General features: G+C 41.0%; 3 protein-coding genes across 9 annotated transcripts; 2 read left to right on the top strand and 1 right to left on the bottom strand.

Moving 5' to 3' along the window:
* The first annotated feature begins 15,992 nt into the window (after nucleotides 1-15,992).
* RFK (riboflavin kinase) lies at nucleotides 15,993-20,092 on the top strand. Its single transcript, XM_069879891.1, has 4 exons — nucleotides 15,993-16,216; nucleotides 17,665-17,816; nucleotides 19,129-19,231; nucleotides 19,885-20,092. The coding sequence occupies exons 1-4, from the start codon at nucleotides 16,135-16,137 to the stop codon at nucleotides 20,013-20,015; spliced, it is 468 nt and encodes a 155-aa protein (XP_069735992.1). The 5' UTR covers nucleotides 15,993-16,134; the 3' UTR covers nucleotides 20,016-20,092.
* A 20,155-nt stretch (nucleotides 20,093-40,247) lies between these two features.
* On the top strand, nucleotides 40,248-67,627 carry ENTREP1 (endosomal transmembrane epsin interactor 1). 5 transcript variants are annotated; one of them, XM_069880830.1, is made up of 12 exons: nucleotides 40,643-40,660; nucleotides 41,957-42,013; nucleotides 42,212-42,298; nucleotides 52,267-52,377; nucleotides 53,541-53,666; nucleotides 54,399-54,506; nucleotides 54,630-54,748; nucleotides 59,104-59,233; nucleotides 59,856-59,925; nucleotides 62,348-62,494; nucleotides 65,131-65,417; nucleotides 66,503-67,627. In XM_069880830.1, exons 3-12 carry the CDS (start codon nucleotides 42,293-42,295, stop codon nucleotides 66,707-66,709), a joined length of 1,311 nt encoding a protein of 436 aa, XP_069736931.1. In that variant the 5' UTR covers nucleotides 40,643-40,660; nucleotides 41,957-42,013; nucleotides 42,212-42,292; the 3' UTR covers nucleotides 66,710-67,627. The 5 variants fall into 5 exon arrangements, with proteins under 5 accessions (XP_069736927.1, XP_069736930.1, XP_069736931.1 ...); XM_069880826.1 differs by lacking the exons at nucleotides 40,643-40,660; nucleotides 42,212-42,298 and adding an exon at nucleotides 40,248-40,331; XM_069880829.1 differs by lacking the exon at nucleotides 42,212-42,298 and having other exon boundaries at nucleotides 40,458-40,660.
* A 6,290-nt stretch (nucleotides 67,628-73,917) lies between these two features.
* On the bottom strand, nucleotides 73,918-116,127 carry APBA1 (amyloid beta precursor protein binding family A member 1). Of its 3 annotated transcripts, XM_069880817.1 has the most exons (13): nucleotides 116,048-116,127; nucleotides 112,177-113,366; nucleotides 99,477-99,578; nucleotides 96,230-96,269; nucleotides 93,076-93,221; nucleotides 87,909-87,941; nucleotides 86,719-86,805; nucleotides 85,976-86,161; nucleotides 82,629-82,808; nucleotides 81,654-81,866; nucleotides 77,944-78,063; nucleotides 77,152-77,292; nucleotides 73,918-75,378 (listed from the first exon to the last, which is right to left on the bottom strand). In XM_069880817.1, exons 2-13 carry the CDS (start codon nucleotides 113,335-113,337, stop codon nucleotides 75,307-75,309), a joined length of 2,481 nt encoding a protein of 826 aa, XP_069736918.1. In that variant the 5' UTR covers nucleotides 113,338-113,366; nucleotides 116,048-116,127; the 3' UTR covers nucleotides 73,918-75,306. The 3 variants fall into 3 exon arrangements, with proteins under 3 accessions (XP_069736918.1, XP_069736920.1, XP_069736919.1); XM_069880819.1 differs by lacking the exon at nucleotides 99,477-99,578; XM_069880818.1 differs by lacking the exon at nucleotides 87,909-87,941.
* Between the last annotated feature and the right edge of the window lie 28,052 nt (nucleotides 116,128-144,179).

Consider the following 144,179-nt stretch of genomic DNA (forward strand, 5'->3'; position numbering starts at 1 on the left):
TGACAGACTGGTCACAAACATTTTGACCTGAGCAAACTGTAGCTGGAAAAAAAATATATGATATAATCCTGACATTCAGATTGCCATCATTATGATTCAGCCTAATCAGGAGTACTTAGATCCTAGTGGTTTAATTTGAGACTTCTATTAAACTATTTTTTTTAAATGGACAAATGGGGCAGGCTGTAAAATGCACTTAAAGGCTCTCCGCAAAGAAAGCTTGGGTTCTTCAGCTGTTCTAAAATGTAGAGAATTTTAAGTGCTAACCATTAAGTATGTCCATGTCGCACAATACTATGCGGAAACATGGAAAAGCAGCTAAGGTATTTGAAAGCAGTGCTGTGTGTTTTTCAAGAAGCTAATTGAGACTTCTGTGTGGAGAAAAGTCACTAGAAAGAGAAATAGTGATTCAAAAGGTGAGGGAATTTTTGAACATATTGATATAAGCTTTTAAAAAGCACCAAGCTTTACATCTTTATTCCATATTTCTGCAATATCTGATTTGCACCAGTAAGTAATCAAACAAGCTTTGTGTCTCACACATCATTTAGTCACATACAAATGGAAGTTGCTAGAATTTTCTAGAATTACCAGAAGCTATTCAGTAGACAGCTATGCCATACTGCAACATTGATAGTACTTGTTGCTTCACTGTAATCTAACACAGTCTTGTTAGCCATCACATTAATCCACAGTGATTTCTTCTAGAAATATGTGATCACTTCAGATGAACAAAACTTCAGACTGTTAAAAATATTAACTTCTCTGGTTTACTATTCCAGACTATAATACAGAAAAAATAATTTCAGAGCAGGTCTGTTTATTAGATATTCTTGTAATAGTGTTTTGTATGGATCTTTGTACTCTGATTTCATCACCTGGTTTCAGTCCACTAAAACCAAGGTGTGCCAGAGTGTCCTTAGATTGAACTCCTGAATCAATGACAGTTTTGTCATGCTGGGAATGCAGACGTCCAAGGAGCTGATTTAAATGCTTCTAGTTTTACTACATGGCACTCTTTTTTCTGAGTCACCTCCTGAATATTTTGCTGAGCCTGATTTAACCAGAATTTCCAGCTTGGCTGGAACAGACCTAAAATATCCCTGTATCTGGCAGATACTGTTTTGCTGTTTTTCCATCTCAAAGGGAGGAAACGGATATTCCTGCTTCCTTCATAAGCCATGCCTAGGAATCAATAATTTTGTAGCATGGGAGCTGGAGACAAGGACTCTGGCATAGGGATGTGATATGATACGAATCATATATTTTACTACAAAAGAAGATGGAACAAGAGTATGTTTTGCATTGCATTAAACATTGGTTAGCATCGTGAGTCCACAAAACTTATATTAATTAACCTGCCACAGGATCCATAGAGCTGACAAAGCATGTGCTCTCTTTTCTTTATTCTGTGTTCTATGGCTGTATATGTATACTAGAACAAAATATTTTAACACTGTTCACTAACATCAATAGCTATAGATCAAGCAGCACAAGCAGTGAACTGAAGTTCCTTCCTTGTTGCCTGAATTAGCACCTGACTTTTCTCGTTGCAGGTATGAACTGATGTTCTCTTGACTGACAATGCTAGCAGACATGCTAATCACTAAAGTTTAATGATACTTTTGGAAGAAACATGTCTACTAACTCTATTAAACTTTAGTAAAGGTAATTAAAATCTATTTGTTTGGGATCCCTCTCTCCAATATGAACTAGGTGCAATTAATAACAAAAGAAAAACATGTCTAATATCACAGTATAAATTTTAGCTGAATCACAACAACCTATGGTGATGACTGATAAAAATCATTGACATTACAATCATTTAACAGCAGTTAGATTTCTGTGAAACTACATAACCATGTAGCTCTAAAACAAATACTTCCTTGATTTTCTAGTTCTTCTCTGCGGAAAAGATTACAAAGCTTATGCCGAACTACAGACTCTAAAAAAGAGGTCATTGCCTGCCATCTTGTGGTTATCACAAGAACATCAACATTTATTCTGAACAGCTATGTTCATTTCAGACTGTATTCCCATTCATTCATGGGAAGAACAGAAATTTGTATCTCCTTAAATACAAATTACAACCCGATGCATAATTTATTACTATTAGCAAGAAATATGTTCTGGAAAATGTAATTTATTATGTTTTGTTTCTTGCTTTTCAGCTGAAATACATGTACAATCCTAATGGCCAAGGGGTCATCGTCTGTCATTAGTTAAGCAACTATGTTACATCTTCAGGATTTGGACTTCTTATCCAATATGCTTCCATTAGAAAGCATTGCTGAAAACACATTTTGTAGCATTACTCTCTGTATGCTGGGGAGACAGCAGAATACAACATGTACAGTAGTAGCATATTTAGTACATCTTTCCCTTCCATATTTCCTTCTGATGTATGTACTACCATTGCTCTGTTGTTCAGCTACCATTGTGCATATAATGATTCTGTATGTCAGTCAAAGCTACTCAAACTGAAGTAATGAATTTAAATGTTAGTATGAAAGTTATGGGGGAAAAAAGAAAAAAGAAGAGGTTAAGTCTGAGACAGAATCAGTTTTGAAAATAATTTTGGCCTTCTTATATAAAATAGTTTGTGTCCACAGCTTCAGCTTCCATAAACTGGTAGCACATGACATATAAGTCAGTTTCTCAGGCTAGTTCCTATTTTTAGAAGTTATTTATTTGAAATGCCATTAGATACAAGCACACATCATAAGTGTTTACATTGCTTTTGCCCATTAAAAAAAAAACAGAATTAAAGGCAAGTCCTGAAATATTTTTGTAGCTTATTCAAACCAGTAAAATCAGCAACCACAAAAAAAAAAAAAATAGAAATTCAGAGCAAGGACTTTGGTGTCATTTCTAGATATGGATACATGTTTATGCACAAATACACTTATGTGCAGTGTTGAATGAGACCCTAGAACTCAAATAGCATACATAACACTGATATATACAGACTCAGACTGACTGCTGGCAGGCTGTCTGCTCTATTCTTTAGACAGATTATGGACATTTTTCACTCTTAATAGAATTAATTTGAACTCATGCAAACTCAGTTGAGCTGGATCAGGGCCATAGAAAAGAGTGTTAATCACCTAAAGAAATTAGAGATTTATCAGTACAGCTAAAACATGAAGGACAACTGGAAACATTAAATGAAGGAAGGGAAATGCTCCCTCATCCTTCACTTTCCTTTAAGTAAATACAGTGAATACAGGATGAGCATTTGCATTGTGATGTGTTTTTTCCAAAGGAAACCACTACACTGCCAGGGGTAATGACAGGAAAAGAGCTGTGAGAGCAACAGCACGTCAGAGAGGTGTAAAATTGTTGTGGGGTTTGGTTTTTTTTTCAAGTAAGCAACTACAGTTTGTGGCTACCATGTAACAAATGGCTTGAAGTCCAGATGGAGATCCATGACAAGTGGTGTCCCTCAGGGATCCATGCTGGGACCACTGCTTTTTAATATCTTCATCAATGATACAGACAGTGAGACTGAGTGTACCCTCACCAAGTTTGCAGATGACACCAAGCTTAGCAATGCAGTTGCATACCAGAAGGACTCTGGCACTAGCTACTCCAGTTACCAGGCAATTGGGAACAAACTCTGTTCCCTCTAAGAGGACTGAAGGCTCGGCAGCTCAGCTGAAGTGCATTTACACCAATGCACGCAGCATGGGGAATAAGAAGGAAGAGCTGGAACCTGTCGTAGGGCAAGGAGACTATGATGTCGTTGCCATCACGGAAACGTGGTGGGACGACTCATATAACTGGAGTGCAGCTGTGGTGGGGTACAAACTCTTCAGGCGGGATAGGAAGGGCAGGAGAGGAGGCGGGGTAGCCCTCTTTGTAAGGGAGGACTTGGACACTGTTGAGATGGATTGTGGCAATGAGGAGATTGAGTGCCTGTGGGTTAAAATCAGAGGAGCCCACCAGAAGGTAGATTTTGTGATAGGAGTCTGTTACAGCCCACCCAGCCAAGGAGAAGCAGCTGATGAGCTCTTCTATAAACAGCTGGGGTTAATCTCTAGATCAATGCCTCTCATTCTTGTGGGAGACTTCAATCTGCCTGATATCTGCTGGGAGTACAATACAGCAGAAAGGAAGCAGTCTAGGAGGTTCCTGGAGTGTGTGAAAGACAACTTCCTTGCACAGCTGGTGAATGAACCAACAAGGGAAGGTGCCCTCCTGGACCTGCTGTTTGTGAACAGAGAAGGCCTTGTGGGGGATGTAGCAGTAAGTGGACACCTAGGACTAAGTGATCATGAGGTGACAGGGTTTTCTGTTCTAGGTGAAGTGAAGAGGGTGGTTAGTAGGACGGTAGCATTAAATTTCCAGAGGGCAGACTTTGAACTCTTCAGAAGGCTGGTTGGCAAAGTCTCATGAGAGACAGTACTTAAGGGCAAGGGAGCCCAGGAGGGCTGGGAGCTGTTCAAAAAGGAAATCCTAGCAGCTCAGGGGAAAGCCATCCCCATGTTCCGGAAAAAAAGTCGGCAGGGGAGAAAACCAGCTTGGCTGAACAGAGAGATCTTGAGTGATATCAAGAAGAAGAGAAATGTTTATGGGCTCTGGAAGAGGGGACAGGCCTCTTGGGTGGACTAAAGGAGGGAAGTGAGATTGTGTAGAGAAAAAATCAGAAGGGCTAAGGCTCAGCTAGAAATCAGATTGGCAAAGTCTGTGAAAGATAACAAAAAATCCTTCTATAAATTTATAAATAATAAAAGGAGGACTAGGGAGACCTATTGGACACAGTCCCTATTGGACACAGAAGGAACAACAGTGACAGGGGATGAGGAAAAGGCTGAGGTACTTAATGCCTTCTTTGCCTCAGTCTTTACTTGTAAGGAGGGTCGTTCCGTCTGTGTACTAACCCAGGAGCTAGAGGAGCATAATGAGGCTCCTGTGATCCAAGAGGAGGTGGTCAGAGCCTTGCTAGCCCAACTGGACACCCACAAGTCTATGGGGCCGGATGGGATTCATCCAAGGGTATTGAAGGAGCTGGCGGATGTGCTGGCCAAACCACTTTCCATCATCTTCCAGCAGTCCTGGAAGACTGGGGAAGTCCCACTGGACTGGAGGCTGGCTGATGTTGTGCCCATCTACAAGAAGGGTCGCAGGGAGGATCCAGGGAACTACAGGCCTGTCAGTCTGACCTCAGTGCCAGGGAAACTCATGGAACAGGTGATCTTGAGTGCTATCATGAAGCACATGCAAGAGAACCGGGTGATCAGGCCCAGTCAACATGGGTTCACAAAAGGCAGGTCTTGCCAAACTAACCTGATCGCCTTCTATGACAAAGTGACTCGGCTGCTGGACGAGGGAAAGGCTGTGGATGTGGTCTTCCTGGACTTCAGCAAAGCCTTTGACACAGTTTCTCACAGCATTCTGCTTAGGAAACTGTCAGCCTCTGGCCTGGACAGGCGCACACTCTCCTGGGTGGAAAACTGGTTGGATGGCCGGGCCCAGAGAGTGGTGGGAAATGGTGTGAAATCCAGCTGGAGGCCAGTGACAAGTGGGGTCCCCCAGGGCTCAGTGCTGGGTCCAGCCCTGTTCAATGTCTTCATCAATGATCTGGATGAAGGCATCGAGTGCACCCTTAGCAAGTTTGCGGACGACACTAAGCTGGGTGGAAGTGTCGATCTGCTGGAGGGTAGGGAGGCTCTGCAAAGGGATCTGAACAGGCTGGACCGCTGGGCAGAGTCCAATGGCATGAGGTTTAACAAGGCCAAATGCCGGGTCCTGCACTTGGGGCACAACAACCCTGTGCAGTGCTACAGACTAGGAGAAGTCTGTCTAGAAAGCTGCCTGGAGGAGAGGGACCTGGGGGTGTTGGTTGACAGCTGACTGAACATGAGCCAGCAGTGTGCCCAGGTGGCCAAGAAGGCCAATGGCATCTTGGCTTGTATCAGAAACGGCGTGACCAGCAGGTCCAGGGAGGTTATTCTCCCTCTGTACTCGGAACTGGTGAGACCGCTCCTCGAATACTGTGTTTAGTTCTGGGCCCCTCACCACAAGAAGGATGTTGAGGCTCTGGAGCGAGTCCAGAGAAGAGCAACCAAGCTGGTGAGGGGGCTGGAGAACAGGTCTTATGAGGAGCGGCTGAGAGAGCTGGGCTTGTTTAGCTTGGAGAAGAGGAGGCTGAGGGGAGACCTCATTGCTGTCTACAACTACCTGAAAGGAGGTTGTAGAGAGGAGGGTGCTGGCCTCTTCTCCCAAGTGACAGGGGACAGGACAAGAGGGAATGGCCTCAAGCTCTGCCAGGGGAGGTTTAGGCTGGACATTAGGAAAAAATTCTTCACAGAAAGGGTCATTGAGCACTGGAACAGGCTGCCCAGGGAGGTGGTTGAGTCACCCTCCCTGGAGGTGTTTAAGGCACGGGTGGATGAGGTGCTAAGGGACATGGTTTAGTGTTTGACAGGAATGGTTGGACTCAATGATCCGGTGGGTCTCTTCCAACCTGGTTATTCTATGATTCTATGATATCATCCAGAGGGACCTGAACAGGCTGGAGAAGTGGGCCTGTGAGAACCCCATGAGGCTCAACAAGGCCAAGGTCCTGCACCTGGGTCAGGGCAATCCCTGGTTTCAGTCCACGATGGCGGATGATGTGATTGAGAGCAGCCCTACAGAGAAGGACTTGGGGGTGCAGGTGGATGAGAAGCTCAACATGAGCCAGCAGTGTGTGCTCACAGCCCAGAAGGCCAAACGTATCCTGGGCTGCATCTGAAGAAGGGTGGCCAGCAGAGCAATGGAGGTGATTCTGCCCCTCTGTTCCTCTTGTGAGACCTCACCTGGAGTATTGTGTCCAGTTCGGGAATCCTCAACATAAGAAGGATATGGAAGTGTTGGAACAGGTCCAGAGGAGGGCCACAGGGTGGTCAGAGGGCTGGAGCACCTCAGATACAAGGACAGGCTGAGACTTGGGGTTGTTTAGCTTGAAGAAGAGAAAGCTCTGAGAAGACCTTGCAGCAACCTTCCAATATATGAAGGGGCTACAGAAAAGCTGAGGAGGGACTGTTAACAAAGTCTTGTAGTGATAGGACTAGGGGCAATAGGTATAAACTGGAGAGGGGCAGATTTAGACTAGACATAAGGAAGAATTTCTTCACTGTGAGGGTGATGAGGCACTAGCACAGTTTGCCCAGGGAAGTTGTGGCTGCCCCATCCCTGGAGGTGTTCAAGGCCAGGCTGTATGGGGCCTCGGGCAGCCTCATCCAGTAGAAGGTGTCCCTGCCCATGGCAGGGGGTTGGAACTGGATGATCTTTAAGATCCCTTCCAACACAAACTATTTTATGATTCTATGAAAAATATCTATTCTCTAGCATTTTCATAGAACCACAGAATAGAATCATAGAATAGAATAATAGAATAGTTAGGGTTGGAAGGGGCCTAAAAGATCATCTAGTTCCAACCTGCCTGCCATAGGCAGGGACATCCCACTAGATCAGGCAACCATCCAACCTGACCTTAAAAACTGCCAGGGATGGGGTAGCCACAACCTCCCCTGGTAACCTCTTCTCATAAGGAAGGTGCTCCAGCCCTTGGATCATCTTTGTAGCCCTCCTCTGGACCCATTCCAGCATTTCCCAATCTTTCTTATGTGAGGATACCAGAACTGGACACAGTACCCTAGAGGAAGTCTCACAAAAGAGGAACAGAGGGGCAGAATCACCTCCCTCAACCTGTTGGCCACACTTCTTTTGATGCAGTCCAGGGTACAGTTTGAAAGAAGGGACTAACTAAAGGGGTTAACAGAATAGCAATAATTTAGCTGATGCAACTGCGGCTTAAAGAACAGCAGGATAGAAGCTGCTCACACAGGATGACAGTTGTTTAGCTAAAGCAACATATTTCTATAAGCCTTTACGTAGGAAGGGGGCTGTTGCTAGATGATTTCTGATAAGCAGGACAAGTTATCTGGAACTGTGATAAGAAGGGAAACTAACACAAGAATGCCAAGAATCCAGAGAGCATGCGCACAGACTGAAGTGAAAGCAAGTTAAGACAATTGGCCTTATGCCCGAGACCTGGACCCACGACCACTCGACCACTCGGCACAAACGGGAAGAGACCCTTCTCGAACTCATTATAATAAGAAGCGAGGAAAGGTTATGAATATGAATAGGCTTTTTTTTTAATTTTATGAATATGTAACACTTTGCTGTATAAAGCTGAGACAAGTTGCGATGGTGGGCACACACGATTTTTTTGACAAATAATTCTTTGGTGGGTCTCAGCTCTGAATAAACATACCTACTTTATAAGTTATGATTCTGCATGTCAGACTGGCACCCCAGATCGGACACTTTCTGCTTGGTTGCAGGATCGACCGAGGAATGGACATCCTCCTTCTTGGAGGAACTCTGCACCCTGGGCACTCACTGCGGCAGCAGGCAATGACCATCTACAACTGCGGAACACAAACGGTATGTTTAGCGTAGGGACTGCTGATAAACCACACAAAGACATATGGCCTATGGCATAGACCCCGCATGGGAAGAAGGTACCCTGTCGTATTTGCAGCTGCTGGAGGGATACTAACTGGAACGTTAGAAGCATTTTCGTATGTGTATGTATGTTAAATGCGTTTGTGTGTTTGTGTGTATGTGTGTGTTTGAGTGTTTGAGACGCAGCATCGCTGTGAAGCCAGTGGGAGTTGTTATGTGCGGTTCCTGACTCCGCGAGGGGCACGCACGAAGCGCTTAAGAGGTTTGCGTGGTGTGTCGTGTCTGTGTCGGTACAACTAACCACCTTAATAAACTCCTGAATACCTCTGAGGGGGTGGCTGATTGCAACGGTGCCACGGCAAGCCAGACCTAAGGAACAAAGACTTTTAAGGTGGTTTGGGCTGGAGCCGTGGGCTTACCTAAAAGAGAAAGAATAATTTAAAAAAAACCAACCAAACAAACAAACAAAATAAAACCAAAAAAACCCCAAACCCCCAGAAAAACCAGGAAAAGCCCAACCCTGCGGCTGTGGGTAGTGTCGCGTCCATTCCCTCTCCCCGCTCTCCGTGCTTCTCCTCCCTGCCTGTGGAACCGCTTCGCCTCCCTGATTGTGAAATTTTCCCCTTTCAGTCCGCAGAAGTTAAGTGTTAAAAGCTTTTAGCAAGTGTTTGCCTGAGATAAGGATCGGGGATTGGGATAGAGGGAAGGGGGCTGACAGTGCAGCATCTGATGGGGGGGGGGGATGGGGGGTAAAAGAGAGACAGTGTTGGCATTGGTGCAGTAAAAAGGACAATTTGAAAGTGTGAATAGTGAAGTTTATCTGTGTAAAGGGATATTTGGTGAAGTTTGGGAGGAAGACTGGGAGCGAGTCTTAAAACAGTGTAAGAGGAGATTTGAGTAGAAGCTAAGAAAGAAAGCAATAAAGAGTAAGAAACAATTTAAGGAGTCAAAAATGGGTAATACTCAGAATAAAGAAACTTTCAGGAAAAGCCGCCTTGGTTGCATACTGACGTATATGAAGGATATTGTTGGAACTGGGGGCATAGAGAATAAGAAGATCCTTATTAAATATTGTAATCAGTGTTGGCCGCTTTACAAATTAGATGATAGGGCAAAATGGTCACTTAAGGGGTCAACAGATTATAATACCGTCTTGCAATTAATGTTGTTCTTAAGGAGAGAAGGAAGGTGGGATGAAGTATCATATGTGGATATGTTTTTCACCCTCCAAAACCATCTAGAGCGGCAAAGGGACTGTGGGATTGTGCCACCACAAGACCCTGTGGTACTCGCCCTCAAGAGGGAAAATAACGAAGAATTCAAAGGTAAACAGAGGCCGTGCTGCTCGGCGTGCAGTACTGGGCAAAGATGCACTAGAATAAATAAAATTCACCAGGCACCAGAACAAGATCTAACTGATTTGCTTAAGCCTCCTCCTTGGTCACAGGAACAGGATGCAGATTCAGACGGGACCCCCACTGCCCTGGACAGCCCTGTATCCTCCCGCACCAGGAAAAAGTCTGCACTAACAGTTTTGCAGGCACCTCTCTGAGAAGCAGTGGGACCTGACAACGGGACAATGCTAATTAAGGTATCTTTTTACACCACTGCTTTAGAGGCATGGGAAAGGATTGCCAGGGATTACTGGAATGATCCAGTGAATGTAACCAAGCATTTTCAGTTTATTGTAAAAAAGAAAAATTCCCAATTGGAATGATACACAATTATTATTAGAGTATATGACCGAGATGAAAAACAGTCTTAAAAACTGAAGGGGATTTGGCTGAGGATCATTATAAAATTACAGGAGAGGACGTTAAAGAATACCTCCCTCTCCAAGATCCAAAATTGGATGCAAACAAGTCCATGAATATGGAAAAATTGCAGGCATACCAGGGGTGGATTTCAAAAGGAACGGAGAGGGCCATTCCCAAAACCATAAACTGGTCAGCATTATATGCAATCAAACAAGGTCCTTCTGAGTCACCATCTGAATTCTTGGATCGACTGAAGGATGTAATGCGTCATAGCACACCACTGGATCCTGGGTCAGAGGTAGGGATACAACAACTAGTCTCTTTGGTTTGGGGCCAGTCTACAGGAAATATTAGGCGCAAGCTTCAGAAGCTGCATCCCACAGAAAGCAGGAACCTGGAAGTATTGCTTGATGAAGCATGGAGAGTGTTCAGTAATAGAGAGGAAGATTACAAGCAGGGAAAAATAAGGGTGGTGGCAATCATCAGGGAAGAAGAAGAAAGAAAACCCAGACGAGAATCGCCTCAATTAGGCAGGGATCAATGTGCGTTCTGTTACACATTAGGTCACTGGAAAAATAATTGTCCGGAAAAGCGGAAACATAAGGAGGAAGGATGAAATAATCGGAAAGGAAGAATAGGGGCCCATGTGAAGGAAGACTGACGGGGATCTGGGGAACCCACCCTAGTGGATCCACTGGTTATAATGAAGGTAGGGAAAGAGCAAAAGAAGGTAGAATTCCTGGTTGACACGGGAGCAACGTACTCGGTTTTAAACTAAGCTTTTATATCCCTGGGAAATGACTGTATCATGGTAAAAGGAGCAACTGACCAAAGTGAAAGGGCATATTTTTATGAACCTCTGAGATATCAACTGGGAAAACCATGGGGTATCCACATATTCTTGTAGATGCCAAATTCCCCAAAGCCACTTTTGGGGAGAGGTTTATTAGAACAGTTGGGTGCAATAATTAAATTTTAAAAGGGAGAGATTACTCTGGAGGTAAATGACCATCAGTATATACAAATAATGACCTTATCCCTAGCTAGTGTTCCCACAGAAGGAAAAATCAGTGAAGAAATTATGAACCAGGTATACCCCAGAGTATGGGTCACTGATGTGGCCGGGAAGGCAAAGAATGCTCCACCTGTTGGGGTCAAACTCAAAGAAGGATGACAGCTGGTAAGAATTAAACAGTAACCCCTGAAAAGGGAAGATAGGGAGGGAATTTGGCCAATAATAGAAAAACTTTTACAACTAGGATTACTAAAGAAATGTGAGTCTGACTTTAACACTCCCATATTACCTGTCCATAAACCAGAGGGATCATACCAAGTGGTCCAGGACTTACGGGCTGTAAATAAAATAACTGAGCCCTCTACCCAGTGGCGGAAAATCCATATACCCTGTTGACTGTATTAACACCTGAACTAACCTGGTTTACTGTTTTAGACCTGAAGGATGTCTTCTTTTGCTTCCCTCTCCATGAAGCCAGACAGAAAATATTTGCATTTGAATAGGAAAATCCTTAAAGCAGGTGCAAAACTCAGCCCACCTGGACGGTGCTGCCACAAGGGTTCAAGAACAGTCCCACTATATTTGGTAATCAACTCGCAAAAGATCTTGAATCTTGGTAAGCTGCTCCTGAAGGAGGGAAACTGCTGCAATATGTGGATGACACCCTGATTGCTACTATATCAGGGATGCTTGTATGACTTGGACGGTGAATCTACTAAACTTTTCGGGGCTCCAGGGATACTGGGTGTCCAGAAAAAAGGCCCACGTAATGCAGCAGGAGGTGATTTATTTGGGATACAAAATCAGTGCTGGACAAAGGACCCTGAGGCAGGCCCGAAAAGAAGCAATATGCCAGACACCGAGACCGCAAACAGTGAAAGCGTTACAAACTTTCTTGGGGATAACTGGGTGGTGTTGGCTATGGATCTATAACTATGGGCTGCTTGTTAAACCTCTGTATGCACTAACCACTGCTGAACAGAAACACCTCCAATGGAACAAAGAGGCTATACAAGCCTTTGAGCAGCTGAAGAAAGCCCTGATGGAGCAATTTGGAAGGAGAGAGGATTATTGAACTCACAGGGCAAAAACATCAAGCATGCAGAGGAGATCCTGAAATTGCTGGAAGCAGCCCAGCTCCCTGAGAAAGAGACATGCACACCAAGGCCCACCAGCAAATGAACTTGGAATTGGAGAAAGGAAATGAGCTGGTGGACAGAGAGGCAAAACAGGCAGCCCAAGCTGAGGTAAAAACAGAGGGGGCTTTGATCCCTGATGGGCGAATCGCCCTAGAATGTAAGCCAGAGCATACCAAAGAAGATCGGAAGCTTATCACAGACCTAGAAGGGTCATATAATGAAGAGGGGTGGGCTTTCACCCCACAAGGGAAAACAATTATTCCCTCTTATTTATCATGGTCCGTGGTAAAGGAGGAACACAGAAAAAGGCATTGGGGGGCAGAAGCCCTATATAAACACCTAATCAGAGAGATTGTAACTAGGAATTTATACACCACTGTGAGACAAGTGACTCAGCAGTGTGACCTTTGCCTCCAGACTAATCCCAAGAGTACCCCCAAACCAGAAATGGGCCAAATTGGGAAAGGTAATGGGCCTGGGCAAGAATGGCAGATCAATTTTTCTAACTCCCAAGAAAAGGAGGGTACTGATATTTATTAATATTGACTGATACCTTTTCAGGTTAGCCAGAGGCATTCCCTATCAGAACAGCCAAGGCTCAGGAGGTAACCAGAACATTAATACAAGAGATAATACCACGCTTTGGGGTTCCAGCAACCATATCTTCTGACAGGATCACATTTCATCTCAAAAATAGTATAACAAATTAGCCACCATTTGGGTATAGATTGGCAGCTCCATACCCCATATCGCTCTCAGTCGAGTGGCCAAGTAGAAAAGATGAACCACTTGATCAAACAGCAAACTGTGAAATTGGGACAGGAAGCCAACTTGGCTTGGCCTTAGTCCCTTCCCCTGGCTCTCTTGCGCATACGAACCCAGCCAAGGGTAAGAGAAGGGATGAGTCCCTTTGAAAGTCTGTATGGACGACCCTATGGAATACAAAAAGGGATATCCACACAAGCTGGGGATGAAATCATGACCTCTTACATGGCGACGTTAGACAAACAACTCAGAAAAATTGAGAAACATGTGATTGGGACTCGAAGTAGGGGTTTAGATGGACTGGTACATAACATACAACCTGGAGCTTATGTATATGTAAAATCTCTTGCAAAAAAGACTTTGGAACCGCAGTGGGAAGGACCATTCCAGGTACTCCTTACCTCCTTCATGGCAATTAAGATCAAAGAACAAAAAGCACAGATTCATCATAGCCGAGTAAAGAAAGCACATACATCACCATGGAAAGTCACACAGGTTCGGCCAGGAAAACTGTATTTTTCGTGCTAGTAGCAATAAGGGTAGTATTTGTGTGGGAATTTAATTCCTACTTAAAATTGGCCCAGGGAGTAGCAAGAGGATTCAATCTTTCAGACTGTTGGATATGTACAAATCTCCCCAAGACTGGGGGTCAGATCCAAACATATGGAATCGCTCATTATAACTGGACAAAACACATGGGAGAAGACAGTGGTTGTTTAGATGAATCTGTGAGAGGGCCCAAATTTGATTTAATCCCTTAGAATGTTACTTAAAGACCTATAATATTTTATATGAATGATACTGAATGATACCAATAACACTCGGTATGGGAAGCCCAAACCCCTGGACGACAGGTTGGAAAAGTTTAAAACAGAACCAACATGTGATAACCCAGAAATAGCTGGAACATTTAACATTAATAATCTTGGGGTTTGGACCAAATTAATAAAGGTTAGGAATTGGAATGTCTCAGATGCACATCAATTATCGACCCTTTCCTGTGGTATGGGGTCTGGATGGTGGTGGTTGTGTGGAGATAAATATGCTTTAAAAAGTTTACCTCGGAACTAGAAGGGTCATCGTACGGGAGGATTTTTAAATCCTCAAGACTTAATTTCTAACCATTCACATCCACCCTTAGGAATATTAAAAACCCATTGGAGACAGGTAAGGAGTATTCCTAAGAATCCCCTGGTTGAGAAACTGACAGGATTCCACAGTTTTGTGTGATGGTTATTTCCCCAGTTGGGAGTCAGTTAATTGGAAAAAGCCATTGTGAATATTTCAACCACAACGGAAAAACTAAATAATCCTACAATGGATGCCCTTCAGGGGCTCCATGTAGAAGTTTCTTCTTTGAGTAAAGTGGTCTTAAAAAACTGAATGGTCTTAGACTACCTGATAGCCAAGGAAGGGGGGGGGTGGGTGTAGTAATAAATCAAACTTGTTCTTATATCAACCAGGAAAAATGGGTTGAGACAAATATAAACCAAATTTGGAAAAAAAACTAGAATCTTACATATGGTAACTCAGGATAACACCTCATGTGGATTCACTAACATTTGGGAAAAACTTACATCCTGGCTCCTGAATCTAAACTGGTTGAGACAACTGTTTACAACAATAGTCAGCATATTGGTTTTGGCAATAATGATCCTTATTCTGATTAAATGTTCCCTGTGGTACTGGAGACACACATAGTACTTAGAAGAAACACCAACTTTGCCAGAAATTAGAATCAAGTAAATATTTTGAAAATATGTCAGATAAGGAATCTTTGTAGTAAATATTAAGAGAATTTACTAACTTTATAGAAAAGGGGAGATTGAAAGAAGGGACTAACACTAAAGGGGTTAACAGAATAGCAATAATTGAGCTGAAGCAACTGAGGCTTAAAGAACAGCAGGATAGAAGCTGCTCACACAGGATGACAGTTGTTTAGCTAAAGCAACATATTTCTATAAGCCTTTACGTAGGAAGGGGGCTGTTGCTAGATGATTTCTGATAAGCAGGACAAGTTATCTGGAACTGTGATAAGAAGGGAAACTAACACAAGAATGCCAAGAATCCAGAGAGCATGCGCACAGACTGAAGTGAAAGCAAGTTAAGACAATTGGCCTTATGCCCGAGACCTGGACCCACGACCACTCGACCACTCGGCACAAACGGGAAGAGACCCTTCTCGAACTCATTATAATAAGAAGCGAGGAAAGGTTATGAATATGTATAGGCTTTTTTTTTAATTTTATGAATATGTAACACTTTGCTGTATAAAGCTGAGACAAGTTGTGACGGTGGGCACACTCGATTTTTTTGACAATTTTCCTGTGGGTCTCAGCTCTGAATAAACATACCTACTTTATAACTTCATAAGCTTCAGAACCACGATTCCGCGTGTACGGTTGGTGCTCTGGGCTGCGAGGGGGCACTGCCGGCTCTTGTCCAGTTTCTCGTCGACCCGCACCCCCCAAAGTCCTTCTGCTGCTCTCAATCACACCACCCGCCATCCTGTACTGAAAACGGGGACTGCCCCGGCTCAGGTGTAGGACCGTGCCCTTTGTCGAAACTTACGAGGTTCTCACAGCCCCAGCCTGTCCATGTCTTTCTGGGTGACATCCCATTGCTGTGGCAACCGCACCGCCCGCACACGCCACTGCTGCCAGGAGCCAGGCCCCGCCGGCAGGACCGGGGGCGCCCCGGGCCCCGCGCCGCACGCTGCCCCTGCGGCCCCGCGGAGGAGACCCCACACGCGGCCAGCTGCATCAAGGACGCGCGCGAGCCCGCGGGCCCCGCCCCGGCACGCGGGGACGGGCCGCACTGAGCGTGCGCCGCGCGCTCCGCCTCCTCCGCACCGCGGGGCCGGGCGGGGCGGGCGCCGGTCGGAATCGTGCGAGCCGAAAGCTGACGGACTGCGCCCGATTTCCTCTCCTTCTTTTTTTTTTTGGTATCTTCTGCAGCGGGCGGCGTGGCTGGTTCCGCGGCGCTGACGGCGGCCGCCATGAGGCACCTGCCATACTTCTGCCGCGGGGAGGTGGTGAAGGGCTTCGGCAGGGGCTCCAAGAAGCTGGGCATCCCCACCGGTGAGTGCGGGGCGGGCCCGGGCCCGGGACGGCGGCGGCGGGGCCCGGGGCGGCGGGCGAGGGGCGCCCGGCTGCCCGCGCAGCTGCGCGGCCGGCAGGAGTCGCTCTGTCTGTGAGCAGGAAGGGCTCGTTCCGGGGTAGCTGTGGGCTGGCCGCTCTTTTTCTGCGTTGATTAGTCGTACGCTCTTTCATGTTGTTTTTCCCCGTTTTGTCCACTTAATCATCGAATGATCGTCTTGGTGGTGTACCGGGTGCAGAGAAGTGATCTCACGCACGGTGGTGTCGCAGCTTAGAAAATAGCTGTTCACATAAACGTCAGATTAGAACAAGACGGGGAATAAAACACTGGGAATACATGTGAGGAAGGAAGTTCAAGAGGGATAGTGCAGAGTTTAAAACTAAAGCCAGCGGACTTGACCTACAAAGAAATTGATTTTCTTGTTACTCGTGTCCGTTTTAGTTTTCTAAATTCAAATAGAACATAAAATCGGTAGGAAAAGACCTTCGAGATCATCGAGTCCAACCGTACTTGTCCGCTGCTAAATCAAATCTCCATGCACTTCATCTACTCGTGTAATTTAAGTGACTATTGGCGTGTCTTAAGCAGCTACTGAAGTCAACAGTCATGTTGCACCACTCCTAGCAGACAGTGAAATTTTATGAGACCAGTATTGAGGTGATAGATCTGTTAATAATTAATTAACATATGTTAATAGTTTTGTGGTTTTCTCTTGCCTGTGTGTGAGTGGTGTATTGATGTCAGAGAGCAGGGGAGGGAAGTTGTTGCTATTCGTGAGCTTTCACGAAAAATCGGCAACTGTAAATTCTTTCAAATCAACTTGATGTCTTGCATGGAGAACACTAGTCGTGGGAAGCAGAAGTAGGATAATTTTGAAAGTTATATTCGGTCAGAAGGAAATTTATTTTACTGTAGATATGTAGATTTCAACGAAAATTCCAGAAATGCACAGATGCCTCTGAAAGGCAACTTGTACAAAATTGAATGGTGATTGAATCATAATTTCATATATTTGTACAAATATTTTATTTAATAAGTAATTATTTTACTAACAATTAAATAGTTCTCAGATGCTATTTTACAGAACAGAAGAAACTTGATTTTTTTTCTTTCACTATATTACAGCTGAGTTAGTTATCCTAACAGTGAAATGCATTCTGACAGGGTATATTACTGCAGAAGAGAATATGTGTACCTGTAAATCATAGTATACATGATAACTCTGGTATTACTACAGAGACTGTACTTTATGAAGCTGTTTTGCATTTAATACTTTGCCAAATGGCACACTGCATCATGTTCATCATTATCAGTATTATGGTTATAACTAGTATGTAGCTGAGGTTGGCTTTTAAGTATTTAAAGATTTTGTTATGTCCTTGACGTACACAAAGTCACTCACACTTCACACTTTCTAAAATTTTTGCAGCAAACTTTTCAGAGCAAGTAGTTGAAAGCTTTCCATCAGATATGTCTACTGGTATATACTATGGATGGGCCTGTGTTGGAAATGGAGATGTGCATAAAATGGTTTTGAGCATAGGATGGAATCCTTTCTTTAAGAATACTAAGAAATCAGTGGTAAGAATTTTGCTTTGTGGGGGATTTTTATTTATAAAGGAGCCAAATGTTGAATTTAAATAAGTTATGCTGAATTTGATCCATAAATGAGATCTAGAAATTCTGTTTGCTCTTAGAAGTGTGGTTGGTCTCTGTATCATACATGCATATTCTGAAAAGAAAATACTCCTGATAGCCAGAGAGCTGTGGGTCAATGAAATTTATTTTCCTCTTTCTATTCTATCATTACTTAAATACTTCAAAAATTAAAATTCTGTGGTATTTCTGAAATAGTGGTGCTGGTAGCTAACTGAACATGAGTTTGATAGATGCGTTGATTTTACTGGTTATGAGAGCCTAAGCATGAGATGGAACAAATTAGTCTACCATTCTCTGCAATCTGTCTGCATTTCAAATAAGAGGTGTTAGGGCATCTTAATTTGTAATCACTTTCCATTAATTCTTCTCTTAAATGTTGGAATCTATACACGAGGTGCTGTGGCTTCATATACAGAATAAATATACTCAAAGGTAGATTGTAAGTAGGACAGAGGAGTTGAGTTAAAATCCTGAGCTGCAATGGCTGTGTTTTTTGGGTTGTTGTTTTGGTTTTGGTTTTTTTTGCTGTCAGGTGCTGGTGCTTTTTCTGAGTCTTAGAACTCTGTTTTAATTGTTAAGGACACTTTTATTTGGGCATGAACCTCTGCTTCTAAGGTTCTGAGTGTTTGGAGAGTCCATAATGTGCTTGTCTTCCACAAATGTATACTATTAAAATTTTTTGCGGGTAACTTTTCTGAGCAAGTAATCAAAAGCTTTTCACATGATATCTCTGCTGGTATATGCTATGGGCGGGCTGGTATATATGAGGTGGAAGCCTGTCTCAGTTCACTCCTTGGATTTTTTAATTTATTTCCCATGTGAGCTGGTTGTAAAAGCTCTCCTTAAGCCAACTGTTTCTATCAAAATCTTTATAGTTGTTAGGATGCATCAACTTAATGATGAAACACTGAGCTTTGTTTGTAATTTGCTGTCTTGGAAATCTTACCTCAGAGAAGTGGTGAAGCGTGTCTCCTGAGTAATGGCCTTTTTTTGTTTTTTTTCTGTAAGAATAGTCTTAAGTGAGTAACTTTTCTTAAATTCCATGCAAAGTACAGTCCTCCTTCCTAACGTAAGCAAAAGCCTTAGCCTTTTAATCTTGCATTATACTTGCTAAACTGAAAGTCTGTTTTATTGGTATGTGTTGGAAAGGATATGAATTAGGGATATTAGATGTACAATGAGGGAGTAAAATTCAAAATTCATCATAAATGCAAACTTATTTCTCTTCCTTTAGGAAACACATATTATCCACACCTTCAAAGAAGACTTCTACGGAGAAATTCTTAGTATACTCATAATTGGATATATTCGACCGGAAAAAAACTTTGATTCCTTAGGTCAGTATTGCAGGTCTCCCTCAAACTAGTCTCTTATTTGTCTTTTATTGTACAGGCCAAGTACTGTGTCTTTACCGTCTGTCTTTCCATAGTGAGATGTTTTATATGTTAACCTCTGAAATTTCAGTAAGATGCTTTTGTAAATTGAATGTACAGGTTGGTTTAATTAAAAAAACCAGAAATATATCCCCACATCTTCCAAAGTATCACACTGAAAGACTGTAATGTTGTCTCACTTGTCTGACTAATTTTAAAATCATGGCCTTGTTGCCAGAGCATCAGTCTAGTCTGTTAATTTCTCTTTAAAATGCAGCTCAGTTAGAAATGAAACAGTTCATAAAATTGTGTTGATCTTTTCATAAAATGTCTTTTGGAACAAGGAGAGGGTAGTGCTGATAATAGTGAAAAACTCAGCTCTGCCATAGTTTTTGGTTTTGGTTTTGGTTTGGGGTTTTGTTTTGGTTTGGGGTTTTGTTTTGATTTTGTTTTTTAAAAGAGGCATTTTAATAAATCTTGCCTGTCAAGCCTTGTGGAAATAATTATATTCTGTGATTGTTGTCTATCTAGTATTCTGTGATACACTATTTTCACTTGCTATTATGTGTTCAGAGTTCAAACCAACTTTTAAATATCCGTGTTCTTACCTTATTCAGAGGCACTCATTTCAGCAATTCAGGAAGACATTGAAGAAGCAAAAAGACAGCTAGATTTACCAGAACATCTTAAACTCAAAGACAACAACTTCTTTCATCTGCCAGAAGGCAAAATAATGAACAACCATTGAGCAAAGCCATGCTGCTTTTTTGTATTTCTTTCTCCCTTTTTCTTTTCCTTCCCTATCCTGGAACTTTTATATTTGCACTGCTTTTGTGGGTACTTTGTTGTCATATATCTGTTTAGGTAACTGAGGTTGCAACCAACCATAGAAGATAATTTCAGTTTTCTTGTGTCAATGCATTATCAGTAGAAGGCTGGCTTAGGTCCTTGCAGATAAATTGTGTATCGTAAAGTTACTAGTTTTTCAGAGGTCTTTGCATGTGCAGAACGTGAGCAAAGTTAATTGTGACCTCTTCTGCACCTAAGGTATGGATGTCTCTTCCTGAGTGAAGAGAATCATAGAATCACCAGGTTGGAAAAGACCTCTTAGATCATCAAGTCCAACCATTCCTGTCTGCCACTAAACCATGTCCCTGAGCACCTCGTCTACCCATCTTTAAGTACCTCCAGGGATTGTGACTCAACCATCTCCCTGGACAGCGGGTTCCAGTGCCCAGTGACCCTTTCTGTGAAAAATTTTTTCCTGATGTCCAGCCTAAACCTCCCCTGGCGGAGCTTGAGGCCATTCCCTCTTGTCCTGTCCCCTGTCACTTGGGAGAAGAGGCCAGCACCCTCCTCTCTACAACCTCCTTTCAGGTAGTTGTAGAGAGCAATGAGGTCTCCCCTCAGCCTCCTCTTCTCCAGGCTAAACAACCCCAGCTCTCTCAGCCATTCCTCATAAGGCCTGTTCTCCAGCCCCCTCACCAGCTTTGTTGCTCTTCTCTGGACTCGTTCCAGAGCCTCAACATCCTTCTTGTGGTGAGGGGCCCAGAACTGAACACAGTATTTGAGGTGCAGTAGTTACATATACTTTCTTTTAAAGAAAGCTGCTGCTTCTTCGGCAGCACCTGGCAGCAGGACGGTGAGTTCTGTGGTGGGGTGGACTTTTTGAGGCGGTGGGAGCTTCCCAGAGCCGGGAAAATCCCAGAAAAAAAACCCAGGCGGGGGTCCTGACAGCCCCCACACGCTGGTCCCGCGCGGTGTCTGACGGGAGGGGGCGGTCCCGGCAGCTACCACGGGAGATTTAAACTACGCCCCTGGGAGCACCACGACCTGAGGAGCGTGGCAAAGAGGTGCGGGGCAGTTTGAGCGGCAGTTCGAGCAGGCAGGGCGCAGAGAGGACCTAGGGAATAGGCAGAAGACACCGAAGACCATGGTGGCCACCCGGCAGAAGGTTAAAGCTGCTCCGTGTGCTGCAGCAGGCAGGGTGGATGCTGCCACCCAGACGGAGCCGCAGTGGGTGCATGCAGCTACCCAGACCCTGGGCTGCAGGCAGTGCCCACCTCCCACACTGGCTCGTGTCTCTGGTACTGGCCCGTGCCTCTGGTACTGGCCCCACTTGTGAAAGCTGCGCTCGAGTTGGGGAACTCCTTCACATGGTGAAGGAGCTAAGAGAGGAGGTGAAGAGGCTGAGGACCATCAGGGAGTGTGAGAGGGAAATTGACCAGTGGAGCCGGGCCCTCTCACTAGCTCAGCAGCCTGCTCGAGCTAGTGTGTCCGAACATCATCCACCTGCAAACTGCATGGTTGGGGGAACAAGAGATGGGGAGTGGCAGCAAGTTCCTGCCAGAGGAAGGAAACCTGCTCCCCTCACCCAGACAGCAAAGCCCCAGATCCCCCTGGCGAACAAGTACCAGGTGCTGCAGGTGGAATCCAGCCCTGAGGATGAGGATGGTGGCTCCCACAGCGTAGAATCCTTCCCTAGGCTGCACCATTCTCAGAAAAAGATAAAAACATCCTCCATCAAGAAGAAGAGGAGGGTGATTGTTGTAGGGGACTCCCTCCTAAAAGGAACAGAGGGACCCCTTTGCAGACCAGACCCGCTCCACAGAGAGGGAGTCTGCTGCTTACCGGGTGCATCAGGGAAGGAGGTAGCTAGAAAACTTCCTTCCCTGGTCCACGAGACAGACTACTATCCTCTGATAGTATTCCAAACTGGTAATGACGACCTAACAAACAAAAAGGCCAAAGCCATCAAGAATGGCTTCAGGGCAGTTGGGAGAATGATGGAGGGCTCTGGGGCACAAGTAGTATTCTGCTCCATCCCAATGCTAAATAGAGAGGAGCGGGAAGCCAGGATGAAGAATTCGATTAATACCTGACTCCAAGCCTGGTGCGAGGAGAGGGGCTTTGGCTTTTTTGATCATGGGGTGGCTCACGCACCCCCAGGCTTTCTCGCTAAGGGCAGGACACATGGGTCTCCTAGGGGGGCTAAAGCCCTTGCTAGAAACCTAGCCAAGCTCATAAATCGAGCTTTAAACTAGATGTGAAGGGGGAGGGGGTTGAGTCCAGGCTAGACAGGAATGAGCCTGGAAGTGGGGAATTGGTGATTGGGAGAGGGTGCGCGGGTGAGGACCACCAGTACCTCACCACACAAAAAGTGGGGGAGAACACACCTCGGGGTGTTAAGGGAGATGCAGGCACTCTGGTGTTAACTACTCCAGTTACCAGGCAGTTGGGAACGAACCCTGTTCCCTCTAGGAGGCCTGAAGGCTCAGCAGCTCAGCTGAAGTGCATTTACACCAATGCATGCAGCATGGGAAATAAGAAGGAAGAGCTGGAAGCTGTTGTAGGGCAAGGGGCCTATGATGTCGTTGCCATCATGGAAACGTGGTGGGATGACTCATATAACTGGAGTACGGCTATGGTGGGGTATAAGCTTTTCAGGCGGGACAGGAAGGGTAGGAGAGGAGGTGGGGTAGCCCTCTTTGTAAGGGAGGACTTGGACACTGTTGAGATGGATTGTGGCGATGAGGAGATTGAGTGCCTGTGGGTTAAAATCAGAGGAGCCCACCAGAAGGTAGATTTTGTGATGGGAGTGTTACAGACCACCCAGCCAAGGAGAAGCAGCTGATGAGCTCTTCTATAAACAGCTGCGGTCAATCTCTAGATCAATGCCTCTCATTCTTGTGGGAGACTTCAATCTGCCTGATATCTGCTGGGTGTACAACACAGCAGAAAGGAAGCAGTCTAGGAGGTTCCTGGAGTGTGTGAAAGACAACTTCCTTGCACAGCTGGTGAATGAACCACCAAGGGAGGGTGCCCTCCTGGACCTGCTGTTTGTGAACAGAGAAGGCCTTGTAGGGGATGTGGCGGTAGGTGGACGCCTAGGACTAAGCGACCATGAGATGATAAAATTTTCTGTTCTAGGTGAAGTGAAGAGGGTGGTTAGTAGGACGGTAGCATTAAATTTCCAGAGGGCAGACTTTGAACTCTTCAGAAGGCTGGTTGGCAAAGTCTCATGGGAGACAGTACTCAAGGGCAAGGGAGCCCAGGAGGGCTGGGAGCTCTTCAAAAGGGTGGTCCTAGCAGCTCAGGAGAAAGCCATCCCCGTGGTCCGGAAAAAAAGCCAGCAGGGGAGAAAGCCAGCTTGGTTGAATAGAGAGATCTTGAGGGATATCAAGAAGAAGAGAAACGTTTCTGGGCTCTGGAAGAAGGGACAGGCCTCTTGGGTAGACTACAGGAGGGAAGTGAGATTGTGTAGGGAAAAAATCAGAAGGGCTAAGGCTCAGCTAGAAATTGGATTGGCCAAGTCAGTGAAAGATAACAAAAAATCTTTCTACAAATATATAAATAATAAAAGGCGGACTAGGGAGACCATACAGTCCCTATTGGACACAGAAGGAACAACAGTAACAGGGGATGAGGAAAAGGCTGAGGTACTTAATGCCTTCTTTGCCTCAGTCTTTACTTGTAAGGAGGGTCGTTCCGTCTGTGTACTAACCCAGGAGCTAGAGGAGCATAATGAGGCTCCCGTGATCCAAGAGGAGGTGGTCAGAGCCTTGCTAGCCCGACTGGACAGCCACAAGTCTATGGGGCCGGACGGGATTCACCCTAGGGTATTGAAGGAGCTGGCGGATGTGCTGGCCAAACCCCTTTCCATCATCTTCCAGCAGTCCTGGAAGACTGGGGAAGTCCCGCTGGACTGGAGGCTGGCTGATGTTGTGCCCATCTACAAGAAGGGTCGCAGGGAGGATCCAGGGAACTACAGGCCTGTCAGTCTGACCTCAGTGCCAGGGAAACTCATGGAACAGGTGATCTTGAGTGCTATCATGAAGCACATGCAAGAGAACCGGGTGATCAGGCCCAGTCAACATGGGTTCACAAAAGGCAGGTCTTGCCAAACTAACCTGATCGCCTTCTATGACAAAGTGACTCGGCTGCTGGACGAGGGAAAGGCTGTGGATGTGGTCTTCCTGGACTTCAGCAAAGCCTTTGACACAGTTTCTCACAGCATTCTGCTTGAGAAACAGCCTCTGGCCTGGACAGGCACACACTCTCCTGGGTGGAAAACTGGTTGGATGGCTGGGCCCAGAGAGTGGTGGTAAATGGTGTGAAATCCAGCTGGAGGCCAGTGACAAGTGGGGTTCCCCAGGGCTCAGTGCTGGGTCCAGCCCTGTTCAATGTCTTCATCAATGATCTGGATGAAGGCATCGAGTGCACCCTTAGCAAGTTTGCGGACGACACTAAGCTGGGTGGAAGTGTTGATCTGCTGGAGGGTAGGGAGGCTCTGCAAAGGGATCTGAACAGGCTGGACCGCTGGGCAGAGTCCAAAGGCATGAGGTTTAACAAGGCCAAATGCCGGGTCCTGCACTTGGGGCACAACAACCCTGTGCAGTGCTACAGACTAGGAGAAGTCTGTCTAGAAAGCTGCCTGGAGGAGAGGGACCTGGGGGTGTTGGTTGACAGCCGACCGAACAGGAGCCAGCAGTGTGCCCAGGTGGCCAAGAAGGCCAATGGCATCTTGGCTTGTATCAGAAACGGCGTGACCAGCAGGTCCAGGGAGGTTATCCTCCCTCTGTACTCGGCACTGGTGAGACCGCTCCTCGAATACTGTGTTCAGTTCTGGGCCCCTCACCACAAGAAGGATGTTGAGGCTCTGGAGCGAGTCCAGAGAAGAGCAACCAAGCTGGTGAGGGGGCTGGAGAACAGGTCTTATGAGGAGCGGCTGAGAGAGCTGGGGTTGTTTAGCCTGGAGAAGAGGAGGCTGAGGGGTGACCTCGTTGCTCTCTACAACTACCTGAAAGGAGGTTGTAGAGAGGAGGGTGCTGGCCTCTTCTTCCAAGTGACAGGGGACAGGACAAGAGGGAATGGCCTCAAGCTCCGCCAGGGGAGGTTTAGTTAGGAAAAAATTCTTCACAGAAAGGGTCATTGGGCACTGGAACAGGCTGTCTAGGGAGGTGGTTGAGTCACCTTCCCTGGAGGTGTTTAAGGCACGGGTGGATGAGGTGCTGAGGGATATGGTTTAGTGTTTGATGGGAACGGTTGGACTCGATGATCCGGTGGGTCTCTTCCAACCTTGTTATTCTGTGATTCTGTGATTAAAGGAAAATGAACTATTATAGTGGACTTTTAAAGTATAGTATGTTGGAAACTGTATTCCTTAAAAGTCCATGAAAGACTTTGACAGTTGGATTTTTTTTACATTTTAAAAAAGGGGGATGAAGGGAGAATTTTTTTTAAAGATTTGAGGCACTCTTATTATATTAATGTCAATTTTATTTTACTTCTCTTTTAAAAGAATAAACAAAACCCACACTAATCAACTGAATATATTGTCAAGATTATATTTAAAGAATAGATTGTTGCGCATCCTGTTCCTGTAGCTAAGCATTCATGCATAGCCTTCTTTAAAATTGTTTTTTGCCTGTAATTTCATGTTTGTTGTGGAAAACATGGTGCCTTAATCTGGTTGTCTGTATAGTACTTTCCTATAATAAATGGTAACTATTGAAAATTCATGTCACTGGTTGTAGAACCACTGTGCTACTGTTAGTGTACAATGACAAAGGGAAACCTTGAAAAACTCTTGAAAAACTTGAAGAACTTTTATTTTGCTCTCAAATCCTAGCTGAGGTATGATGAGGTATATAGATACACTGAATGAATAAACTGTTCTTCCTGTGTCTTCAAATTAGAGAAAATGTTATTACGTTCATTTGGCTGAGTGTACCTGTCCACATTATTTAAGAGAAGATGTTATATATCAACTGTTTAAGCTCAATACGTAATTCCTAGCACAGTATAAACTTTTTGGATGGTTATATTTTTGTATTATACATAATATATTTATTTCAGTTGATATTTCTGCACTGTACAATTAATAAAGGAGCTCTAAATGACAAGTTATCCTTGTGGTGTAAGATTTCATTTCTTTTGCTGTGCCTTGCAAAGTTAGTTGTCTTGGTCTTACACAAAGCTTTGTCGGGGTGGCTGCCTAAAAAGCTAGACTTGACAGAGAGAGTACTGACATGTTATTCGGCCTTCCTAGTAATCTGAAGACTGGCCCTGTTCTGGTGGCTTTTGTGCTTTAGTCAGAACTTGTAGGAGCTAATGCCTTAGAATTCACAGCCTGAAACCCATAAATGAATTTGTCTGTACACTTTCTTCCAAAAATTTTTAAAGCTGCTTTGGATTCAGATGGAAGAAGCTGTATTTTAATGTGATGTTCTGCTTCAACCAGTAACTATTCATCTAGGCAGTGCAAAGATTTATCTGCTACTGCTGAAGGGAGGTTCAAGCCTCTATCTTAAAACATATAAGGTGGCTCTGTCCTCTTTTGGGGGAAAAGTTCTCGTATTTTCACTCTTGGCAACTTTATATGCAGACCTTTACATAACCTCTGCCTAACATGACTGAATTTACATCAAGAAATAATGTAACATATTGAGGTGGTGAATGAGGTGGGGATTGGTTTGGGGTTTTTTTCTGTGTCATGCAGCAAGTTCTTTGCTGTAGGTTTGTATCTGTCCTAAATAGTGAATTTAACAACAGGATGCCCAGAATGGAGATGTGGATTTAAGAGAGAAGTTCTTAAACACCTATGTTGTTCAGGGCTTTTCTTTAACACTCAGCACTATAATTTCTAAACACCTAGATTTTCGACTTGTTTTCTTCTGCACTTAAAGCAAAAATAAAAATTATCAAAATGCCTTCAGATGTCTCTTGTAATGAATATGCTTGATATAGAGGTATAACCTTTTTTCCCACGTGCTTTTTCTGCAGGGAGAAGTAAGGTGTGACTAACAAGCAGAAGGTCTTGCTTGCTAGTGTGATGCTTGAAAAATATATGTTGTTTACTATTCCAGAGGAACATTTGAGTAGATTTGTGGTCTCTTTTAGCTTTTAAATGTGCTGGAGCTCTAATTATTATTAATTATCAGTAATAATTGCAGTAATTATCTAATGAAGAGTATAACAAGTTAATGATCTCTGTCTTGATATACAGTGGTTGGGGGCTAATTTTAGCTTCTTTTATATGTTCTTAAGTTCACAGTTGGTTCCCTCCTTCAGTGCTAAGATTCATAATTGAAAGAGGAAGGCACAATTAAGTGCAAGCAATGAATACAGTAAGATTTTTATTTGGCAATTTGGTTTCCTAATTATGAGAACCTAGGTGAGGGAACCGGAAAATTTGGAGCTGAGGACAGTATTAAGTGGGAAGAAAGGATACAGCAAAATAATTGGATGGGAATTTTGGTCACGACACATGCAGTGAGCAAGGATGTAGGAATTCGAGGAAAAAAATTGAGGAAGAACAATTTTAACATAATGGTTGTTAGAGAAGTGTAGAACCTGATGAAAAAGATGAGTCCTTGTCTAGGTGCTGAATAGATAATATACAAGGAACAATAAAATTTCCCTTTTTAATACTCAATTGAATGTGTAATATAAATCTGCAAAGTCATGCAAAGAAAAAAATGTTGCTCAAAGAGGTATGCCTCCTTCTTAAACCTGTTCTGAAAAGGGACAATGGAAAAAGGTTGTCACTGCAGCTTACTTTAAAATATTACACTGTACTAGAGATATACCTTCCATTGTGTTCACAATTAATGATCTCTTGGGAAAATTGTTAAAATCAGTTTTCAGACATATATTAGTCTACTCCCTAAATATTTCTGAGCAGTAATAAATAACCAATGAAAGTAGAAAAGGAGCAGAAGTTATATGTGTGTATGTTGTCTACTGTTAATTTTTGGATCTTAACATCTATAAACACATCTAGTTCATTACAAATATTTTTGTCCAGTGAGAAGCTTCAGTCATCTGTTTGATTGCAGAATTGATAGCTTATGTATCTACCTGTATGTTCTTGAAAAAGTACTTTTCTGAACTACTTTGCAACTATAGTTTCATAGTAGTAAACTACTGGCTCTCCATCCCAGTGACATTCATGATGTAATTAGTGCACCCATCTTGTTTATGTCTGCATATTTTGGCTGTGATTAGTGAAGTTCTTGATACCTATATGCATGCACAGTTTGAATAGATATTTGTATTAGTTACAATGCACACCAATATGTATTGGGAAAGGATTTACTTTCTGCACAATGGACAGAAATGTAATTCTTTAAGCAGTGTGCATCTGGAGTACTGTTTAAAATCCTACCAAGCATCTACATAAAGCTTTAGAAAAACAGTATGTTTTTAGAAACTATGCCCCTCTCATGATATGTATTGGCTAAAATCTTGAGCTCAGCATGCTAGGAAATAACTAAATATACTGCAGTAATTTGGTAAGAAAGAGAGCAGAGCAGAAAATCGATAAATTAGTAAAGAGTTCTCTAAATGATTAATTTACATCCTGTTCAAGTTCATGCTCCTCATTGCCCCACAAGAGTACATTTTTAAGTTTATTAGGAACTGTTGCCGTCTTGCCATATATATGCCATATCATCATCTTTGTCTCCAGTCTCACTTGATCTTCCTGACAGATAGTTTGTGGCTCATGTGGGAAGGAAAGGCTTTGGATTGATTCTTGAACTTCTTACACCCACCTGCATTAACAGCTATGGCTTTGGCTCACTGTATTCTCCTGTTACGTGTGGTGATTCCAATAAAAGAGAAACGAAATCAGCAAATGGTAAGAAAGTAAATGGTTTAGATTTTGCTCTCAGGTGGTAAAGTGGATCATAACACACAGCCATCTGATAACAGCATTAAAAAGAAGGCAGGTAGGCGGCATCTTCATTTTAAGTGACCTAGTAGAACATCTAGGTGAACTTACCATTTTTAATGTGTTGGAGTAACTGCCTTACCCTTCTAATACCACAGTCATGCTGTTTTAGGTGTGATGGTATGAGGATAAAGGCAAAAAAAAGGGTTGTTAGGGCAGTTATGTTTCTTGATTAGATTAGGAATAGTCAGAAGCAGGAAAGTTAGCAGGGACACAAATACAACCTACTTCTTAACCTTAGGCTAGAAATGCAAAACTCTCAGAAATACTTACATTTTTAACTCTCTGGCATCTAGAATACTTTGAAGACTAGGCATGTGGCCTTAGCCTGCTTTTCCCAATTGTATCAGTTTGGTTTAAATAAGAATGTTTCTTCACTCCACAGATCTTCTGTGTGTAAGATGCTGTAGCTATTTCCAAGTCAGTTAGGTGATTTTAACATGATGACACAGGTTGCTAACCATTGCAACAGGTACGTCCCAGTAAACAGTTTTCTTAAAAGCATGGGCATGTAAAGCAATATTTCTAAGTGAGAAAAGGTTGCATCTGCCATATCAGTTGATATTATTCAGGTAAAGCCCTGTCTGTTCTGGTGATGGAGCAGTAGCAACACACTGCATCCCTGTAGCTCAGCAGCACACTTTTGCTGTTTTCTTCTTTTTGTTTTTAGATGTCAGCCCAGTCTGTCATTAAACCTTTAAATGCCAGTACTGCTCTTCAGCATGATCCTGCCTTGGGTGTTTTGCTGCAGTTAGAGGAATCTGGGCTGTCTGCCAGATCAGAATTACTGCAGTAGGGTGAGCAGCAGACTTCTTCAGTGTACAGTGGCATGTTAGCTGGATACGAGAAGAAAAAAACAAGAATATTTAAAGAAAAGTCAATTGCGTTCAAAGTTCAGTGTGCAGGTCACAGGATAAAATGCCTACAAATAAGTACCTCTTGTCCACATGTCTCCTGGACTTTGTACTCACTGACAAAACAGTCTGAGTTGCACATTTCATCTAATGAACTGTATCTCCATAAACAAGATGTGCACACAAAGGCTCGCTTCCTTAGAAAATCAAATAAATCAATTTCAGAACAGAAAAATTGTCATCTAACTTCCCTTCAAAAATATACTGAGCATTCTGGCCAAAGCAAAGGGTTGTTTGTCATTGTGAGGAGTCCAGCAGCAGAAGGTTAGTATTAAAAAAAAAAAAAAAAAAGCCCAAACCTCATCTTGAAACCTTATATGCCCACAAAGTGTGTTTCTTAAGTATTTCGAAATTTGTGAAAAGCTGATTATGACCTGCAAGGACTGTGTTGTTCCTTCGCCTTTTTTTTTTATTTCCCTAAGTGGTGCAACTGGTTTGCCACCTGCTTTAGCTATTTATGCCATGTCTGCGTATGGAAATTTAGAGGCATTTGTGGGAAATCTTGGCCAAATAATTTCATTGTCAAAGGCAATAGGTGTCAGTCCTAGCAAACCCCTTTCAAACCACAGTGAATTAAATTGAATTTATGTTGAATAACAATATAAAGTTTTCAGCTGTGTGGGAGAAATCTTAACTAAGTGCTAACAAAGCATTGTATGTGCTTTTTGTGTGTCATCATACGTGCTTTGTGTCTGTGAAGGTATTTTTGAGGCGAAGTGCTGAATGCGATTTTTCTGTGAAGTGAATTCTTCATCCTATATAATGCTAAAATGTGTCTGTCCAGTTCCCTGCAACTAGATATTTTCCGTATGAAAAAAAAATTGATATGTTAGTACTTCATGTTAACAGCAGTTAAACAGGTGAAATCAGCAGTCTTCTATGACCCAGTTAACTTACTATGTGATTTTTCTTAGTGATGAAGGATTTAGATTGCTCTTAAGAAAGAAGAGACACTGCACCACTTCTCAGCTCCTATGTCAACATTGCAGAAACATTTCAGAACACCTACAGGTTTGTGTTTCATCTTAGTGTTTCTGTAATTATGACAAAAAATCTATCCTGTTGTATTAATCCCAAATAAAATAAAAATCAATCAATGGAAACAGCCTGCAAATTGAAATTACAATATCTTCTTGTCCCAAATCTGTGCCAAAATATTTCTGTCATTTATTATAATGTCCTTGTACATCATAATTAGTGATCTGCAGTATCCAATATATCCACTCTTCAAAGAGTTTTTATATGCTTCAGTATAACGCATCTGAGCCTGGTGTAGTAGTGTAACACTAGTTAGCTACCATGTGATGCTGTGGAGTGAGAATAGGATGGTTTCCAAAAGGAATAATGTTGCTCCACTCAGAATTAAATGCAGTATAATTCAGCTAAAAGAAACTGAGTTTACAAATGTGATTCAGAACAAAACAGAGTCTCTCAAAGTTAGCTCTGAAAATTACTTGGCTATATTCAAAGCAACAGACATCACAGTAACTTTGTTCGGTTTGGTTCGTTTTTTCACCTTGAAGATATGTTTTGGGGGCTTTTGATTTTTAAATTATATTGCTAGTTGTTGATCTACACTTTTCACAGGATTGTAACAGTGTGGGGCTTTTTTGCACCTGGAATGAAAGAAAAAAAACTTGGTTTGACTGTCTCACAAGGGTTTTTTTTAATTTCATGTCATGGAGGGCCATTTTCTACTGTCTTTTTCTAAGCTGTTTTTAAAATTAATGTACTTATTTCTTTTGAAATTCATAAAGTTTGAAAAATTCAAAAGTATATTTGAGGTCACATTGTAATAAAGAGCTGTTTGTAATAAAGGAAAAGATAAATGTTGTCCAAGGATTTACTAAGACATTGTTCTGAACTGCTCATTTGAAATGAGGAGCAGTCCCTAACTGTGCCTTAGTGAATCATGCACTCTTTGTAAATGAGGACAATTATTCAGCTTAATATTGTAAATTTCTATGTAGTGCTCCAAAGCCAAATCCAACTCTGTGGTGTCAAGAGATTACAAACAAGAAGAGCTGAGACATTTGAATTTAGGGGACTCAGTGTAACAAAAACAACAAAGCAGTCATGAGATGGTAGAATTCTTAGTTCTAGGTGAAATGAGGAGGGGGATTAGTAGAACAGCCACCTTGAACTTCCAGAGGGCAGACTTTGGACTGTTCAGAAGGCCGGTTGATAAAGTCCCATGGGAGACAGTCCTTAAGGGCAAGGGAGCTCAAGAGGGCTGGGTGCTTTTCAAGAAGGAAATCCTGGCAGCGCAGGAGCGGCTGTGCCCATGTGCCGGAAAATGAGCCAGTAGGGGAAAAAAATAGCTTGGTTGAGCAGGGAGATCTAGGGGGGACATCAAAAACAAGAGGAATGTCTATGAGCTTTGGAAGAAGGGGCAATCTTGGGTGGACTACAGGGAAAAAGTGAGGTCATGCAGAGGAAAAATCAGGAGGGCTAGTGCCCAACTAGAGCTCAGGTTGGCCAATTCCGTGAAAGATACTAAAAAATCTTTCTACAAATACATCAATAGTAAGAGGAGGACCTGGGAGAATACTCAGTCCTTATTGGATGCAAAGGGAACAACTGTGACAAAGGATGAGGACAAGGCTGAGGTGCTTAATGCCTTCGTTGCCTCAGTCTTTTATACTAAGGAAAGTTGTTCGCTGTGTGTACATCCCCAGGAGCTAGAAGAGCAGAACAAAGCTCCCATGATCCAAGAGGAGGTGGTTAGAGACTTGCTTGGCCAATTAGACACTCACAAGTCTATGGAGCCAGATGGGATCCACCCAAGAGTATTGTGGGAGCTGGCAGATGTGCTTGCCAAACCCCTTTCCATAATCTTCCAGCAGTCCTGGTTGACTGGGAAAGTTCCACTGGACTGGAGGTTGGCTGACATTGTTCCCATCTACAAGGAGGGTCGGAGGGAGGACCCAGGAAACTGCAGGCCTGTCAGTCTGACCTCAGTGCTGGGGAAAGTCATGGGGCAGGTGATCTTGAGTGCTGTCATGAAGCACATGCAAGAGAATGCTCAGTCCATGTGGGTTCATGAAAGGCGGGTCCTGTCAAACTGACCTGATTGCCTTCTATGACAAAGTGACTCGACTGCTGGATGAGGGAAAGGCTGTGGATGTGGTCTTCTTGGACTTCAGTAAAGCCTTTGACATAGTTTCTCACAGCATTCTGCTTAGGAAACTGGCTGCCACTGGCCTGGACAGGCACACACTCTCCTGGGTGGAAAACTAGTTGGATGGCCGGGCCCAAAGAGTTGTGGTAAGTGGAGTTAATTCCAGCTGGAGGCTGAGAGAGCTGCGGTTGTTTAGCCTTGAGAAGAGGAGGCTGAGGGGAGACCTTATTGCTCTCTATAACTACCTGAAAGGAGGTTGTAGAGAGGAGGGTGCTGGTCTCTCCTCCCAAGTGACAGGGGACAGGACAAGGGGGAATGGCCTCAAGCTGTGACAGAGGAGGTTCAGGCTGGACATTAGGAAAAAAATGTTCACAGAAAGGGTCATTGGACACTGGAACAGGCTGCCCAGGGAGATGGTTGAGTCACCATCCCTGGAGGTACTTGAAGACGGGTAGATGAGGTGCTCAGGGACATGGTTTAGTGGCAGACAGGAATGGTTGGACTTGATTATCCAAGAGGTCTTTTCCAACCTGCTGATTCTATGATTCAGTGTAGGGAGGTATTCACATGGAGGTTTTGTACTAGCCAACCACAGGATACTATTACCCGGTGTCTAAGAGGTCAAACTCTGAGTAGGAAGGGAAGTAAAACAAAAGTTTGGGAAGAAGTTGAGTAAAACAGTTCTTCTCAATGCTATCACCTAACCATTTCCCTCCACCGGGGCAGCTCTGACCAAAACCTTTAGCTTGTAGGAAAATTAGGACCTTGGTTTTGCTTTGTACAGACTTCATTTGACACGTTTCTCATCTCCTAAATGTCAAGGAGATATGTGCATTCTACCTCACACACAGGAACGTTATTCATTTTGCTGAAAATAAATGGAATAAATCCCGCGTGGGGTACAGACCGAGCTTGGCACTTCAGTTAGAATATCCATCTGTGTCAAATAAATATTATTTTTAAAAGCTAATGGATTGGTAATAGTATCCATTAGCCCCATGCAGCAAATCACTACACTTTGTTATTCTGCCTGTTACTGCAAAGTAGTTTAAAATGTTGACGTATTTAATAAAAGACAGGAAAGGAAATGTTTTGAGTAAAAGGAGGAGGGAGAACAGTAGAACCTTTTCCTACTGGAGAAAATGATGGGCATTTTATTGAGAAGATATGCACTGAGTAGAAAAGTGTGTATGTGCACAGACTCATAAAAATAATAATTATTATTATCATAGAATCAGAGAATCACTGAATGGTTTGGGTCAGAAGTGACCTAAAACATCATCTAGTTCCACTCCCCCTTGCCATGGGAAGGGACACCTTGCACTAGATCAGGTTGCTCAAGGCCCGATCCTACCTAGTCTTGAATACCTCTAGGGGGAAGATTTAGATTAGACATTAAGAAGAAATTCTTCACAATGAGGGTGGTGAGGCACTGGTACAGGTTACCAAAGGAAGTTGTGGATGCTCTGTCCCTGGAAGCGTGTCTTGATATGCCTGATGACGCTGGGGCCAGCAAGGCAGCTGGGGACAGCTGGGCCCATGCGGGGCTACTGGGAGAGCATGGCCTTCCCCCAGCTTACAGGAGATGTCACTGTTCTATGTCAGAGTTGTCTTCTCCAGACACCCTGGAGAATTCTGGAATGCCCCTTGCAACCTACACTTGGCGTCCAGGTAGGCCGATGGTATCCTGAGGTGCATCAAGAAGAGTGTAGCAAATTGAGGCAAGTTATCCTCCCCCTCTACTCTGGCTTAGTGAGGCCACATCTGGAGCACTGTGTCCAGTACTGGAGACCCTGTGTCCAGTACCAGGACCCTCCAATGGAGAAGGTCCAGTGGAGGGTCATGAAGATGATTAGGGGAACGGAGTATCTCTCTTATGAGGAAAGGCTGAGAGACCTGGATCTTTTCATCCTGGAGAAGACTGAAAGGAGAGCTTGTCAATATGTATAAATATTCAAAGGGTGGGTGTCCAGAGGATGGGGTCAGACTCTTTTCAGTGGTGACCCATGAAAGTACAAGGGGAAATGGGTACAAACTGGAGCACAGGAAGTTCTACCTGAACATAAGGAATCACTTCTTTACTGTGAGGGTGGCAGAGTACTGGAACAGGCTGCACAGGAAGGTTGTGGAATCTCCTTCTCTGGAGATATTCAAAACCCACGTGGATGTGATCCTGTGCAACCTGTTCTAGGTGAACAGTGAACCTGTTTTAGCAGGGCAGTTGAACTGGGTGATCTCCAGAGGTCACTTCCAGCCTCTGCCTTCTATAATTCTGTGATTTTGTTTTCCTACGATATTACAGATCTGGATTTTAAAAATGGGGGGAGAAATCTCAGCCAGAGAGCTGAAGCCATGTGATCACGAAGTGTGAATGCTAGATCCTTGTCTTCCTGTTAGATAGTGCATAGCTTTTTGTAGCAAAGGAACTTCCCCTGCTCTAAAGCCTTCCTGTGCAAACTTGTGAGCCATCCTTGGGCCCCTGAGTCAGAGGAGAGGTATTTGGTCTGCACGGGTAATCACGTAACTGGTGGAAATGTGGGGATGAACCAGGGACAAAACTAAGTGACACTGTCAAATTAGAGTAAATACCTATCTGCTGAAGATATCTGATAAAGTGATCTTTGCCTGATTGTGATATATCTCCAAGGCTCGTTTTTAAGACATTTGGGCAAAGACAAAAATCCACATCTAGAAATCCTCCATGGTGTCACGCAGCTCAGCGGCCCCTTGGCAGCTGATGTCCCCTAGGCCTTGTAAAGCTGAATGGGACAACACTTGTAGACCTTGACTATGGGTAACTATCCTCTCCAGCAGCCTCACATCTGTGATAAATTCAGTGGCAAGACAGGGGTTCAGCATCTTCCCTGATCTGATCCAGTGTTCACAGGAAAGTGAATGGACATGCTGAGTGGGTCCTTGTGACTGGAAATACCAAGAGTGCCCAGGGCAGATCCAGAGGCCATCTCTAAACTTTTGTAAGCAATGTTTTCTGCAGTGTTACCAGCACCAAGTGCAGACTGACCAGTAATGAGTGGCATTCCTCAGGGGTCAGTGTTGGGACTGGTGTTGCTTAACATCTTTGTCGCAGACATGGACAGTGGGGTTAAGCACACCCTCAGGAATTTTGTCAACAACACCAAATTGTGTGGCATGGCTGACACTCTGGTGCTGTCATATTCCAGGATTTAGTATACTAGTCAGATCCTTACATGTTCTTTTAAAGTAAAATACCTTTTTGACACTGGCTTCCAGAACATCAGGAAGCTTTAAACATATGAAAAGATGGCCATTCTCTAGGACCTGTACATCCTTCCTGTCCCTTTCTGCTGGAGTGTTCAGAGTGTAGCTGTGCTGTGATGTTTAATTGTTTATTTCTCAATACTAGAATGTGTAACTAAAAGTTTCTTAATTGGCCATAAATCAAATCAAGTAAAATTTCTTGACTCAGAACTGTTTTTTTGCCTGCAACACCAGTCATTTAAATAAAATAAATAAAGTCCAAAAGGCCTGTAAGGAGTGGTTAGGAAGATGGCTACACAAATGGTTAAGACTTAAGAGGAATTCAAATCTGATCTATCATGCAGGCAAATGGGCATGGTCTGTAACACATACTTTAACTAAACAAATAGTAAGTTTTGCTAAACTGTGGCTTGATGCGCAGCACATGACCAACAATATCCTAATCTGAGAAAATGGAAAGCATTCCACAAATCTGACAAACACATTACACTCGCCCTTTCCAGAGAACTTCCAAGGGATGGCAGCACATTCTGGCAGGTAATAAGTGGCTTGGAAAATGTGCCACAGCACCACCTTCAGTAATAAGATTAAATTAGCAGTTTCCTATACTCCTGTTGCCTTAAGAAATATGATCTCATAATAGACCTCATTTTAAAAACAAGTCTGAGTAGTGTTTATCAAGACGGGTATGATGGACTCTCCATCTACCCTATCAATTACAGAGTAAAGGTTTGTAGAAATACAGAATGGTCTGTTAATGAAATGAAAAATTCACAATCAAATCTCTCAAGTGGGGAAAATTCTTGTGGGCAATATCATGGCATTTGAACAATTACCAAATACACAGAGGAAGCGCCCTTCATTAAGCATTTGAATTGTCAATAACCTACCCAACCCCAATCTACCTGGAAGTCAGGAGATGAAATGGTAAATGTCTACCCTTCACTAGGTAACACCACTGGGTTACCTTATGTGGAACCAGGGAAACGGAGTATGAAAGCTTTGAATAAATGGAAAGGGAAAGAATTAACAAGACCTGAGACTTGAATAAACACCAAGACTGTGATTTCTTTTCAGTTGTTACAGGAATCAATATGAAAAAGCAGACACACATACAAAAAATCAAAATGGCAAAGGGAATGCCAATATTCTGGATTAGCAGATACCCTCACAACATACTCATCATCTCCTCCTCCTTCTCCTGTATTTGTTTTGAGTTTTCTGGGACTTCTTCATTTATTAACAGGGAAAGTCACATACCTTACCCTGATGTTTCACCTATTACTCAGACCAAAGACCAATAATCAACTGGATGCCAATATACCCAACAATACTATCTAGGAGGAGATTTCCATATTCATAGTTCAAATTCATCCAATTGACAGGAAAACCAAGACTGTATGAGACATCTCTATGGTGTATTCTGGTGCACCTGCATTAAAACAAACTAGTAGCCTGGTGTCTCTCCATGAGGAAAGCAATACCATGGTATCCACATACCAGATAGGTCAGAAAATATCGTCTTCTACTACCAAACCTCTGCCTGACTTGGAAGGAGTTATGGTCTAATTGTAGAAGATGTAATGGAGGGACCACAAAGAATTTTCACTCTACCTTTACGTGGTATAACTGGAAGCCCAGTTGCAGAACAGGCTACTACCCCATGCTATCTGGAATCTTTTGAGTGGTTTCTGTAAGGATCTTGATAAAATTCCCATTCTGATGTTAAGTCAAGGCCAGACACTATCATACAGAAATGGAGGATGCTTGTAATTCTAAATTTCTGCAAATCCCACAGCCAGTAAAAGCCCCCTTTCAGGAACAGGAAAACCATCCCTCAAACCTTTCGTACTATTTACCTCAATTCATTGCATCATAGAATCATAGAATTACCAGGTTAGAAAAGACCTCTTGGATAATCAGGTCCAAACATTCCTATCTGCCACTAAACCAAGTCCCTGAACATCTTGTCTACCTGTCCTTTAACCTCCAGGGATGGTGACTCAACCACCTCCCTGGGCAGCTTGTTCCTGTGCCCGATGACCCTTTTTGTGAAAAACTTCTTTCTGATATCTAGTCTTACAGTAAAACGCTACAGAGAAAGCAACCTGCAGATCCAAAACACAGAGAACTCAGAGCTCATAAGTTAGTACATTGTAGGCTTGCATTTTTTGAGATATGAAGTAACAACTCCTTGCTTTAGACTGAAAATAACTTTTCGTTCTGATTAAGTTCTTTTTTTCAGCTTGTGTTTTCGAAAGTTAAATGGCAGAGCATGTTGGAAGAAGTTGGAAATGAATGTCAAGACTTACAAGATCCCAGTCACTAGATGAAGTATAGACAACCTCTTTTTTGACTTGCTATAAGTAAGCTGCTAATTCTATAGGGCTGATATCCAACATTTTGATGGAGCACTTTTCATCTTTCACTGTTTTGAGCACTGGGGCATCTACTTTAAATCCCTGAAATACATGGACATCACATTTTCCAGTTTCTCAGTATTAGTGAGCTTTCAGCGTATTCATAGTAGCCGCAATTCTACTTTTATTTAACAGAAGAAAAAGCATCATAGGAAGTATCATGTAAGTTTGCATGTGTATGATAGGCTTCAGTTTCACATATATGGTTAAAAGTACATGTTTGCTAAATAATGGCTGAGTGAAAGACTAGGAAGGGCATGTAGTCACAGGCAAGGGCAGTAGCACCTGGGCAACCCTCTTATGCAATCACAGGTATTAAAAACTATTGCTCCAAATCTGGGCACATAAACCCTGGCCTAAAGGTTGATTTGTGAGGGCTTGATTGGCAGGATGGTTGTCCAGGCTAGCAGGTGAATTTTTGTCCGTAAGGAGTGCTATAAATCCTGAATCTTCAGGTAGAAAATCAACAGAGATGCACGAAGGATGCAACTCCAACAGCAGCCTCTCTACTGATGAATCTTTTCCTTTCTTTGTATAAGACCTTACGCATAATTGTGACACAGCTCCCAAACTCTTCCCTGAGTGCTGGATCTGAACCTTTCTCTGCAAAGGAGTCCCGACATCTAAGCCAATGAAACCTTTACCACAACTTAATTTCCTATGGTACTCTATTTTTTGAAGTCGTGTCTGGAAAAGCCTAACATGTGTAAAAGTGCTTTGGCTGAGTGGCACTTAGGCCTTAAGTAAATTTCCAAGCTGCCTTCCTTGGAGCATGTTGAGTTGGAAGAGATGGACTGACCATGGTCACAGCAAGATCTTCTCAGGGAAAACAAGGGGCAAGAAGGAGGAAACAATTGAAACTCCACCTTATCTTTGCTCGGCCAAGGCACGGTGCACACACAGACGCACATGTGGACACACACAAAGACAGAGACACACACAGACACAGACACACACATTGGCCTGCCAGCCCTGTTCCTTTTGCAGGGCAGAGATTTCTCTGCCCTTACCTTTGCCTGGCCAAGGCACAGTGCACACACACACAGACACATAGAGAGGCACAGACACAGAGACATACCCAGACACACACACTGATACACACACGGACACAGACTTGCCTGCCAGCCTTGTTCTCGCAGGGCAGCGATTGCTCTGCCCTTATCTTTGTTTGGCCAAGGCATGGTGTGCACAGACACAGACACACACACAGTGACAGGCACGAAGACACAGACACAGACGCACACATTCGCCTGCCAGCCCTGTTCCTCTTACCTTTGCTCGGCCAAGGCACGGTACACACACACACACACACACACACACACACACACACACACACACCGCCCGCCCCGCTCCTCTCGCCGGGCAGGGCGCCAACAAGGCGAAATGCAACCCGGCGGTCTCCCCGCCCTCCGCCCCGCCAGGGCTATTTTGAAGCGCGGGGGCCGGCGGGGCGATGGGCGCCGGGTGCGGGGCGGTGCGGGGCCGCGCTGCCGCTCCGGCCCCGGCGCCGCTGCCGCTGTCGCTGCTGCAGCTCGGCCTGGGCTGCTCGCTGGTCGCGCTGGCGCTGTGGGCGCTGGCGCTGAGCGGCGCCCCGCGGGTGAAGAACGCGTGTCCCCTCTGGGCCGGCTGCTCGGTGGGTCCCGGCCCCGGCGGCTGCTCCGCGCGCTTCGGGCTCCAGGGGCGGCGGTGCCGCCTCGCTGCTCGCGGTCGGAAAGGGGCTTGTCTCACGTCCTGCTGTGCCGGGGGAGAGGGGCGGTCGGGTGGATGGGCTTGTGACAGCTTTGCGAGCGGTACCGAGACCAGTTATTCCACCTTGGTAAATACAGAATTTGTAATAGTTTGTATCGTGGAAGCCTGGCGGTGGCGAGCGGGACTTAACAGCGGCAGGAGACGGGCCGGTGTGCTCCTTTCGCGGGCGTGACAGCGTGAGTGGAAGTTTTAGTCCAGAAGCAACCTGGAAAGGTAGAGGCAATTAAACGCTGGGATTGAGGACGTGTCTGGTTGGGCGGAGGGTGTTTTTAGTTTTGTTTTTGATGCAGCAAGCTGATTATGACACCCTGGTTAAGTCCACGTCCGGAAAACATTGAGGAAGACTTTTCCTTTCACATACCTTAAAGCTGTAAGAAATGTACTGGCCTAGCAGTAGAGTAAGGTGAAAACATCACACCATTATTAATGGGCTTCGTTATAAGACCATCTGCTTTGCACTCGCAGCCAAAAATAATTTGTTATGAAACTGCAGAGTTATGTATGTGGTTTTGCAACACCAGTGATGATATCAGAAGGTATTTTGGCCAAGTCATACATACACATTACGCTAAATCAGATCGATCGTGTCAAGTGAATGAAGTTACAGAAGGGATTTATTAAAAATGCTACTGGGCAACTTCCTGTTCACTCTAGGCTTGTGTCCCTTAGGGTAGGAGTTTGCTGTGAATTGACTTAGTCACGAAGTCCCATCACTTAGACATCTACCAGCTTACTTGCAGGACCTGCTGAAAAACTGATTTGCCTTTCTTTAGGATTCCCATCCTTACTGTGAAAGAGTATTTAGGTATGTTATTTGCTTCAGTTTTACAGCAATGCTTTCTCCTTCCTTTGTTGTTTTACCCTTTAAGGTGAAGAGTCATAGGGTTCTGTTCTGTAATTCAGTAAGTTTGGTCTGAGGACTACTGCTGCAGAAGGGGGTGCTTTTGCTTCCTTACCTCATGCTGGCATTCATCTTACTAAATGGTGTCAGTTCAGGGCGATAGCTTTGGTGCTCCTCAGTGTTTTTGGTAGGGTTCTTGCTGGGGGATTTATTTCTCTGAAATGGTCAGAGAGGGCTAAAGTCAGTACAAGGAAGGAAGTAGGGATGAGTACACACAAGCATTTAATGAAGGGATGGAGTAGTAACTGAAGGCACAGAAGGGATAGCCAGTTTTTAGAATTGCTTAGCTGTGTTGCAGAAAATCAGGACTCATCAGCAAGTAATTTTTTAGGCAATTGTTTAGGTTGGGGTTGCTGTCGTAACTTTTTGTCCCCTTGCTTATTTTCTGGGAGGAGAAAATAAATCAGATTAAGATTAGTTTTGTTTTTTCACAGGATACTTTTAGGAGGGAAGAACATCAGCAGCACAGGCTCTTATTCTCTGCTTTAATTGCATCTTCATCTTTGCAGCATTGTGGGATTGTTCATCAGAGCACTGATAAATACCATGTAAGTGGTGTTTTGTGAACAGTTGTTAGCTTCTTGGTGATGTTGTTTTTTATGTTCTAGGTAATCTTATCTGGAATCTTAGGCTTAACGACATGGAGGAGACAGATGATGCTTTTGGTAAGTATGGATTAAAACCTACTGTAAGGAAATTATCAGAATATGATCCTAATTTAATAGTCACTAGTAAAAAAAATAGTAACTTGTTTCTCATTGAGAAAATAGACTATGCTGTCGAGTCTTTTTGTTAAAAGTTGTAAAATTATAATTATTGAAAGAGGAGTAAAAGACCATGAAAGACTATATTTTATCATGCAGGGATGGAGTCCCCATTAAATACAAGAGCGGACTGTGTCTGGAGGAACTTTTTGTGTTGTTTATGGACCACTTTTTGTGTTTATGAAGGTATGAGAAAGTGCTGGTTTAGCATAAATAATTTAGCTCTCCAAGGCAGTGCTGCTTAAGCTTAGATAGGGGAGTTGCTTTGAAAGTTTAGCTCAGTTTTACTGTGCTAGCGTCTGATAGCAGGTTTGAGAGCGAGCTGAAGCATTGCTGTCTTACTGTGTCACTGTTTCAGATGCATTGCTCTGAGAGAAGTAAATTGATGTGTGGGGTTTGTTAAGTGAAGTCTCAAGATGTGTGGCTCTCAGTGTCTCTGAGGCGGGGTTTGAAAAAAAGGTTTGGTGTTGGTTGGTGGTTTTTTTGTTAGTTTTGTTTTGGTCTGGTTTTTTGTTGGGTTTTTTTCCATACTGTGACTTATGAATACTACTTCTTGGCCAAAGCGGTGCTTCTTAAGGACCTGCATGGTCATCGCTGAGAAGTGTGAAGGACTGGATGTGTGAGCTGTGCACAAATTGCTATTTCTCAGTGGTACGTTGGTTAGCACAGGCAGAGCAAGTTTTTTTACCAGTTGTGGGGACAGAAATAGGAGCTCGGCTCCCAGTCTGGGAGGACCATATTTTCATGAAAATAAATGTAAATGCCATCTGTCTCAAAATGCCCAAGGCTTGCACGGTGCGCCCTGTTTCTGTATTGCCTGTATTCTGTGCTGTTTCTACAGCAAGTTGTTATTGCAGTTTCTTCTTGTCTGTTGTTGCTCTTACACTTTTTCAAATTCTCCTTTGCATAAACTTTATTATGGGCCTTTCCTAGTGTTACTTAAATGTGAAAGCACCAAAATCTCTACCCAATCCTTTCATTTATATCAAATGATCTTTAGGACAGACAAGTGCCAGAGCAGATTGCCCAGGGATGCTGTGCAGCAGATGGGGAGGTTTCTGAAATGAGACTGACCAAAGCCCTGGGCAATCTGCTGTGATCTAACAGCTGACCCTGCTTTAGCAGGAGGGTACATTTCCTGAGCTCCCTTGCAGCCATAGTTATTCTCAGGTTATGTGATTCTATGAACCTATGGGTTTTTCTCTTACCTGTGTATGTATTTTATAGAGTCTGATTTATGGAAGCCTGATTAGGCCAGGCTTGACATTGGGAAGTATTTCTTTACTAACAGGGTAGTCAAACCCTGGAAGAAACTTCCTGGAGAGGTGGTTGATGCCCCAAGCCTGTCAGTGTTTGAGGCATTTGGACAATCCCCTTAATAACTTGCTTTAACTCACGGTCAGTCCTGAAGTGGTCAGGTAGTTGGACTAGATGGTTGTTGTATGTCCCTTCCAGCTGAACTTTTTACATTCCATTCCATGTGCAAAAAGGGAAATTAGCATTAAACATTTCCTGAGGCTAAGGAAATCATGCACTGAAATAGCTATGATCTATGAAGGACAGATTGTTAGTTTCTGTGAGCATATTTATCTTGGCCTAGATTTCTAATATAGCCACCCTCCAGTAACTTGGAAAGTTTTCTCTTGGGAGTTATGAGGAGTTGTACAAGCAAGTTTCCTAAATACTTGAGCAGTGAGACTCCTTATAGAGCCCTAGCTTACAGTTATGATATTCATAACTGAAATTATAAATGCGTTCAGGGCTAGAACATATCCATTTTCCAGCTCTGACTGCCCTCCTGTTTTCCCTCCTTATACAAGGCCTTTTACACTTACTTTTTTTAAATACACTTCTACTGGATGCTGCTTTCCAGAGTTTTCGACTGAATCTCTTTTCCCCTTACCTGTACACAGCAACTTACCTGCCGTGAAGGAAGCAGAGATAGTACAGCTGTCTCCCTTAACAGCCGTTAACTCAAGCAGGTGCTAGGTGTAGAAATGCCTTTATACAGCAAGTGAGCTTTGTGGAAAGGATTAATTGCACATGAAGGTGTTTTTTTGTGATTGGTATCACACCCAGATAGTTAGCATATTGAGTACTTGTGCTACAGCCATGCGAGAAATCTGAGGAGCGATACCAATTTTCATGTTTTTGTTGCAGCAACTTATGTCTGCATTTAGTTTTCTTTATGCAGACTTTGGACTGTGCTTGACAGTTAAAAGTGTAAAGTCCGTGAGTTTAAGTGGTTATTATCATTTTTCATATGAAATTATGTCTCTGTAGATGTTTCATTGTTCATGGGGAAGGGCATCTTATCTTTATTTTTTATGCAGAGCTCTAAGTCACTCATTTCAGTTTCATAATTTATTCAAGTTGTGCAAATACCCCCTGGAATTCTCCATATGCGTCTGAACCCCCCCCAAAAGTTTTGGGAGGGACTGTTTACAGAAGTCTGTAGTGATTGGACTAGGGGCAATGGGGTATAAACTGGAGAGGGGCAGATTTAGACTAGACATAAGAAAGAATTTCTTCACTATGAGAGTGGTGAGGCACTGGCACGGGCTGCCCAGGGAAGTTGTGGCTGCCCCATCCCTGGAGGTGTTCAAGGCCAGGCTGGATGCGGCCTTGGGCAGCCTGATCTAGTGCGATGTCCCTGCCCATGGCAGGAGGTTGGAACTGGATGATCTTTAAGATCCCTTCCAACCAACACTATTTTATGATTCTGTGAAAATATCTTTGTTTTCTTCCCACATTGTCTATAGATTTTAATTCATCATGGTATGTACTAAAAGGTCTCAGGAGTAGCAGTTAGGCTGTAATTAAGGGTAAATGATTGAGCTCCATTGTTTAGCCCTCTCTTCTTCCCTAAGCTGAGTCTTAGAAGTACAGATGGGTGTCAGAGAACTTGTCCATGAGGAGGTACTCGTCCTCAGAGCAGTTCATGGAAGTGCTCTTTCTTGCAGTTTCCTCTATTATCTCGTGCTATTCTGCAGTTTCCTATGTTATCTTGTGGTTTCCTATATTATCTTGCTTTATTTTTATTTGCCTAAAGCTCTTCTGCATGGCAGCAGTCCTGCTCTTCCAGTAAAAGGAGGATGCCTTGCCTCAATAAATGTTTCTCTCCATCTTCCCCTTCAGGTGATGATTTTGCACTACTGGATTTGTTTGTCAATGGGCAGGTTCTCCTATGGCTGCCACTTCAGTCCAAGGCCTTGGACAACACAATTGCTGTTTTTTCTCTATGTTGGCAAGGCTCTGGTGCTGCTGGCACTTGGAGAAAACACAGGTCTGTGATGTTGTGAGAAAGCAGCTGAGGGCAGGCTGTAGTGTCGAAGGCAGCAAGGGCTGCTCTGTTTAGTCACTCATGTTCTGCTCCAAGAGGTGTAAAAGGAAGGGAAACTCACTAGGTACAGCTATAATGGACATTAGCAGCACCGTCTGTGAGAAGAAATCAGCCTTAACAGATTTGTGGGGGTCGGAACTAGATGATCCTTAAGGTCCCTTCCAACCCAAGCCATTCTATGATTCTATGATTAAAGAGGGATGGCTATGGTAAGAACTCTTAGTAAATAAAATTGAAAGCCCCATTTGCTGTGTTTTGCCATCCAGGCTGTATGACAGCATGGGAAGTTACTAGGTAAATAATAGATCCCAGGAACAGGGTACTGCAAGGCAAAGTCACGTTGTAATTATCTTTTGAAGGACATCCTTGCAGGGGAGGCTTGACCTTCAGCAATACAGCTGCTGAGGAGCCTTGGCTCTGAAATCTTGCCTTGCATTTAGCTGTCTGAGGCTTTTCTATTCTGGCTACCAGTTATCAATTGACTTCAGAGGTCAGCTTGTAACACTTATGCTCTGAAGCTGGTTTTTCTTCCAGAGAATAAGCTTCCTTCTGTGCATGCCTGTCCAAATGTATTTAAAGCAGGAAGGGGAACTTCCCCACTGCAGCCACCACCCCAGTTGCTTGGATATTGACTCTCAGCTGTTCTGCGTTTGATGTTACTCTCTGCTTGTGTATAAGCTGGATTCTTCCTCTCTGCTGCTGAACTCCTTCCTTTCATAGTGTTTTAAATCTTACTTTTAATGGAAGGATCCTAACTATTTTCAGAAAAATGTAACAATTCCACATTGTTCATTTGACTGCATGTGCACCAAGACCAATTAACAGATTTGATAGGCCATGCTTGCTGTAATATATTAGCTTCTATCCTTACTTGTGTAACACTTTGGCCTAAGCCAACACACAGTGTTGTTTTCCCAGATGTTGCCTGGAGGCATACTTGCTTTGCTGAATGAAGAAGCATTGTGCTAGAGAAGCATCCTTTCATTTCTGGTCATGTACAAATGAGTTACAGTCCTGTAAAGTGTGCTTTATGGGAAGCTTTCTGGTTGTGTTTTTTTCCCCCCCTGCCAACTGTAACAAAGGCTTCAAGCTAAGCATATCTCTAGTTGCTGCTTAGTGCTTGAGTTTTGCTGCTAAGGAGAATTGACCTGTGATTGCATAAAAAGTGACAGGTGACAATTGCTATAGTAGTGCCTGTTAGTCTGTATTTTCGAAGTGGAATAGCTCACTGTTAACATCTTGGCTCACATACAGGTCTCCACCATTAAGTCAATAAATGGTATTCATACAAGGATTTTGAAGTCAGTCTAAACAAACATAACAAAATGTACTTTCAAGTGTGGGACTATGAAAAGCCTTTAGAGAGGCTTTTAGCCTTTATAATCTGGTCAAAGTTAGGTCTCTTCTAACTTTTTAAATAATTTATTTTTATGCTGAAAAGTTTTCTCATTCATATGGGAAGTTTTAATACTTCATTTGTAATGTGACTCTTTTATTGATTGAGTTAGTTTGTCTTTTTTTCTGTGTGGATTCTTCTGTTGACAGTTGTGTTGCAGGTCTCCATATTGTACAACAAATAGCTCTTATACTGATAGGAAATTAGCAAGGTCCCATAGTTAATATTTAATCTTTGCTATTGCTGCTGTGTACATGGAAAATTAATACATTGACTTGCCTTTTCCTAGAAGGATGTAAACATCTATAAAATTGATAATTGTTTTTCTTGAATTTATGTTTTAAGTGCCTGCTTGTGCATCAGCCCTTTGTGTGCATATTAAAGAGAAAGGAGTTTCCTCTCTGTTATTAGATATTAGCTTCAATGGCAGCAGCAACAGGACAAGAAGTAGTCTACATGTGCAGAACGAGTCAAAGCCTTATCAAACAAGTTTATGCTGCTGCAGTGTCCTCAAACTGCAGGGTGGTATTTTTACCTGGAAGAGATCATCCATGCAAGACATTAGCAAATACTGTGTCTACCATTAGAATACGCTTTGCTTTCCTGTAGTTTAATTCATACCAGTGCTCCTCAGGACTTGCTGCAGCTGTTCACAGTCCATGTGTGTCTAATGTTCAGAAGATGAGGGCTATGAGCCAAACGAAGCCATCATTTGAATTGTTTCCATTTTTATCACTGAAGTTAAGACTAGCTACTTCTGTTTTGACTTTTAAAAGAGCACGTTTGCCTTTGCCTGTTTATTCTAATTTGAGAAGTACTTTTCTCCTAGTTTACCTGTGGATGGGGTCCTCTTTTATTGGAGTAAAGTAGAACACCTGTTTCTACTTGTAGGTGAGTGGCGATGGAGAAGATGCTTAAATTTGCATCTATAGGACCTAACAGAATATATGCTAGATAAGTGGACAGTGAGGTGGATTGAAAATTCGGTGAACAATTGCTCCCAGAGGGTTGTGATCAGTGGCACAAAGCCCAGTCAGAGGCCAGTCAGCAGTGTTGTGCCCTAGGGGTGAATACTGGGGCCAATACTGGGGCCAATACTGCTTAATATCTTACTGAACAGTCTGTACAGTGGGACACAGTGTGCTCTCAGAAAGTTCATGGTTACACAACACTGGGAGGAACAGTTCATAAGCCAAATGGGGCTGTTCAGTGAGGCCAGAACAGGCTGGAGAAATGGGCTGAAAGGACTCTCATAGAGTTCAAGTGGAAATGCGAAGTCCTGCCTGTGCAGGGAAATGGCCTCAGGCACTGCTACACATGTAGGAACAACTTGCTGAAAAGCAGCTCTGCAGAAAAGAAACTAGGGATCCTGGTGGACAACAAGCTGACCATGACAGAGCAAAATGCTCTTGTGGCAAAGTGTAATGGTATCCTGGGCTGGCATGGGCAGAGACTTGCCAGCAGGTTGAGGGAGGTGGTCCTTTCCCTCTCTTTGCACTTGTGAGGCCATATATGGAGTGCAGTGTCCAGTTCTGGGCTCCCCAGTATGAGAGAGACATGGACACACTGGAGAGGGTCTAGCAATGGGCTACTAAGATGAAAGGACTGTAGCATCTCTCCTCTGAGGAGAGGCTGAGAAATCTGGGACTGTTCAGCTGGAAACAGAGAAAGCTCAGGTGGGATCTTATCCTCTATAAATGGTTGATGGGAAGGAGCAAAAAAAGGGGGAGCTATGCCTTTCTCAGTAGTGACCTCTGACAGGACAGTTGGCTATGGGCATAACTGAAAAAAGAAAAAATAGGAAGTTCAATTTGAACACAAAAGACAGCTTTGTTTTGTTTGTTTTTTTTTTTTTACTTTGGGGACAGTACAAAACTGCCATAGGTTACTTGGAGAGGTTTTGAAGTATCCATCTGTAGACATACTCAAAACCAACAGGACACGGTCTTTGGCAGCCTGCTGTACGTGACCCTGCTTGAGCAGGCAATTGTACTAGATGGCCTTGAGAGGACCCTTTCAGCCTCAATGATTCTGTGATAATGCTGACCACTGAAGGAGCAGAAAAAATAGTTTTTTTCACTCAACGCTGAAATGCAATATATTCTTTTATCTGCTGTTGAGTAAGTAGTAGCAAATGTTATTGTTATGGTTCTGATAATGGTAGTGGTTTAGATTTTATGTAGAAGAATTATTTTTATCTTCTGCCTCTTCAGTGGGATTGTTTGAATATTAGATTTTGAAGTCAAAAGTAGACTGTGCATATAACAAAAAACAGTTCATGGTTTCATTTTTGTTTGGTAGAACATAAATGTAGGAATTACCCTTGTTTTGCGTATTTATAGTAATGTTGCTTTTCTTCCTTTTTCTTCTTTGTTTTTTACATGTTTCTTTAGAAAAATCTGTGTGGTGGTTTCTTTTTTTTTTAGTTGAAGATGTTTTTAGACCATTACGTTAGGAGTTTTTTATATAACTTGTAATGTATCTTTATACTGGATTGTTCCTATTGCAGCTCCTTTACCAAAGGATGAAATTAATACGTGAATTTGCCTTTTTTTTAGAATCTCTCTTGATGTATAACTTTGGAGAAACCTTCTTGCTCAAGACCTCAATTTCTTCAGTTCAAAGATGACAGATATACTTTTTGTTTTCCTTGATATCGTTTCTTGAGATTTGTACTGTAAAGATACTTTATGTGGAAACAGCTTCTACTTTGCTTATAGAAGTCGTTAATTTGTAGTTGACAGTGCCCTGTGTTCATCATAGACAAAAAGGTTTTTTTGTATGAAATACCTGTGTCTATCAATTCTGTTTTTCTCAGAACAGTTTTATCCAAAGGGGTTACTGAGATAATCTAGATAAGGCAAGTCCTGTATGACCAACCTACTGGCTTTCTGTGATGGTGTAACTATAGCAGTGGATATGGAAAAACCAGCGGATGTGATCTATCTGGATTTATGCAAAGCCTTTGACACAGTCCCCACCACATCCTTCTTTCTAAATTGGAGAGATATGAATGCAATGGGTGGATGGTTCGGTGGATAAGAAACTGTTTGGAGGGTTGTATTTGGAGAGTAGTGGTCAATGGCTCCTAGGCCAGATGGGGATCTGTGACAAGTTGTGTCCCTCAGGGATCCATGCTGGGACCATGCTGTTCAATATCTTCATCAATGATACAGACAGTGAGACTGAGTGCACCTTCAGCAAGTTTGCAGATGACACCAAGCTTAGTGATGCAGTTGCCACACCAGAAGGACAGGATGTCATCCAGATGGACCTGGACAGGCTGGAGAAGTGGGCCTGTGAGAACATGTCATGAGGCTCAACAAGACCAAGTGCAAGGTCCTGCACCTGGGTTGGGGCAATCCCTGGTTTCAGTCCATGATGGCAGATGTTGTGATTGAGAGCAGCCCTACAGAGAAGGACTTGGGGGTGCAGGTGGATGAGAAGCTCAACATGAGCCAGCAGTGTGTGCTCGCAGCCCAGAAGGCCAACCGTATCCTGGGCTGCATCTGAAGAAGGGTGGCCAGCAGGGCAATGGAGGTGATTCTGCCCTTCTGTTCCTCTCTTGTGAGACCTCACCTGGAGTATTGTGTCCAGTTCAGGACTCCTCAACATAAGAAGGATACGGAAGTGTTGGAACAGGTCCAGAGGAGGGCCACAGGGTGGTCAGAGGGCTGGAGCATCTCAGATACAAGGACAGGCTGAGACTTGGGGTTGTTTAGCTTGGAGAAAGCTCTGAGGAGACCTTGTAGCGACCTTCCAATATATGAAGGGGCTACAGGAAAGCTGAGGAGGGACTGTTAACAAAGTCTTGTAGTGATAGGACTAGGGGCAATAGGTATAAACTGGAGAGGGGCAGATTTAGACTAGACATAAGGAAGAATTTCTTCACTGTGAGGGTGGTGAGGCACTGGCACAGGTTTCCTGGGAAGCTGTGGCTGCCCTATCCCTGGAGGTGTTCAAGGCCAGGTTGGATAGGCCCTTGGGCAGCCTGATCTAGTGGGAGGTGTCCCTGCCTCTGGCAGGGAATTGGAACTGGATTATCTTTAAGGTCCCTTCCAACCCAAACTATTCTATGGTTCTATGATGCTTATCTTTGATTTTATTCTATTTGTGAAGCTAAAAAATTTAAATCCTCTTAATATTGATTGTTGTCAGTTTGTCTTAATTCAAAATAGTCCAGATCCGCTTCATATAAGTACTAATAGATATTTTAACTTTTTTTTCCTTTTTCTCTGAAGTTCAAACCTACCTTACGTGACAATGCAATGGTTAACCTTTTGTAAAGGCAACTACTAATGAGATGTTATAATTTAAGGAATGAGTTTGCATAGTAGGTCTTGGCTCTTGTCCATTCCAGGATGATTATTTTTCCCTGAACCTCAGTAAATGAGATCATTGTTTGTGCAGCAGCCCTGATTTATTTTTGGTACAGCTGCCTAGGTATCTAACCATTGTACATCAGTTAAATTAATTTGGAAAGAGATTACTGTCTGTGTGTGTCTTTAGGAAATCTGGATCTGCTGTAAAGCTATCTGAAGCAGAACTAAGCCTGTCTCCTTTACAGTTCCTTTATCTTCCATATCAGGAGAGAGATCTCTTATTTTTATTTATCTCAAAAGTGGTTGTCTTACACGTAGTACTCTCTCTCCTGAAGAAAAATTTTGGGACAGGAAAAGACCTTGTGTGTGTTTAAAATCCATATCTCAAAATCCATATCTCATGATTTATATAACCACAAATTACAGATTATAAGGGCATGCATGAAAGAAGGACTGTATTTTATCCACTGCATGTGCTTGTCGTTTTCCAGGTACTCTTATTCCTGTGGCTGCTGGTCTTTCAGGTGGTTTATAAAACTGAAAATATTATCTGATTTATGAATGGAGGTGTACTGGTTTTAGTAGCTGGGAGGAAATAAAATCATATAACCGTCATCCCCTGAGTTTCTCTGTCCTCACTGTACTGGTAAAATTATTTTTCTTCTTTTTGTGTTGCAAGATAGTTTTGGAAATTCTATGCAGAATTAATGTTGTATTAAGTTGTCTCTTCCTCAGGTTTCTTACTGATGTAAATGTTTTAATATGTAAACTCAGTGGAAGGCTGTGATGTACAGTGGAAGTTGGATGGCTTACAAATCATACTTTGCACTCCAGAAAAACCTTTAGCTACCTGTACTTTTCAATAGTTAAATTTATTTTATCACTGCACAACTGCTGCAGCATAAGGAGCGAGAGGAAGATGACAAAGGTATTTGGAGTAACCATCTAATGGGTTAAGATAAGACACCCTGGTTGCAGGGAGTTCTGAAAAGAAGGGGTGTCATTCTCAGCTTCTGTGTGCACTGCCATACACTCCTAGACTGGGGTTGATGATCCTGTTTCCACTGCTGTTAACTTTGTTTTGACGTTCCAGGCTAACCTTTTTGTTCTGGTGTCTCTCATCTGTGTTCTGCTGAACCTGGCTGCATTTATATTAGGATGTCAAGGCGTTCAGTTTGTGTCCAGTGTCCCCAGATGTGATTTGGTAAGCAGACCTACTGATTTACATGTATTTCTTCATGGCATGCCATGTAAGCTTGCTGTGTTGGGATCACAAAATGTGCTGATGTAGAGATAGAAATAAGCAGCTACAGCATGATGGGGAAAAAAGAAAACACTGTGTTTCAAGCCTTGATTCAGTTCAAACTGTGAACAGGCTCACTGAAATCCACAACAGTATTTTTATTGTCTGTGTTCCTAAACACTTGGGTTTTTTGAGCTGGAATCTTCATAAGCAGTTTAGCTCATAAAATGACAACTCCAAAAGAATATGTTTGGAAAGGTTTTACTCTTCATTAGAAGAGGTTAGTTAGCCCAGAAATGGTTTTGTTTGACTGCTTAGAGAGCTAGCCTCTGTCTTCAGGGTAGGTACAAGACTTTCTATACAATTTTATGAGAAGGAATCCTAAATGTATCTTTAGAAATTTCTTCTTGCCAATGTTATACACTGATTTTAATATCATAGTAATTTAAGAACTAGCATAAAGGCTTTCATACTCATGTGACAAAGATAAACCACTGAAAAATTCCTGAGAGGTACTTGTGAGCTAACGACAAAAAGGTGGGTGAGGTGGGAATGTTTCTCCTGGTCTGCTTTACCTGGTGAGGGCAATTTTTTTTTCTACCTTGCAGTAAGAATTGTGAGGAAACACTTCTACTTGTCAAAGAAGCATTCTGCGCAGTAAAGGAGAGAATGCAAAGAAAAATAAATCTCAAATGTGTGTCATAAGCAGTATAAGAATATATATTTATGAACCAGAAAACGTGGAATAATTGAAATTGAAGGATAGGGACTCAGTTCATAGTAAAGCTGATCTCATGTAGAGGCTTGAAGGACTTTGAGGGTTAATGGAAAGAACTTTGAATATTTATTTTCATTTATTTATTGCTTCAAGAAAGCTCTTGTTGATTCCTTAACATGTTGGTGTGTATGTTGCAGTGAGTGTCCAAGATGACTAGAATTAAGGTTCACTCAATATCGGTATACTGAAGCAGCACTGAGAACTGTTAATATTATTCCAGATGACATGGTTAAATGTGTCAGTTTGGTTGGAGTTACAGTTTAACACTTAAGTTTTATGTTATGCAGGTAAAAATGCTGCATAAACCAGCTAATAAATTAAAAAGTGGAGTTTTGTGTTTGTAAAGGTGGATATCGGTGAAAAAAAGATTTGTTTCTGCTGTAAAGAATTTAATCTCACAGAATGCACAGAAGAGACTGCACTGAAGCTATACCACGTGAAGTTGTGCAGTGATGCCCACCTTCTTCTCAAGGTACCGTGCACACACTGCTTAACGTGGTTGCTTTGATAATGTCTATACTTGCTTGACAGTATTGTGCTGAGGTGACTTCTATTTACCGTGAAAAAAATCTGTTATTTTCTAGTCTTCATTTGTCAGAGGCTTTTTATGGTTCTGTAGTGGGTTTGGTTTTTTCTCATCTCTGGGGTTTGACCAGTGCATTGCTAATACAATATACTGTTCTTGCCTTTTCTGTGTTTTATGTAACCAACACTTCAGTTTAATTTGGACAAGATTGCATGGGTAAACGTGGTGTGAATTTTAGCTAATGATTTCATGCTTTCACTAGTCTTTTTATCTTCTCAGCCTTTCTTGGCTTACAAACTGCTAAAATACCACTTGCAATTATGTTCAAGTACAAAAGTGCTTTAACATTTATATAATGGTACTTATTTTGCATTCTGTAGTGCAAGATGGAAGAGAAGAAAATATAAGAGGAAGGTTATAATTCTTGGAGGAATAGATGGACTATAAATTCCATCTGAGTGGTATTAAACTCTTCTGGATCTCTTCATCAGGCCATTCAATAGGCCAAAACAAAGTTTTTGCAAATTACTCTGGTCTTGGAGATTGTCCATGATGGCTTTGTCTCGTATATTTTTAAGAAGTACTAGTCATGGTGATTCTTGTGTTTTCTGTGTTGATTTTGTTTTTACACATTTCTTTATTTATTATTTTCATTTCCATGATCTTCATGTTCTTCAGAAAGTGCTCTTTGCTCTTTGTGTCCTGAATGCTTTCACCACCACAGTTTGCTTGGTAGCGGCTGCCCTGCATTACTTGAAGATTTTTTCAACAAGAAGATCCTGCATAGTAAGTGAGAGCAAGGTGTTGCCTGATATAAACTGTGGTACAAACAGTATTACTAGATTGCACCATTCAGCATTTTTTCATATCTCAGAAGGTTTTTAACAGAAGTTTTGTATGATTGATTAGGATGAATCTCAGATTGAAGACCAAGATCACCCTTTGGATCCTGACGATTTTGTCCCACCTGTGCCACCTCCCCCTTATTTTGCAACTTTTTATTCCTGTACTCCACAAATGAGTCGCAGGTAAACCTCTACACACTCTTCCTTTCTTTAGGATCTTGGAAACCTTGCACAGTTGTTTTTTGAGACCATTTTCTCTATTATTAACTGAAAAAGGTTGGTGACCTTAGGAGGGGATGCAGGGAAGAAAACACCTATTGACTGTGAGGCAGTATAAATACAGTATGGGCAATAGGTGTAATTTTGTGGGGTTTGCTTTAGAGTCTGTATAAAGTCTTTGAGTAAGAGAAATGCTGCAATTTGACATGGCTGAAAACTTTAATGATGTGGTCAGAAGCAGGTTGGAGCAGTGACAGAAAGTCAGATGGAACCTCTTGGCAAGGCTCTTGTAAGAGACCCCCTGAACGACAGCCTGGCCTCCTACAGACCTTCCTGCCAGAGCAATTCCCCTTCTTCTCCTTTGACAATTAAGGCTAACTAAGAGGTATGTTTTGATTGTACTACCAGGCCAGATAATCACTACCCTTATCTCTCTACTCTGGTATGAGCAGTCATACAGGATTCGCACATGGTGCTATTGGTGGGCTTCTCTGCAGTGGCAGCTGTGGAGTGGAGAGAGGAGTGAGAGTGAATGTGGGTGGATGACTTCATGTATGAGGGGAAAGAGTAGTACAGTCACAAGTCACTGTAATCTCTTCACGTGCTCCCTTCTTTTTTTTTTTTAATTACTACAAAGGTGAGGGAAGAAGGATTCGGAGGAAGATTAAATAATAGCTGTATGAATTTTCTTGTGAGTAAGAGAAAACATGCAGAAAATTTTGATATTAGAGAAGGCTTCCGCCTTTGGTATAAGTAGTCTTCAGAAACATTAAAATGTAAATGGAGGGGCAGGAGTGTTCTTTTAAAAAAGAAGAATAAAGCTAAAAATCATGTAGTTTATCCATTAAGTATCAACTCTGTTATGTTACTGTGCCAGGACTTACTAGTATCTACTTCTTTCCATTCAGTGGTGACTTGTAGGTTTTTTATCCTTCATTCTGCAGGTGGTTATAACCTGCAAGTCATGCTGACTTACAGGTTAGCTCTGTTGGTTAGTTTATGACTTGGGTGGGGCTGCATTATTCTGCTGTGAACACAATGTTTATACATAAAATATCATGATGCTTAATCAGACTGTATCACTCAGCTTTAGTTTAAAACTCCTGATTTTTGCAGTGTGCAGGTCTGTTTAGTTTTTGACTATTTCATCAGGAATAACATGCATGACTTTCAAGACTCTGTGGTCCTTGTAGAGGTAATTTCAAATTCTGGGATTACCTAGAAAATGGCAGCGTGGCACAGGAACGGATTTTAGAATGAAAAATTAATCTAAAACACCAAAGACAGGGGTTGAATTCCAAGCGTTAATAAAAGCCTCCTATGTAAATTTTGATTCAAGCTGGTTGTGAGAACAGAATTATGTGCATAGTGATCTGTTTGGAAGATTAGATATTTATGGAAATATGCTTGTCACAGTTCCCCGGCTTTAAAATGGGGCTGTCATTCTTTGTCTGGCATGTCATTCCAGATGGCTATCTCCTTCCCAGCAGCAGTATTTCTATTTGTCTATTTTCAGCACAGTAGGAGCTGGTGAACAATGTATAAGGCTTGTACAGTCTAATATTGGGTAGCTACCTTGCCTGTGACTGTGTTAGTACTTGATAATAAGACTTAAGTGATGGTGACATCCTCCTGAAATCAGGCTACTTTTTCCAAGGTGCTCAGGGTAGTTATGCAGCAGTGCAGAAGTTGAAGCAACAGACAGACTCTAATTTCTCTTCTTGGCAGATGAAGAAATATGACTCACCCGGGGCTGGACCCACAGTGTCTAGCAGAGCAGCTGAGGTGGGACCTGGCTTCTTCTCAGTCAGCCTTCTCATACTTTTCCCTTCCCTCTCTGCCTGGTCTGTACCCTGAATGCCCTGCTGCATCTGTGGCTCCCTCAGACTCAGTGTCCAAAACCTGTGTTAGAAAGTGGAGGTGACAGGAACCACATTCAAGGTGGCAAGCCACCATCTGCAAGCTGCATATGGGGTGACTCCAAACCAGATGCATCCCTTTGAGAAAGGAAACATGGTGGTCAAAATATTTGCAAAGGACTTGTTTGGGACCAGAAGCTGTTCTCTGCCCTTTGAATTGCAAAGCCAGAGGCACTGCTACCAAAGCCAGTTAATTGGTTTGTTCATTTTTCTTACTTAGTGGTGGACAAAACAAACTAGCATTAGAGTTCCCAGCTGAAGAATAAAATACAAAGTGTTATAATGCCTGTGATTTCAAGGGAAGAGGCAATCTATGTGGGGCAGCAAACCAAGCACCTCATGTCTAGAAATCTGCCCCAGTCCAGTATAAGGTACCATCTGGACACTAGAAGAGTTTGTCAGAATGCAGACCTACTTACCCAAATTGTGTATTCTTGAATTCAGTATGTGTCTCAAATTGGACCCATGTGCTGCTGGCAGCCGTTTCTTAACAGAATGAGTTTATGCTATTGAAATATCAAAGTTTCCAGAGGCTGTTGTTCAGCTGAGGTGTGAATGCAGAAGTTGGTCGAGAGGTGGCCGAGGATGTGCCTTCTGCCTTCAGTGCCCTTCTTACCTCCAGGAGTACAGAGCCTCCCCATAGTCTGCAGCAGTCTTTTGGCCGTGGGGTTCCCTGAAAAAGCTGACTCCTGTTCCTTACTTTCCTGTATCATCACTTCAAAAAGCTGCTGGCTTTTGACTGACACAGTAATTTGCCTTCCGTACATAAAAAGAGAAAGTGGAAGTTAAGAAATAAAAGAACAGATTGACTAACATGCACATCTTGAAAGCGGCTTTTATAGTAAGGGACAGAATGCAATGCTTTTCTAGGTAACTGTTCTGTAATAAGTTTTAACATGATATAATTCTTGGACTCAACATTTGTCTTCAAGTTGTGACTGAGCTGGGTAGGCCAGATCGGGCATGTTTAAAAACAAAACTAAGGTTCAAGAAGCATATAATTTTGTGGCCTACATTGAATGTAATCAGCACAGATGTACTGGAGAAATGTGAAGAAGTGATGTCAATGGACCATCAGTCTCCATTGTACTCCAAACTTAATCTGAAGCTTTTAGGAGCAGATAAAATAGGCTGAAGATAAAAACTATTTTAACGTGTTATATTTCTCTGATTTTTAAGATTAAAAAAATACTGACTAGTTATCAAAATCTGTTCTTTTCCTCAAATTTCTCCATATGTTACCTCCTATTACCTTGATAGGAGCCTTTCACAAAAGTGTTCCCCAGTTCTCCTTGTGGAAGCTTTACTTTTTTCTTCTGTAAGCAGCTTTCCGTAGACATTTCCATTCACTCTGCTGTGTCCTCTCAATTTACAAGAAAATCATTTTCACAGTCATCTCTGTTCCCATCAACCAGTGTCCAGAGAAGCCCTAAACTGTGGGAAGAAGGACTTGTATAACATTTCTTTGTAGAGATGTTATGTCTACTAGTGATAGCTGTAAGTCTGTCATGGGTCCAGAGAGCAAACCATGTGAACTTCTGTGTATTGCTTGGAAATTTCTTCTCAGTATGAAATGGGCAATTTAAAAGGTAACACAAAGCAGAGAAAAATTGAGATCCTTTGGGTCATAGATTTTTCTGATGATTGTATGGGGAAGGTCCCCTTGCTAGCTCTGCTGTGGTCCAGAACAGTTTCTTCCAGGGTTAATGAAGTAATGTAAACTTATGTTACCAAAATCACCACTTGCCACCGTTCCTGTTTATTCCCTCTCAGAGCTACCTTCTAAGAGGAAGATGATTCAGCAAAAGGTCTGTGGGATATCTGCTTTATTTATGATTTCAGAGAGCTCTTTGAAAACTGAAGAGTAAGGTTAACCATTTCATTTGTACAGGTCTTTGAACTGATCAACTATAATGTTCTTATCTAAGCACAATCACAAAAATAACCATTAATTTGAGTTTGCCTTTTTCTGTGCAGCTGTAACTGAGTCTATCTGAATATAAAACATGAGATCAGAAGTATCTTGAATTTTGGTTACAATTAAGAATTTATTAGTTCACAGAAATCAGAGCTAGGTTGTCTCCTTTTTCAATGACGACCTGTGTTTGAATCTCTTGAAACAAAACTGAATCTCTGAAGTAAAACTGAAATGGATTCCTAGGCACAATACTGCACAAAGTCATTTTGAAGCTCTGGTGAGAGCACATTGGAGATGCACCTCCTAAGGAACAATTTCCTGCCTTGTTCTAGGAAAATCTTCTACAGCTCTCGGCGAATTCATTAGCTGTCACTGAGATCCCAAAGTCTGAGCCGGCATGGGAAAGCCAGTGGAGTTTGGTAGATGTTTTCCTGCAGCTGGAAGGCCACACTGATGGAGTTGCTTGGTGGTGTTTGTTGTAGGATGCTTGGCTCTGATGTGATTCCTTTGCCCCATATTTACCGAGCACGAATCAAAGGCATTGAAGTGTTCTGCCCTCTGGACCCACCTCCTCCTTATGAAGCTGTACAGAGCCAGAACAATTCTGAGCAGGTATGGCCAACAGGAGTTTAAAGTGTGACTTATTTTTCCACTACAAAGGTAAGATTGCACAGAGGCATGGTAAACATAAGTCAGGTGTCTTTTCATTTTAGAAGAGCTGTGGAATGTTTGATTAGAAATGTGGCTTGCTGTAAATTTCACTGAAGACTTTATTAATCACTTCGCTTTAGAGCTGAAAAGTTTTCCCTGATTGGAAAGCTCTGTCTGATCATGGAAGAAGGAGCAAAATACACTGTGGAGCACACCTGTTGCTAGTTATTCAAGAAGACCCCTGTACTTCCTCCTTGCTCCTACGGGAGCAGCTGTACTCCTCCCATGTGGGACTAGGTCAGGGTTTTGCTCTGATCACTGATCCCTTTTCACTGGTGTTTTGAGAACGTGAGTGCTTTTTTCCCAAAAAATACTCAGCAGGATAAAATTGGCTGAACTGGATGATGAACATTAACTTTAAACATTCAGTAGTCTTGGTTTTGCAGTGGAATTAAACATATATCAGATAGTTACTATGCAGTAAAGCAAAGATGTTCACTTTCTAAGGTGGATGTTGCAGTTCTTAGGAAGTACCAGAAAAAAAGGTGGCTTGTGATTTTTCATCTTTCCTATTTTATTTCAGGAAGGTGTGCTACAGGATGTCGTGGAAGTTGTTGATTTGGGGGAAGTGAGTGACAAGCAGGCCTCTCAAGGTAAAAAGTACTTTTAATTTTTTTTTTCCTTTTTAAAACAGTCCTGTCCAACCCAGATATCTTAATGTAGCAACAGAATTATTATTTCTTTGAAAGACAGCCATCACATTGCAAGCTGGAGATTCAGAATTGATTGTTTTGGGTAGTAGGAACAGGGATTAATGTTTAAAAGATACAAAGTTGTTTACTTTCAAGATACAAAAAGAAAGATGTATTTTCTTAGTAATCTACAAGTTAGTTGTTGACTCTGCATCCATATGTTGTAAGAAATTATGTCCGCTCCAGTGCTTCCATTTGTTTTGTATATATGATGGTGCCTATTGACATTTTGTTGCTGGTGAAAATGGGAAAAGGGTAAAATAATGCTGTACCATGAGATAAATGTGGAAATTGTTCTATTATTCAGTCTTCATTGGCAGAAACTATTTAGTAATTCTTCATACTGATACAGGACATACTGGGACAGGCAGTCTAGCTATGTGTGGAGGCCACATCAAACTTTGCTTAGCATTGTTTTAGAAAACCATGGAAATCTTTTGAAGTTGGTTTCAGCCTAACCTTTGTTGTGGTGTACACTTGCAGTTAAACATTACTGGCTCCCAGGTAAGTCACAGGCAGCTTTTCCAGTACAGCCATGGTGAAAATCTGTTCTACTTTTCATTTGAACTTGCCGTTATGGGGCATATTGTATTTTGTGTAACAGATGGCTATGTGCCTATCTGCACAGTGTTAATGCCATAAGTATAGAGAGTAAAGACACTTAGGGGACTAGGGGGTGGGAGGGAAGCCAAAAATCTTTAATTTGACTGTGGCTTCTCCCCTGCCAATCTACTGCTCAAACTACAGGAAGAATTTGGTGTGAACTTTATCGTTTTAAGTTGTCCCTACTAAGTGGTGGCAGGAAAAAAAAAAATCTTTACATAAACCCATACATTAACCAAAATACAAATCTTTCAAAGTTCCCTCATGCTCCAGCAGTCTGCCTCAAAATTCTGAAAACAGGCACTTGGATGCTTCTGACATCTCATCAGTTGTGATAATCAGAAAGAAATTCAGAAGAGTTGTAGCAGAAAGTTTAATTCTCAAGGACTACTTCTTTTGATAAAACTGCTGTTGCTTTCTCTGGGCACTTTGAGCACAAATGGAAATCAGATATCAAACACAAGGCTGCATGGTGACTGCTTAGAGGTATGAGAATGGAAACCAGGAAAAGAATACTACAGAAAAATGTAGAGAGAATCAGGAAAGTTGTGGGTTTGGGTTTTGTTTGTTTGTTTGTTTGGTTTTTTATTTCAAAAGAATGGTGCATCATTGTTTGAGGTATTTTGTCCATCTCTTTTTTTTTTTTTTTTAAATAAAAAGGCCTCAGAAGAGACATTTAAATCTCAGTCTGGCTGTTAAATTCAGATAAGGAAGCAAGGGAGCATCTTAATAAAGAAAACTAACACTGCATCTTCTAGGTGTTAGGGCTTCCTAGGGGCATGAATTTAAGGAATTTAACTAGTTCCAGGCTGGTATCTGCCTTATTTAAGTTGTGTCACTGTTTTTTCTTTTTGGAGATTCCAGATTGCATTTGTGTAGGAGTTAAGGTGCTATGTTCAACAAGCACATATCATCCAAGCTGTAGTTTTTTCAGATTCTCCAGGCACTGGCACATTTCTGTTAGCAGCACAAACGTTTGCCATGTTCTGAATAAGAGACTTTTTACATTAATTAGTGGTTTTGCTCTTGGATGAGCAGGAAGACTTTTTTCTCTGTAATATGCCAGGTGCCATGAGGTGGAGGTACAGAACCAGGCTTGGTGAGAAATACATAGCTTCATTCTGTCCTGTTCAGTAAAAGGCAGTTGTGGGAATCACAGCATATAATTTCACTCTAAGGAAAAGAAGGAATGTTGATTAATTGGAAAGATGAAACCTATCACATATCACTCAAGAAAATATTTTTTAATAAAGAACCTCATGAAACAAGATCTTGAATTTCCTTATAGGGACTGGTGACTGATTTATAAGTTACCTAGCTGCAAACAGTGACTGACCTCAGTGGCGATATGCTGTCAGATCTTGATATAGCTGCTTATATACAGGAGGAGTTCAGGCTCCTCCCAGGTTTCTCTCCCAGAAAGCTGTAGCTCCCTTCTTTCTTATCAGGTGGTTTAAGGTGAGGTTTATACTAGGCAAAGCCATATTTTGCCATAATGTTGAATAGGTTTCTGCAAATGTTTAAGCAGGCTTTAGACCAACGTTACTAGTGAGTGTGGGTATCTGCACACATGCAAGCACCTCTAGGCTATTGTGTCTAGTCATTATATATTTGTGGAGGGAGGGCACAAAAAAAAAAAAAGCCAGTAAAGATAATGGCTTCTACATCTCTGCTTTATTCTAACAACTTGCCTTCACCTTTACTATTTCTGATTACTCAGGTGAAGAAATTCTTGAATCTTCCAGCAGAGTGAGCCTTTCACCCTCAGATGCAAGCCTGGTGCCTGCAGGAGCTGGAAGCAGAGCCTTCCGTCTCTTGCGGGAACGGTCTAGAAGTGACCCTGTGCTGTCCTGCCCAGTGCTTCAAGGTGACTTGTTTTTTGTCTGTCAGTGCTTATGTAATGTGTCCTTAAAAGAATATCTGTTAGAAGGTTAGTACTTTGAACCTAATATCTGCAGAAATTGGTTACTGTCTCCCAAGAGTACCTGCATTACAGCAGTTTGCTTTCCCAAATATTCTCCACCCAACACCTTAGTCTTGCTGCTCTTTAGGGTTTCACATAGAATGGTTTGAATTAGAAGGGACCTTAAGATCATCGATTTCCAACCGCCCTGCCATGGGCAGGGACACGTCCCACTAAACCAGGCTGCCCAAGGCCCCATCCAACCTGGCTTCAAACACTTCCAGGGATGGGGCAGCCACAACTTGTCTGGGCAACCTGTGCCAGTACCTCACCACTCTGGTTATGAATAATTTCTTCCTGATATCTAATCTAAATCTTCCCCCTTCCAATTTAAAGCCATCCCCCCTCATACTATCACTACGTCTCCTTTTAAAAGGTCCCTTTCCAGATTTCTTGTAGGCCACCTTCAGGTACTGGATGGGCACTGTAAGATCTCCCCAGAGCCCTCTCTTCTCCAGGCCGAACAAACCCAACTCTCTCTGACTGTCCTCATAGCAGAGGGGTTCCATTCCTCTGATCATCTTTGTAACCCTCCTCTGGACCCATCCAGCCATTCCACATCCTTCTTATGTTGGAGATTCCAGAACCGGACACAATATGCCAGGTGGGGTCTTAGAGACTGGAGTAGAGGGGGAGAATCGCCTCCCTTGCCCTGCTGGCCACACTTCTTTTGATGCAGCCCAGGGTGCGGTTGGCCTGGGCTGTGAGCGCATATTGCTGGTTCATGTCGAGCTTCTCCTCAGTCAGCACCCCCAAGTCCGTCTCTGCAGGGCTGCTCTCAATCACATCATTCCCCATCAAGTATTGAAACCAGGGATTGCCCTGACCCAGCTGTAGGACCTTGACCTTGGCCCTGTTGAACCCCATGAGGTTCTAACAGTCCCACTTCTCCAGCTTGTCCAGGTCCCTTTGGGTGACATCGCGTCCTTCCAGTGTGGCAACTGCACCTCTCAGCTTGGTGTCATCTGCAAACAGGGTCTGTAAGATGCATTGCTCATTTGAGTAGGAGGGGGAGGGATGGTGGAAGATGAGGAGGAAGGAGCACATAGAATTTCTCAGTGTATTTGTACACTGGCATCTGAAAGCTTGTGAGGACAGTTGTCTTTGTGAGCAATTTAAAGCAAAATTAGGTTGGATATTTGGTATTGGCTTAGAAATTGCTTCCTTTTCCTCACTCCTTATAGCATCAAAAATGCCAACCACTCAGCACACAAAAACAGAAGTGGAAAGCTGATGAAATCTGTCACAGCTACTTTGGCATCAATTGTTGTGGAAAAACTTCTGGTGTGACTGCAGCGTCCTTGATTCTGTTGGCAATCTTAAAAATCCACTTGTTGAGAGTTTTGCGATTTTTATTAGAGGATATTGGAATCCCTGTAGTAGCTGCTGTAGTAGCTGCTGGTAGATACTGGCAGTCACAAAATGTGAGGAGGGGGCATGCTAGTAGCAATTATTCATTTTGAATACAGGGAGCATGGCTATCTGGATTACACTACAGTTTTTGTGGAATGTTTTTATATCTCTGCTACATCATTTGTTTTCTTTTCCCCCCTATCAACTTCCCCCACAGCACCTCAGAGAATCTGCTGCTGAAGCAAGTTAGATGACACAGAGCCTATTCATAGATGTGGAAGCATAGCAGAGCATTTCTGCTGTAGGGAGACTCTGTCAGTCAAACATTTGGGCACTTTAGGCTGGATGTAACTGAGGTTAGGTCTGTTCAGCACTGGATTTGAGAGTTAAATACAGGATTGCTGCAGAAAAGGGACTCGGCTGTAACAGAACAATGGAAGTTGCTTCAAGTACTTTTCTTGCTGGAGAGTTTTGCATGTCTTACTGGTATTGTATTTGGTGTAAAGTCAAGATTAAAGTGCTTCTTGAACAACTGGCAGGTACTCATTTACTTTCTAACAGGCAAAAATTTATGATCGTTATTTTGACCAAAGGCAGTGGATTTTTATTTGGACCACAGGCAGTGGAATTGTTTTCCTGCTACCCTTTGTTTAGTCCTTGCAAAGTAATTTTCAATGTTTTTTTTTCATTAAATTTTCCTAGTGTAGTATTACTAGCTTCCTTCTTGACAGTTACTTTCAGATATTTTGTAACTAGCCCTCCTGGCTGATAGTAAGTGAAAGTTACAAAGAGCTTAGGAGAGATCATAAAAGCCTTCAAGCTTTGCAAAACCTGCTAGTATGTTAACATTAACACTCAAGGCTCATTTTGAGTCTGTTCAGAAATCAAGGAAAAGAGAAACAAAACAATGTACAGAAAATAGCAAATAGCTTTCCTGGACATTTCCCTCCAGACCCTTTGACATGTGATATGCTATAGCTATGTGTGACTATTTTACAGGCAACTTCTAGTGTAAATCCAATACAAAGTGAACACTGTCACTCTGACCATGCCAGGCTTGAGTTTTACATGGCTAAACTATGCAATACATCATCACTGAATCAGGATTGAAATTGTGGGGGATACTTGTTGAACAATAGTATTGTGAACCAAGTGGATTGTTTGCTGTGTTTGATCTTTGTCTCCAGGGGTGGTGCCCAGCTGTGAAGCTGCAACACAGACTGAAGTAAAACCACAACTCTGTGCTGTCACCTTGCGGAAGAGTGTGAGAGCAAGAGCTTTGAGGGGAAGACCACAATCTTTGATAGACTACAAGTCTTACACAGACACTAAACAGCTTGTGGCATGGATTCTAAAGCAGTCCTACAGTAGCATAAGCCCTGACATACAAGAATTGGTGGAAAATATCAAGTCTGTTTTAAAGTCGGATGAGGAACATATGGCAGAAGCTTTCACCAGTGCTACCTTCCTTGAGGTAGTTTTCTTACTTGTATTCATTGGGTGATGTAGCTGGCCTTGGTTTAGGACTATAGGCTTACATTTACCACTCTGCTACCCAATTAGCTTCCTTTGGTACTTTGGTTTTATCTGGGAGTGTGCAAGAGGCTGTGCATCCATGATGTCTCTTTCTCTATCAACCACATACCCCAGAAGGTTTTCAGAGGACTGAACAAATGTATTTAAAAGCTGCAGGAGATAATCGTCTCTGGTAGGATCATGCACTGTAAATAAAACATCAGTGTTTTATATTGAGTGTGGCAAGGAAGAGAATGTTATAAAGCTTTTACTATAATCAGCTGGAAGGAATGGAGGCTGATGAGGAAATTTTTATGTAAACCCATGAGAAGCAACGTTTTGTGATTGCCTCCCAGGATAAAAATAAGGCATAGTACTAAGGGAAAAAAAGAAAGAAGTAAAAAATAATGTGCTTACATTAGGGGAATGAACATTCAGAAGTTCCAGACATTAGATTTCATCAAACACATGTTTTGGTTCTTTACAGACCATTTTAATAGATGAGTTAATTCAAGCACAATACAAGTGACTTGCTGTGACAACCAATTCTGGGTTGAGTTCTCATGCAAAACATCAAAGACTGTAATTTAGGCTCTGCAGATAAACTGAGTTTTCCCAATGCAGCCTACAGACAACAATTTGACAGAAACAGCTGAAAAAAAAGTCCTTATGAGCATTTAATTTGTCACAATGACCTGAAAGTTATTACATTTTAGTGGCTTCTGCAGGAAGTGACATTTAGTTTCCTGTTAAGCAATACTGTGCCGTGGTTTGGGGTGAACTAATGTGTAGGTTTTTTTAAAGAAACAACAAAACAAAAGAAAACCCAAACCAGCCAAGAGCTTTCAGTATTTTTCCCAACCAGGATTGTTTTTCCCATGCCTCCACAACAAATAGTTCTAGTCTTGGCTTTTGTTATTATTCTTTACAAATAACAGAAAGCATTATAACTAGCTTCTTCCTAGTTGGGCAACAAGCTACTTTAACGGAACAAGAGCCTGAAACAAATCTGACTTGTGATGTGGTTTCTTTTTCATTTTAAAGGTAATGGCACCTTCCCAGCAAGACATGTCATTGAATGCCCATGTGTTACCTTTCACACAGCATCCCACAGTGCTGCACCTGGAGAGCTGTGGCGACGTCAGTACTTTAACCACTGATGAAGATCAGATAGCAGAGAGGAGGGTCCATAGAGCAGACCCTGAACGGCCTCACAGTCTTATTGGCGTTGTCAGGGAAACTGTACTTTGAGCTGATTTCTGTTTACTTCTCAGTAGAGCACTTCTGCCAAATATACGTGTTGCACAGGAGAATCATCTCTGACAAGTGGGTGGAAGTGTTGATAATACAATTTTTTTCATACATCATACTCAGACTCCTAAGGGAAAGTTCGTTGTACAAGGCCTAGTAAACAGATTGCAAGCTACCCTTCATTGGGCTCTCAGATGCAATTAGTCTGCTTGTGATACAGTTACTGTCCTGTTTCATCTCTCTAGTCTGTCATCACTTAGGACAGATTTGCTTTTTCACTTAATTTACTAGAGTGGTGCCAGAATGGCTCTATGCCTCTGTTTACTGTGGTGAGGCAAGGACAGTTAATATGTGTGTGCACTTTGTATCCCATTAGAGAGTAAGGCCAATGTCATTGCCCCTGTTCATCTACTGAATGTTACTGTAGCTCTGCTGATTTTCTCTTTTGTTATGTACCACCCACCATCATGCTGGTGTGTGTGTGGCCACCATGCAGCCATCTCACATCCTCCGCAAACATGGAGGTGACTAGTTAACATTGTTTTGGTGTTCTTAACCACCAGGCTACAGTGACCCATAAGCTGACTCCTTGCGGCTGATAAATGAATGTAAACACCAGTTGGCTCAAGCTGTTGACTGCAGATCGTTTAAGGTGTGTCCCAGACTACGCAAAGTATTTCCAAAGCCTGAGAGCAGGCACACAAATTGTATTTGTAAGGCTAGTTGTAAGCTTCTGTGTCTTAGCAGAATGGCTAAATATTCTCTCTGCTGTTTTAATGATAAAGCTTCATTTAAAAGCTATTAAACAGCTTTCCCACTGAAAACCAAAGAGCTTTAGAGTGAGTTTTAATTAAGCTTGCTGAGAAGTAGAAACTGTGTGCTAAAGTTAACTTGAATAAAATAAAATACTTATCTCTATACTGGAATTTGTGTTTTATTCTTCCCGTCTAGTAGAAGAAATATATTAGGGGCGTTGACTTTGCTGGAACACTGGCACATTGGTACGTTTTGCTCTGAGAAAAGTAAGCATAGCAAGCAAAAATTGAGGGGTTTGGTCTCAGTGAAGAAAAACGGCACAAGAACACACTGCTTCATTATGCCAGCTTTTAGCTCAGCTCTGTTACATATTTTGCAATTCCATCACATTTAAAACTCCAACTCTTCCCATTACATGCGTCATCTTAAGTGGGAGTTCTTTGAGGTCTTCAGTATTGGCTTCCTTCTCCCAATTCATCATTACCCTTCCAAAACTAAGCTGTGGAACAGGAAAATTATGCACACCCCATCCTTGCAAACTGTATTTCCAGTAGCTCTTGACAGCTTTTAGCCTGCTGTCACAGTCCCTGTATAAATTCCATGCAAACCTACCATGAGAAAAGTCTGCAAAAGTCCCTGGACTCTAAGTCAGGATGCAACGTAAACTTACACTTTGGAAGACTTGATCACAATTTAGGTAAAGGCTTGTTATCTCAGTGGAACAGAACTACTAAGGCTATCAGCCACTGGACAGTGCTTCAAAAGACAGGTACATGTTTCAGATAACAGGGTAGAAAAAAATTCAATGAATTATCTGCCTACAGAGCTCTTGATTTCTAATTGAACAGGTAATAACTCCAGGATGAGTGTCACAACTGTTTATAAAAACTATCAATCAAGTTATTTCCAGATAAGCTGTTTCCTTAGTGACCTGCACAAAACGTAACCTGTTCAGCATGACCTTAATAGTCACAGAGAGAAACAATGGGCAACAGCAGCTGTTCCACCAGAGGAAAAAAATACCAAAAAATACACATTTGGAGTCATCAACTTTTCTGAACAATACTTGCCTTTCTATTACCACAGACTTCTCTAGAAGACCTGTTCCCTGTCCCAGAGGAATGTTGCTGACAGCCAACAGCTGACAGCCCAGGATGAACTAGGGGAAACCAGTCGCACTTCATGCCGAGAATGCACAGCTGAGGCACTTTATGTTGGGGTAGGAGCCATCTGTTCTCCGTGAACCTTATGTAACAATCCTGCAAATTTTGTAACTGAATCACTGGGTAAAAAATACTGGAATTCCCATATTTCTTGGGGACTGGCCTGAACACACAACACGCTAGTTTCAGTTGTCGGGCAGTGCTCTATTCTGCACCAGTGACTCAACAACCTTACTAGTTGTGGACTGGACAGGCAGGTTCCTTGCTAACCACAAAGGATTATAAATAATTGAGGACTCTGTTATTGTCCACTAGTGACCAGCCCCTTCAGCCGCTTCAACAAGTACCACACCTTGACTGCTGTGAATTTACACCATGCCCGACACACCTCTCTGACTGTGGCACACCAATCCAGAAAAGGTGAAACACTGTCTAGAAAGGAAGCAAATCTACAGCAAAATAATGCGCTCACAAACTGAGAAGTTTTCCAAGATGTGCTGCTTGTCTACCAGTATTCAACAGTAACATTGCAAGTTTCAAACAAATGAGTTATCCACCTACCCAAACAACAGAGAAAGTTTTAATTTCATGATCTTCAGGCACAGAGACACACTAATACAGCCAGTTGCTTTTTCTTAGTCATAATTACAATCTCAGCAAACGATAAGGTAAAGGACACTTCCAATGCTTCATGCTATTTCAACAAGTTTAAAACAAGCAACTATTTCAAGATCTACAAGGTGTCTAGCAGCTAAGTTTTATCACCACATTTTCAATGACAATGCAGTCTGTAGCTACATTTTCCGTTTTTTCTTTTCTAGATCATTTTTATTTCCAAAGAATTTCTGCTGCCCTTCCTCAATATTAAGTCAGCATGCAGATTTATGGATTATAATTCTTTTATACATACATTTGTTTGTGAAATGTGTATATACAACTTATCACTGTATACCAAGTACATCAATACCTAAGAGTTTTTCTAAGGAGCTATAACTATTAAATACAGCTTATGACTGACAAACACACCAATGAAGTCCCAGTTCAGTGGTTGTCACATTGCTGAAAAGCCAAGAGGACACACATTCACAGCCTGGGTATTTTATGTGCCAGCTAACAAACCAGAAACATTTTCTTGGCTCTGAAATTTGGTCACCTGTGCAGTTATGGGGTATGATTTTATACCACTACTGTGGAAGCAGCTGTTAAAAGCAGTACTGGAAAACCTTGCAAACTACCAGTACTACAGTTTAGATTAAAACCTCCAGTCATAAAATGCAGACCTTCAGATACAAAGCAGATTTTCAGTAAAAAAATGGTGTTCAGAGTCCTAAAACTATCCTTTATAAAAGAAGATTGCTGATTTGCAAACTGTAATTAAAACACAAACTGTCTGAAATCAGTGCTCTATTAGCTCAGTGACTTTCTCACTTAATGGTAGAACATTATTCTTGCCTTACTGACAAAGAAAACCAAAATTCTCAAGTACATGTGTTTTGAATCAGGAGATGCTGGTTTGTTATCATCTCAGTAACAAAGGCACTCAAAGTCTCATTTAAAATGCTATTTATTAGAGCTAATGCTATGAAGAAAGAGGATAGTATAGCTAATTTTATATCCTTCAGATGTTGGGAAACCCAACTTGCGCTATTATGAACAGGCTTATGATCAAGATGTAACAAATTCTGCAGCTCTCATCCATGCAAGAGCTACCCTATATTGGTCTTTTGAGCTATTGCAAGATTTGTTTTACCAGAAAACAACTCCACTTGTCATCACTTCTACTGCCAAACGAAAAGGATGTTCACATGAGAATTTCTTGCTGCACTTCCAGACAAAGGCAAGGATGTACAAGTGGTGTCACCACCAATAATGAGCAGCGTCTGCCTGCAGCATCCTCTCTTATCATCAACCAGCTAAATTTTTGCTGTGTCCAAGGGATGTATCTGAAGACCACACTGTGCAAGCAGCACCAAGCAGCACAGCACAGGCCTGGGCCCACTCAGGTTAGACAACATATGGATCACCAGCCACTCAATGTACAATATTCTTCAGGTCAGGATTGCCACCATAAGCTCCTGCATTGAACATTAATTTAAATCGCAATCCCAGTCCTGTTCCCAGACACTGTCAATCCCCTCACAAAGTATCAGCACCACCCTTCCAGCCTGTAAGGCGCTACAGGGTGCTGGATCTGTGTGCAAAGCTTTATCAAGAACAGCAATAAACAGGAGGATGGAGGGTGGTAGCACAGAGGGAAACAGAAAGCAACTTCAGCCTGTCTGCTGCACCATTTACCAAAGACTTCAAAATTTCTCCAATTCGCCATTTAATAGGGTGAAATACTTCATCCTCCCATGTTGTCAATATTTGCATTTCATGTTTTGAACAGCCACTCAGCTACCAAAGACCCATGTTTAGAGTCTTCTCAATCAAATGTGGTATATGCTTTAATTTCGGTAGTTTCAAAGTACTCAAAACAACCTAAGCAGCACAGAAAATCCTACAAGGTCTCACTTCAGGAAACGCTCCTTTGTTGGCTTTTGCTGGTTGACTTTCATATATCATCAAGTTTTTCATAGTTCATCTTTCATTATGCAAATAATTTTTAACCTTAGCACAGGAATTCCAGAATTTATTCTATAGACAAACATATTACAATTCTACTTCGCATTTATTTATTTAAATGGTATTAGGACTTAAGAATAAAACATGCTGACAACCTTTGGAAAAAAAAAATGTTTTCAGAAATGGCAGTAAGCATAAGGAGTTTTTAGCAAGGCCTCACATACAAAAAAAAGCATATTTAAAGTTATTCAGACAACAACATATTGTTGCTGTCACTTAAAAGGCATCTTGAATAATGTATTTTTGGAAGATTCAAACACATGACATCTCATGTAGTAAAAACTGAGATGCAACCTTAAACAAGGAAATCAGCTACATTTAGGCGCACTAGCGGCATTTACTACCTGAAAATAATGCTGTTTTAAAAATGAAGTTAACAGCATTGTCCACATCTGCAGGAACACCTGTAGTATTACTCCAGATTAAGTAGCAAACGAGAAGTTCAGACACCTTCCAAGCATTCATGCATACAGTATTGGCAAGCCAACCCCTAGACCAGTATGAGTAAACTCTCAGCCTTGTCTGAGGTATTTTTTTTCTGTATTTTATTGTTGCAAATCTTACAGACATTAGCGCTCTGTTAAATAAAGGAGTATAGCACAGTAAATACATCACAACAAAACAGCTGGCCATAAACCCCCCACTCTGTCCCACCCAAAATAAAAAGCCCACTTCTCTTTCCCCTGTCTTCCCCCCATATCAAACCACTGCAGCTTCATTACAGAGGTCAAATACCTGTGGCAAAAAACATCAGAGGAATTACATTCAGTAGATGTGCAGTATCAACATTCCAGGCTCACATATGCTTATATATATGTTTATATATAGAGATAATTAAATGTTGACAAAGAACAATATTGTTACAAATACAATACTATACTTTTCCCAATGCTTTATAATAATTTCTAGTCACCCTCTTTACAGAACAATAGTACAACTTCATAGTCTAGGTACTGCGCTATATATGTACAAGAGTTTTCTACCACATTGCTGTTTTCAGAAATACATTTTATTTAGAAAACAAGGAAAGCAAGCAAATCTGGAAATCCCCATTGAGTGTCAAGATTCAAAACAAATGTGTGAATGTGCCAATAAAAAAGAAAGGGATGTTTCATCCTTCATGTAAACATTGAAGAGTTAATTAGACTGTATGAAGCAGCAAGGATGAAAAAATTTAAGCCTGTCACTGAACAAGGAATGTAAACCAGCAGTTCGTTCCTTGGAATCTGTTAAAAATTCACATATGTAATCTAACAAACCACTGCAACAGTCTAGAGAACTGCCAGCTTTCCCTTTCAAGTTCCTTTTTCTTGAAATTCTTTCCCTTTACAAAGTAAAATGGGACTGCTTACAAGACTGTTACCAGAAGGGTGCACACCTCCTAGTTCAGAACCTAGATTAGTGTGGTCCTCCTAGTTTAGAAACCCCACACACACTGTAATTGGAAAAACTGAGAGTTTTTGCTACAAACTGACCCTGAAAGAATTTGTTTGCTTAATGTTAAGCACCTGTTTACCATTAATTGTTCAAGCACTCAAGTGACAGTAATTTCACAGAATCCTGGCTGCAAGTTTTTCAAAGAAACAGTTGTTTCATCTCAAAATGTATTTGCATGTTCAGGTCTTCATAATTTCCCAGTGAGGTGACTTAAGAGACCCCACCACGTGAGCTGGACGTGACCATAGAAACAAGTTAGGCTGAGGGTATAAACACAGCATAAACCAGAAGCATGATAACTTGTGTCTTCAAGAGTTCACTGAGTTTCCTCAGGCAACTTATGAAAAGGCTGCAATGAATATGATCTAAATTGTACACGGTAATGTATCATATTTACATATAATACTTTATATACGTAAAGTTCTGGAAAAAAGTTCAAATTATCATAAAACAGACGCCTACAGTTAAACAATATACTCACAATTCATTCACTATCTAGTTGCATCAGTCAGGTAGCAGAGGTACTAACCTGGAATACTAACACTGCTCTCTTGTGCAATCTGCTATTCTGGAGATTGGGATTAAATTTTGTAACAACAGGAACTGCAGTAAAATCAAGTCATTATACATTAATGTCAACACCAAAAGATATTCACTTACTACAGTAGTTTATGCACCACTTCATTATATCCCCTAAATATTTACTGCTCACTAAAATACAAAGCTTATTCTCTACCTCTGATCATCCCATGGATATCCACCATTTTTGAGAGCCAAAAGCCAGTCTCTGGCAAGAGTGCTCAACGGCTCTCAGCACCAAGTGTGCACAGGCACATAGACACACACACCTACTTCCATGAATCTCCACTGCAAAGTCCACATATCATTACCGGACTGCAAACAAGGCTTAAATTGCAGAGTCCATCCCACAATAACTGAGAAATAAGTGACTATGACCAATGGCACATTTGCGAAGTAGGAGTGGTATGTGTCTGTGTGTGCCCTGCTCCTGTTGTCATCTCACTGACCCTTCGTTTCACAGTAAAACACAGCAGAATTGGTTTCTTTAAAAGAAATCAACCTATTATACTGGACTAAATACATGTTTTAATTTCAGCATAAACACCAGTATATAGTCCTGGTAAAAAGTGACCTACAGAGAATGGTGAATTTTCCTCTGACTACGAAGAAAAGCCACTGCTTCTGGGTGTTTTTTTCCCCTCTTAAAAAAAAAAAGCCCAACCCAATCCCTTTTCCCCTTGTCTCGAGCATGCAAGTTAGAAACCAATCAAACTCTAGATTTCATACATCCCTACAGTTCACAGTTCACATACAAGTGCATATAGTACACATATATCCCCTTTAAGTGCCATATACATGGAAAAAAAAATCACGATTTAAATTATATAACAAAATAAATAAGTTTATTCCCACCTCATCCTTTCCACTGTTACCTGTATCATGAACTAAAGAGAAAGTCAATAAAATCAGACAGGACTTTGGACAAAAATATATGTTAAACCTGGCTCAGAGAACAAGATTACTTAGAATAGAGTGCAGATCTCTAATATTCAAATTTCATAAATAAGCAAGCACAATTTTAAAAATGTCTATATACAATGGCACACACGGCTGCGTGCACCAAATTCAGAATTAAGAGCCTAGAAAAAGTGTAGCTATTCAGGAAAGCCCCTTGTTATTTCTCTTGTATATATTTAAAGATCCTACCCCCCTTCTTTAACCTCTAAAATAGGCACGGGACTATAAAAGACATGTTGCATTTTAAAAAAAAGTAGAAGAAAACAAAGAGTTACAAACCTGGGGGCAGAGCAAGGGAGGCAGCTATAAAAAATGCCTCCTAAATCACTTAGTGTAATACAAGTGTAACATGTTTCAGCAACTCACAGAGTACCTTTTAGGGTCTTAGTATCATAAAGAACTGATGACAGGGGGGAACTATAAGGTGCATACTTGGACAGTCCATTTTACAACAGCAGCGTTTACTGAGTCTTCATAAGCAAGTAATTCTTCCTCAGGGCAAAACTATCCTTTTGGTATTCTACTTTCCCTGTTGGCATAAACCATTAAATTTTGCTCTGTGCCTGTGGGAAAACAGGGCAAGAAAAGCAAAGTCACATCCAGGATACATAAGTGAACACTTTGCACCCTGTACTTTTACCTGTTTGTTAAAGATACTTTTCATTTAGCAACATTTAATTTACTCAGTTTGTCAAATTATAGACACAAAAATAAAACTGACTGTGTAGTATGAAGCAGAGTCCATCTTCTTTGTGAATACTGCTGTGAACAATGCTCCTGTTATTTTCCTGTTTTGCACATGGAACTGCGTGAAGTTTCCCTTGTAAAAAGATGCAACCAAAATAATCCTATAGATCTATTTTGCCCTTTCCCAAAATAGAGGAAAAGAGGAAGAGGGGAGGGAGGAGAGAGATGGTGTGTTTGTGTCTGTGAAGGGGGGAGGGGGAGAGAGGGAGAGAGAGACAGAGAGAGAGAGAAAGAGAAATGTCTCTGCAGACACAGAAATGCAGCACTAGAGAGACAAGCACTATGCAGAAAAACATCCTCCATGCACATTGTGATGGTGAGGTGTCGGCTTTAGATGTAAACTGGTTGCTCTTGCGCTGTCAATAATCTGTACATGGCAGCTGGCATAGTCTTCATATGAATCTAAAGAAAATACAAGTTAATCAGTATTCCTAATGTGCATACTACAACAGAGCACTGGTGAAGGAACTAGCTAGGGTCATGCAAGACAGAAGGGAAAGGTAAACCCTGACAGTTTTCATATTTTAAAAGTATTGCAGGTGGTTATTTTATGAAACAGTATGTTTACCATCAGAGAACCACCTAAAACTGTGGACACTTCATATTTTCACATTAGGGTTCTTCAAAAACATCAGAGAACTACAGGTGAATGACAAAATAAATGGTTTGCTAGTGTCTGTGTTTCAACTGTGAGAGTTAATTTTCTTCCCAGCAACTGCTGTATTTTAGATTTAATATGAGAAGAATGGAAAATAACAGTGTTGGTTTTAGTTGTGGCTAAGAAATCAAGAACTTGTTTAGTTTCCCATGTTTTGCTAGTGTACAGATGCAGAGTCAGAACAGCCAGGACAGCTAACCTAAACTGGCCAGCAGAATATTCGAGACCAAAACATCATGTTCAGTATGAAAAACAAAAGCAAGAATTTGGCTGGCAGTCAGAAAGTGATCCAGATTCTGCATTCAGTGCTCTGTGTTCTGCTATTGCTGTGCTCACTGTGACCTATCTGCTCAATGCTACTGCTGCACTCATTGAAATTGCTGCTGGGGGCAGGGGCTAAATATCAGGCAGTGAATAGTTGCATTTTAATATATTATCATATCTTCTTTTATTGTTCTGTTAAAACTTTCTTTATCTCAGCGCATGACTTTTCCTTTTCTGAGTTGCCTCCCCTTCCAGGTGGGGAGGAGCGAGAGAGCAGTTGTGTACTGTTAGGCTGTTGGCTAAGGGCTAAACTAAGACTACTGGCTCCCACTTCTGCTTTTTAGATTTTAATACCAACAGGCTAATAGAGGCAGAACACGAATGAGTTTGAGCTGGAAGAGACCTAGTCCAAACATGTCTCTGCTGCAGGCAGAGACATGTTTCACAAGATTAGATTGCTCAAAGCCCCTTCCAAGCTGGCCTTGAACACTTCCAGGGATGGGGCACACATAATTCTCTGGACAACCTGTTCCAGTGCCTCATGACCCTTGTGGTGAAAAATTTTTTCTTTACGTCCAAGCTAAATCTAGCCTCTTCTAGCTTAAAATCATTGCCCCTTGTCCTGTCACTACAGGTGCTGTCAAAAAGTCTCTTTCCATCTTTCTTAGAAGCCACCTTTATATATTGAAAGGCTGCAGTCTCCCCAGAGCCTGTGTGGGCCACTTCTGGGTGGGGTTTCATGACTGCAGAGGGGTAGAACCACCTCCCTGGATCTGTTGTGATGCTTCTTTTGATACAACCCATGACATAACTGTCTTTCTGGGCTACAAGTGCATATTGTTGGCTCATTTCCAATTTTTCATCCCCCAATATCCTCAAGTCCTTCTCTGAAGGGCTCTCTCAATTCATTCATCCCCCAGTCTGTGCTGATACTGAGGGCTGCCCCTATCCCCAGTGCATGAACTTGCACAAGGTCTTGTTGAACTTCATCAGGGTCACATGGACCCACTCCTCAAGCCTGTTAAGATCTCTCTAATGGCAATTTTTTCCTCAAGCTTATTAACTACACCACTGAGAATGGCTTGCTGAAGGTGCACTCAATCCCACTATTGTTGCAGTTGATGAAGATATTAAAAAGTATTTGTCCTAGTATGGTCCCATGAGGGACAGCACTTACTACTGTTTTCTACTAATTGTTCCTGGTAACCGTGACGAACTATGTTATATTGCCTAGACACATGGCCCGCTCTTACCTCACCAACAGCATTTGAGAGAATGTGAACAATTTTCTCATGGGGTGTTGCTACAACACTTTGTCCATTGATTTCAATGATTCGATGGCCAACACGCACACCTCCTCGCTCTGCTATACCTCCTCTCATAAGGCTACAGATCTGGAAAGGAAAGGATGAAGTTATCACAGTCTGCATAAGCAACAGAGGCTTTAATTACACATTTTTTTCCTGTTAACTGCAAATCAGCACTTAAACACAGAGGTTTGCAACAAATTCTAAAATGTAATCAATCACTGATTCAAAGTAAAATTTGTTAGTGAGAAGTAATACTGGATATTCTCTTCCAAAAGCAGAACAAGCTGTCAGAGAAGACTGCTTATATTGTATGTCACATGCTGTAGTTTGGAAATTTAAGAGTGTATGAAGGAGCACATTTTAACAATATTCAGGATTGCGATGCCTTACAACAAAAGAGGATCAAAGACAGACTTTTTCTTTTGAGATCATATGATGACTTGGTTAGAGACAATGATGCAGCTTGAAAGCAGCCTCTGCTACACATTTTTGTTTCTCTAACCTAAGAGATTTTCTGTTCCTCTAGTTGCCTTTAAAGTTGTGAAGTAAAGTGGAGCCACAGACAAAAAAAATTTACTCAGTTTTTACATCCTGGACTTAAAACATGTGCAAAGTCAAGCTTGCTGTAAGGGAAAAAATGGCACCTTCCCTCTTCCCACACTGACAATTACCCACAAACGGATAAGAACTTTAATATATATTAAAGATTAACCAGAAAGTGTCGAAGCTACTCACAATCCCATTCTGCACACTGAAGCCCAATTGATATCTGAGGTCTGGTCTCCTGATCAAGACTGTGGTTACAGGAGGACACCTAACTATGTTGAGTTTAACCCGGGCCTGGTTTTTCAAACCCTGCAAAAAGAAAACACCATGAAAAATTCTGGCAAAGACAGAATGAAGCACTGGGGTGGGAGGGAAGTGTAAAATGAACAGCCTTGAATAAACAGCTCTTTGTATGCACTGCAACAGAATTTGATCACTTAACGCCAGACACAAGCATCGGAATCTTTAGTGAAATGAGTGATAAAACATCAAATTCTCCTTGCCAAGAAGGTGACACAGTTGTTTTAAAAAAGATGGCTTCCTGTCAGCAACTTCTTTGTTTGAAGCAGCTCACCAAAAAAATAAAAATTTGAATTAGTAGCTAAGATAGTTACAAATAAGTGGCTTCCCCAATGGGATATATTCAATTCCATCAAGCAAATAGCAGGTCCTGCTAATACGATGCTAGTACTCCTCTTTCCTTCTAAACAAGTTATATCACATTCATCATGAGCTCCTTGCTACCAGAATAGAATTGAAGGAGGAAAATTTATTTTAACTGTCAGGGTGGTAAAGCACTGGAATAGATTACCCAGAGATGTTGTGGAGTACCCAGCTTCAGAGTTCTACCCTAGTGGGAACAGCCCTAAGCAACTTGCTCTACTTTAAACCATGATGTTGTTCTAGACCAGCTTCAGCAGTGACTGCCAGCCTCAGAGACTCTGTGATTGTGTGGCTCCATGAAATGTCAAATGTAAAAACACACACAAACACAATCTGATTCCTTGTACAACTTCAAGTACCATGTTGGAGATTCTTAAGATAGTTTTTCTGAAATGCTTCCTTGACACAAAGCTTTGGCCATAAATAAATACATAAATAAAACCCACATCAAGAAAGAAATGCTTTATAAAGAATACAGCAACTTTCACCTAAATTAATACAACATCTACCAATTCTAGTACCTACTTTTGAATACCTTTTATATGTACAATTGAAATCTATCCGACATTGCAATCAACAGACGTCTGACACCAACTTCAAAAGGGGAATTCTGAAAAATAATTTCTGTTATAGCTAAGGTAATACACCAAAGTCTCTACATCCAGTTTACTGCTACTCATTCTGTTGAGCTAAACTCCAGATTCAGCAGTGACTTCAATAACTAGACTGCCACCTTAGGGTGAGCAGCCTTTTCTCCTGTCTCTTGTCAGTGCCTTTAACTGGATGCAATCATCGCATTGGAAAACAGCTGCCCTCACTTTCACACAGTGCTGAGCTCAACTTGGCTGACTATTGAAAGTGGTTCCAAGAGGATGGGCATGTGAACAGAAAATGACAAAGCACGTGGCTAGGGTAACTGCTTCCACTCCACTCTCTCCAGAAAGAATGACAAAATTCCATCTCTGCCCTGACTACAGACCTCTCCACGCACTGAGGAGTTTGCAGCACACCACACAAAGCTCAAGGGGCATTCACCATCTATATGCCACTCTTCACAATAATACACTTAGCAGAAGACAGAGAATCAACCTGCAGTAAGTTGCAGGTATGATGTTTACTCAAAAGTCTGAGGGGTTTTTTCCTCAGCCTCCTACACCCAGGAGGGCAGAAGTTATGGCAGAGTACTGAAGATGCCCATTTCCATGAGGAATTTATGTGTCTAACTTCAGTCATACAAATGGACTTAGGTTACATGCCCTCAAAAGGATATCATCATGCTCTCATTTCCTTGATAAATGTGCAAGTTACTTATATGTATTCCTCCTCCCCCCCCCAAAAAAAATATTGTGGTCCCCAACAAATAATTTTCAGATTTTACAGAAAGTGCTTATCTTCCAAAAGTGGCTTATTTCCAGTATTATGCAGACTGGTAGTATAAACTGATCAGAAACAACACAATTGCATCATTTGACCAACTTATTTGCTTATATAGTCCCTGAGTCTGCTTCTGATAGCAGCCAGCATCAGGTGCTCCTAAAAAACATACAAGTAGCGTAATATAATTGGGAATAACCACCACAGATGAAGCTCTGTCAGTCTGCAATTGGCTTGTAGTTACCTATCAGCAGAGATCACACCCATAATAGTGAAGTTATCTTATTTTAAGTGCTTGCAAGATGCTATTCATATGTACATAATATTCTCATCTTTTCATAGGAGTCCTTACAGCACGCTAAAGATATCCAAAATCCTGAAGTATTTCTGCCACATTTAAACATGCGCTTAGATCATTCAGTGGTACATATAGTTGTGACCAGAATTGCTATATGAACAGACCCAGACGTGTAGTTATGAAGACCAGAAACATATAGACTATCTTCTCTTTATAAAGACAAAATAAATGGCTAGCAGTTCCTATGGCAACAGCAGTAAGTATCAGTGAAGAAGAGAAAGGTCTATAGAAGCTGGAAACAGCAAAGCTGGTTGTTTCTGTTTTGAGAATGTACAGGTGAGCACACTGGAACTCTGCAAAGGCTCTGAATCAGAGAAGTATAACTCATCATAGTTTTAGAAATAAAACTGTTGTGGGACAAGAAACAAGTATGGCTAACAGCAAAAGCCTAAACTCGCAGGGAGTTTTCCATTGAAAGTGGCACAAAGATATTAAATACGATTTTTTTTTCCTTCCTTCACAACCGTAATACTATTTTTGCCACGTGTTCAGTATGCTATACTTCCAGGCTATCATTTCTGAATTCAAAGTCTCTGGCTCCGTGACTTCTGCATCTATTAGTCATCAGAACTCATCACTAACATATTTTGGAAACCAGAATGGGAAATCTTTATAGCAAAGATCTTAGTTCAAGTATTAATGAACTAATCCATGGACAAAAAATAAAAATTTACTTTGTAAATATTTTTGCTTTGTAAATTTACATTGTAAGTGCAAAATTTACTTTGCAGTTTAAAAAAAGGTACAAAATACAAACCCCTATACTGTAAGGTTATTTTGATAAATAACAAAGTCCATATAGTTTAATCTAAAACATTCCCTAGCAATGCACCTTTCCAGCTCTAGTAATTCAGATTTTTAAAAACAGGCTTAATACCTATTCACTAGTATGCTACAGCTACTCTATAGACACTGGTTAGTTTCAGCTGACCTGCATGCTTTTTGCAGTCAAGTACTTTTCTGACAAGTAGAAGATGGATCTTCTAATTAAAATATCCCACTTAGCCATCTGAAGAGAAGCATCACAACTTCAAATAACTCCGGCAAAGTTTCTACAGAGGATGTGAGACTTTAATTCAAAGTCTTAATGTTTTAAAAATAATCATAAACAACAAAAATCATCACCTCTACATAAACCAGACACTAGGAGACATTTAAACAGTTAATATGGCCTAGGACAATATTAGGCACCTGTGCCTCTACTTGTCATATAAAATTCTAAGTGTCTTCAGATGTATATTTGGAAATATCTTCCTTCTGAATGAAAGGATCTCTTGTGGAGTAAAGTTCTGCAGAGACCTTGTCTATACAAGTAAATGGCATAGCTCACTAACTGGGAGACAGAAAACTGGCATAGCATAATTCCCACTGTAGTTTAAAGATTGTGAAATGGAAAGTGCTATACAAACATTTGGTAAGAATTTACTTAAGAATTCTATACTTTCTGCTCCTCTATTATGTAACCCTTTTAAAATATTTGACTTCCAGAAAAAATTCTCCATACCTTTATAATGCTTTGACATGTTGAGAGTGGTAAACCAACCAAACTGGTTCCATTGATTGACATGATCTGGTCCCCTATGTTCAGCTTCCCAGACTTCTCTGCTGGTCCTCCATGCATCATGTTGGCTATGATAACTGTAGGCAAAATGGATCCCCAGCCAGACTCCACAATCACTACACCTAGGATTTCTCCCTTTTGCTTTTCAATGTAAACCTGTATCATAAGAAAAAGTGTTTCAAAGCTTCTTCACACCTGTAGAACTGACTAACAATGCTTCTCCCTCCCCAACAACACTCATATAACCAAAACACACATACACCTCCTTAATTTGCAACCTCTGTTTCTAATTCAAAGGCAAAACAAAGTAGGGTACACAGTTTACATTTAATTTATATTCAAACATGAAGTAATCAACACTACATAATATAGATTCTGCTTACTGTGAAACACCCCTCACAACTTATTTCTGTGTATAAGAGAGGAATCTGAAGTGGAAGAAACTCTGATGCCATAAGCTTCGGTGGACAACCTGGGTGTTGTAGTGGTGCACCAGTTCATCTTTATTAACCAAGCTGGAAATCATTTCAGCAAATACAATCCTTTAAAATCTGGAATCAGCCACTTTCACCAACACTCGTGCCTCTATACATTTAATATTGTTTACTGTACTGTTAAGTTGTATTACTCTGTTAATCTATTTTAAATCTATTTAATGAATATAAATGTGAAATGTGTGAATTTTTTGGTAAACAGAATACAAACAGATGGTAAATCATTTCACCACTGATAAATTTTGGTTTCACTGTTTGCCTTTGAAACAGAACTGATGACAGGTTGTCCTACTTGGGAGGATATACTAGGATATTCACTGAGGTGAATTACAAGATGCATTAATGGTTATCTCATTTCTGCCAGGATAGGCCCGCAATTGGTACAGAGTAGCTAAATGCTGTTATGGAAAAAAACGAGACATACATCTTTGCAGTTTTCAGATTTGGAGAAGTGAATCAGGTCATCATTGTACATGTCCTGGGTATTGAGCAAGTCACTATATTCCTTCTGGCTAAGATCTTCTGGGTTGATTCCATTTGCCCTCAGAAACTCCTGGTAGGCCACACTAAAAGCTTGACCTATGGACTGTGCAATCAGCTGTGCCTGTAGCAGTTCCCAGAGAAAAGAAAAGAAAAATGTGAAACATTCTGATGGTCTTGTATGCTCACTGTTTCTCTGTTACAATGGCAGTGCTAAATGAATCATCCAGTCAAGCTGATGAACCTAGAAGTTAAGTTACTAAAATCCAGTTTAGAAAACGTCTGTGCATTAAAAAATAATTTAAAAGACCCATATAATGTTAACACATTCACCTGTGCCATGAATCCAGCTGGGGAAGCAATTATAAATGAGTACATACAAAAAAAGCCATCCTTTCACAGGTAAGAACTGCTAATAAAAATGTGAAGGTAAACCCGCTGCAGTGACTGTAGCTTGCATCTACAATTTTTCCCACATGTGCAAGTCCCAGATGGCTCTTACTTCTGGCAGAGGTAATGCCATTCTCTGACAAGTCATCAGTGAAAACGTAAATGTATACTAGAAAACACACAACTGCATTTAAGAGGGTATTTTCCTCCCTTCTTACCCATCCTATCCACGTTGGCTGCTCCTATGCTCCTACCTCAGTCTCAGATGACATGGAAAAGGGATAGCAACTAATGACCAGATCCAGGCCTTAAAGTGACAGGATCTGGTCACAAAAATCTTCACCCTGCTACCACTTTCAACCTCTCTCCTGTACATTTCTTGTTTTCCTCCCTCCAACTGCTGTGACTGCCAGTTCCCTGCCCCTCTCCTTCTCAGCCTGAGTTCTGTGTGCACCCCCTTGCACCTGCAGCTTCCTATAGCCTTCTCAGCACCTAAAGCCACCAAATGTGTCATTTGCTACACTGCACTGCTCCCTGCGTGAGCTGTTCTACACCTGCAGCAGCAGGAGAAAAACTGAGCACAAGGCAGCCATGGGGAAAGCTCTGTGTCATGCAAGATGGGGGATCCAGCTGGAAACAGCAGACCAGAGGGGTTGTGACCATGGTTAGTATGGACAGGTGGTGGACAGGAAAGGCAAGCATCACAGTGTGGTGCAGAGTACTGCTGTGCGTAACTAGAGTGGTATGTGCAGTAAGCATGGTGTAGTGTACAGAAGCTGACCACGATGAGGCCCCTTGGAGCAGAGCGTTGGCTGCAGCAAAGGGAGGGAAGAGAAGAGGATTGCTCCACAGCTCCACTCCCACAGAGGGAGTGCTGGTGATGAATGAATACTGCTGAGGTGTATTTTTGTAAGGCCTACCAGCTGTATTTAAAGTCCAGTCTGGACATTAAAGGAAAGGTTCTCAACTCTGAAATAATGAGCTGATTGTGTCTTAAAGCAACTCAAACTAGCACTAAACCTGTTGATGGGAGTAAAATGATTGCTGGTGCTGAAAAGGCCAATATCTTGACTTGCAGTATTTTACCAATGCTCAGATCAACCCAGTGCTGACAGGAAAAACAAGAAAGCAAGAGTATGGAAAGACTACACCTCCATAGCTCAGTAACCTAGGTGAGGAGATAAACATGGGACTTCACATCCATACACTTGTACCTTCCATTTAGACACTCAGCATTTGGACACATCACTGGAGTTCAGCTCTTTTGAATATCCAGCTGTAAATATGAATGAAAATGTGGTGCTATCCTCCATAGATAAGGACTCTTCCAAGCAGGGACACACTCTAGCCAACACCCACTTAAGGGCTTACACCTTGTCAGTTAAGGCGTAACTTCTAAATTACTGTCCCAGGAGAAGAAAAGCTGACAATGATACATATATAAGTTTTATAATATAAGCAGGCTACTACGCCACTGGACATACAGGATCTTTGAGGGTGTCATTTCTAACTCTTTATCAGTCATTTGGGTATTTCAGATAAATTTTGCAAGCTATTTTACTATGGAAAACTGATACAATCTCCTGCAGCCTCTCACCACATCCTCACATCACTGAGCAATGTTTTCGTTGGATCTACAGGCATGTACTTTCCAAGCCAATACATAGCGGCATAGGGAGGAACACATCTGACACAGACATGGGCTGATCCAAACAAACTATAGAAAGTAACATCAGTGATTCCCAACGGAAAGCACAGATTTCAGCTAGTCAATGTATTAACAGCAGGCAGCCTGCTAAACAGATGCAGGATGTCTGGATCACAGTCAGTGTGCCACATGCTGAAGGAAAATAGCCAACTGTTTTTATTTTCACGCCAGTTTCTTGAAGAATTTTGCAAAACTGGGGAGGGGCAGGGGACCAGTATTTTATGCTGTCAAAATTTTCGTAGATTACTTCTATCGGTGCTCTTGTCCTTACTTCTTAACATCAGCAGTGGGTCATATATGTACATTCATCTGTAACCAGATAGTTTATCTACACATCGGTATAAAACACATTCATCAATACATAAAATCAGCTGCTTATTTAAGAAAACATTCTCATTTCAAAGTCCCTGCTGATACACTGTTGAATGGAAGACATAACAAGGATTCTATAAGAAACTGATATTTTTATCTTACTTCTTTTATCTGCTGTTTGGAGGAATTAAAATTGGCATATTTATTTTCCCAGATTATTAGGGCTAACTTGAGAATGATCCTGACAACTACATATCTAGCCATTTCAAACTGGTATATTTGATTTTACCTTTCAGTTACTGAGCTTTAAAAAGTCATAAAATTCGCAGGTTATGCACACTGATTGTGAAGACAGGATATCGAGTCCTATACAAGGTAACTTAGTAACCTGCACCATAGACTAAAATTTACTCAACTATGTCTCTATTCAGCGTACTTTGGGAATTACCAACTTGCCTTGCTCACCTTTTGTTATGTTGTCAGCAACTACTCCTCAACAGAAGTTTCCCCCTCAAAAAAATAAATTTAAAAAAAAATTGCCTTTCTAGTATGTATCAATGATACTTGATGAAATATCTGAGATTAGGATTTCCCTAGGAAAATAAGCATCTGTAATATATTTTCACTCTCATATGTAGAATATGAGCTGACATTTGCAAGCTGTGGCAACTGGATTCTCCTCTCATTGTCAAAGGAAGGCATTGAAGGAGTTTTCTATGAAATGTAAGGCCTAAACATGTAAACAATAGGCAAGTTCCCCTGCTTAGATGAAATGCTTGCAGTTAATGAACAAGCAGGACCACTTGCAATGGACTTCAAGCCTACCACAACATGCTTGTATTTCCACCCCCAGAAAATGATAAAACAGAGTAATTCCTTACATCCTCAGACTCAAAGACATGGCAAATCATTTTGTACTGCCTTTTTCCATCTTGGGAAGGGTGAGATGCTTCCACGTTATCCTGGGAGTTAGACCGTGGCATTCGCCTACGAGCCATCAAAACAACTATGTTTCCTATATCTGCAATGTAAGAAATGGTCCGCAGGGGATGATCCATCATGGTTTCCTGGGGAATACAAAAACCATGAACACTAATTACAAGGAAGTTCTTACTGCACACGTAGCACTAAAACAAACAAATGGCAATACAAGACCCTTGTTAAGCGAAGGCTGTAATACTTGTTATGCCAACAGAATACAAGACCTTCACTTCCCAAAACTAAAGAGTAAGTTTTACAATTTAAAGTTGTGTTTTCTGTGGAAAAGCCAACGAAGACCTCAATATCAGAACCCGAACATCCTAAGCACATATGTGCAAAAAAATATGAAATTCAAATTATCACAACTTGGCATTTTAGGCTATGCTGGGGCACAATCGATACTTGGCATGTAACAAATGAGCTGACTGTAACAAGGTTACCCACAAATTCTAATCACTTCTACAGTCAGATGCACCAGAGTAGTTACATGTATGACACTGATCTTGACATGGATTTCTTACAAGGAAATCCCGGAAGGAAGTACAAGAGCCAGCACTTTTTGAAGAACAAATTTTGGCAGGTAGATGAAAATCTGTTTCAGTAGCCTACTACCAAAATATTGACAAGGCATTTTTGTCTATACCTGTGTGTCTGCATTCAGTACTTTTATTCTCTGTGTGGAAATGAAGAGGTCCACTTCAGTCATGGGCTGAGATTCACCTTCTGGAGCCTGCAAATAAACGCATTAGAGTCAAATGAACCCATTAGGAGACATACTTACTAATGATGTTAGCTCACAAACAGGGGTGCACTAAGACACAGTCACCAGAACAGCAGTGCAAGATAGAGTATTAGACTGCAGAAGCTAAAGATAAACACAAAGATATGGGAACTACATACATACATGTGAAAGTGAACTTGATATTATTTAAAAAGTTGTTAACCCCATAAAAGCTTCCCTGATATTTTTCCCATTCAGTAAAATTATACTCAACTGCAACATGAACTATACAAAGATTTCAAGGAAATCAAAATGATTCTCTCATTTTATCCACATTATGAATCCCATTTTATAGAAGGTTCTTCATACAAGCCACAGGAGGGCCTAACAGCATCTCTTGCCCAGGGAATTTCTATATGGGCTAACAGTGACTGTCAAAGACCAGTGGAAAAAACTGTACCATGGGTGGGTATAGTTTAAGCAATCCATAGTGCATTTCTGGTAAGAAGTCCTTCACAGTTAGGCAACACATGATTCAAGCACTAACCCACTTTAGAAGTCATATTTTGTTAAGAGAAAGTAAATGCTTTCAATTTTTTAAAAAATTAGATTTGTTAAAAGATACTTAGAAAGTCCATAAACAAAACATATTACTAAGATGAGTCAATCTCAGCATATTACTGTGTGTATGTACATAAACTTGTTTCTTTTTTGCATCCAGCAATTTGGCACATCTACGAATCAAACAAAGCACTCTTGTAGAAAGGTAAAAAAAATAAAAAATACTTAATTTTAATCTATCACTTTACAGAATTACAACCTTTGTCATGTCAGTCCTGTTTCTTTAGTACACGTATTGGGTACTGCCTGTAACCATTTGATAAATCCAATCTTTATTTCTAACATGAAATGGCTAATGATAAGCAACAAAAAATGGCCAATCGGGCAACTGATTTCTGAGAAATGTCAACTTGCATGGTGGCTCAGAAATAAATCTAAAAAAACTTGCTGGATGCAGAAAATAAAAACACAAAAGAAAAAGAAAAGTAAAAAACCCTCCCAGAAAACAAAAGAACAGGCATAACATCAAGCTGATGGAGTTTGTACTGCACCTTCTTCCTGCTTTTGGCTAATTTCTGGGCCATCTGCTTAGCATGGAACAAACAGAGACAGGAGAATAGTTAGAGAAGAACTTACAGAGACTCCAAATCAAGCAGGAATCTGCATGCTAATGCCAGGGCTCACAGACTACTTGCTGTTCTAAATAATTCTCTCCTTAGATTAATTTCCTCCTTTTCTTTTTTTTTGGCTTAAAAAAAAATTAAAATAGCACAACTACTTTAAAAAATGAACGAAATGGCACCAAAAGAGTCAGGAAGAACAAAAAAGGATTTTTTTTCTATTTAAAATATTACTTGCAACTAACAAGGGGTTGTTTTGTTGGTTTGTTTCTTGTTTGAGCTTTCCCTCATTTATAGCAAGGTAAATCATGAGGTTAATTCTTTTGAACCACCACCAGAGTAAAGGGTGAGAAAATAATCTTATCCATTATTATTCCAGCTTTTTCATATGTAAAGAACTTAGATTCGAGTTTCCTAATGCTCTCACACTGAAACAGTCTTCAAAAAATAACCTCTAAGATGACACTATTTTTTCCTGGAAAAACAAAATTGCAGAAACTAACTTTCAACTCCGTTTCTCCTCCTTCCGTGCAAATATGCCCACAGCAATGTTAGCATCACGTATCTGGCCAATAGATTTTCCTGTGACACCTGCACAAAGATATATCGACACTACCATGTTTTTTCAAGAAGGCAGTGGAGCACGTACTTCAGTTCCACAGGCACCTCAAAACAGGCTCAAGTCGCTAAGTAGTTTAATTGATTTATATCCAGAGATATAAACCCACTGCAACAACTCGATTCCTTATGAGCTACTAATGTGGCAACAATAACACCACAATTAAGCATCATTTTTACAGTCTTTAATTCAAACCAAGGTAAACTGAACTTACAGACCTGCTGACTGAAGAAATGCAATACTCACCAGGCTGGCAGATAATATTTTACTCCCAACAGTAATGGCCAGTTTTCTAATTAAATTAACAGGTGTTCTTGCAGTGGGATGGAGGCTTACTATTACAGGCTTCGAAGTGGTTCATAGCTAAATACACTTAGGAAGAACAAAGCAGAGGCCTGAATCACAAGACACCTCAAAAGTTTTATGCTCTCAACTTAAATCTGTCAGGTTTCAGCTAAACAAATCTGAAAGCAGCTAAGCAGACTTTAGACCATGCTGTTTATTACAAATATAAACACTCTCAGATGACGTTTTAGCCACTTTTTTCAAACTAAAAAATATTTGATAGCCTGATGACTGCAAACTACTTCAAAAGCAACTAGAAATGTCTCATGCTTCAGGCTCTTCATTAAATTAATATAATTTTATATTGATACTCAAAAATAATGTATTCATCTTGAATAACGACTGCCTGCCAAACACTGGGAAAGGGGGAGACATTAATGAAACAGAGCACTTAAGCTGCTTTCCAAAATCAAGTCTTCTTCAGACAATTTCCTTCCCTTCCCAAAATTTACAGTGGTAAGCCTTACAAAAGAAGAAAAACAGAAGCCAAAAAGAAGAAAAAGGGGGAAAGAAATCCTTGAGCTAGAAGTTTACAAGTCAGAATCAAAGATTAATTGAAATACACTATCACTTAGTCTACTGGAAATTCTGCTCTTGCAATGGAATAATCTGCTTTTGGTGGTATTTTCATTTTTTTAAGAACTACTTTCAAATATTTCATAAAACTAAGGTAATGATACAGAACTGCCAATTTTAATAAGTGATTTAACACTGCACAGAAACGTCATAAAAGAAGTTATGGTCCATGAAAAAAAAAGGTCAGGCTAATTCTATGCAAGACATTGTATGAGACAAATCATCTTTATCACCAAGTTATTTTTCTAAATTAGATCAAAAGATTTTTTCTACATTCTTAGAAAAACAACTCAGAAACTACCCAACCTAAACAAAATTTAAAAAAATATATATACAGAGTTCAGGTATTTCATTTAAGGTAAATGAAATGTAACTATATATCTAGTAGCAATTTCCCAAATCATAACTTGTTAAAAACCAGCAAACTTCCACTTCTGCTACAAGGATGTCTTAAATAAGTTAAACGCATTTAGATTGTACAATAAAAGGTACTGCAATTCAGTAAACACCCAATTGACACTGAGTAGACAAAATCTGCAGATTACTAAACCATTTCCACATATAGGTTCTATCTTAAATTACAATCAGTAATTAAATCGTTATCCAAAAATGTTCAAACCTGCCACAGCTCAAATCTGCTGATGAAAACTAAAAATGCAAGTTGTTAGTTCACATGTGAAACAGAACAGTACAGATCAGCTGTGAACTGTAACTATGAACATCAACTTCTTTCTTTTAAAAGTATTATGGATCCACTCTAAGTAAAATGGAAAGGTATTTATTTATATGCTATTGGAAGAAATGAGCCTACAATCTGAAAATGTTGAAATACCTTTTCTGTTACTAAAGTACCTACTAGTGAAAATACGGAACAACTTTATTTGACGAATGCCTTCAAAGCTGTGTTATGTTTTAATTTAGTTGGACTTGACAGAGATGAATACCCAAGCAAGAAAAAACTCAACTCTTGTACTCTTAACTGAAGAGGTGCTTGTTTAAAGAAGCAGCATGAGAACTGTTTTCAAAATCTGTTCATATTCTAAATTAATGAATATGTGGTCTGAAGGCTCTGCTTAAAGGAAGCTTTATAGGGATTATTAAATTCAAAGGAACACACTGATATAGAAGGTATATGTACACAGCAGATCTTAAACAAGGATATTCTCTCCTTCTTAACGCTCTTGACTTGAAGTGTGCCAATTTTTAGGAGTTCATTCTTAATTCATATCCTTTGTTTTCTTAAACTACAGAAAAATGTTTCACATGCAACACACAACGCACTGCAAACACGAGTAGGGCACAAGTACGATAGTCATTGTGTGAGCAGTATTTTACTCTTTTGGGCTAATGGCTATATTACTCAGTGACGAACCTGGCAGCAGGAACTCCATCTGTCATAATGAATTTCTTACTTAAACAATTTAGCTTTCGTGGATATCAGCAACAAAACCAGCTAAAACCAACCCTAATAAGTCAAAGATCCCATGGTGCAGGGAGGTATCTTTACACTGCCAGAGCTCCGTCTATAAGCAGAAAAGCATTAACTCACAAAAAAGCATACAATGTTATTTTGTGCTCTACGGTGAGTCAACAATTTTCTGAAATACACTTAAGAGTTTCAGAAAACTAGGGGCACATGCTAGGGTTTTACCAGGTCAACAAAGCAACTACTTGGGCCTCAACTCTGAGACAAATTTACTACAACCAGGAATATGCATGCCCGACGATTTACACATATGTATAAATCATTTGGTTTATGGGCTAAATAAGCTAAACCAATTTCTTCTGTTTTGAGGTATAGCAGTGCTGAGACATAACAGAATCCTCAGAAAGAATTTATTTTGTTAATGAATTTCTAGAGAATAAATTTAGTATCAGAGAAAAATTCTACACTCTTATACCCCATAGACCTGCACTGAACCAATTCTGTTCCGATTTTCTCTAATGCATCCTTTCAGCCTTTGTCTGTTGTGTACTCCCACGCAAGCTTTACTTCCTAAGTGCAAACTTCTGCCCAGCTCCAGGCTCAAGTTCAACTCCTGATAGCAGTTTCTATGACAGCTGATGCTGTCCCTTCCTTTCAGCCTGCAGTGATGTGCTCTTCCTAGACACAGCTTTATTGAAGCCTTTATTTCTCTCCCTTCTCTATCTAACCTTGCATTCAAACTAACAACTTTTCTACCATGCAGCTAAGTGTCAGGAAAGAACATAGGGAGACTGCTAAACAGACAGACACAGCTTTTCTTGCATTCACAGAAGAAAAGAAGCAGACTCTGTAAAGGAAAGCCTCCACAGCACCTTTGGGAAAAACCCACAAAGACCTGTCAGAGTTTAGAAAGCTGAGGGAAAAAATCTTTAAAAATGTCCATAAATCCAGAGTCCAAAGAACACATATAAACCATTCTTTTACGAAATGCTCATTATTTGCTTCTGTTTGTGGAAACTTTTACAGAGATGGCAGAAGATGACTTATCTTAAACAGGAAGGCTACACCCGTGTCTCCTCTAAAATGCTAGAAGTGCTAGTGATTTTCAGAGACAATGTTACAATAACTCACTTATTTGAATATCGGAAAAATTACAATTTCTGAAAGTGCCTCGACAGTTCTAATTGGAGCTTCCCTGTTAAAGTTGCATACATAGACCAAACAGAACTTCTGGCATGGAAAACATTGGAAGGAATAGTAACAGTGGGAAGCATCAGCTGACGTTAATAGATTCCTCTGTCTTTTATACAATTGCACATAGAGTCTGACTTGGAATACAAAATAAACTGCACAAAAAAGAACACACAAATACTAAACAAAGGAGAAATTTCAGATGAGACTGGGTTGGTTAGCTGAATTAGCAGCAGACGAAGCTAGTGCTTACCACCCAGTCATGTATGGGTAGTGCAAATATTGCAGCATCTTCTACAACTCTGCAATACTTCATCTACACACTTTAATTTTGGTTGACAATGTCATCATTGTAATTTACAACACAACAGCATGCCCATTGCTTGTTGTGGCCTGCACAGTGGGCATTTCTGTTTTTCAGACAAACAAAGCAAATGTGCCAGATTCCAGGACAAATTTTTCTTCTTCATACATCACTGTACCATCCTTGGCTTTTCTTTTTAAATCAGCTCACAGCTGTTACATGGTGGAGAAACTAGTATCCACAGTAGGGTCAGAAACAACTGCAGACATTACCACAGTAACAGTTTCTTCAAGTGCCCAGCCAGAAGCAGCTGTAGTACTTACTAGTTATACCCTAAACCTGTTTTCCCTCAACACTCAGATAACATATAACTAGACCACCACTCAGTTCAGATTCTGGCTTGCAGTACGTGGTACAAGTATTACTCCAGGGAACTAAAAGGATCTGGTAACGTCTCCTTATTGTTCTTGTTCCAAAAGCAGCATTAAACATAATTTATTTTGCAGAAAGAAAGATGAGGCACTTAACCTTTTTGAAATCACAGATAACGCTACATGGAAAATCTACTGCATACTAATAAATTCATATCTGCAACCTTAAGGCACTCATATGTGAAGCAGCAGTAATTACTCCTCACCTTGATCCTGCTGACAGCTTCCTGAGCCTGCATCATCCTCACATTCTTGGAGGGAGTTTTATCAGAAAGGAGCTGAGTCGAGCCAAGGTAATTGGCTGCAAAAATTATTCCATCAATTAAGTCTTCAGGATCACAAGGTCCAGGAACTGTAACACAGGAAAGCAATCGCTGAAGAAAATAATTCTGAACCACTGCAGCAAAGTAGCACTCTGACAACTTGAGCCTGTACCTGATGGCTGTAAATCCTCCTCTGAAATACTTTGGTTTAGCATGATGATATGGCAACTGGTACTTTCAAGGTACAAAACACCAAGCAAATGCTCTTTACGTCTCTCCAGCAAAAACTTTAACTGCTAACCTTGCCTGTTTCTCACTATAGCTCATTCCTTTGTGAGCAGGGATCACCCTGGAGCAAAATAATCTCTATACGTTTTCACAGTTACACAGGGACAGACACAGTTACTCAGCTTACCCCTCACCCACCAAAATCAGCCTTGTAATTGTAAATCCACGAGTCACAAACAGAAGGAAGAAGGGTGCAATTTATTAGCAGCCATCAGCCACTTGCTCATTTATGTCTTAGCCACAGTCAGTACAACAGGCAGAGGAACCTCCTCAGGAATGCTTTACAGATAACTCCCCTAACCAGGAAGACAGATTCCTCAGTAAAGTGAAGTACTTTCATAAATAGTGTCTCAACAAGGATAATGAGGTAGAGAATTACATAAAAATGTTGTTAAAATACACAGAACAAGGGCCCCCTGATGACAAAATAACTCTCGGTCCCACAGATTCTTAATGACCTGACTCCTACCAAATTCTGTGGAAAGTTAAGAGAGTAGTGAAGTGATCAGTGCTTAACAACACAAATCCTTACAAAGCAGGATTTATGATCTGTAAGTGCTTTAATGTTTACTGACTATATCTAAAAATTGTACAGGTAAAAATGCTCAATTTTAACACCTTGCTACCTGTTAAAATTGTCATAATCCAAAAGGGAAGCTGATTAACTTAAGCAGCTTCTTGTTTTCTTATAAGTATGGAAAAAAAATTGATGTTCAAGACAAATAAAAACGCAAATCATCTTAAAGAATGCTAACAGTAAAAGTGTCCACATTTTATCACCAAAAAAATAAACTGATTTTAGGCTTGTCTTTTTTCCTCCAAGAACAAAGCAAAAACCCTACAACATCAGAATGCAGTTTTTATTAGTTCAAGGGGTATCTTGAGATATAAGATGATGGGGCTTAAAGTTTAACATTACTCAGAATGCCAGTTTTGTTCTAATTATAACAGAAGAGATTAACAACGACTCAGAAATGCAAGTCATTAAGATTAAAATAACAGAACAAAGAGCTGGAGATAAATAGCACACTGAAATTATACACACATACAGATGCAGATGTGTAAATCTTATAAGCAACTTGTCTTCTTTATGGTTTCTTTAAATAGGAAAATTTATGACTAGTAATTTTAAGATGCTCATCTCTATGGGGCAAAATTTGTTCAGACACTATGTATCTGGAAAACTGTTAAAATGAACAAGTCACTTTCAAGTACAAGACCCAAAGAAATGGATTTTTTTCCTTACGGAAATTTGTGCATCTGGAAGGACTACACATCTGCACACTCTTCCTGTCCTGAAACCATACAGCGTGTGAAGAGTTGCTACTTATTACTCTACATGTCAAGGTTCCACGTTACCACATCCAGCACTTCACTATATGGTATGAAACCCTTCAGTATATAACCCTTTATAGTATCATTTCTGATCAAAACATAGAAACCATAAATATAGACTGACAAAGGTGTAGATAAGATTCCCAGAAGGAAGCATATTGAAATCAAAAAAGCTGTGTGCTCTGTCTTCCTCAGAGATGAATGCAGAGACAACAGAGTTCTTTCTAAGACCCTCTCCTTTATTACCTCTGGCAATGAAATTATTATCTGAACAGAAATGTAGTGTAGGAGCTAAAAAGTTTTTCTTGGACCATTAATGCATAAAAATAGAAAATCTTTTTTTTTTAAGAAATTTTGCACCAGACCAACATCTAAGAAAATCTTAGTTTACACTTTTGGGTTTTTTTTTTTTAATGGGAGGAGAACTATTAAGATAGCCCTTGATAGGCAGGGCTACCAGTAGGAGATTAATTTCATTTCTAAGAGAGATTCTTCACTGCTTCAACATCCCAAAGTTCAGCTAGTTTCGTAACAATATACGAAATTTACATTAGTTGATATTCTGGGCACAGACTCCAAAACATGGAAGTTCATATACCAAAGACTAATAGAATAATCAATTTGTAGTCTGAAAAGAATGACCACACAATCATTTAAACATAGCACACTGTAAAGCAATCCAAGGAATTCCAGAACAGTCCAAATAACCTATTATATCAACTGTATTTCTACCATTGCATCAGTCATATGGAACAACCACTGGCAAGGAAAGAAAAAACCAAAAACTTGGAATTTTCTGCTTTTGTCATGCTCTCAATAACAAAGTAACTGGGTTTTACAGCATGCAGTCTTCCTGTATCACAGCATGCAGACTCATAGATAGGTAAAAGCAGTTAATATAGTAGGTAACTTGCTTTTTCACATTGTTATGAATAAACTTAACACCAGTGCAAGTGCAACCTAAGACAGGAAGCACTATTAATTTAACTAGAGGACAAGCAGCTGTAAAACAGAGCAGATCCTCTGTCAGACTTCCAAATTAATTAAATTAATTTAATTTTGTGAATTAATCCAACTGAGATTGGATTGAGATTGCCAATCAAAATCAGTAGTGGAGACAATAGTACACTTTTCTTGCCTAACCTATCTTCCTTGTCCACACACATACACATTTGTTGCACATATACCATAAAAAACTAGTAATGTTTTAAGGGTTTCTGATGAAAAAATGGAATCTAGACCGAAACTATGAATGAAACAAACAAACAAAAAAGCTTCATGTTTCTGAACTTCTAAAAGAGCACATCAAGATTTAGCTCAGGACACGATTTAATAGGAAGAATATACATATAGATTATATATATATATATATACACCTCAGTTTTCCTATTCAGCAAATAATAATAGTTTTATACATTATACTTATTGGAGAGTTTTGGATATGAAAAAATATTCGGAAATTGTAGAACCTTACCTTCAACATAGGTTGGAAATGAAGCCAAGCTTTTTCTGGACTGTAATTGAGACAAAAAGGATTTCAAACAGAACACAGCATGCACAAATATGCATTTAAACTTTATCCATGCCAAAAAAGAGCCGAGTTAATAAATCATACTTATTAGCGATCACCTTTTATTAAGATTCATCATTACATTTAGTATTTTTCAAACTCTAAGCACCTACTACAATCAAGTTCAATGTATTCTGCTTGTGTCTGTTTATCAGGCAACATGCTAGGCCCAGTTTTCAGTTACTTGTTGGTGTTCAGTAGTGTATTATAAACTGCCTACCATTAGATGCTCTACTTTTACTAACCAAGAAGTATTTGGGAAAACACATCATACCTCAAATACACTGGCTCTTTAAACTACAAATAAAATACATGCAGGAATATACAAATTTATGCTATACTGTTACTGTTATTATTCATGACTGAAACCAGCAGCCCAGTCAGTTATTCAGTAACAAAATCCTGCTATTCATTAGGACTGCTCTTAGATTAATTAATTGATACAGCCTACAAAACCCTTTTTAAATTTTAAACAGGCTAGGTAGCAACCTGTATTCTATGTGGTAACCAAATTCAGCAATATCTCACCACCTCCTATGTTTACGCTGAACTCAGCACAAACACACATGTAGTAGATTTCATAAAAGGTGGGCAAATAAAGAAATCCAGACTTACATATGTAAACATACAGTCTAAAGTAAGACCTTATTCCAAGTGCAATTTTATGTGGAAGACTCTTGGCTAACATTTCAAACACCTCAAAGTTACAACTTCTGGTGAGTAAGACTCACTATTTTGTTATAACCAATAACATAAAACACACAGGAAAACTTATCAAGGAAAATTCTGAGTAGCACTATACAGATGGTACTAGGCATACTGAAACACCTGTTGCTATCATACATGCTGCAGATAAGAATTTTGGATACTCCGAGGATTAAAAAACTTCAGTGAATCTACAACTGATTGTATTAGCAGTAACTCCTCCAGTGACTGCTTAATATACTTTTATTGAAATAAAATCTATACATGACTGGAATATAGCATAATATCTTACAGAATTTCCAGTATGTCTCCATTGAAACCTATGTTTATATATCAGCTTCCTTTACGACATGCAACTTAATAGACTCTTAGAGGGAAAATCAGGTAAATTAGGAAGGTTATAGTTATGTGACAGGCTGAGTAACTAACCTCAGGGAGTGTTTTCCATTGTAACAAATAGAAAATGCATGTAACAAGTAACATTTTTCAACCAATGATACTTGTCTTCCTATAAAATAAAACAACTTATTAAATAAATCAAAAGGGGTGTGACACACACAGAATCTGTGCAGTCTTTAAGTACTTGCTGTTCCTTATGAAAATGATTAAGCTGTACTGCAAAACTAAGAAAGCTCTCCATCAGAGATTGTACTAGCATAAATAAAGATGTCAATACACAACGATCTACAGCTGCCAAAGCATTTAAGCTGCTGTGAAGACACTGACATGCCTTTTCAGATCTGTAGCTCTTTTATCTCTTCATATGAATGTTTTTACTGGACCACCTTTCCACATCGATTTTAACAATTGTTTATAATTGCAGCTGATGTAGTGATAAGAGGGGAAATTTAACCACCGGACCCTAGCCCACCTTAAGGTAAAACCCCTACACACCAGAGAAAGCTAACCCATATTAATACACTTTCTAAAGTACTTTTATTTTTTTAAATAGAGAGAACAAAGTCTGTAATTATAGATGTGGGAACTATTCAACAATCTGACTTGGTGATGTAGTCTGACTTCTTTTCAGGATAGAGTGGTGTAAACTGCAATCATACCTGCTTTTCCTGCAAAAATGCAAATGAAAATTAAGTCTTCCTAGTCATCACCCAGGCTGAAAGACATTATACTAAGACCACAGTAACAGTAAAGTAAAAGGTGAAGTTACCAATAGAAGAAAATCTACACCTTTTGATTTTACACAGCAATTAACAATGAAATGTCAAAGTCATTAACATTTCATCACTCTTGTTGATCTTGTTGCCCTCTACTACTATAAAATTTGTATTTTAAAAACCTGAAAGACCTGAAAGTCATTCTCAAAAATTATGAGGCTGCTTTATCACTGTTGCTCTTGCATTGCAAGTACTAAAGCAGGCATTATTGCTCATCTGATGGAAACAAACAGCCTGACACATTCTACTGTGGACATCAGCTTAGAATATTTGAAACTACATGTAAGCACATTCTAAAAAGGTAAAGTTTTTAGCTTTACTTTGAGGATCCTGAATTTTGACTGTGAATCACTGGCAGGTCAGTTTCTACAATGACAAAATATTAAGCAGCATATATTACTATCTAATTAATTTCATTTAAGCAAGCTTTTTCATCTGTCTGAGAAACATTCTTCACTTTGCAGAAAGACATTCTGCATGGAAGAAAGAAAAGGGCTTCTTCCTGGGACATGGAACTGTTGGAATGGGTCCACAGGAGGACTACAAAGACAATCAGAGGAACAGAGCCCCTCTGCTATGAGGACAGGCTGAGAAAGTTGGGGTTGTTCAGCCTGGAGAAGAGAAGGCTCTGGGGAGACCTGACCTTATAGTGGCCTTTCAGTATCTGAAGGGAGCGTACAAGAAAGCAGGGGAGGGACTTTTTACAAAGGGATGTAGTGATACGACGAAGGGGAATGGCTTTAAATTGAAAGGCAGAAGATTTAAACTATACATCAGGAAGAAATTCTTCACGATGAGGGTGGTGAGACGCTGGCACAGGTTGCCCAGCGAAGCTGTGGATGCCCCATCTCCTGGAGGTGTTCAAGGGCAGGTTGGATGGTGTCTTGAGCAGCCTGGTCTGGTGGGAGGTGTCCCTGCCTATGGCAGGAGGGTTGAAACTGGATGATCTATAAGGTCCCTTCCAACCCAAACCATTCTATGATGCTTTTTCCTCCTAGTACAGAGGTGATGTTGGTTGGTTGGTGAATCAATACCTCCCACTGGTAACTGAACACTGTGTCAGAAGTGCCATGATAAACAGTGTTAAGTATGTTAGAAATTCAGTCAGCCAGCCAGGCAAGCATAAGAGAAAGGAACTACAAATCAGCTTTTTGAGTTACTTGCCATTTTGGAAGAAAAGAAAGGATTGCACAGGTACAAGGGGGCAAAGAAAATAAAAAGGCACAAGCACCACAAATGGGACTGTGGCTTTTAAGGAGATTTCACTCTACCTCTTTATTAGTGGAGGCCTCTGCTGTACTGCAGACATCCTGGTGATGTTGCCTACTTGACGATTCAGCACCCCGAGGTGAAGAGGAATCTGGAGATGGAGACTAGACATGACAAGAAAATTAAATAATAATTTGAGTTACCAATGTAGAAATTCTTCTTTCACATTTTCCTCTAACTTGGCAGTAGAAATGAGATGTATTGTACATGCTCTCTAGATCAGATTTCCTCATTTCTCTCCCTTCACCATAAACATTCACTGGAGAAACTGTTCTTCCAACCACCTTCTAGTCATTCACAATCATCAAGAATGTTACAGCAGAAAAAGGGAACAGCATAGGAAGACAGTATCATGGAATATCTAAATTTATGCTATCTGTCAGGATCTGTTATGTTAGTAAAGGGAAAGAATGCTTTGGGAAAGGATATTCTGTTTATAAGCAATTCCTAATAAGTGCTGGTGGCACTAAAAACTACAATGAGGTATATAAAGTCAGAAGGAGGGGAGACTGGCCTGGAGGGTTTGACACTAGAACACAAAGTGTGGAATTCATGAAGACGACAAAATGAAAGAAAATACAAAGCTTCAACCAGCAAGCATTTTTAAAGGCTGATCTTCAGGAGATACCTACAAAACATGACAATGTACCTGCCAAAATCTGAACCTTTAAAGGAAGGTTTAGATATCCAAATGGGCATTTAGCCGAGCAGCCCTGACATGCCACACTGTCCTTTGACACAGGGAGTCTGGCCCTAGTTTTGCCAGCTCAACATTCATCACTGAGAGCAAATCAGACAAACACTATTCTGGTTTCATATACAGTTACATAACACGGCTTTTGTCTAAGCCAGAGTCAAATTCCCTTCTCTTCCTCTTTACCCTCATTCCTTTAAAGGGTCTATTTCTGATAATTGGGAAATATTAGAATTATAGTTAACTAATAAAAGCTTCCAAAGAGTTAAAAAGTTGATTGTGTACACAGATATCTCCTGGGTAAAACAGCAGCCTTTGAATCTCCCCAAATGTTGCATTACAACTGCAGGGTAAAAAGGAGATGCAGCTGTGAAACAGTGTCTGACCAGAAGCAGCTGTGAAATGGTCCCTAGAACACTGTCATATGCTTGCACTATCAGAATGACAGACTACTCATTGCACTGCAGAAATTCATGTGGGAGAGACACAGGCTGCCTGGACTTGCTCTCTACCTACCAGAGTTACAGTGCCACAGTGACTTAACTGCACAAATGGCAACTCCAATTTACTTAAGGAAGTGTCCTCATAGTGCTCACATTCCCAATAGTTACATAGTATTTCTGTATGAGGATTAAATACAAAAGATGCACAATACTATCAACTTAATAACAGCACCAGGATATTGTAGGATTGAGCTTTAAATAGCAAACGAAGTATTGTTTGGCATCAAATGTTTCCACAAAAATAAAAGTTGTTTAAAATGCATGAAAGATCTCATATTCACACGCTAAAGTAAGAACATTATTTAAAACAGTTTGTTGTTTACATTAAGAAATTTTGCACTACTTAAAATAGTGCAAATGTACTAGCAGTTCCTGCAGTAGCACTAGAAATACTTCTACTCAGTTATTTTCATCTCTGAGGTATCAGAATTAAGGAAAATGATCACACAGCTTTCCATGTGCTCTGTTTGAATGCCTGTTCAATGTTTTTCTGGGGAAAAAAAAAATCAATACAAAAACTACCAAACTCAAATTCTACATCCTACAAAGCCCTACAAAACATTACATGACAGCTGTTCCCAAAAGCATTTGAACCAAAAAGTTCAGTCTTTGAAGAATAAATACTCAATTCTCTTCTACATCAAAATGCATTTTCAGAGCTACCACATACAACGTACAAGGAAAGAATGCAGTCACATCAATAACAAGGAATGTTTTGATACATCATAGTGGACAGACAACCCGCATAGCTGCCCTAAACATTACAACTGAAGTCTAAAATAAATGCTTAGTGGCTGCTTCATAGTCTGTTAACAAAACAAGTTTTAGAAGCCTAACAAAAAGGCTGTCAGAAGACAGTAAGTTCATCTGAAGCACACTGTTATAACATACAGAGGTCCTTCAATGGAACTGCAAAGTGTTTTCTTCAGTGTGGCAATACAAAAATACCAGTTACCCCATTTCTTCTCTTGAATATCTACTTACATTTTTCTTACGATACTCAGTCTGGTATATCCAGAAATTCTCCATCTCAATTTTGATGTTGCTTGACTCTAGCTAATATGTAACCCACTCCACCTGAGAAACCTCCCTTGCTATGGTGCAGGGGGATTTAGTAACAGGACTTGTAACAGAAGAGGACTGCGTTGTATTACGCTACATCTAACCTATCCGGGTCAACCAGCTGGCTACTGAACAGCTCATGAACATAACCATAACTCACGCAGAAACATCTTAAAATATAACAACCTGCTCTTGCTTTATAAAAGCAGTAGGCTTTCACCTGCTTTTAGCAGCAGCTTATCTGAAAAGAGTACACTCTAGAGGGTCACATCATCAGATACAAGGCTGGAACAGAGGAGATAAAACTAACAAATATTTCAGCACTGCAAGTTTCATTTAAACTAAAGGTCACAACATACAGGACATTTCATGTCCACCTACCAGCTTCTTGGCAGAGGAATGGCAAATACAGCTTTATTGTACATTAGCTCGAAGGAGACAACACAATAAAGCAAAGCTTTTAAATCTGCTTGATTTCAGTGATAAAAAGTCTTCTGACAGGTACCCACACACATTAAGCAAAGATTGAAGCACTATGAAATATTCCAGTCCAACAAGCAAGAAGAGTCAAATGCATAATTTCACTGCCCAATACTGCACAACTACACCGGTGAATTTCTTAGGTTTTGGCACAAATGTGTTGTGGCAGAATACTTCTGTCATTTAAGCAGTACAAATTCTACTCACTAAAACATAGACTGAGATTATCAACAGATGTTTCTAGCTTTTAGATAAATTTCCTTATAATAGAATTAATCATCATTATTAGTTGTCTTTGATTAAATTTGCTTTAACTATAGTGTTAAAATGGAGGGTTTGAAAAGATAAAACCAACTTAGAACTATTATACACACACAAGCAATTATACACAAACTATACAATTTAATTTCGAACTGTGACACAACGATGAAACTTAAGCTGGTACTGTAGTTGTGGTGTAACAGTAATTGTGGTATAACTCCCTTTACACACACCCAGTGCACTTATGCATCCAGTTTCCTGAGTGGTCCACGACCTACCCCCTGTCAGTTTATGCATAGATGATACAAGCAGTTGACTTGAGACAGGGTAACTGACTGATCTGTGTGTTTGACTAATTGCTATAGGACCTCTCCATACAGGATTTTCAGGCAGCCCAGCAGGCTTCTCCTGTGCATATGACAAGTGACGGGCAGAATTCATCGCTTCAGGATGCTAACAGCATCCTGAGTGAGAACTCTGCCTGACCCAACAGTTCCCACACACAGTTTCTGCTACAAAAAAACCAAAATGATCAAACAATACCTAGATAAGACACCTGCCAGTAGTCAACACAAAATATTCCTGCAGATGCAGTTGAAGTCATGCACAATAGTATTATGGACTCAGTTAACATAAGAGGTGTTGTGTGTAGCTCATGGGAAATTACAGCAATGGATCACACATGCTGGAATTGTCATGTAGGATCACAGATCAGCTATATGTAAAACCTAAGAACATATGCAGTTTGGGGTATTTTAGTTTGGGCATTTCCCCTGGCCCAGCTGACGATACCCTGCAAGGATACAGCGTCTTGCCAGTTGCCACCAGTTTGCAAAGCTCAGAATAAATTAGTCTTTTTTAAAATAAACACACTGTCCATACATGCATGTCCATGCATGTCCATGCACAACATCACTGAGTTGTAATTCTTTAGGAAAATTCACGGAAGTTACAAAACCAGAGATTTTGACCTAAGCCGTAACTGTGTACCTCTGTTAAAGGCTTTGAAGAAAGACCTTCACCTGTTATTGTTACACTACTAGTTCTCAAATGTAAAAAAACCCATACTTAAGAATACACAGCAGTTCAGATATGATACAGAAAAGTCTCAGTGAGCAAACAATAAATGTAGCTGAGCTTGTTTAGTCAAGATGGCCTTTCTTTTGCCTGTTTCTTAGACTCCCTTGGCCGTGTGAGTCAGCAGTAGTAACCACATAGTACCACAGTCTCACTTAGTGAGCTGGTAACCTCTCTTTGAGTAAAACTTAGGCTGTACGGACTCTGACTGACCATTAGATCACACACACAGGCTATGCAGGTAGAGTCTGTCCAGCAGTGTGCATGCTGGATGGAAGGCTGCCAGTGCAGCTGGAAGCTGGTTCAGTGCTGGCTGTTTCTTTCTCTCAAGTATGGATTTCCTTAGCTGTATTTTCACTTGAATTCGTAGTTTGAACGCAGCTCCCTGTGTCAGCCTGAAAAAGTTATTGTGGATCCCTCCTGTGTTTTCAAAAACTAATTGTAAAAAGTACTGTCCCAGTTTTCAACAGCACAGAAAAGTAACTTGAAATTGGTTTAATCCTTCAATAATTAAAAAACAGAATAAAACAAAAAAAATATTCAAGGGGTTACATATCCAGTGCTTACTGTGATTTAAAAGCCTGTAACACATCTTAAGAATGTTTGTCTTCAAGCAGACTAATCAATAAATTTAAGCTTTCTTCTGCGTAACTGAAAAAACAGAATAAAGCTTTCTGCCCTGGATATTAATATGTTTTTGGTTTTGTTTTGTTTTTTTTTAAAATAAAATCTGTTTAGGATTTTGAGGTGCTTTTTCCTGTATAGTTTTAAGAATGCTGGCTTGCATAGATGATGGAAAGATCACCTGTATTTTGTGTACTCAACAAACAGTTACAGGACGCTTGCTCAGAAGAAAAGAACATCCTATCAATTCGAGCTCATCTTTATTTCATTTATTTTCTTTCTCTGTTTTTCCCCTTAGTTCATCTATTACTGAAACCTGCTTAATTATTTAAAATAGACTTCTCTACTGCCTTGTTAATAATACATTACTCCTGCTGTGGAAAAAGTGAAGCAAATTCATCTCCATGAGAACACTTCACTTCTGGAGTTATCAGAAAATAGAAAACCCTGCAACCGAGAACTAAAAGGCTGAAATAAAATATACATAACCAAAAAGAACAGAGAATCAACCCAATGTATCTTGGTTCTGTTCTACTTGAAATGTTTGTCTTCAGGTGTGAATTTCAGCTCAACAAATCTGAACTACTCATGCATGTGGTTTTACTTTATACCAGGATTTATTCTAACGTTGTGCCACCTTAAGTGTCCGCAGAGGAACAGACACTGTGAATACCAATAAGAAGGCTTTGCAAAACTGATGTTTAGGCACATAGCAACAAATCGTGCCCTGCTGGTTAACAAATCTTGGCTTTTAGAGCTATTAACTCTACAGATAATGGAATGGACCTCAGAAAAAGGTCATGGTACTTAGTTACAGCATTGAGAATTTCTCCATCCAAACCACTGTTTTCTCCCAATTATGGCAAAAGTGAAGCAGGCAGTTTACTACTCTCTTCTAGACATGACAAGACAAAAATGCTCTTTAAACGCCAGCCAAAAAAAAAGAAAAAGTCCATATTCATGCACTGCAGATGTCTTCTATTTATACTTTTAAATACCAGTGTTCTGTGCCTGGCTAAGGATACTCACAGTAGGTTTCTGGTGGAGAATCTGACAAAACAAGAATGACAGACAAGCCTTCTCTTCCACTGGGATAACTGTATGCATCTAGGAGAACGACTTTTCCTAAAGGGTATCCCCCTCTGCTACTCTCAGGCACATGTATACCATAAGCTCCATGCTGGTTTCCATATATGAATATTATTCAGTATAATGTGAACAGATTCTCTCCTTTTTTACACTCAGAAAATACAACCTAACTGCAGTTCCACAGTCTTTTCCATCATGGGTCAGTTTTCTGATATCACATTTCTTGTAGCCATGCAACTCTAAGAGCTATTGTATTTGAAAGAGATATCTTTACACAGCCACATCCAAGTGATGGTCTGCTTTGCTTTAAAAAGTTTTCTGATAAATTTTGGAAATATATATCAATTGTTCATACCTCACATGTGCAGCAAACTTCAAAAAATCTTACTGCATTTATTTCAAGGACATTGAGAAAATTTCTCAGCTTTTATCAAACACATAAGTACAACACTTTTCCCACAAACTAGATGTCCAGACTGTCTCTCATTCAAGTGAAAGCATGCATCACTAAACAGGGATGCACACAACAGCAAATACTATCCATTGTTAAATATTAAGTAGGCTTTGGTACACTATTCATTTATTCACAGAAGTCTTCCACTTGCCTTCTACATCACAGGACTAACAGAGTTTACTACAGTAGAATTGTCTGTGGGCTGTGAGCAATTTTCTGGTTTTTATGTACCTACCAAGCATTTATTTGAAGGAGAAATACTGACTGAAATTCTTGGTCGATTAAACAGTGAATAAACCTGGAAACATGGTATCTTAAAAACAAATTAATACAGTGATCTGTAGCTTTCTCACCCTCACAGGCACTGCACAACTTCTCAGTCTCAAACTATAGCCAGCTGCAGGACATCTGAACACTTCTTCCAACAAGTATTCCACCAAATATTCTGCTGTAAATGCATCATCCGAATGTTCAGCACTGAGGACTAACAGTCACTTTCTTGTGAAAAAAGGCAAAAGAGGTTGTCATATTTAATGAGTCTCAACTGCACACTATTCTTCCAACTCCCTGGTTTCACTGCTCTCTCATGGAGAGCTCCTAGCTAAATAAACAGTGACAGCTATTTGGATCTGAAGAGGTCTTACCAGTTTCAACATAATATGATTAACAACACAAAATGATTATAAATATTTTTAAGTAAATTCTACCTATCTCTAAAAGTAAAATGACTTTGTTTAAAAAAAAAATATTGGGACAATTTTAAAACTAGACTTGCAAAATAACTGAAGATAATAAAAGCACCCAATTGGCATCATTTATTTGCAGCTCCTTGATATTTCTGGGGGAAGAAGCGTCTGCCTGAAGGTAAAACACGCTTTTTATGTAATTCCTTCTTATTTCAAGGCCAATGTTAAAATCAGACTGAATAAACTCTGGTATATACAGGTTACACTGAAAAGCTCCTGTTTCCTTCTCAAGGCAGACAGAAGAAAAATCTGTATTTAGGTGAATGGGCTTCCCCTTTATTTTTTTTACAATCACTCATGAGCATTTAATCAATCTAATTTTGCCCAATTTACTTCTAAGCAATTCTAGGAATGTTTTGTTAAAAAAAAACAGATTGTTCAGATTGTTCATGAGTTGGCATTTGAATCAAAGAATCCAGTAAAGGAAATATAAATACATCCCTCATCTTCAGTGAGAAACAAAATTACTACCCAGTCCCAAGTCCCTTCTTCTACAGCATGTATTCCCCTCACTGTGCTTAATTTGTTGTAGACCTTTTAAAGTATTTGCTTAATATACTTCCTCTTTCCAAAAACACAGACACTCTGATCACCTACAACCATAATTTACCTTTGCACCGAGCTATACTGTCATTATACATGAATGTTTTCATTACAGCCATCACTGAAAATCTCAGATAGGTTCATATCTGACAGGCTATGAAAAAAAATGATTGAGATCTTAACTTTTGGTGCTAAATGGAAACCTCTATGCACCTCAGTACCTAATATAAATCCAGACCAAGGGGAACACCTGTTTTGCTTACTATTTAAATATACCAGGCTGAGTCCTATTAGCATACCTCAGTAAAGTCAAATTCTGCAAGATGCAATAAGATTTTGAAGAGCAGTTAAAGCACCCTCAGGAAGGACTCTGTGCTCTGAGGATCCCCAGCTTAATGTCACTGGGTCCATCTCGTTACTGGGTGTTACAGTCGGACAATCAATAAGTAACAGGGAGTTCTTTGATCCTCCTAAAGACAGCACTTACACAGGCAATACGGTGAACAAAATGTACAACCAAAGAGTAATGTGATCAATTAATACATGGCTGCATGGCTGGGTCAACAGAATAACTTTGGGGTTTTTTGATAATGCGACGGCCTACACGGTATCAGGACTACAGGCTTCAGATGGGAGTCACCTATCTCAGAGCAGGAGGAGGGTCTTTACCCGGGAGCCTGCAGGGCTTGTATAGAAGGCTTTAAACTAGATATGCAGTGGGGGTGAGGGCAACTTCAAGCTAGCCTGTAACAAGCAGTGGGAAGACGGGTGGCAGGGGTCAGGTGTTAGGGAGGACACTTCCCTAAAACATCTTGTAGGTAATAAAGGGTCCACTGGGAAGGTGACACAACTGGCAGCCCAGCTGAAGTGCCTTCACACTAACGCACGAAGTCTGGGTAACAAGCAGGAGGAGCTGGATGCTACCATGCTGCTGGAAAGCTATGATCTAGTTGCCATCACGGGAACATGGTGGGACAAATCCCATGACTGGGGTGTGGCTATTGATGGCTACAGGTTGTTCAGAAGGGTCAGACTGTGAAGGAGGGGTGGAGGCGTGCCCTCTATCTCAGGAATAGCATATGAAGAGCTGTCATTGAAGAGTAGTCACGAACAGGTTGAGAGCTTGTGGGTTAAAATTAAGGACAGGAAAACCAACGGGAACCTTGTGGTTGGTGTATACTACAGGCCACTTGATCAAGGGGAACAAATCAATTAAGTCTTCTTCGTCCAGCTACAGGAGGCTTCACGATCGCAAGCTCTCATCCCACTCAGAGACTTGAACCACCCCGACTTATGCTGGAAAAGTAGTACAGCAAACTGTAGGCAATCCAGGAAACTTCTGGAGTGCATTGAAGATAATTCCTTAGTCCAACTGACAAGGCACCCTCACCCAAGGAGATGCAATACTGGACCTGAGGTCACCAATACAAGCAAACTCATCAGTGACATTAGGATCAGAGGCAGCCTGGGCTGCAGTGATTATGCACTGGTGGAGTTCAAGGTCCAGAGGGATATGGGACAGGGAAGCAGTATAGTCAGGACACTAAATTTCAGGAAAGCAGACTTCCAGCTCTTCAAGGAATTACTCCTGGGACATGGTCCTCTGAGACAAAGAAGCAGAAGCAGAACAGAGCTGGAAAATATTCAAGGATGCTTCCCGTAAAGCGCAAGAGCACTCAGTCCCTGTATGCAGAAAATCAGACAGGGAAGGGAAGAGACTGGCATGGCTGAGTCAAGACCTGCTGGTTAAACTAAGGAAGAAGAGGGAACTACACAAGCTTTGCAAACAGGGAGAGGTAGCCTGGGATGTGTATAGGGATGCTGCCTGGTTGTGCAGGGATGAAGTCAAGAAGGCCAAGGTGCAGCTGGAGCTGAACTTGGCAAGAGAAGTGAAGACCAACAAGAAGGGCTTCTACAGGTACGTCAACCAAATGAGGTTAAAGAGAACATACCCCTACAGATGGCTGGGTATGGTGATCACATATCAACAGATGAGAAGAAAGCTGAGGTACTTAACAATGTTTTGCCTCAGTCTTCACTGAGAACTGCTCTCCTCACCCTTCCTGGGTTATGGGACAACAAGCTGGTGGCCAGGGGGATAAACCCTCTCCCACTGTAAAGGAGGATCAGGTTCGTGACCAGCTGAGGAACTTAAACATTTATAAGTCTATGGGACCTGAGGAGAGGCATCCAAAAGTCCTGAGGGAATTGGCAGATGTGGTTGTCAAGCCACTCACCATGATATTTGAAAAGTCATGGCAACCAGAAGTCCCTGGAAGAAGGGTAACATTGCGCCCATTTTTTAAAAGGGTAGAAAAGATGACCCTGGGAACTACCAATCTGTCAGTCTCACCTCTGTGCCTGGAAAGATAATGGAACAGATCCTCCTAGAAGCTATGGTAAAACTCATGGAGGACATGGAGGTGATTAATGGCAGCCAGCATGGCTTCGCCAGGGGCAAATGCTGTATGACCAACTTAGTGGCTTCTATGATGGGGTAACCATAGCAGTGGACATGGGAAAACCTATGGATGTGATCTATTTAGCCTTCTGTAAAGCCTTTGACGTGGTCCCCCACAACATCCTTCTTTCTAAATTGGAGAGATATGGACTTGATGGGTGGACAGCATGGTGGATAAGAATCCGGTTGGATGGTCATATTCAGAGAATAGTGGTCAATGGCTCAAAGTCTAGATGGAGATCCATGACTAGTGGTGTCCCTCAGGAGTCTGTACTGGGAACAGTGCTGTTTAATATCTTCATCAATGATATCGACAGTGAGATTGAGTGCACCCTCAGCAAGTTTGCAGATGATGCCAAGCTGAGTGGTGTAGTTGCCACACCAGAAGGACAGGGTGTCACCCAGATGGACTTGGACAGACTGGAGAAGTGGGTCTCTGAGAACCTCATGAGGTTCAACAGGGCCAAGTGCAAGGTCCTGCACTTGGGTCAGGGCAATCCCCATTTTCAGTACATGATGAGGGATGATGTGATTGAGAGCAGCCCTACAGAGAAGGACTTGGGGTGTGGGTTGATAAGAAGCTCGACATGAGCCAGCAGTGTGCACTTGCAGCCCAGAAGGCCAACCGTATCCTGGGCTGCATCTAAAGAAGCATGGCCAGCAGGTCAAGGGAGCTGATTCTGCCCCTATAATCCTGTCTTGTGAGACCTTCTTATGACCTTCCATCATAAGAAGGATTTGAAGGTGTTGGAACAGGTCCAGAGGAGGGCCACAGGATAGTTAGAGGGCTAAAGCACCTTCCATATGAGGACAGGCTGAGAGAATTGGGCTTGTTCAGCCCGGAGAAGAGAAGGCTAAGAGGTGATCTTATAGCGATCTTCCAGTACCTGAAAGGGGCTATGGGAAAGCTGGAGAGGGACTACTAATAAAGGCTTGCGGTAGTAGGACAAGGGGAATGGGTATAAACTGGAGATGGGCAGATTTAAATTAGACATTGGAAAGAATTTCTTCACCATGAGAGTGGTGAGATACTGGAACAGGTTACCAAGGGTGGTTGTGGATGCCCCATCCCTGGAGGTTTTTAAGGCCAGGTTGGATGGGGCCTTGCATAACCTGATATAGTGGTATATGTGGTATAACTGATATATGTCCCTGCCCATAGCAGGGGGGTTGGAACTATACGATCTTTAAGGTCCCTTCAAATCCTAACTATCCTATGATTCTATGATTCTACTTGAAAAAGAGAGGAGAAACAATTACAGCTTTTGGAAATCTTTAAAGATGTTAAGTTAATAATAATTGTTCTCCCATAAATAATAATCATGGAAGATTGCTTTAGCCTTCCACATGACTGCTAATCAACTCTGAAACAGACATTATTCTGAAAATATTTTTAGAAGTTATTTTTGCAATATAGTTGTTTTTTTAAAAAAATGAAACTATGGAGAAACAAGAAACCAGCCCAAACATACTCATCACTGTATGTTTCCAACAGTTTTCAAGGAAAACTAAAGTCTGGACTCTACATTTCTGAGGCAGTTTGCATGTTTTTCATCAACTCAAAAACCATCTTCCCATTCATAGAATACTTGCCTTCATCATTTTGAAGGCAGGTAAAATAAAAAGCAGAAGCCTGTCACAGATCTACATAGCATGTGATATTTTTTCAACATCCGAATTCCCTTTGCAGAGGCTGAAGTGTAATGGATAGTTCTGGTGCATTCCTAAAACATTACAAAACTTAAGTTTAAAACATCAAATAAACACAAAAAGTTCTGTTTCTGGTGTCCTTCAAAAAAGATGAAGGTGGCAAAGAACACTTCACAGCAATGAAATGGTCTGCAGTACAGTTATCCTTCATGGATAGGTCCATATGATTGACTATTCTTGGCCTACCAGTTCTTTTCCTATCAGGCATAAATTTACTAAGGTTAACAGTTGTTTATGGGTTTTTATTACTAGAGATGCAGACACATTATAAAACTTCAAGTAAAGATTATCATATTGGCAGCTGGAATCACTAACTGGGAACTGATTCTGATCCAAGCTAAGCTTCACGCCACAAATACAGAATTTCAGAAATGCTGATTTTGTAAATCTGCATGATGGCCTTTAATACTTAGGTTTCTGGAGAGTGAGTGTACTTTACAGTGATAATGCAATATGCTGAGGTTCATAACATATTTCTAGAGCCTGTAAGTAGACAAAAAAACTGCAACATTTCTGGAGTACGAATATGATCTACGATATCAATATAAAGAATATTAAAAGATTTCTGATGGAACTGTTAGAATTTTTATGTGACAGAAAATGAAACTTAGAAGCCTAGAATTCACAGAAACCTACAAGGACAGATAATAGAAGCATAGTGTTTGGTAGCTATTCTAAAATATCCCGTGGCAACAAAAAATGTAGGAATATTTGTTTCAGAAAAAAAACAAGTGAAGACCTTCAAACGACAAAATCTTCTATAGTATAACTGGCATCAGCAATGTTTCATAAAGAAAAATTTGCCCACTGGTAATGCACATGCTTACCTCTTACATGTTCTCTAGCATACACATTTAAGAAGACAAAATACTACATACTTTGCTGAAGGGTGACTCACAGAACAAGAACAAAATGCACCCTAGTGTACTGGCATGCATGTCATAATTAAAGAACAGGAGACGTGCATAACCTGAGAGCTGAAAGCTTGGTATACTCACATCTCCATCTAGTGGTCTATGGTCGTCAGAGTCTCTGGTCGGACTGATGTCCTGCCTCATCACCCAGATAGGCTCCTTAGGTTCATCAGGGGTATAAGGAGAACGGATGGTTCTTGTCTTCACTTCCTCAATAGCCTCTTTAATATCCTTGATAGCTAGTGAAATTGCATCTCTCTTCTCCTTGCTGTACCTCTGCACAGATTCTCCTGAGCCAGATGTAACTCGAGAACCAGCTGGGAGCTGGCCATTACTTTCACGCCCACCACCAGCGAGAGTATGACCATGATCCAAACTCTGCTCCGACTCTGGCATGTCTTCAGCTGCCTTGTCTAAGCTTTGGGAGCTCATACTCTGTTTCACCTCTGCTACAATCTGATCAATGTCCTCATCTTGTTCGTAACTATCCATTCTTGGATAGGGAGCAAACTCTGCCTCCTTCTCAGGGCTGTCAGACTCTCCATCAGACCGTTCATCATAATGGTGAAGGCGGGCACCAAGTGCCTCTTTGCGGTAATTGTCATCTTCCTCTCTTTCCTGCTCGTACTGTTGGATCCCCTCCCTAACATCGAGGTCTGATGTATCTCCTATCTCCTCATACACATGCTCCTGCAGTCCATAGTCAGCGTAAGGCTCAGCATACTGTTCATCCTCTCCTCGGTGGAAGAGCCGATGTGTGTAGACATAACCCGAGTAGGCTGCATTCATGGCTTCCTCATGTTCAATAGAATGGAAATGTAAGTGATTGGGCAGTGTTCGATTATGTATGGCCTCGCCATGCTCAGCCTCAGCATTTTCTGTGTACTCCTCAGACTCGGGCCTGTACTGCACTGCATATGTGCTCTCATCCTCATTTTCCTGAGCTCTCTCTGTATCGTAACTGTCCTCCACTGTGGCTATGACATCCCCTTCTGCAGTGTCTGTGTGATTGTGGAAACCACTCTCAGTGCTGGCTGACCGAGCTAACATCCCTTCCTCCTCCTGCCCAGACAGGCCCCCTTGGCTGCTGTTTGTATGCCTTGGGTAGCGAGTTGCATACCGCTGCTCCTCTTCCACCTCCGAGTGCTCCAGGTCAGCCTCCACTGACTCGTTCACTGCTCCATTTGCCTCACCCTCAGGTGGTCCAACCAGATGGTTCATGGCAAGTTCTGGTGGGTAGGTCATTTATTCTACTGACATTTTGGCTATGACAGCTGGAAAGAAATAAAAAAAACCTCTGATGTTACTCTTCAAAAAAAGTGGAGTCAATAAGCAGAACAACAAAAGACACCCTTCCTTCCCCAGCAGACAAATGCTTGATTCCATCAACTCCAAAGTCAGATTATAGTCAGCACAACAGTATCACCTCCCATGCAAATGATCTCCAACAGCAGCAACCAACGATACCCATGGGGACTACACTTCTCACTCCTATGGACAAATTCTTTGTGGAAGAATCATTTCCAAGCAACTCCTGGATATGTTTCTATGGACTGCTGCAGCATGTCAGTGATGTTGGCAGGTGCACATCAGAAAAGTTAACTTTTGCCAGGGTCTCAACCTCCACAGAGACATGACAGAAATATTCCACCTTTGCTCCACCGCTCTCCCTACAGCTCACTAAGTCAGCGCAAAGAAGAATGTTGTAATGTAAAATGACAGATTTGATCCCATCACCAGACTCTGCTATTGCTCCAATATTTGACAGTATGCACTTTAAAAAAAAAATCACTAGATATAAAACCACACTCTCAGGGTATACGATGTATGACAGCTCAATACAACATTCATAATTTATAATTATGTAGGATGGCTTCTGCAACCAACATCTTTCCTAAAACATGGACAAGGTTTACTTATATTCATCACCATGACCACATTGAGACTAGCAAGGCACCTTAGCCTTGCTGACTTTGAGTAAAAAAAAAATCTCAAAAGATTATATGACTACTAGAGAGGTCTGCCAATAATAATAAATATGCAGGCCATCAAAACAGGAGAACCCACAAAGGAACAAATAAGGTTCCACAAGTACCACAGAGCAAACAGGTCTATCTAGCTCAGAAAGTTTCATTTTTATCTAACAGCTTCAGCTATTTTGAACCTTGTTTTTAAAATGTTGTGTCATAAAAAGGACATTTAATGTTCTGTCAGGTCTCTAAGTCAAACCAGACACCTATGAATAAAATACAACTCTAGCCTGTAACTTGTTGATAAGTACTAAAAGAAAAGGTACCCATTGGAAGACTTCTGACGTGAAGGATCTATAAAAGCATGTGTCAGCTACCACTTAAATAAAAATAATGTGCCTGTAAAATAGAAATTGAACCAAATATACTGAACTGAGGCAAGGAGGCTCAGGTGACACTTTGCTGACTAAATGAGCTCTCAGCAAAAGAGGGTGGGAATAGCTTCTTGCCATGAGAAAGCAACAGTTAACTTCAGTTGCACTCCACTAGCAAAGCTGATAAGCAGGCAAAGTTAGGCAGTAGTTGTGCTGCACTTCCATGGGAAATCTAGTAGGTGCAGCTTCCTGCTCAGTGAACACTCCTTGTCTTTGTCACATCTAATGTTTTAGCCTTTAAAACCTAGGAATCCATGAAAAAGAAAAAGAAGTAAATAGAATACATCTTGTTTTTTGTTCCAGATGGAGCTTTTCATGGGTCTGGGAAGATCAAGGACTAGATCCTCCTGGAAGCTATGCTAAGGCACATGGAGGACAGGGAGCTGATCTGAGACAGTCAGCATGGCTTCACAGGGGCAAGTCCTGCGTCACCAACCTATCAGCCTTCTGTGAGGGAGTGGCTACATCAGTGGACAAGAGGAGACCCACAGATGTCACCAATCTGGACTTCTCTGAGGCCTTTGACACAGTCCCCCGTAACATCTTTGTCTCTAAATTGGAGAGATATGGATTTGATAGATGGACTATTCAGTGGACAAGAAATTGGTAGGATGGTCACACCCAGAGGGTAGCGGTCAATGGCTCAATGTCCAGGTGGAGATCAGTGGTGAGTGGTGTCCCTCCAGGGTCTGTTCTGGTACCAGTGTTATTTAAAATCTTCATCAATGACATAGGTGATGGGGCTGAGTACAACCTCAGCAACTCGGCAAATGACACCAAACTGACTGTTGACAATGACACCCCTGAGGAACAGGATGCCATCCAGAGAGAGACCTGGACAAGCTGGACATTTGAGGTTATGAAAACCTCATGAGGTTCAAAATAAGGAGAAGTGCAAGGTCCTGCACTGGGGTTGGGGCAGCCCTCAGTGTCAATATAGGCTGGGGGATGAAGTGCTTGGGAGCAGCCCTGAGGAGAAGGACCTGGTGCCAAGGTATAACAGCTCTTTGAAAAGTCCATCCCTGTGGAGGAATTCTTACAGACTGAAGGACACAAAGAAATAGAGAAATTCTTACAGGCCTAAGGACACAAACAAATGGACACTGTCTTTGAAGGACCTTGGCTGTGAGGAGATGAGAAACAAAGTAACGAAGAGGAATCATAGAATCATAGAACAATCAGGTTGGAAGAAACCCACCGGATCATCGACTGAGCTGAGAAATAGAAAAACAAGATGAAAAAGTGGAAAGAGATTGAAGAACAGAACAAGTCATGCTGCGTGAATGGTTAGTTTTAGCCAATCACATGTATAGTTTAGGTGCATGAACAAGTAGCAAAAATCAACCATCATAAAACAAACGGCGCATGTTTTACTAATCAACATATATAAAGAAGCTAATAAGCCTAATAAAGGTCCATCAGACAGGAGTCCATGCCTCAGTCCCCTCACATCCCAAGCATCATGCTTCCACTAAAGACAATTATAAAATTTCCTTTGCTTTTTGAGAAGGCAGAATTAGGCTAAAATAGAGGAATGTTTAAAAATTCTACCTTAAATCTGTTGCATTCAAGGTAAACTCTGACTTGCATGTAAGTGTTACTGGTCACCCACAGAAAAGGGACAGTAGCAGCTGAAAGAAATAAACACAGGATGATGACCAACTTCCTGAAATCTTTAACAAACATATCCTGTTGCATCTTTAACTGAAATATATTAAGTTAGAAATGAAGACAAAATTCAACTGCATGAAGACTACCTATAACTCAAGTCAAATAAGGTATCAAATGCCACACTACTTATGACAATGTATAAGTTCCAATAGTAACTGAAAACATGTTATCCTACTTCAGAGGTCTTAACACAGGCTCACAACATAATGCATACTATAGACAGATAGCACTGCTGACACGGCTAGCTGTGAGAAACAAATCACAGAGATTACAAACCATACAAAATATTGCTAAAAACCTCTTGAGAGCCCCAACATTTTCCCATTTTTTGCAAATAGAAACCGTCCAAAGTTCTACTGGTGAAATTGCCCTCATACGAAGAACGATCTCAGGTTAATTTCAAGCACTGAGATCCTGAAATTTTCCAGGTTGTGTCTTTTGAAGGAATAAGGAGGAAACTAAGCTTTACTTAAAGCTTTCTACTGAAAAATAATTTCAATTTAATTTAATTTCTTAATTTTGTAAAGGAATATTATTTTCAAATTTATTTCATGATTTGCAAAAATGAGAAATTTCAATTGTTAGAAGAGAAAATAAGTTTATTTATAAAATTGTTGATATGAATAAATGCCTTTAGGTCATGTAATCACCAATAACCTCCAGTGAAAAGTAAGCTTCTAAGTAAAATATGTTTACTTGACTGTTTAACAATGACTCTTCAGGACAGTAATTTAAAGAACCACCTACTAAGGTGGGCCTTAGCATCACTAAATCCCTTTCCTACATGGTAGCCAGAAGACTAGAGAAAAATGCAGCTTTTTTTTTTAGTAGCATTTTCCTCAAGCAAATACAAGGTCTGCCTCATTTTTCTCACCAGGCCGTCAAAAAGCACTATTTCCAGCAGGCAAACAGAAATCAATAACCTACATAAAATGCCATAGATAGAAGGCAAGAGAGGTCATCTGACCTTGGAAGCAGAGACACAGTGCCCATCTGAAAGATAATATACTTGCACATTAATTACCTAGAACAGCAGCTGTGCTCCAGTAATCAAACATAAATGGGAAAATGCTATGTAAGCACTCTTAGCTTTGCACTCAGGACTTGATGCATGAATCTGTCTCCAAAATAAGAGAAATCAGAGGCTGACTACTACTGCTCTTTGCTGAAGGTTAAACTACCTTCCTGCCTGTGAAGAAGAAAAATTAAACACCTCCATGTATTTATCAAGAAATATACAGAAAATGCTGTAAGTTGAAGGATTTTTCTCTGCTACTTTATATTAAAAATAAAGGAATTAATTCGAACACCATCAAAGAAGATACAATCATATTGATTTACGGGCACAACATTCATGCCCCATAGACTCTGCTTGGGTAAAGACATGCAGTAAGAAATGGAGAAAACATGAGTGTTAAGATTCCAGTTTTGCTCATTACTTTTTCCCCAAGACCAGATTTTTAATTGATTGCTTTCTTGTGTAAGCATGCAGGAATGAAGGTGGGTTTTTTATTATTATTCCAAATATGCCCTTTAAAGTTTACTTTATAAGAGCATTTTATTCCCAGAATCTAATCCTGACATTTTGGAATAAAAGGTCACACTCTCAATATGTCTATGTACTATTGTTATTGTCTCAGAACAAAGCTGTGTGACTTGTGGAACCAAGACTTTACCTACATGCACATATACTGGACTTTGTCATATATACGATTACAAGATAACTGAGGAGGGGACCTCAGGAGGTCTCCATTCCAAGACCTACTCAAAGCACATCCAGCTCTGAGTTCAAACCAGGCTGCCCAAAGCCTTAGCCAGTTGGGTCCCAACAACTTTCAAGGCTGAAGACTGTACAACCTGTCTGAGCTTGGGCTCCACTGCTGGGCTGTTCTTGTGGGTAAAAAGTTTCTTCTCATAAGCAGTTTGTGTTTCCCCTGTTTCAGCTTGTGCTGCTGCCTCTCACCCACCCTCCCTCCACGTGCTACCATGAAGAGCCCCACTGTCCTCTCCATCCCCAGGGCTGTTGTTGAGTGGGCTCAAAGCCAGCTCTCCACCCAGCTAAACCAGCCCTGGTACCACAAGGCTCCAGTCACAACATCTCAGGTGGCCTCCCTTCACCTCCCATCAGATACTTCTGACTGAATTTGCAAAGGCATCCTACCCCAAGGGCAAGTTTTCTTGGCACGCTCTCTGTGGAATTTCACAAAGCACATACACTTTTCCAGACTCCAGCAATCCATCAGTTTTCACTTGTACAGATACAGTTATCTCAAACAGATGACCACAAGCTAACTTCCAAAAGCTAACATTATTTTTTGGCAAACATATATCTTTGGGACAAGATATGTCTTTCAAAAGAGCCCCTGTACTATAAAATGGTTGAGAATTTAACAGCATATGCAATGCCCCACATAGAGAGAATTCCCAACCTCTAATGTGTTAGACAACTCTCACTTTTCCAAATCGTAATCTGCTTGGGAAACCTGATTGCTTCTGCTGCCATGTGCCAAGTAAGCTCCTACAAAACAGTTTCAAACAAAATAAATAAAAAAAAAAAGCTGCAAAATATGTGTTGCTTACCAGTTAGGAAAGAAACACCTGGAAAGTGACATTAACAACCCACCACATGCATGCACATTTGTTCATACAGATGAGGCTGAACAACTGTGAACACTTGTTATATTTGTAACCATAAAGCAGAAATCTGCATGCACAATATTGCTTTGCACACCAAATTTTCTCCAAGTGCTTATGGAATATGTGTATCACTGTAACATTTCAAACAAGCTAAACGCATTAGTTTTGATGCTATAATTTGCCTTTAATATTTTCTGCAGTCTTTTACTCCAATTTTGCTCAGACTAACCCAGGTAGCTTCTATCTCTGACTCCCAGATCTATTTCTGAAATGGTCAGCAGGAGAGCTTTTTGTTTTCTTTTAAAGTATATAAATCTCAAAAGGGAGTAGCTTCTACCCTGCATCAGTCTTTTCTAACCACAACTAGCCTAAAAGAGTACAAAAATTCCTAACAAATGTAAGGAAATACTATTATTAAAATAGAAGAGATATACACTGGCCTATGCTTACAGCATCAGCTTGGCCATGACACCTAAAAGAAGCTCTCTGACCAACAAGAGAACTACAGCTAGCCAAGGATCAAGTACAACGGCACAAGACTCAGTAGCTTACCATTCACTTTCCCTGACAACTGAAAGCACACTAGAAGGCAAATTTTGGGCACAACAGAGAAAAGAAACGCAAACTCAAGAACTCATGACCAAAGAACCACTGAACTACTAGGACAGGACCTTCACAGGATTTAAGTCTGTAGCAGAAAAATAAGCAAAACCTACAGATTCCCAAGAAGACATAATTACATCTGTTGTTTAGACATGAGCAGCTATAAGCTTCTCCATTTGTAACACAATCAAACTTTGTTATTAACACATTCATATGGAACAATAACCAACAGAGTACATCAGCCAAACTAGAATGGACTTGAAATGTGATAAGCCACAGTGCGCACCTGAGTAACTCCAAGGCAAATCATACATCAGATTTCAGTTTCCCACTATTTCTACATCTTTTTTGCCTCATACCAGGGTACAAACTTCTACGGTGGAGAGGGTAGACACGTGCCAGTGCAGACTTACCAAATCACATAATCTCAAACTAACCCTGTGATTACAGGGAATTAACTTTAATTTCTGCTTCCAATTCAAATATTATTTACATCAGCTCCTAAATATATTTTTTAATTGAATTGACAACATAACTGAAGAAACTTCAAAAGTCACACAACTCTCTTGTGGAGTGTGGAAATGTCATTAATCCCTGGATAATGGGTAATATGGACCTTACCACATTTCTTCTCAACAGCATTTTTAACTCTCCATTTTTTAATTCTATGTACCTACATTCGAGGTTGAATTTTTTGTTTTAATAACACAACTTCACCCTTGCTGCAGGTCTTCAAAAGCACATTCCCATTTCATCTACTGCAGCACATAAACTAGTGAAACAATGGAACAGTTTAAAAAAATGACAATTTATCTGATAAATGTCTGACACCTTTTCATAAGGTTTAAAAAATTCTTTAGGAATAAAAAGCTTAATTATTATATTTACCAATTTAACAGCTTATTGAAAACAGCTGATGACCAGTCAACAATGAAGCCAACATAATAGACTCAAGGTGAAAAAAACCACCGCTAATTAATTTCCTGCCCATGGGCTTCCTTCCCCAAGACCCATGCCTGCCCTCATGAAAAGAAAGGGGGCCTGACAGAAACCTGCACCTGACATACAAGAACTCCAAAATTTTGTTAACAGTTAACAGATCTACAATTATCAGTTAATGAGTTCTCAAAAATAAATAACTTTTCTGCCCTTTCTATTCAAAATTTTTATTTATTCAAAATTAAAATCTAAACTTGATCAGGAAAAGTCATTCAGTAATTTTCAATGCAAACAGGCCAGACCTTGTAAGTGCCTAAAGATAAGCAAGGGTAGAGAAAGAGAGGTCTCTTGAGGACAGGGCTGGTAAAGCATTAGGGCAATCAAAAGAGAGAGTGTTCTGATTAGAAAAAAATCCAGATTCTTCCCATCACCTTTTAACACTGAAGTCCTACCTACACAACAAACAGAAGCAACAGATTCTGGAAGCACCTGAAGCCATCCATCTGCTGCCAGAGGCAGGATAATTGCTATTATGGCCCAAGCAGAAGAAATGAACCACAATCAGCAAAGAAAAATCTTCACACGTATCCACAGGCAACCTCTGAAGCAAAGCATGGCAATTACACACACTAGACCGAAGACACTTTAAAAAACCCAAAACCCCACAAGTCTCAGATTGTAAATGGTTGAGGGAATAATCTGACTGCACTCACACCAACCAGGATGATTAAGTAACACAAGTAAAAGTCCTGTAACAGCTAAGCTAAGGAAATTTGAGGTTTTATTTCACTCTCCTGTAAGCCTACGATGGGTTACTGCTGATTTTATTCCTGGTTGGTTTTATGGATTATACTTTTAATTAGCATCTAGATAACCTAAAATTTTGACTCATGGAATTGTTACCTTGGTATTTAAATGACGGTTACTAATAAAATTGATTTCCAAAGAGGAAAGAGAAATTGTAATAGTATACTAGCAATGTCAAAGCACCACAACATTTAAGATCAGTATTAGAACATGGAGGTAGCTTCAATCTCTATTATACATAGAATTACTAAAATGTAATCTTTACCAAAACTGAGCATATGGTTGTTTGCAATTTACCATTTTTTTTTTCTTCTCTGTGTAAAAGGGCAGAACTGTCTCAGAAAGCAGAGCGGAAAAGGCTCCCTCTCCCATGATGAATTCTGAATGCAAATGCTGTTACCTTTACACTAGTGACATTTTTATAGTAATGAGAACTATGCATTTCTCTCTGTTTAAACAGGGGGATTAGATACACACTACAAATGGGAATAAAAACCAAAAAAACCCAAACAAACCCCTAAGGCCCCCAGAAAAAACAAATTAAACCTGCAATCCAAATACATGTCTTTTCAGATACCATTAATAGCATAACACAGGACAACTGCAGGCAGAGCTAAAAAATACAGTCCTGTAAGGTGTAAGGCATGACTGTCTTCAGGGTGAGCAAGAACACATCCAGCTTCACTAACAGAAAGAATAAGAACTAGTATGTCCAATAAGCCCTTGATTTTCCTCTGCTGCCTACACATAAAGACTTCACCCAGCCTTTTTAGTTGAGACAATCTTACTTGGCTGTATTCTTGGTCAGTGTTGCACAGTCTTGATGCAACAAATCTTTGATATGAGACAGAAGACAGACAAGAATCAAGACTGAAAACATTCTGCATCTATCGAAACTTTTGAGCTACTTAGTTCTCCTGATTCAATAGCGTGAAATGACACTGTGAGGAGAATATCAAGTTTCCTTTATGGGAAGCGAAGTTTTCAAGCAAGTTACACTCCAGATCTTTTTAACTCCTTAAAACAACCAAGCCACAGATTCTGTCAGGTACAAAGAAACACTTGGATGGTTGAGACCACATCAAGAAAAGAACAAGGGTCTGCTAGAATGTAAGAGAAGGCTCTTCAGCAAATACGCAGCTTTCAGGAAAACCAAGTTAAACAACAAACTGTTAAGTTCAGCTAGTTAGTTTGTTAGTCTAACTGGCTTCCTTCAGCTGAGAGATGCAAGTTGCAGAATACCGTTTCCAAGAGATATTGCTTCAAAGAATAAAAGGCTAAAACACCAGAATAGCACGCCTGTGAAGTTAAAAAAACCAAAAACAACAAAGCAAGAATTCTTTTTACTTCTTAAACGCATCTGTAACAAAGACAGTAGTTACCAAGACAACAAAGCAACACATCTTGATCTAAAAATCTGCTTCCTATCTTCCCAAACTCAAATCCAAAAGTAGAGGATCAATTAACCAAAACGGTGCAAAGACAGTGCTGAAAACCCAGTAACTTCCATGCAATCAGTAAAAGGATTTGTTCTGAGGTGCTTGTTATTAATGAAGAGCTTCAAGCTAAGGATATTCCCTCATGAAAGGCTATCATAGCTCACACAGCATAAAAGTAAGAGACCTGATCCTCCCTTAATTCATTTTATCTCACAGCTTTCAAAGGAGCTATACCTGAGCTAAGCTGGAAGAGCGGGAGAGATGAGATACAGAACTTGCTTGCCCTTCATAGTATAACACGCACTTAAAACTGTACCATTGCCTAGCAACTGTAACAGCCGGCTACTTTTCAGTAGCTAGACTGAAAATCACACTAGAATTTATAATCTCCACCCTTGCCTTCATCCTAGGAACACAGAGGTCTCAAAACCAACCCCTTTTACTTCAATTGTTACTTCAATTAGAAATCTTTCAATGAGGCTTAGACTTCACTACATGTTTTTTTGGCAACGTCTTCTAGAAAGGCTTGAAAAAGGCAATATGTAAGACCTGGTGACATTATTCAGATTGGGGAAGAATGAATCATAGCATAGTCCTGGGTGAGTCAGAGAAAAAAGATCTCCAGCACATCTTCCACTGCTATGACCTTTATGAAATGCCATGCCCACTTGTTAGCACCAGAGCAGACACACCACTATGTACCACAGACCAGACTCTCAGCTGCAAAACACCCATCTGGCTAGACCAGCACCCACCTGCATTCGGCTGGCCTCAACAGATCTGTCTCCCTGTTTCAGGGTCACCAACAGCAAACTTGTCTCTAACCCAAAACATTAATAATTTTGCTTCTTCAGATACACCCTGTGCTGCTCCCCAGAGCTGATGAGAGAAGAGTTTCTTGGTCAAACAGGCAGGACATCAACATTTCTCTATTTTCTCTGCACTAAGGTAGATCTTGACTGAGACCTCAGTTTCAGTGCAAGCACATTTCTGTTAGTGGAACTAGTTGCTCCAAGGCAGCTACACAGGAAATCTGTTTCCCAGATGCAATTAAACTCTAATGAAGGCTGGCATTTCTCCACATCTGCAGCTCAGAACAGAACCTGAAGACTATTAATAATTGCACTGTACACAGCTCAGGGTCCTCAGACCTGCCTCTTAAATGGCAGCTTGCTCAGAAATTACAGTCTGAGCAAGGCAGATTGGAGCAACGCCTGGCTACAGCCATAGGGGTCTCATCATGCTAAGAACAAAAAAAAATGTTGATACTAATCAAGTTAAGCAGATCACACAGTACTGTCAGATCATGAAAATCAAAACCAGATGCATTCTGTCAAAACCACAAGGCCTTCCATGCCCTTGCCAGTGTCTACACACTAAGAAAACAAACTTACCAGAACACCATTACACAGGAAAGAGTTCAGAACAATGAAAATAAAAAGGAGTCATTCAAACACACTTTTCACATCCCTGTGCAATATTTACAGCTAGAACCTCCATGTAAATCAGTCAAAGTCAAGTAATACATACAGACAATGGGGAAAAAAGTATATATGTAATAGCATTTAAAGATGCAGTCATAAGCAAAACTGAACATAAATAAAAGATTTTCTAAACACACACAGAGTGGTGTTGTATTCTTTTCCAAATTATTTGCTGCCCTCACTTAGCAGTGCTTTAGTCTCACTTCCAAACAGAACTGACTATAAAAAAACAACTTCCAATGGCTCACGTTTCTTTAAAAGTAGGTTACTTTGCCTTCTCTTTATATACACTTAGGTTATAGCAGAAGAGTATTTCACACTGAAAATATTTTAGTTATGCAGTCTTAAACTTACCAAATCTTTTTATAGTCTTAACACATCCAAACAGAAGAATTATAGCAGAGAAAAGCAGCGACCAAAAAGGGCAGTTGTTAGGTGTTTCACATGCATAAACTTACAGGAACAGTACAAACCTTTTCTTAGGACCAAATGGACCAGTAAACCATCTTGCCTGACCTCCCACACATTACAGGCCCCCATAAAAATTCATCCTGTAATACTAGGGCAACTCTATCTATGTGTTGGTTTCTTTATAGGCTCCTAAGCATATTCATACTACTCCCTGAAATGACTAATGGTGTTGGCACGATGAGGCTGTGCCACAGTCTAATGACTCTTCCACCTGTAGAAGTACAGAAGTCCAACCTTTAGAGCAGCATTGGGGCAGTTCTCAAAAATACACCTGGAAGCTTTAACAATGCATTATAATTTGCCAGAAAGGCCTGATCTAACACCTTTCAACACCACACTTCTGTAAGTAAGGTCATCTCTAAGCCACTGGAAGAAAATGGCTTCAAAGCATTACAAAAAAATGTAGCATTGTCCAATAGACAAATTCACTTCTGAACCAACTGCACCAATTGTTCTGTCATTCTCTGTCACACGCAGAGCTTTAGGTAGAATGAATGACCATGGCTCATTGTGTAGAAACTGAAACAATTTATGATGCTTTGCCATGAGATGAAATTATGCCACTCAAAACTCTTTTACATGGAAGAGCTATTCTGGTTTAACTGATGGACATCAATGGATTTTGAAAAGCATTTCACATTAAAAAACATTTTACTGTGAGTTTCAACTCTCATATCCCCTTTCTGTCATACTTCTTACATGAAGACAGAGTCAGAAATTTCACTTCAGATCCTACCAAAATATTCTAGCAGTATATATAAAAAAACCTGCACCTTTCTAAAAGAAAAACACTGTATAGATGAATGCTTAAAAGCATAATACTTCATGACAGAAGTTATCCCAAGTAGCTTTGCAAAAAGACAAAACATTTAAGAAAAAACCCAAATGAAACAGAAGAGGCATAAGCAGAAAAGACTTGTCCTTTAAGCAGATTAGAGTTAATAAAGTAATATTGAAAGAAAACACTGTTAAGATTTGACAAAGATGCATGTCTTTATTAATAGCAATTATTTTTTTAAAGCAGTGTTCAAATCCTTTTTGTCTCCTTTGTTTGGTTTTGGGCTAAGAAACACACAGAGATAGCTGCTTTAAGCTAATCAGATCTCACTTTTTGTTAACCATTATTACAGCATTGTCACCTGGCAATATGAAGAAGGTAATACTGTTCACAGGACAAGCCCCCGGGTTATATGATCCTTGTGACAAAATGCATGGTTGGACTAAATGACCTTTAGAAGTCCCTTCCAACTCAAACGATTCTATGATTCTATAAAATATGAGCTAAGCCTGAGCACAGTGCTGAATATGTAGTTTATATGTCTCTATCTCAGACAAAAGTTGCCTTTCCAAGCTTGCAGACTTGCTTTTGCACTCACTGGAAACACATTTATATAGCTAGCTGCATCACAAGAGGGACTGTTAAATGTGTAAACCTCTTTCAGGAAAAAATGGAGAAAAGTATGAGTCTGTACTCAGACTAGGAACAGCCAATATAAGATTTGCCTGTAACTTCTGCTAATATCTAGGAATGACCCTTGCAAATACAGACATTTCTAAGGTAATTTGTTGGTAGAATTATATTTCTCAAAAGAAAAAGTAAATCCTAAAACTTATGTGATCTATTTCTGAGTCATATTTTCAGGTTTATCTCCAGTAACAAAGAAAATAAGATGTTCAATATAAAACTGTATTTTTTACTCTTTGACTTACCAACATTCAGTTTGGTACAAAATTCAGTTCGAATATCTATATACCAACAACTTCACACACTGTAAGAGACACACAGTTTCTCACAGCATTCTGCTTGAGAAACTGTCAGCCTCTGGCCTGGACAGGCGCACACTCTCCTGGGTGGAAAACTGGTTGGATGGCCGGGCCCAGAGAGTGGTGGGAAATGGTGTGAAATCCAGCTGGAGGCCAGTGACAAGTGGGGTTCCCCAGGGCTCAGTGCTGGGTCCAGCCCTGTTCAATGTCTTCATCAATGATCTGGATGAAGGCATCGAGTGCACCCTTAGCAAGTTTGCGGACGACACTAAGCTGGGTGGAAGTGTCGATCTGCTGGAGGGTAGGGAGGCTCTGCAAAGGGATCTGAACAGGCTGGACCGCTGGGCAGAGTCCAAAGGCATGAGGTTTAACAAGGCCAAATGCCGGGTCCTGCACTTGGGGCACAACAACCCTATGCAGTGCTACAGACTAGGAGAAGTCTGTCTAGAAAGCTGCCTGGAGGAGAGGGACCTGGGGGTGTTGGTTGACAACCGACTGAATATGAGCCAGCAGTGTGCCCAGGTGGCCAAGGCGGCCAATGGCATCTTGGCTTGTATCAGAAATGGCGTGACCAGCAGGTCCAGGGAGGTTATCCTCCCTGTGTACTCGGCACTGGTGAGACCGCTTCTCGAATAGTGTGTTCAGTTCTGGGCCCCTCACCATAAGAAGGATGTTGAGGCTCTGGAACAAGTCCAGAGAAGGGCAACAAAGCTGGTGAAGGGACTGGAGAACAGGCCTTATGAGGAGCGGCTGAGAGAGCTGGGGTTGTTTAGCCTGGAGAAGAGGAGGCTGAGGGGTGACCTCATTGCTCTCTACAACTACCTGAAAGGAGGTTGTAGAGAGGAGGGTGCTGGCCTCTTCTCCCAAGTGACAGGGGACAGGACAAGAGGGAATGGCCTCAAGCTCCGCCAGGGGAGGTTTAGGCTAGACGTTAGGAAAAAATTCTTTACAGAAAGGGTCATTGGGCACTGGAACAGGCTGCCCAGGGAGGTGGTTGAGTCACCTTCCCTGGAGGTGTTTAAGGCACGGGTGGATGAGGTGCTGAGGGATATGGTTTAGTGTTTGATGGGAACGGTTGGACTCGATGATCCGGTGGGTCTCTTCCAACCTGGTTATTCTGTGATTCTGTGAGATTATCAGCCCTAAAGTGGAGATAAACAGCAGGCCCAATTTACATTAATCAAAGCATACACAGGCAAAGCTAACATCAGGCTGGAAGGTAAATGTACATAAATGTACAAATCAAAAGACAAGTGCATAAGAGGCATGAGGAAAGCACTAGTGAAACCATTTGTCAGAAGGTCATTTTAATCCAATAAGACAGGCATTCCAAAGTATACAGGAAAAGCTTCAGGACAGCTTATGGATCACAGAGTAGGAATGGATGAAATTATGTTACGTTCTGACTCCTCAAAAGCAGTTCCACGGAAGACCGTTCAGATTTTCCTGCAAACCTTCCAGCTAGGGATTTTACAGAGCAAAGACTCAACAGAGGGACAAATTCCAACATCACAAAACCTCTAACACTCACACAGAAAGCAATTTCATGATGCTGTGCCATGCTGCTCCCTGGGCATGTCTTTGCAAACCCAGTATGTTTAACTGTAAGCTATTCACAACCACAAACGTCAGAAATACTACAGACGCAGACACTCCCACACCAAGCTCTAAGGCAGAGGCAAGCATTCAAAGCCTTCCTCTTAAAAGCAGGTTACAAAAAAAAAACCCCAAAGGGTGAAAAAGCAGCTTTTCCTTGCATAGTTCAAATGAGACTGGAGAGTCTGGCAACAGGTGTTTGCATCCCCTCTATATGATGCCAGAGTATGCAAAGCAAACATCAAGTATTTAAATCAGACAGTCTAGAAGCAAGCAGCAAACATTCTTCAACAGCTATATGAGGATGCAAAGTCATAGATGAGAATGCAATTTGGCAATATTAGGCTGATGACATATTAGTCCTCTTCGAAGTGCTGAAGAGGGCTACTGCTTTGCTGATTCGGGGGTGGAGGGGAGAGAGATGGAGGTCTGTTGGGCACTCCACACCAGTTACATCAAAGCCCATGTGTGCAGTAAGGATGAATGGGGGAGAATAACCTAGCCATTATGTCTGTGTCACTCACCAAACTGGCCCCTGGTCACCCCCTCCTGCACATCAAAGCAAGTTTGCGCATATGGCAGAGTTACACCATAGAACAAAGAATCAGAGGTGATCCTGAAAGCAGAAGTATTAGTAAGATACATGAATTGAAACCAATATATGTTGTACTTGGATGACTTATGGACGTGGAAAACCACGGGTTTTGTGTGTTGGGAATGGCTTGGTGTATAATCCTGGAGTTTTTCAGATCCCTACATGTTGGTGGGGATTGCATTGGCAGGGGGGACAAAGCAACCCGATATGTCCTTTATCAGCGGTACCACTGACTAAGTGAAGAAGATAAGAAGCTGGGCTGATTGACACCCAGATGTTATCATTACAGGATGGGCTATAGGAGGATGAGAGGAGTGGGTCATAATTGGAGCTCCCTTTGAGGTGGTCCGAGATCCCCCACCAACAACAAACATCACTTCAAGGATCCAATCCCTACACCACCAAAGCATCTGCAACAGCTTCGCCTGCAGCAGCCTCGTGGGAACATCTATTAAGACTTTGTGACTGAACTCTGGACAGGTGGTACAGTTCCTCACAAACCCTTATAGGACATTAATATTGGTCTAGACTTCAGCTTATACCCTTGACTTAGAATTGTAATGTATGTGCAGATCTGAGTCCTACTCTGTCTCCGTTGGGATGTGACAGCTGATTATTTTCTCAAGCGGACAGTGTGCAACCATAAATGGAACCACTGAAAGCTAGAAAAAAAGTCAGCAGTAGAAAACTGTGCAGATAAACTATAACCTCAATTATTTCATCAGGTATGGAAATGGACCTAAGTAACTGCTGCAAAGCAGGAGTCCCAACTCTGCATATAATTCTAAGCACATCATAACAACAACAAGCATTGTGTTGTATGTGCAAAACAAGATGTATCGTATTCAGATACCTGCTCCAGCAAAGTTGAGAGAAAACACAAATTAGATAAACCTAGCGTAACAGCAAAAACCTAACAGGAAAAAAAAATAAATTACTATGACAGAAAGACTGCTACATTATATAAAAGAACACAGAAAATCCCTTTCCTTCCTGAAGGTTCAAAGGAAAAACAATTCTTTGTCCTACAATACTTAATTCCACGTGGTTTGAGAATAACAATACCAATCATAATTCAGGTAAAGCAAACATACTGAGAAGCCAAAATACAGATTTATTTTTCAGCTTATAGGAGTAGCAGCACGCACACAAGCATCTTAAAGGGCTCATCCAGGAAACACAAATACTACAAAAAACCAAAAGAAAATAAAAATCAGCAGACCCACCAGTCCAACCTAAAGCACAACAAAGCAGAGTTAACCACAGAGACAAAAATTTCAAGATCAATAATCTATAACTATGGTGCAAAACTGAAATACCGGAATAAATTAAAGAAAAATAAGCAGAGGGTGATGACTGAGAACACACTGGGAACAACAGCATTTGAGTGACAAAAAGCATAGCAGCGGAAGGACACTGAGCAGCAACAATATGACTGCTTCATGGACTCTCAGCTGTGGGTGAGCACTGTTAAATCTCATCCCCGCACATACCTCGTAGGTTCCAAAGCAGTTGGGTTTGCTGGTATCAGGCTCTGTAGCATCACCACCAGACCCATTCCTGTATTTTAGAAAATGCAGCTGTGTCTCTAATCCTTTGCTGCCTGCTTGCCCAGAGGATCCGAACTCCTCAAAATAACAGTATTAAAGAAAGAAATTATTTCTGTTTCTCCCACAAAAAAAAAATTATTATTTTGGTCATATGTCAGGCAATTATTCCTATGTGTGTACATGTATGGGAAAGGATGGGTCCCTTCTGCAAATGCGTAGCTGGGCAGAGAGGATAGGAGAAATCCATGTCCATACTCACACCTGCAAAACCAGCTGGCATAGGGGCATTGCCAACCACAAAGCTAAGCACCCTGATGAAGGTATGAGAGGGCCATCTGCAAGCAGATTAGCTTTCCCAGATTTTCTACCTTTTTTTTTTTTTTTCAGTCTTCCAAATATCCTGGCACTAAAACGCCCATTCTACAGACTGCACTGTAGGAATAAATTTAAAAAAACTCTGAAATCACCTCACCTAACTTCATCAACACCAGTGATTTAAAACCTCAATATCCTATCTACACTATCAGCTGTTTTTCTGAGGGCCAAATCTTGTCTTAAATAAAACCTAAATGCATTTTGCTTATATTTTTTTTACACTTCCAGCTCTAGAGACAGTTTCTGTCGCAAGACACTCAAATACAAAGTGTGACAACTTTCTACTTAATGTAGGGTTATGAAAAAATTAAAGCCATGGCGCCTTCTTACTATAGAATATTCAAAAGCAGCATAGATGAGCAGCTACAAACTCTCCTGGTTTTTGCAAGCTTCATGACCTTTCTCTTCACCAGGCCATTTCATCACAGGTGGGAGTACTTCCATGCAGAATTGTTTTGTATTATCTAAATAGAAATCTTCTCCAGATTTTTTGATGCAGCAAAACACAAATACCATTATCTTTGAAACTCTTAAATTGGGACTGCTCTGCGGTACTACTGACCATCAGCTGCCCCAGTTGGCAACATAAGGTGTTGCCTTAATAGAACCACAAAATCAAGTCAAAAGGTCAGAAAGAACTTTTGGAATTGATAGTTAAATAATAATTTTAAGCCCAGGTTTATCCTTTCCTTCTATGAGAATTGCAATGTTTTACAGCAGTTAAGTAAACTGCTAAACCACAGGCACCATATACTGTGCTAAAAACAGACATCATCAGCAATAAAGACATCAATCAATTTCTTACTGATAACATTTTTTAAAACATAGACTGCATTACTGAGAAGACCAAACATGATGATTTTGTCCCAGGATAACACTGATACTGATAAAACTAACAGCTCACACTCAAGACAGATTTAATATACTAAGCAAAATTTTCTTGACATCCACAGAAGCTAAGCTTCCAAAGACATCTAAAATCCTAACCTTAGCTCATTTTTTCTTGTAAAGAACATTAGACTACACAGAGTGCCAAGCTGAGGTCCAGATCTAATAAACCAATCAACAATGCATCAATTAAACTAAATAATATTCTATACCTGACTTCTGTCATATCAATATTAAATTTTATATTTTACAAATCAATTTCCAGTTTTTAAAGGCAAACCTGATTGTTAAGAATTATCTAGTGGAAGGTGTCCCCGCTATGAGAGGCGGGGTGGAAGTAGATGATCCTGAATGTCCCTTCCAATCCAAACCACTCTGTGATTCTAAGATTCTATGAATTATTTTCATGTAAGTTGTTGTGTTATGCTTTGAGCATCTTTTCATTAACAATGTAAAGAACCATTGGTACAACTTGCAAATCATCGATATAATCATGCAAATGGAGCAAATGAACAATCTCCTTGACTAAAACCCACATATCTGTCCTTATTCCATTATGTGGTATTTGGTGCACTGAATTTACGTCAGTATACAAAATTTTCAGAAATAAATGTTACCAGTTTGCAAGAGGAAATCAGCTTCTCCTTCAAATTAATTCCTAAGCAGTTAAATGTTTCTCCACTTCTTTCAACAAGAGGTAATTATTCTGTAACTACAAATTATACTTCAGCAAGAGGAAAGACAAACAACAAAACCAACCAACAAAACAGAGAAAGCACTCTGAAAAAGCTTCAGTTGGTAAAATACAGTTTCTAGGACATCTCAGAATAATATGCTAGTAACTATTCTACCAAATAGATTGACAGATCCCTGCATGTGATTCTGTCTGCAAATATCTTGTAGCAGAAAAGTGTCTCATATTTCTGCAATTCAAGCAGGTGGACCAAAAAAAGAAACCTCAGTAAGCACCCAAATATTCTGCAGAGGACAAAGCATATAAAGCTAACATAACTTCCTCTGCACTTCCTTCCTGCTTTGAAATATGACTCAAGACCACACAGTTGTTCAGAAGCAATCACACGAACACTACTACCTCAAGTTCATTTTCAAAAGTGATTTAGGAAGTTTAAATACTGAATGACTTTAAGAGACTGCAGGCTTCCATACAAACCTGTGACATTCTTTTCCATAATATTAAAAGACTATCTGCTTCAAAGAGTTTGATTACCTTTCTACGCTCCCCTTTGGGGCCCCTCCTGTCCCATGGGGAGTCACCTGGTATGAATGACACTGCTTGATGTGATGTAACATATTAGAAATATTTAATTTCTAGAAGACAGCTGAAGTATTCAGAGACACAAGTGGTCCCCTCCTGAGTCCCCCAGTCAGGTAGAAAGACCCAAGTCGGGGCAGATGCAATGAAAACATGGCTGCACAAACAGCATCAGAATAAGAATTTTAAATTTTCTCAACTAAGAGAGGCTGTTTAGCAAATGAAGGATGGCCCAAAAATTTAGAGATGGAGGAGCTGTTCAGAATACTATCTCAGCAACAGCTAAAGGGCACTAAACTAGTTTTTGATGGAACTAATAGGAAAAGCCCTCACAGATTAAAACAGTAACTTCATCCTAGAACTAGACTCTAGGAGGCAGTTGCAAATTGAAATTGGATCATGGAAGAAACAAAAGACAAAACGTGAAAAGACAGTTCCCTAAGCACCAATGATGTCCACACAAATGCCAAAAATACAAACGATCTGAGAAGTTCTGCAGCATGTCCTACCCAGCATCATTAAACTCTGTGGGACAATTAAAACCAACTAGAATAGTAACACAGAAGGTGACAGCTTGTTCGTAAAGGACAACCATGGTGAGGAGAAAAGAATAACAAAAATCTAGATTGTACTTCAGGGACAGTGCATTTATTCTGAAATTCAATAGAAAGGCCTTCACTGAAGATGAAAGACAGGGAAGAAAACAACAAAGGCAATATTATAGGTGAATCAGATTCTCAGATTTTGAAGCAAATACAGACCTTTTTTTTCCGTCATCTCAACTACCCAAAATAGTCTCTGAGGGCAAAACAATAGAATTCACTGACTCAAGCACTTTGTGAGAAAGCAATGCAACACAATTAGTAGAACTATACAAGGATCCTTGTTGCTTAAGACAGCTGAGCATGTTACCAGGAGAAGACATTTTATTCTGACTAAATACAGAGGACTTAGTGTTGAAAAAGGAGATATGATAGATAATTGTGTCACAATCAAAAAACCAATGAAGTTTAGGGTTGTAGGAACAGCAGGATTTCAAGTGTGACAGGATAAGGATAATGGATTTGGGAGAGGCACCAGAGAAGAACAAATAATTGCAAGATGCTTAGTATATAAAGCCTCTGAGAAAAGACTGAAGGAAATGAGTTTGTCTAGTCCTTGCGGGGGGGGGTGGGGGTTGGGGGTGTGTGTGAAGGAATCAGCCTAAAAAGGCAACTGAAAATACTGAGATCAGATTTTAGGGAACAACAACAACAAAAAATACCCTAAGCAAACAAAAAAACCCTCCATGTAGTATTGTAAGTTTAAAGGATAATGAAGTTTAAAACTGATTACTTTTGGAGGCCATGGAATCTCTTTTTTCTTTACTCAAAGACCTAAGAAGAGATTAGAAAAACATCTAATCAAGGATTTAAGTAATTTAAGCGATTCTTCATACCTATATACAGAGGTATTAACTAGATTAATGTCTGGAAAAATATTCTGGCCCTATACTTCCACATTAATAATAAGCAGATTTCACAGCAGTAAGTTTATCTTACTTATTAAAACATTTAAAGATTTCTTTAAGGCAAGGAAATCAAGAGATTCAGCTGCACATCTTTCACTAAGGCACTCATTTATTTCCAAGTAAATTAAACAGAAAGATTTCATTAATTGGTGGATTATACGTAAAGGAAATTGAGAGTGAAGTCAAGCAGCAGCATAAGACCCCACAACATCTAAGGCAAGGAACCTTGTAAGGAAACTTGACAGTCCACAGCAGAAATGTGAAAGACAAGTCACCCTGCTCCTACAGTATGTGCTTCAGCACATATCATGAGAATTAGACCTAGCAGAGATCTACAGCTAAAACAGCATAATTATACCCATTAACTGAAAAACGTAAACCAAAACCAAGCACTCTAAGCTTATAATAATAAGAGAATTTTGGACTGTCAAAACAGTAACACTGAAGGAATCCTGTTCATAAAACTACATAAGGATTATATTGCCTGTATAAAAATATGAAATTATGAAAACTGAGTATGCATGTAGAAAAACTGGAACCAATGTCAACGAGACAGCTGTTTACTTGGGAAGAGTTCTGGCAGAAACACGGAGCTGCAAGTTCAATGAAAAGCTGGGCCCAAATTCAGAAAAAACATGGAGAATATCAAATTGACCATAAAATGACAAATTCAGTGAAGAAAAAAGGAAGATGGGTCTTCCAATGGTACATGTGTGGACACCTACAGATGGTAGTAATGCTGACATGTGGATTCAAGTCCACGAGGAGGCTGGAGGAAATCCCCTTGGATGACACACTGGACTTTCCCCCAGGTTTATGTTCTTAAGATTAGAGGGCAGAGGTAGGAAACAGATTTGCACCTCAGCACTTAGAATCATACCTGATACCTTAGAGTCTGCACTGTGTACCATCAAAAAATTGTTAATTGGTATATTTGATTGCACAGAGTATACATTATTTTGTGTAAACTACTGTGCTGCTCTACCTAATTCATCTTACAGCGTTTATTATAATCAATAAACACCTTAATAGTTCACATCAGCTAAGTCTCAAGTTTCCGTTCTAAAGTGGTGATAAAGGTAGGCAGTAACAGAAATGCATCTGCATAGAAATTATTTCTGATGTTCTTGATGTTCATGAATGAGGTTATGTGATAAAATCTCACCTGCAAAGCAGCAGAGAAACAAAATGGCAGGGGTGAAGCTCAAATAATGCCCTACCCCTGCTACCCCCAGGTCCACGCCAGGAGCCAGCAGACCATCAAAGACCCATCTCCTCAAACCCAGAGGAGCACAGGGGCACACAATCGCAAAACGCACACTCCTGCAGAGGGAACACCCTGTCTGGACACCTCCCAGAGCTGATTCAGGACAGCCTCACCCCTGTGTCATGGTGTGAAACCCATCAAGACGAGTCACTGTTAGCAGGCCTCTGGATCACCTTTCGGATGAAGTCGGGCTGCTGTCCACAGGGTGTTGGACTCATTATGGGGTGCAGGGGAAGGCCATTTGAGAATTGCACAGGACTCATTAAAGGAAGTTTAGAAGAGGAACCAAAGACAGGAAAAGTGATGGATTTCAGTGAAAAATGAGTGTGGAAAGATAAAGGAGTAAGGAAATAAAAAGGGATGGTCACATGTGAATAGTGAGTTGGTCAGTACATTTGTCTGGCTATGCCCTGTGTCTGACCAGCACAGCCTGTCCTAATTTCTTGTTAAAATTCCTTTCTAACATGCTTCTGTGTGTATGCAGGTCTGGATGCAGCAGCTAGAGCCAGACCACCGGGTGGAAGGCCCATGCATCCATGGTACCAGCACTGTAGTGTGCACAGGAGTGTGTGACTGAGTAAAGATGAAGCTGGAAAGCTTGCTGGTGAGCTTGCCGGTGAGCAGGGGAAAGTGCCTGGGAGCAGGGAACAGAGTGAACTCTAACATCCAGCTCTAGATGGGAGAGATCCTGCACATCTCCAATAATAGGTGCACAGCTAATTCAGCTATGGGACTAGGGGAGTCAGTTCTGTGTGTGTTTGCACATGCGCGCACGTGGCACAGTCAGTACCAGCAATTGGTGCAGGGCTGTGGCACCAGGGGCTTGCACACCCTGATGCCAACAACTAGGTTGGAACCAGAGCTGGCTACAGGGCAGACTGAGTGACACCAGCTGTTGATGGCATCACATTTCCCATACGTACATGTATGGGTCTCACTATGGGACCTGGTCCATCCCTGCGAGACAGAGGAGCAGGAGGAGATCTATGGTACTGTCTGCTTGTGCAAGTGCTCCACGTGTCCGCCTGATCCGACTGTGCGCATATTGATACATGGGGTGTTCAGATCTGCTGCACGGATATGTCTGCTGGGAGCACAGGCTCAGTGTTGCTGCTGGATGGACACGGGGCCGTGAAGTAGCAGCAGCCTCAGCTCCCTCAGGCTGCCGGATCTGGCATGATCCATTTTCCTCTAATTAAACAAAACACAGACAGGACAGTATCAGCTCTATAAACTCAATATGTAACCAATGTACTGTACTCTGATCAAGCTAAATCAAAACCACCTTGACTTATAATATTATGGTTTAAAAATTATTAAATATAGTATTAACAGATGTGGAATATTTGTACCAATCACCACTAGAAAAGTGTTTTGAAGAAACAATTGTAAGATTCCAATTTTCTCTGTCAGCCTAATAAAGAAATAGGTACCTGAAATGCTCAAGCAATTTCTTTGATAAACCTTGTGCCACTGCTTAAAGTTTGTAATATTTTGATTACTTTTGTATCAAGGCAGAAAAAGATGCTCCAAAAACATAGCTAGCAGTCAGAAATTCTTGATTTCTATCTAATCCCTTCCAGACAGTGAGCAGGTCACATAAAGTCTCCCCTTTAGTTTCCCTATCTACAAGTGAGCAACGAGCATGGCACAAAAATGTTTCAGGCTACTAGACAGCAGCGAAAATTAATCAGTGCTTATTTGTAGTGAATTCTGAAAGTGAAAAGGACAACTTGTAGCAGCAAGGAGGCCTAAAAAGGTAGAGCACTGGCAACATGAAATACATTCAGGAAGTGGAACAGAAATAACTTCTTTGAAACATATTTTCTGCAAGCACAGGGAAGAGTTACACTCTATTCCCTTCAACTATTTTATTTCTGTAGCAGGGACAAAAATAAGGCTTAAAACAAGGCCAGTCTACTTAAATACTCAGTTTATAAATACAGAAACTATGCCATCCTGGAACAGATCTCCTGAAGATAATCATCTGGGAGAATTTATAAGAAATGTGTACTTGACACACCAGAGCCTGCAACGGCAGTAATTAAATCAAACATATCTCAAGCACATTAATTATACGTGATATGAATTTTTCACTGCAAGTTAAATTAGGCATTCTGCAGCTACTGAGATTTAAAATCTATAAATAGAGACTATGAGTTTTACTGTAAAACTCTCTGCACGCTCCTACAGAAATGCTGGAGGTTAGGAATAGGATTATTTTATTTTCTTAAAATAAAACTGGATGGCACTTGAGATCAGGTATGCTTATAAGATAGTTAAGAGGCGTCACAAATGGAGTGACTTCAGTTACTTTGCATGATGAAAGACCACAAGGTCCTCCAAGTATTAAGTAGCTGGCAACAAGCTGAAGTGGTACAGCTTTTTGTCTGAAATTGATGCTAAATTTTTCAGCAGAAATATAGAACCTCTCAGTTTATACGGGTTAGAGCTGCTTGGGCAATCCTATTTGCTAAGCCACACTGAGGGAAACAGGCATCCGGAAGATGTCAGATTCCTTGAAAATGTTTTTTCCTATTACGGGAAACACTGCTAATGGCAGAAAGAAAATCAGCAGTTTCACAGAGTGGCCGTTCCACTCACACCACAGGGCAGACCCAGATTCTGTTCAGAAGGCTCACATGCAAAGACAAAGACTGATCCTCTTAATCCACAGATGCTGTATATCTAATCTTGAAACTACTTTGCAAGGAAAACTGCTAGTGGCTCCAATGAGAGCTCTTACAAGTGTCCATGAACTTTGTCATCTGCTACAATGTATTTTTTAAAATTCCTTGAAAAAATGCCACAAAAATGGCACATCCTTCCTCCAGTGGAATTCAGTAATGGCATTTTATTAAGCCCACTCATCTCAGTAGAGTGGGGTGACAATGAGAAAAAGTTGAAAAACCTTTCAAACAAAGTTTGCGTTAACTATCCCACCTTACAACCCATTAAACAGACTACATAGTTTTTAAAACATGCAATTCAAATATATATAACCTCACAGACACCAGCCTCAAAATAGTGGCCCGATTCAATTATGTTGAACTCTATCAAGAGATTCATGTCACCTGCTTTAAGCAATTTATTTTCTAATTGTGTGGACAGTGAGGGAGGTAAGATTAAGAGAGTTTGTTCCCAGAAAAAAAAAAGATTAGATCATTCCTTCCAAACAGTAATCACAGATATCAGTTCCAGGTTCTCAGTAACTACAAGGGATAACAGGCAGCATATCAGTTGGCTTCCTGAAACACAGACTGCTGTCACAAGGAAAACTTATGCACTGTCCCCAGTGACGGCATAAAACTATTCAAGGTATGAACAACAGGTCATCCTCATGTGTGCTTATTCAGCAGACGGCTCCAGAGCTGAATGCAAATGGGGAAACAAAAACCAACTGTGTTTTAACTATTTAGGATCAAAAGTTACAGGCACGCTATCAGGCTGAATGAGTGCAGTACACAGACAACCATACTGCACGGAAAAACGTACAAGGTCAAGACTATTCATTTAACGTTTCTCAAATGCAGTTGAGTGACAAAATAACCTCTGTCTGCAAACTCCAGTCCCACCGGCATCAGTCATGCAAGCGGACCCCATGTTCATGCTACAAAACAAGCACATCACCGTGTATGCATAGAAGGATCTGTTGTTCTGGTCCTCCTTTAGACTCAAGAGTCCAACCAGGTATGAATCTTAGACTGCGAAGCATCTATCTCTACACAAGGCAAATGAAAACACATTGGCAAAAAAAAACCCAATCTTTTTTTCAAGTAATTTTAAGTATGCTGTCACAACATACTTTTCAAAGGTGTCTTGGGAAGACAGAGAATATACTTTTAAGACCAGGGGCTTAGCCTGAAATATTTAAAATGTGAAGTAGCTTAAATATAGCACTGTGAAAAATGTTGTCAAAATTTCTTGCTTTCTCCTCCTTGGCTTGAACTCCAGAAACACACTGAGGACTGTTCTTCTGAATGCAAGTGTTGTTTCACCACTCTATTCTATATTTTATGTACAAGTCCAGAATTGAACAAAAACCCCCAAAGGACCAGACGTTAAATTCAGATAAGGATGTCCCTGCCCTGGTGTAGGTCTTCCAAGATCTGTGATCTCTTGGGACAACCTGCCCCAGCCTGTGTTGCTTGGGAGCCACAGTCCCTTGGAAGTCACGTTGATCCAGCATGAGTCCTCTCATTCCAACAGTTTATCTCCAGCCATGTCTCCTCCCCTCGTCCTCCCTTCCAGTAACCACTCTCTTAAGTAAGTCTGACTAGCAATGCCTGTCAGTAAGTCTGACTAGCAATGCCTTCCCTGACTGGCTGAGGTTTTGATGCACAACAGGTTGTTTCCACGAGTTTTAGTCCTGTCTGGAAGTGATTTTAACTGGCTATACTGGGTTTTTACATGGCCAGGTTTCAGTGGCATGGGGTGCTGCAGGGCTGGCTTCTGTGCAAACAGACCAGAGGCTGCCCCACACTGTGTCATAGTGCAATTCATGAAGGACTGTACCTCATGGGAGGGGCCACATGCTTTAGCAAGGGAACAGCATGAGGAGCAAGAAGCAGCAGAGAAGAGATGTTATGGACTGACCTCACACACTCCCATTTCCCACTTTCCTTCACTGCACAGGGTGGGAAGAAGGTAGAAGAGTGATGAATGAAGGGGTGAAGTTGAGCCTTGGAAGAAGGGAGTAGGGCAAAAGTGGTTTGGCTTTGTCTCTATATCTCATCATCCAATTCAAACTGACAATAAACTAAAATAGTTTTCCTGAAGTCAAGTATGTTTTGCCCATGACAGTAATAGATACGTGATTTTACTATTCTTTATATCAACCCATGAGTTCTCTTATCTTATTTTCTCTCTGTCCTGTCAGGGAAAGGAAATGCAAGAGCAGCTGGCAGCCAGTCAAGGTCAAAACAACCACACTGGCACAGGGTAGTTCATGGTCTCCGCAGAGCTGCTCTCCATCTCCCTTTGTGCAATCCTGTATCATTGCCAGGGGCTCTGCCATCCCCCGGAGCAGGGCTCAGCCTTTGTCTTTCAAACATTTCATCAGATCCCTGCTGTTCAGTTCTGCCCTCCAACATATTCAACTGGTACCCCCAATAGAGTTTCATTTGCTAAAATTTATGAGTATGCCTTTTGTCCTCTTCTCTAAGTCAATGAAATAGATTTTGAACACAACGGGTCTCAGGACACACCTCTCTGAAATGCCTTTTGATACTGACCCCTCCCTCCCATGCCCAGAAATGCATTCCCGTCAGGACTACCTCCAACATTTTTCCAGAGACAGAAGTGAGGCTAATCAGAATGTAGTTTCTATGACTGATGTTTTCTTTGGAAGATGGGTGCAATGTTTGCCTTTCTCAAGTTGAGGGGAACTTTCCCAATCCACCCAACCTTTCAAAAATGACAGCTGTGTCAATCCTTCCAGATTAAAACTTGATTTCTGAAACACAGTATAAAATAACTTCTCTGCAGTCACTAACCATCCAAAACTAAAAAAAAAAAAAAAAAAAAAAAGGAAAATAGTTATACTTCAATTAGGATAATTCCTGATTAGCCATTTTTAGCACTCATTTGCCTTCTTTTGATTCAACATACTATTGTTTTGCTCTTATATGGTAAAAGAAACTTAACTGTAATTTGAACCACTTTTATAAAGTTAACTATACTGTTCCCACTGAAAGCTCCAGAAACCACGCATCAAGGTGCGCCAAGGCACAATTTGAATTGGAATTCAAACCACAGAAATGCTGTGATAAACTTATTACATTATCTATTAATTCTGTGTGAAAAACCTGTTGGATGGCCGGGCTCAAAGAGTTGTGGTAAATGGAGTTAATTCCAGCTGGAGGCCAGTTACAAGTGGTGTCCCCAGGCCTCAGTGCTGGGTCCGGCCCTGTTCAATATCTTTGTCAATGACCTGGATGAAGGTACTGAGGGCACCCTTAGCAAGTGTGCAGACAGCATTAAGCTGCGTGGAAGTGTCAACGTGCTGGAGGGTAGGGAGGCTCTTCAGAGGGATCTGAGTAGGTTGGACTGCTGGGCTGAGACCAATGGCATAAGGTTTAACAAGGCCAAATGCCGGGTCCCGCACTTGGGGCACAACAACCCTATGCAGTGCTACAGACTAGGAGAAGTCTGGCTAGAAAGCTGCCTGGAAGAGAAGGAACTGGGAGTGTTGACTGACATGAGCCAGCAGTTTGCCCAGGTGGCCAAGAAGGCCAATGGCATCTTGGCTTGTATCAGAAATGGCATGACCAGCAGGTCCAGGGAGGTTATTATGCCTCTGTACTCGGCACTGGTGAGACTGCACCCTGAATACTGTGTTCAGTTCTGGGCCCCTTGCAACAAGAAGGATGTTGAGGCTCTGGACTGTGCCTAGAGAAGAGCAAGAAACTGGTGAAGGGGCTGGAGAGCAAGCCTATGAGGAGCGGCTGAGAGAGCTTGGGTTGTTCAGCCTTGAGAAGAGAAGGCTGAGGGGAGACCTTGTAGCTCTCTACAACTACCTGAAAGGACGTTGTAGAGAGGAGGGTGCTGGCCTCTTCTCCCAGGTGTCAGGGGACAGGATAAGCGGGAACGGCCTCAAGCTGCACCAGGGGAGGTTCATACTCGGTATCAGTAAAAATTTTTCACAGATTGGGAATAAGGTGCCCAGGGAGGTGACTGAGTCACTATCCCTAGAGGTATTTAAAAGACGGGTAGACAAGTTGCTCAGGGACATGGCTTAGTAGCAGGTAGGAATGGTAGGACTCAGTGATCCAAGAGGTCTTTTCCAGCCTGGTGATTCTATGATTTTATGATATAGAGGCCCTCTGTAATACTGTATAGAAAGGCATAAGAATCTGAGCAGAATGGATTTGTGGATTGTATTTGCAAAACATTAACCAGCATATCATGGTTCACTCTTCCTTTTTGCATAAGCAATTTCCATTTGTGTTCTCTCAGGCATACTGTTCTATTTGTGACATGAACTGAATTGTATCGCTATTCTCAATTACCCAAAGATATGACAATACTTCGCACCAAACCAGTCTCCTTCAAATTTCTTCATTTCCTCTGGGAATTATCTTGGCCATCTTCCCTAATGCAGAATCACTCAATAGGCAAAAAGAGAAAGCACAGCTGGTTTTAGAGACAACACCCAGGAAAACTGAGCACCAGCAACATCAGCATGCAGAATAGATTACTCCAGGCTTCCATTGTAGCTTTGACATTACTAATTAGCAAACATTTACTCACCATTTAAATTGCGTCACAGAACTTGCATTCAAAGGGAACACTAGAACAGGCAAGAAACATGCCATAATCACAGCTCACAGAGTAAATGTGTCATAACCCAATCCATGCTCCACCATAAATCAAACATTCATCTTAGATGACCAACCATAAAGTTTCCATGTCAGGTGAAAATAGTTCACTGGTAGAAGCTTCACATTCTGACAGAGAGAGGTTCAGTAGATCTGAGCTTTCTGGGATTTCTCATCTACTTGAAAAGCAAAAAAGTCAGACTCCTTTCACTCCACCTACAGATTATCCATTAAAGAAGATGCTCAGATGTGTTAAAATTTCTAACCAACATGGGAGACAGCTAGCATTCAATACAGAATACAAATTAACAACTTTAAAACACTAGAAACAACCACCCATTACACTGGGTTTACAGCTCTCACTTAAAATCATGAATTGTAAACAGACTCCCTTTTCAAATGCCCCCTTAGGTATATGTCATAAGATTTCAGCTCAGAATCTAAACTGTATATTGGAACTCAATGGTTAAAACTTCATCAAAGTTATTGGTATTCTCTCAGACTCATACATGGTTCTCACCTTACCTGCTACAGATTACAAGTGAAATCTAATCAGAACAAAGGAAAAAGTAACGGATGCAGTTAAAAGCCATAACAGTAATCATAAAATGATACATACGAGTATTGCAATGGAAGTAATCTTTCTGTGAACACTTGGGACTACTGGTTCATAAATTAAAACAATTCTGTTGGTCAGAAAAACCAAAAGAAGCTCAAGTCCCTACGGCCTTCTACACTTTGCCTTCTAAACCACCTTCTTTTAGAACTATAAGAAAGTTAATTCTAATACCTGAAGAAATGTTGATCAAACAAGAAATAACAATCTATATCTATAATGAATCCAGTGCTACAAAACCAAAGGTTGCCCAGTACACACAACTCCCTAGTCAACCAGTGACTGCCAAATTTATATACAAGTGAGTTCACCTTGTCTGCTTCTGAAGGAGAAAGGCAATGGCATCTTGGCTTGTATCAGAAACGGCGTGACCAGCAGGTCCAGGGAGGTTATCCTCCCTCTGTACTCGGCACTGGTGAGACCGCTCCTCGAATACTGTGTTCAGTTCAGGGCCCCTCACCACAAGAAGGATGTTGAGGCTCTGGAGAGAGTCCAGAGAAGAGCAACAAAGCTGGTGAAAGGGCTGGAGAACAGGCCTTATGAGGAGCGGCTGAGAGAGCTGGGGTTGTTTAGCCTGGAGAAGAGGAGGCTGAGGGGTGACCTCATTGCTCTCTACAACTACCTGAAAGGACGTTGTAGAGAGGAGGGTGCTGGCCTCTTCTCCCAAGTGACAGGGGACAGGACAAGAGGGAATGGCCTCAAGCTCCGCCAGGGGAGGTTTAGGCTAGATGTTAGGAAAAAATTCTTCACAGAAAGGGTCATTGGGCACTGGAACAGGCTGCCCAGGGAGGTGGTTGAGTCACCTTCCCTGGAGGTGTTCAAGGCACGGGTGGACGAGGTGCTGAGGGATATGGTTTAGTGTTTGGTAGGAACGGTTGG

The sequence above is a fragment of the Phaenicophaeus curvirostris genome, chromosome Z (genome assembly GCF_032191515.1).
Source record: "Phaenicophaeus curvirostris isolate KB17595 chromosome Z, BPBGC_Pcur_1.0, whole genome shotgun sequence".
Classification (NCBI taxonomy): Eukaryota; Metazoa; Chordata; class Aves; order Cuculiformes; family Cuculidae; genus Phaenicophaeus; species Phaenicophaeus curvirostris.

What these genes read in the sequence shown, in the direction of transcription:
- APBA1 (XM_069880817.1), bottom strand. Translation starts at nt 113,337, where the DNA reads ATGACCTACCCACCAGAACTTGCCATGAACCATCTGGTTGGACCACCT. An exon ending in ATTTCCAACCTATGTTGAAG is followed by an intron (nt 93,222 to 96,229) that starts GTAAGGTTCTAC and finishes CCTGTGTTACAG; the next exon opens with TTCCTGGACCTTGTGATCCT. An exon ending in TAGCCAAAAGCAGGAAGAAG is followed by an intron (nt 86,806 to 87,908) that starts GTGCAGTACAAA and finishes GTTTATTTGCAG; the next exon opens with GCTCCAGAAGGTGAATCTCA.
- RFK (XM_069879891.1), top strand. Translation starts at nt 16,135, where the DNA reads ATGAGGCACCTGCCATACTTCTGCCGCGGGGAGGTGGTGAAGGGCTTC. An exon ending in GAAGCTGGGCATCCCCACCG is followed by an intron (nt 16,217 to 17,664) that starts GTGAGTGCGGGG and finishes AAATTTTTGCAG; the next exon opens with CAAACTTTTCAGAGCAAGTA. An exon ending in AGAATACTAAGAAATCAGTG is followed by an intron (nt 17,817 to 19,128) that starts GTAAGAATTTTG and finishes CTCTTCCTTTAG; the next exon opens with GAAACACATATTATCCACAC.
- ENTREP1 (XM_069880826.1), top strand. An exon ending in CAACAAGAAGATCCTGCATA is followed by an intron (nt 54,507 to 54,629) that starts GTAAGTGAGAGC and finishes ATGATTGATTAG; the next exon opens with GATGAATCTCAGATTGAAGA. An exon ending in ACTCCACAAATGAGTCGCAG is followed by an intron (nt 54,749 to 59,103) that starts GTAAACCTCTAC and finishes TGTTTGTTGTAG; the next exon opens with GATGCTTGGCTCTGATGTGA.